This window comes from Phascolarctos cinereus, unplaced genomic scaffold, assembly GCF_003287225.1.
Source record: "Phascolarctos cinereus isolate Bilbo 61053 unplaced genomic scaffold, phaCin_HiC Scaffold_3;HRSCAF=262, whole genome shotgun sequence".
NCBI classification, from domain to species: domain Eukaryota; kingdom Metazoa; phylum Chordata; class Mammalia; order Diprotodontia; family Phascolarctidae; genus Phascolarctos; species Phascolarctos cinereus.
The window spans coordinates 173,502,656-173,645,365 of record NW_027555736.1 but is presented as its reverse complement, the minus strand read 5'-3'; the positions used below and the strand labels follow the sequence as shown (position 1 = coordinate 173,645,365).

At 41.9% G+C, this 142,710-nt stretch overlaps 8 protein-coding genes across 13 annotated transcripts; 4 read left to right on the top strand and 4 right to left on the bottom strand.

The window, feature by feature from the left end:
* Positions 1-11,525: 11,525 nt before the first annotated feature.
* LOC144456196 (ribonuclease pancreatic beta-type-like) lies at positions 11,526-23,919 on the bottom strand. Its single transcript, XM_078150630.1, has 3 exons — positions 23,778-23,919; positions 14,846-14,941; positions 11,526-12,306 (listed from the first exon to the last, which is right to left on the bottom strand). The coding sequence occupies exon 3, from the start codon at positions 12,276-12,278 to the stop codon at positions 11,826-11,828; it is 453 nt and encodes a 150-aa protein (XP_078006756.1). The 5' UTR covers positions 12,279-12,306; positions 14,846-14,941; positions 23,778-23,919; the 3' UTR covers positions 11,526-11,825.
* Positions 23,920-48,996: 25,077 nt separating this feature from the next.
* Positions 48,997-55,728, bottom strand: LOC144456399 (ribonuclease-like). Its single transcript, XM_078151636.1, has 2 exons — positions 55,602-55,728; positions 48,997-49,379 (listed from the first exon to the last, which is right to left on the bottom strand). Exons 1-2 carry the CDS (start codon positions 55,726-55,728, stop codon positions 48,997-48,999), a joined length of 510 nt encoding a protein of 169 aa, XP_078007762.1.
* A 5,747-nt stretch (positions 55,729-61,475) lies between these two features.
* On the top strand, positions 61,476-72,964 carry METTL17 (methyltransferase like 17). The gene is made up of 14 exons (XM_021001232.2): positions 61,476-61,584; positions 62,890-63,043; positions 63,225-63,356; positions 65,158-65,239; positions 67,368-67,449; positions 67,615-67,688; positions 68,186-68,280; positions 68,696-68,766; positions 68,955-69,062; positions 71,012-71,080; positions 71,642-71,692; positions 71,917-72,009; positions 72,424-72,608; positions 72,718-72,964. The coding sequence occupies exons 1-14, from the start codon at positions 61,504-61,506 to the stop codon at positions 72,821-72,823; spliced, it is 1,383 nt and encodes a 460-aa protein (XP_020856891.1). The 5' UTR covers positions 61,476-61,503; the 3' UTR covers positions 72,824-72,964.
* A 1,044-nt stretch (positions 72,965-74,008) lies between these two features.
* SLC39A2 (solute carrier family 39 member 2) lies at positions 74,009-76,414 on the top strand. 2 transcript variants are annotated; one of them, XM_021001392.2, is made up of 4 exons: positions 74,009-74,324; positions 74,562-74,692; positions 74,940-74,990; positions 75,424-76,414. In XM_021001392.2, the coding sequence occupies exons 1-4, from the start codon at positions 74,210-74,212 to the stop codon at positions 76,063-76,065; spliced, it is 939 nt and encodes a 312-aa protein (XP_020857051.1). In that variant the 5' UTR covers positions 74,009-74,209; the 3' UTR covers positions 76,066-76,414. The 2 variants fall into 2 exon arrangements, with proteins under 2 accessions (XP_020857051.1, XP_020856981.1); XM_021001322.2 differs by having other exon boundaries at positions 74,559-74,692.
* A 6,857-nt stretch (positions 76,415-83,271) lies between these two features.
* On the bottom strand, positions 83,272-93,818 carry NDRG2 (NDRG family member 2). 4 transcript variants are annotated; one of them, XM_021001490.2, is made up of 17 exons: positions 93,726-93,818; positions 91,819-91,895; positions 90,927-91,007; positions 90,504-90,545; positions 89,967-90,072; positions 89,506-89,626; positions 89,269-89,331; positions 87,577-87,637; positions 87,374-87,460; positions 87,037-87,093; positions 86,793-86,896; positions 86,084-86,128; positions 85,695-85,746; positions 85,206-85,253; positions 84,876-84,911; positions 84,671-84,722; positions 83,272-84,323 (listed from the first exon to the last, which is right to left on the bottom strand). In XM_021001490.2, the coding sequence occupies exons 3-17, from the start codon at positions 90,999-91,001 to the stop codon at positions 84,163-84,165; spliced, it is 1,110 nt and encodes a 369-aa protein (XP_020857149.1). In that variant the 5' UTR covers positions 91,002-91,007; positions 91,819-91,895; positions 93,726-93,818; the 3' UTR covers positions 83,272-84,162. The 4 variants fall into 4 exon arrangements, with proteins under 4 accessions (XP_020857149.1, XP_020857329.1, XP_020857410.1 ...); XM_021001670.2 differs by lacking the exon at positions 93,726-93,818 and adding an exon at positions 92,987-93,086; XM_021001751.2 differs by lacking the exon at positions 93,726-93,818 and adding an exon at positions 92,882-92,980.
* A 4,872-nt stretch (positions 93,819-98,690) lies between these two features.
* TPPP2 (tubulin polymerization promoting protein family member 2) lies at positions 98,691-103,701 on the top strand. Of its 2 annotated transcripts, none has more exons than XM_078151304.1 (4): positions 98,691-98,787; positions 98,947-99,212; positions 99,749-99,842; positions 103,279-103,701. In XM_078151304.1, the coding sequence occupies exons 2-4, from the start codon at positions 99,040-99,042 to the stop codon at positions 103,462-103,464; spliced, it is 453 nt and encodes a 150-aa protein (XP_078007430.1). In that variant the 5' UTR covers positions 98,691-98,787; positions 98,947-99,039; the 3' UTR covers positions 103,465-103,701. The 2 variants fall into 2 exon arrangements, with proteins under 2 accessions (XP_078007430.1, XP_020857501.1); XM_021001842.2 differs by having other exon boundaries at positions 99,749-99,902; positions 103,279-103,683.
* A 5,274-nt stretch (positions 103,702-108,975) lies between these two features.
* Positions 108,976-110,645, bottom strand: RNASE13 (ribonuclease A family member 13 (inactive)). The gene is made up of 2 exons (XM_021001943.2): positions 110,455-110,645; positions 108,976-110,265 (listed from the first exon to the last, which is right to left on the bottom strand). The coding sequence occupies exon 2, from the start codon at positions 110,258-110,260 to the stop codon at positions 109,805-109,807; it is 456 nt and encodes a 151-aa protein (XP_020857602.1). The 5' UTR covers positions 110,261-110,265; positions 110,455-110,645; the 3' UTR covers positions 108,976-109,804.
* An 18,023-nt stretch (positions 110,646-128,668) lies between these two features.
* Positions 128,669-130,861, top strand: RNASE8 (ribonuclease A family member 8). The gene is given in 2 exon segments (XM_078151303.1): positions 128,669-128,911; positions 129,792-130,861. A coding segment is annotated over 1 exon segment (456 nt). The 5' UTR covers positions 128,669-128,911; positions 129,792-129,796; the 3' UTR covers positions 130,253-130,861.
* Positions 130,862-142,710: the final 11,849 nt, after the last annotated feature.

Below are 142,710 nucleotides of genomic sequence, written 5' to 3'. Positions count from 1 at the left end.
GAACAGTACCTGCCCTGGAGGGATGTATTACATTCTATCAGATTAAGGGAAAATGTGAAAAATGCAAGTAGGCAAGTCCTCTAGGAAAAAGCAAGGGGTGCCAAATCCACAGGAAAGTAAAACCTTGGGAAATTTTCATCATGGGTGGGTGGGATCCCTAGGTTGGAAGCATGGAGAAGCAGGATAAATTTAGCTGTCCAGGCAGACAGGGCAGTCATTCTCATAAATCACACTAATCTTTCGGTAACTGAACTTCATTCTGTATTGACAGTTAGGGGGCTGGCTATCTGATATGTTAAAGCAATCAGTCACCCTGACTAGATTGAGGCGTTGGTGACATTTGCAGTAATTTTGCAGGGCACAGGAACATTATAACATGAGCTTTCCATGTAGGGGATACTTTCATGGATAAAGGTGTTGGCTGGCTGGCAGGTACCATTCTTAAACTGTTCCCTCTGCTGCATTATCACATCACAGTAAAAGTTTGCACTTCCTGGCACTTTGGTCATGGGGTGGTCCATATGGTGCTTCCGGAAGTCATAAATCTGGGAAAAGTTAGTCAGGTCCAGGAGAAGGAATACAAAAAGGGTCCACATCATAAGACATCTTGCCTTGAGGGGAGAAGAGAAAATGGAGAGAAAAAAAACAGAAAATGGCAATCTTTTATTTTCTCTAAGACACCACTTCTTCATCCTTTTATAGCTCAAATCCTCTCCAGTATATTCCCATTATCACTTGCCCTACTACAAATTCAACTCATCTATATTATATTCCGGTCTTACTCCTCTATCTATTTATCATCTTCTTCTCGCACAGTAGATAGAATTCTGGGCCTGAAACCAGGGAGACCTGACTCAAATCCAATCTCAGATACATCCTAGTTGTATGACCCCAGGAAGTCAGTTAACCTCTGTCTGCCTCAGTTTCATCAGCTGTAAAATGGGTGTAATAATAGCACTTATCTTCCCAAGTTTGATGTGAGGATCAAATGAGATCATATTTGTAAGTGCCTGGCATAATATCTGGCACATAATAGGTACTTAATGTCTTTTCCCTTCTCTTTATCTTCATTTTTCTCTCTAGATTTTCACTTCTTTTCCATCTCATTGTTCTAGCTCCATTAGGCTCTGGGCTTGATGTCAGAGTTTGAGGAAGAGAGGAATGGGACTGAGGGTTGCTCAAGGAAGTAGAAAACTTTACTCTCTTTTTATCTCCCTATCCTGAAAGATCACAACCACAGGAACCCTACTTCTTTATCCAAGAAGATCATCTTAAAATCCAAACTAGGATGAAAGATAGGCAAGTTAAGCTGCTGCTCAGGCTGCAACATTCTGAGGATTACAACAAAGGACACTTTTTAAGGTTATTCTTTATAAATGCATATTTCTTAGTGCCAAAAAAATTCTACTTTTTATGGTATGTAAATATTCAAGTCAAGGTGGATACTGGGATACTGCACCATAACACTCTTGAAGGATGGAAGGAAGGGAATGAGCAATTTTCAGGCTTTACCTGGGGAATAAGATAACTTGTCCTAACTCTGCTTAGAAGCTTTGGCTCTGGGGAGGCAGAGCTCTCCCTGTAACCTGACAGGTCTACAAACCTACCAGTTCTTAACATCCTCAGTACTAGACAACCCCATGTGATAGAGGATCAACTGGGACCACCTTCAGCTTCTCCATCTTAAAAAAACATCAGCAGCCTCTTCTCCTTTCCCTCTTTCATCCCCTTGCCTACTTTAGTTTCCCCACTTCCCATTCCGTACCTACAAAGGGACCCATATCTCTACATTTCTGCTTGTAGGTAATCACAGATGACAGTCCCATTCTTGGACTATCTCTCCTCACCCGGGCGGTGCCTCCTGCAGATTTCACATCCAGGTGATACTGGAACTGGCCAGGATCCTTGGTTTCTCTTCCTTCTGAGTATGCTCCTATTTTACAGTTTCAGTGAGTGGGTGGAGCTGGATAGAGGTGGGACCATGGTTTCAGCTTAGAGTTTGTGAGAGATTTAGTGATGTGTGCAGGGTCACACAGCTAGTCAGCACCTGAGACAGCATTCAGACCTAAGTATTCCTGACCCCGAGACCACTTCACTATCCACTATACCATGCGTAGGGAGACATTGACAGTGGCAAGGACTTTGAGTCTAGAAAGATATGGAGGAAGAATCATCATGAGTCTTACACAAGAAAATGGAGGAAAGGGGAATGGAGCACCACTCTTTGCTATGGGAAGCTGTGTGCCCTTAGACAAGTTTGTTGTTCAGTCATGCCCGACTCTTTGTAACCACATGCACCATATCTCACCAATACTGCCCACAGGGTTTTCTTAGCAAAGATACCAGAGTGGTTTGCCATTTCCTTCTCCAGTGGATTAAGGCAGAGGTTAAATGACTTACCCAGGATCACACAGCAAGTAAATATCTAAGGTTGGATTTGGACTCAAGTCTTCCTAACTCCAGGCCCAGTGCTCTAGTTTACCCATTTGTAAAGTGAAAGTTTGTACTAGATGTCCTTGAAGGTTCCTTTGAGTTCTAAATCCTATTATTCTCATGATATATGTGGTCAGGGACCATTTTGGGGGTTTGAGCACAAAAGAAGCTTAGAATTCTTAGGTGGCACAGTAGAAAATGGGTTGGACTTGCAGTGAGGAAGAGGTGAGTTGAAATCCTGTCTCAGAAACTTACTAGGTGTAGAACTGATTTAACTTCTTTCAGCCTCAGTTCCTTCATCTGTAAAATGGGGATGGTAATAGCAGCATGTATTCATTTAGAGCTTGTCTTGATGTATGATGTGAGGTGTTCATCTAAATCTAATTTCTGTCAGACTTCCGTTGAGTTTTTCCAGCAGTTTTTTGTCAAAAAGTCATTACTCAGGTAATTATCAAATACTATGTTACCATGTTTGTTTGTTTCTATATGTTGTGTACCTAATCTGTTCCATTGGTTGACTTCTCTATTTTTTAACCAGTATCAAATAATTTTAATGATTAAAGCTTTATAATGCAGTTTGAGATCTGGTACTAATGGATCCACTTCCTTTTCACTCTGTTCATTATTACCTTTGAGATTCTTCACCTTTGTTCTTTCATACAAATCTTGTTATTTTTTTCCCAGTTGGTACTTTGGCATAGCATTAAATAAGTAAATTGACTAAAATAATATCGGCATTTTTATTTTTAATTTATTGACTTGACTTACCCATGAGCAATTAATGTTATTTCAATTTGTAAGTCTGTCTTTATTTCTTCAAATAATGTTTTTTATAGTTTGATTCATACGGTTCTGGAATAAATCTAGGTAGATATGCTCTCAAATATATTATAGCTTCTGCAGTTATTCTGTATGGACTTTTTATTTCTAGCTCTACCTGCTAGGTTTTATTGAAAATATAAAAAATATGGTGCAGCAAGGTGGTGCACCAACCCTGGAGTCAGGAGGACCCGAGTTCAAATCCTACCTCAGACACATAACACTAGCTGTGTGACTCTGGACAAGTCACTTAACCCCAATTGCAAGAGAGATGAAAGCTTCTACAATAGAGTCAAATCAATATGTATTCTAGCAGACTGAAACAAAAAAAAAAAGCCAAGGTACAAAGAGGTGGAGGTAGAAGAAATTGCTGGCTATCATTCCTCTGGAATAAATTGCATAAATAAATTGCAAAAGAAACAACTTCAAAAGCCATCAGCAAAGCCTAGATCCACAGATGTGACAGAACAGTATCCTTCTAAGTATAGGAGCTGCCCAGGATTTTGGATATTCCTGAGTCTGAGTCCCACGATCATGGAAAAGTGAGATCATTCCTCATATTTTCTTATCACAGAAAAGAATAGCTTCAAATTCCTCTTGAAAATTCTGAAATTAGAACCAAAAGCTAGGATTAGCTACTTGAAAAACAGGTTAAATGACAGGCTCTAAGTATGTATTCTATGCAATAAATCCTATAAGGAATTCATCTATGAGCTCCCAGAGTCTAAGTTCTACCTTCTTGACAGGAAAGTAAGAAGATAAGGAACGGTCTTCATTTACCTTTCTTCTGAAGGGGGATTGTTTAAACCCATGACCAGGCAGGAGAATACAAGGGAGATGAAGAAACTTGGGGTCAGCAGTTGGTATTGTAGCAAGGGCTGTCCTCTACATGTAGCACTGGAGTGACATTGTGCATCCTGAAGGAAGGCAGAATAGAAATGTCTAGCTTCTTCTCTCCCCACATTTCTCCAAGGGAGAATTTAATTCCTGCCAGGAGGGAAGCAAAAAGTTGGGGCCAGAAGCTTGGACATTCTGCTCTCCTTAGAGACAGGAATACCAGGCTACAATTGTATCTTTCTGCTTCCTTAAATATTCTTAGTTTAGGGAATGTATCTTTCAGGTTCAAGCTAATCTTCTGATCACTGTTCCTTAATGGGGAAGAAAGGGTGACTCCAAGCTTCATATCCAAAGCTTGACTCTCTTCTCACCAGAAAGTAATTCTACAATGAACCCAGGCAGTAAGTAGTAAAGAAACCCATTTATCCAAGTCAATAGCAAAACTGAAATCAGAGAAGGTATGCTTAGGAGACTATATATTGGATAATACACAGAGTTAATGAGTTCTCCCACTGGAAGTGAGATAACTCAGCTTAACTGAGAGAGGGGGAGAGAGAGAGAGAGAGAGAGAGAGAGAGAGAGAGAGAGAGAGAGAGAGAGAGAGAAGACATTCAGACTCAGATCTCACCCAAGGGGAAATTCTCCAAAATTTCTAGTGTAGCAAACTGTGGGTAGGGACAGGATAGAGCCCATACTAATGGGCTTTGGGACTAAGGTTATACTGGGAAGAATCAAAATGGTGCAAGGGAATCAAGGAATCTAAAAAATAGCAAAACTATTCACCTTTTAAATAAAGACAAAGGTTAATTTATAACTTTCCTCTTTTCTTCATTATTTCTAATCTTTTTCTGTTCCCTCACTTGTAGGCCATACTCCACTCCCTCAAGGATCGATAATTTTATCAATGTAGGAAACTCCTAGTATAACAACCGCAGGAAAGGATGTCTCTTAGACATATCATTCAATTTGCAACTGTAACCTTCCATGTGTGTTTCCTCAATTAGAATGTGAGTTCCTCTTTTTGTGATAGCGAAGAATTGGAAATTGAGGGGATGTCCATCAATTGGGGAATGGCTGAACAAGTTGTGATATACAATTGTGATGGAATACTATAGTGCTATAAGAAATGATGAGCAGGATGCTTTCAAAAAAAAACCTGGAAAGACTTACACAAAGCAATGCAAAGTGAAATGAGTAGAAGCAGAAAAATGTTATGCACCATAACAACAATATTGTACAATGATCAACCATGAATGTCTTAGCTATTCTCAGCAACACAAAAATCCAAGACTGTTCCAAAGGACTTATGATGAAAAATGCTGTTCACCTCCAGAGAAAGAACTTATGGAGTCTGAATGCAGATTGAAGAATAATATTTTTACTTTATTTTTTGTGGTGGTTTTTTTTTGTTTTCTTTCACAACATGACTAATATGGAAATATGTTTTGCATGACCACATATGTATAACCTATATCAAACTGCTTGCCATCTCAGGAAGGAGGGAGAGAAAAGAGGGAAGGAGAGAACTTGGAACTCAACTTTTTAAAAAAACAAATGCTAAACATTATTTTTATAGTAATTGGGGGAAAAAAGGAAAAAAAGGGGGGGGAAGCTCCTTCAAGGCATATATTGTCTTATCTATTTGTATCCTCTGTATTTAGTACAATGCTTTGCACATAGTAAGCACTTAATAAATGCTTTATTCATAAATTCATCTCAAATTCTATATATCCAAAACATAACTCATTATCTTCCTGTTCTCCCCACACTCCTTCCTTCTCAACTTTCCTATTACCATACAGGGCACCAGCCTCCTCTCAGTCAACAAGGCTCTCAACCTCAGTGTCATCTTCAGCTGCTCACTCACACTCACTCCACATATCCAGTCTGTTGCCTTCTCTTGTCATTTCTACCTTCATACCATCTCTAAAATATGTTCCCTCCTCTACACTCACAACCATCACCTTGGTTCAGTCCCTTATCAACAAAAACCTGGACCACTGCAATAGCCTTTTGGTTGATTTCCTTCCCTCAAATCTTTCTCAACTCCAAACTATCCTCCACTCAATGGCCAAAGTAATCTTGCTAAAGTGCATATTTGACCATACCTTCCCCCTTACTCAAAAACTGACCATGTATTAGGGCATAAAAACCTCACAACCAAATGTAGAAAAGATGAAATATTAAATGCACCTTTTTCAGACCATAATACTACAAAAATTATACTCAATAAAGAACCAAGGAAAAATAGATTAAAATTCAGTAGAAACTAAATAATCTAATCCTAAAGAATGAGTGGATTAAAGAACAAATCCTAGAAACAATCAATAATTTCATTAAAGAGAATGATAACAACGGAACAACATTCCATATGTGTGAGATGCAAGCATAGCAATATTTAGGGGAAATTTTATATCTCTAAATGTGTACATTAATAAAAGAGAGAGAGAGAGAGAGAGAGAGAGAGAGAGAGAGAGAGACAGAGAGACAGAGAGAGAGACAGAGAGAGAGAGACAGAGAGAGAGACAGAGAGAGAGAGAGAGAGAGAGCAGATCTATGAATTGGGCATGCAACTAAAAAAACTAGAAAAGAACAAATTAAAAATCCCCAACTGAACACCAAAATGGAAATCCTGAAAATCAAAGGAGAGATTAATGAAATAGAAAGTAAAATAAAATTGAATTAACAAATAAAACTAGGTACTGGTTTTATTTTTTAAAAAAGATAATAAAATGAACTATGAGTTAACATAATTTTTTTAAAAGAAAGAAGAAAAACAATTCACTAATATCAAAAATGAACAGGGTGAGTGTACCACCAATAAAGATGAAATTAAAGCAATTATTAGGAGTTATTTTGCCCAATTATATGCCAGTCAAACTGACAATCTAAGTGAAGTGGATGAATATTTACAAAAATATAAACTGCCTAGATTAACAGAAGAGGAAATATAATGCTTAAATAACCCTATCTTAGAAAAAGAAATTGAACCAGCTATCGATGAGCTCCCTGAGAAAAAGTCCCCAGAACTAGATGCATTTACAAGTGAATTTTACCAGATGTTTAAGGAACAATTAATCCCAATACTATATAAACTATTTGAAAAAATAGGCCAAAAAAAAGGAGTCCTACCAAATTCCTATTATGACACAAATGTAGTTTTGATACCTAAACTAGGGAGAGCAAAAACAGAGAAACAAAACTATAGACCAATTGCCTTAATGCATATCAATGCAAAAATGTTAAATAAAATACTAGCAATGAGATTACAGAAATATGTCACAAATATCATACATTATGGCATGTAGGGTTTATACTACAAATTCAGAGCTGGCTCAATATTCAGGAAACTATCAGCATAATTGACCACATCAATAACAAAAACGACAAAAATCAGATGATTTTATCAATAGATGCAGAAAAAGCCTTTGACAAAATAAAACACCCATTCCTATTTTAGAAAGCATAGGGGTATAAACAGTCTTAAAATGATAACTGGTATCTTCCTAAAACCAAGAGCAAGCATTATCTGTAAAGTTAAGAGAACTCATGAATTCTGAATGCGGATTGAAACATACTTTTTTTTAACTTTATTTTTCTTGTTTCATTTTTTTTTGTCTGTGTTTTCTTTTGTAACCTGGCTAATATGGAAATATGTTTTGCATGACTTCACATGTATAAATGATGTCAAATTGCTTGCCTTCTCAAGGAGGGAAGAAAGAAGGAAGAGAATTTGGAGCTCAAAATTTTTTAAATGATTGTTAAAAAATCTTTACAAGCAATTGGCAAATATTTAATGAAATAAATAAAAAATATTTTGAAAATCTTCCAAATAAAGGCTTTCAGTAGATTTTTTAATCCATGTATTAAAAATATCAAAATATAACACCTTCTAATTAGTTTGCTCAGAAAACTGATTGACATCAGGAAGGATAGACATTTACTAGTTGAATGTGAACAAAAATCTTTGCATAACTGGTGGAAAGTATTGAAAAACTTAGTATCATGACTTATAACTGCAGCCAATAATACACCTCTTCCATTTAAATCTACATGCACAGGAGATTTTATCTAATCCAGTCTCTTCATTTTAGCCTTGAGATAACCGCCAGCCAGAGAATTGCTTTGCCCATGTCATTTTAATTAGTGGCACAGCTGCGAATATAACACAGGTCTGCCAAATTCCTCAATCATAGAATGGCAGAACTGGAAGAGATCTTCAAATCACAGGAACTAATCCCCTCATTTTAAAGCCGGGGAGCTCAAATAATTTACCTAAAGTCACATATCTAAGACTTAATGCAAGTATATGTTGACTTGAATAGATGTGACTTGAGTGTTAAGTGATAGAAGGAACCCTAATATACACCAAAATGAAACATCCCACCTTCCATACATCTCATCTGGGGCCACTGAACAAGAAGACTGAATAGAGGGGACATTCTTCACCCTTACATTCCCTTTCCTCCTTCCCGAACCCCATACCACCTAAAGCACATTGGGCAGCAAGGTGGAAAGAGAGATTTGACTTCTCACAACACTTAGATGAGCTGAGAGTGACCAATTACAATCCTTCTAACAAGATAGCACACCATCAGGTTTTATCATTTTCTCTCCGGATGAGCACTGCCATCTAATCTGTTGATAAACCCTAAGGATTCCTGGGCTTTGCCATCCACCATGCTAAGAATGTATCCTTAGGAATTCTGGGCCTTTCCGTTAATCTCACAAATGATTATCTTATTATCTTATATGTACTATCATACTCAGAGTACGACCTCCTTTAGAGCAAAGACTATCTCATTGTTTCTATTTGTAATCCCAATGCTTGGTACCATGCTAGGCATACAACAGGTGCTGAATAAAGGCCTCTTCATTTATGCATTCATTTATTAATTTATTCTTTCATTTATTATTATAATTTATAAAATTTATTAATTTATTCATTCATTTATTATCCCAAACTACCCAATCTTTTCTTGTTCTGGCTTCCCCATCTACTTTCCTGAAACAATCACAACCTCGATTACTGCCACTTTCATCCTGTTATTCCACAATGCTGATGACGGAAGTGCTGTGTACTTCTTCCAGTGTCCACTCATTCTTATCTATATGCTAACATTAGTAAAGATATTATTCAGGATGAGAAGACTATGTCCCTTCCAAAATATCCTGGCTAAAGCCTTATCTCAGCTTGGCTCCACCGTAAACAAAATAGGCAATCTCCACAATCAAAATCATTTAAAAGCCGTAAAATTCCAATAGAATGCTACTTCCATGAAAACAGGAATCATCTCACTTGTTATCTATATTCTATAATCTGAGAGTCTAGCACAGAACTTGGCACATGCTAAAAGCTCAATAGATGCTTGTTGGTGATCGATTGTGGCAGGACATCCCCAAATAGATGTAAATGGTAAGGCTCCCTTGCCCCATCATCCCCAAGTGTCCTTATCACTTGATTCTTACTTATCACTTAAAAAATAAATCAAATCAAGTATTAAATCTCTGTTAAGTATTGAATCAAATACTCCGTATGTCAGTAAACCATAGTATATTGAAAGTTAATATAAGCTATGTAAATGTAAAGGAAAAAAAGTAAAGTTAATGTGAAATTCCAGAGAATAAGCATAGTCCCAAAGGAGAGATATTTGAAGACAGCCCACCCCACTCCTTTGCAGAGGTGGAAGTTCTACAGGGTTAGAACACTGCATGTATTTCCATATTTTTAATGTATTGATTAGTTTTGATAATTTTTTTCTTCCTTCTCTTTCTTTTTTTATTTCCTTAAAAAATATTATTTGTTATATGCTATAGATCTCTGGGAAGAGAAAGAGATATCGGGAGAAATTCTGGTGATGTTAAAAAAAAAGATGTCAATCAAAATTTATTTTTTAAAGGAAGGTTAATATAATATTTAGCCAGCTACAATAGTTAAGTTTTTCCTTACAAAAAGCAGAAATCTGAGTCTCTGAAACATTTCTCCTAATTCTGCATCGTGTGGTCAAGCAAAACAACTCTAACCCTTCTTCTATGTGACACCCCTTCAAATATTTGATGGCTCCTCCTTGAGGAGTTTGAAAGAAACTGTATAAGTGGTCAAACAAACTTTGGAGTCAAGCCCTTCTGTTCTTCCTGGCTCTTGTTTAGATTATTTAACTAGAGAGAACCGTTAATAATGAGCTTTATGAAATGAGCTGATGGAGACTTAGCCATGGAACTGGCTCTTTGGAACCTACATCGACGCAGGACTAGGCAATTTTGCAGATGAGATGGTGCAGTGGACAGAGAGCTGGGCCTGGAGTCAGGAAGACAAATTCAAATCTGGCCTCAGACACTTGCTCTGTGACACTGGGCAAATCATGTAAACTCTACCTCAGTTTCCTCATCTGTAAAATGGAGGAAATAATAGCACCTACCTCACAGGGTTGTTGTGAAGATCAGATGAGATAATGTGTGAAGTGCCTTACAAAACTTAATGCACTGATTAAATGATTATTCATTTGCTGTTATGAAGTTACAATCTATATGTGGAAGAGGGTATCAAGGAGACAGCGGAGACACAGCACAGCAAGGAAGAGAAACAGAAATATTTCTCTCCTAGTAACTCTCTCAGACAGAAATGTTGGCCACTTTGGAGAGGTATTTAGTTATAGAATATCATTGTGATGATCATTAAATCAAAAAAATCCAACCATGATGCAAAGAAGGGAAGTAGAATTAATAGAACTTATCCTAAACTTGCAGACTCCGGGGCAGGTCTGGTCTTCCATAGAATATACCATCTCTGTGAAAGAGAAAGGTAAGTATCTGTATAGCACCTACTACATGCAGGCAATGTGTTAAGCACTTTACAAATATTATTTAATTTAATCTTCACAACAACCTTATGAGAAAGGTGTGGTTATTATCTCCACTTTACAGTTGAGGAAACTGAGAAAAATGGAAGTTAAGTGACTTGAGTAGGGTCACAGAGCTAGTAAGTGTCTGAGGATGGATTTGAACTCAAGTCTTCCTGACTTCAGGCCCAGCTCTCTATCCACTTGTACCATCTAGCTGCCTCAGGTCACTGGGTGACATGGAAAGGCTGAATGGAGTTCTGGGCTCGGTTCTAGATCTGTCACATACTAGCTATTTATAAATCTCTTTCTCTCTCTGGAACTCAAATTTTATTCATCTATAACATGAAGGGGATTCAATGATCTCTACAAGTTACCTTGTAGCTCTAAAATTCTATTTCTGTCCTACATGGGAAAGTGTATTTTCAGAAGCTGGATTACACCTATGAAAAATCCCCCAGGAGAATGAAATAAGACTATCAGCTCTATGGACCAAGATACCCACACTGAGAGATTCAAGTCTCACATGCTCACCATGGTCTCCACTGAAATTTTGTGGGAAGATAACCAAAGAAACAGACTCTGAAAGCATGTGACTTCAGGGAACTCCATGAGGAGGAGATAGGCTTTATTGAAAACAGTAGAGAAGCAATTAATATTTGGGACTGTTATATTCTCCCTCTGACCCAGGTACCCCCAAGCACAACATCTCTGCAAAGTAGAGGGGAAACACGTGGGACAGATCCAGTCCCAACCTCATGTACCCAGTACACAAGGAGCTAAGGACATGTGTTGGGTAACAAGGGGTGCCAGAAGTGGAGGGGAGGTGTGATTTCACAAATTTTGTCAGGTTGGTGACTCAGGGTTCCATCTGCTTCTCTCTCCTCAGACTCTATCCTACTTGGGGGGATCAAGGTGTATTGGCTTCAAGGGTTTCCCTCCACAGGCCACAGTGACTTGCTGCTTAACTTTTGTCCCCTGGTATTTGCATTTGCCTGGCTTGGAACCTCCCGTAAGGCGGCACTTGGTGATTCTCAGAGGATGACTGCTCTTGTGACAGTTGTGCATGTTTGGGTTTGCACATGGCGTACTTGCCTCATGGCAAATATCCTGGATCTTCTGGTAAGATTCATGCACGAAGGTATTGACTGGCTTGCATTTCCCTTTTGTCATGCCCCGTTTCGGCATCATCCGGTTGCAGTATTTTTTCCCAGTTTCGCCTTTATTGTCTGAGTCCACATGCTGCCTCCTAAACTTTTCTTCTTGGGACTCTGCTAAGGAACGTTGGCTAAGCCCCAAGACCAACAGAGCCAGCAGGGACAACAAGAGGAGTGACTTCTCTGGAGTCATTGTGGCTTCAATCAGCAAAGGAAGTCTACTGAGGAAAGGAAGGGAGATCAATGAAGAAAATGCACATTTTGGAAAAATAATCCATCTTAGAGACAGAGGAAGGTTCCTATAAGCCTTTGGGGCTCCCGTTTCATAAGCTTTTTGCTGAGTGTTGTGTATTAAATTCTATGGGTAGATGAGTAATCAATAATTACATTTATTTTTTCAGATAAAATTATAAGTGTATATACAAGTGTAAATTTAATTAAATTATAAATGCATATGCAAGTGTAAATTATAATTTATAATATAACTTATAATGTATATTATATTATATAATATATTATGATTATGTATTATATAATGTAATATAATAATAATGTAATATATAATGTAACATGAAAGTATAAATTTATAATATATCATGCATATTATATTATGTAATATATTACATTACATAATATATAATGTATTACATTATATAATATAATAATAATGTAATATATAATGTAATATAAAAGTGTAAAATTTTGATGTCTGTCAGATGTTGGTCATTTGTATAATCAAACTTTTTTCATTAGCCCTTTAGTAATCATAAAACTTAGTTGCAGGGCCTAATGTGCTTATTAAATAATAGCCCAGCCATTATCTTTGACATAGCTTTTCTGGCTATTAAATTCCTTCATAGTTCATCATAGTCATTCTTTTACTGGGTAGCAAAACCTCTTTTCAAGGCCAGAAAGGATTCTTACTGCCTGAGACATCCCCCCAGTAAGCAGTATGCCTCCATTCCCTCAGTCATTCTGAGTTGCCTGGTTTAGCATTTTCGTACTCCCTTTCTAATATCCACTCCCCTTCAACAAGATGGAGTTTTTTTCAAAGTGTAAGGAAATATGGGTTGGGAGTGGAGTCCCTCAAAATGAGCTGGGGAAACTTCCTACCTCATAGGGGACCTGGTGATGGAATGCATGGAGGTCCTTCAAATACACTTTAAGCCCTGTTAGTAGCTATTAATATTCTATGGTTCAGAGCTAGAAGAGACCTTGGAAATCATTTAGTCTAAACCCCATATTTTACTGGTAAAAACAATAAGTGATTAAGTAACTTTGTTGAGGTCTTATAGCTAGCTAGTAAGTAGAAGAGCCAGGATTTTAATTCAGGTTTTCTTACTCCAAACCCAGGGCTCTTTCCTACATCATTCATTATTTCATAGTTTAGGATCTAATCACATCATATCCTTAGGTACATAGCAACTACTTGACATAGCCTGGTTAACCTGAAGGAAAGGAGATGCCAGCATCTTAAAGGTTATTTCAAAGAACATCAGTCTCCTCCCTCAATGTGATTGCCTTTCTTTTTCTTCCCTTTTCCATAGGTGATTGGCCTTCTTTCCCAAGGTCTCCCAAATATAAGACTCCCTATCACCAGTATACCTTGACTCTAGACCCTCAACAAAGAATACTTCTATGTAATTCCCTTAGGTCCTTATTCACATGTTTGTTTGTTTTTTCCTGGTCTGTCTCCTGAGTACGAAGTAACTCTCTCTGAGCACTGACTGAGTCACTCTACCTATGATCTATTCATTTTACAGATGAGGAAACTGAAATCAAGGGAGAAAAATTTATTTCCTCAAGCGCAATAAAGGTAGAGGCAGAGATGAGATTAGGCCTTCTAAGGACCAACTTCACCATTCTTTCCACTGCACCATTTTATCTCCATCCTTCTCCAAGGAGAAGTGGGAGTTAGGAGCAGTACTGACAACTACCATCAACACTCTCAGAAATTGGCAGGAAAAAAGGAGAAGTTTGTTTGATAGTTTTGCCATTCAAAGAAAGGAACAGGGAAAGCCACAACAAGAGGTAGATATTTTTTCTGAAATGGGTCTAGGAATTTCTCCCACACTAAAAAAAGCCTTATCTACTAAGCCTTTCATTATCCAAAAGAATCCTTTGGAAGAATGTTGTAGTGGGATGTGATCATTTTAAGGAGAACCCCTTTTTTTCCTTTCTCACAAGTTGCTTTGCAAACTTTGTGTCCCACAGGGGCTCTTCTCCAGGTTAAGTTACATATTACTTCTCAAGTTACACTTACTTCTAGGAACCCCACAACCCCACCAGGTTTGGCAACAAACCTTGAGAAAGTCATTTTGCCTCTTATGGTCTCAGTTTCCTCATCTCCAAAATGGAGGTAACAATACTTAGGCATCTCACCACCCAGGGTTGTTAGGAATAAAGTGTCTTGCAAACTCTGAAAGACTATCAAGTATGAGCTATTTTTACTGTCTAATTTAAACTCTTCTTATCCAACCAAAGTAAATGCTTATTGACTTAATCTATGTGCTCTTCTTTTTTTTGAGATGGGGATGGAATTGAACCTATCAGCATCTTTAACATCAAATTGTAGCTTCCTATGGACTTCATATCATATAAATTTTCATATTAACAATAGTGCTATTGTTTAATCTCCAAAGTTAAAATTCTACAAGTTCCAAGTTCAAATAGTAAGGATTGAAATCTCCTGTTCATGTACAACCCAAACTAAATAATCCTAAGTCCTTGTTCTAGCTTCTCCATTAATCAACAACTTACCCAACTTCTTGTGTTCTGTGTCCTGTGTGAGGATGACCAGGTACCAGACTGCTTCTCCCTACCTGTCTCTGGTCCTGAGTTTTTATATTCTAGTGCCTTAAGGGAATAGATGAGTAAGACAACTTGTGAGATAAGTGTGTCATAGCCACTGTAGCAAATGAGACATCCAATGTGGGGAAAAATCCCTTAAGGAACAGGGAAGTTGAATTCAATTTATAATAAGAGAGGCATGTGAAGACATAACCTACCAGTAACCACAGTCATCTCTCTCTATCTTTGAGTCCTTAAGAATAGACATTGAGAATGAATTCATCATAGGGGTCCTGGTCAGAAGCTTATATGGGGCATGCCAGGTATGGTGATGGTTTGGGGATAAATATCTGAGTCTATTAACTCCATATTTATGCTTTACTCTTGCATATAGAATTAGAAAGTCTGACATTTGTCTCAAGAAATTGTTTCAAGTACCCTCATAAAGTTTGTATGGTTGGCTTGGTAGTACAGGAGAGTGTCTGTATTTGATATATAATTAAATAATAGATTGATACATCTCAAAACTCATACTTCATTTTAAACAATAGCAAGGACAAGCTGGGGGGGAAAGACAGCCTTAAGGTACTAACAGTGGTAGTATCAAAGGTCTATAATTGAAATTATAAATGTCTCAAATATTAAGTAATTTTACTATGTTTGAAATTTGTTATGGAGAGAGCTATGTGTCCTATTTCTCCACTTTAATTTTCAATAAAGTAAAAGAAGTAAGCAACTAGAACAATCAAAGAATCCAGGATCCAAAGGCCCATATAATGCTTTAAATATGACAAAAATATTTCTTCTACAATATTCCCAAATGTTCATCTTCACTCTACTTGAGGACCTCCAAAAAAGAGAAACCCATGATCTGTGGAAGCAGCACATTCTGCTTTAAGATAGTTTCAATTATTAGAAAATTTTTCCCTACATCAAACATATCTGTCTTTGCAATGGCCACCAACTGCTCCTGGTTTTACCCTTTCAGACCAAAAAGAACAAATCTAATCCTCCTTTCACATGACAGTCTTTCAAATATTTAATGGTAGTTATCTTGTAACCTCAGCTCCTTCAACTGATTTTCAGAGAATATATTCTCCAGTCCTGCCATTACCCTGATTACCCACTTCTGAACACATAGCAATTTATATGTCTTTCCTAAATGACAACTAAAACAGAACATAGTACTCCAGGAATGTCATTACCAGGACAAAGAATAGTAAAACTCTTGCCTCCCTTTTCTAGATCTTATGTCTCTCTTAATACAACTAATGATAGCATTATATTTGGGGGGCTGCTATTTCACACTGATGACTCATACTGAGCTTGGAGTTCATTAATATATTAAAATATTTTTTCTTTTTTTAATATTTTATGTTTTATTTTGCTTGATTCAGCAAGAATCTGCCTTCCCACCCTTCTCCCTACCCCCACCTCTAGCAATTGAGAATAAAAGAAAAACAAAATCCATTATAAACAAGTATGATCAATCAAAACAAATTTTCACATTGGCCTCCCAAAAAGAGTTTGTCTTATTCTATACTCTGAGCCTTTCACCTCTCTATCAGGAGGTGGCCAACATGTTTCATCATTAGTCTTCAGAAATCATGGTTGGTCATCACACTGATAAGAGTTTCTAATTCTTTCAAAGTGTTTTCCTTTACCATATTATTGTACAAATTGTTCTCCTGGTTCTGTTTACTCTGCATTGGTTCATACAAGTCTTCCCAGGTTTCTTTGAAACCTTTTCCTTTATCATTTCTTATACAACAATAGTATGCTATCAAATTTATGTACCAAGACTTATTCATCCATTCCTTGATTCATGCACACCCTCTCAGATTCCCAATACTTGCCTCCCAAAAAAAAGCTATAAATATTTTTGTACATCCCTAAAGTTTGTTTTGCATAGGACTAATCTCTCCCTTAACTTGCCCTTCTCCTAATTTTCCCTCACCCCTTTCCCTCCTGTTACCCTGTTGAATAAAATGGATTTCTATACCCAACTGTATCTCTCTGTATAGCCTTCCTTTCTTTGATCTGTTCAAATGAGAGTAAGGTTGAAGTGTTGGCTGTTCCCACCCATTTCCTCTTGTTTATAGAGATATCTACTTTGAGCACCCTGATTATGTAAAATAATTTTCCCTAACAATCCTTACCCTTCCCTCCTCCTATTTCCCACAGCATACTCCTCTTCCCCTTCTCTTTCCATTTTTCTCTTAAGATCATCAAGACATAATAGAATCACTCCCAGGCCCTGTCTATTCAGATTCCCTCTGTGACACCCTGATGATGATAGGGTTCAGTGGGGACATATGTATTATATTAGATATTAGATAATCCACATATTAGAATGTAAGTAGTTCATCCTTGTTTAGTTCTTTATCACTGTTTGCTCATGTTTCCCTTTTAATGTTTCTGTTCATTCCTGTGTTTGAACTTTAAAGTTTCTATGCAGCTCCGGTCTTTTCATCAGGAATGCTTGGAAGTTCTCTATTTCATTAAAGGTTCATTCCCTGTCCCCATCCCTCCCCCCACCCCGTGACATTATATTCAGCTCTTTTTTTTTTTGCCTTTTTAGGTGAGGCAACTGGGGCTAAGTGACTTGCCCAGGGTCAGACAGCTAGTAAGTGTTAAGTATCTGAGGCTGGATTTGAACTCAGGTCCTCCTGACTCCAAGGCCAGAACTCTATTCACTGTGCCACCTAGCTGCCCCTATATTCAGCTTTTCTTAAGCCTATGTTGTAGAATACAAGAATATTGTATTCCAAGTTTTCTGCTCCTTTATAGTAGTGACTGCTAACTCATGTGCAGATTCTGACTGTGGCTCCTTGGTATTTTAATTCTTTCCTTCTGGCTGCTTGTAGTATTTTTAATTTAATCTAGAAACTCTGGATTTTAGCTATGATGTTCCTAGGAGTTTTCATTTTGGTATTTTCTTCAGGAGATAACCAGTAGATTCATTCTGTTCCCACTTTGCTCTCTGGTTCTAAGAAAAATGGGTAATTTTCTTCTGAGATTTCTTGAAATATGTTGTACATATTTGTATGATGAAATATGATGGTTTTGTTCATGGCATGACGATCTTTAATTTTTTTCTCCTCAATCTGTTTTCTAAATGAGCTATTTTTGCTGTGAGTTATCTTTCATTGTCTTCCATATTTTCAATCTTTTGACTTTGTTTTAATATTTCTTATTGTCTCATGGAGTCATTGGCTACTATTTGGTCCATTCTAATTTTCATAGAGCTTGTTGCTTGGACAAGGTTTTTAATTTCTTGTGCTAACCTATCAATTCCCTTTCCAATTCTTTTATCTATAACTCTTATTGGAGAAATAGAAAGGTAAGCTCAAAGCTGGAACTTCAAATGTTTTAACTTCATAAGGTTCACTAAAATAATAAAGAAGAAACAAATAATAGCAATCCACTAATCAGAAAAGTAAAACTCAGAAAATATTGAAAGGGAAAAGAACAATGAAAAGGACAAAGTAAAGAAAAACTTCTTAGAGAAGACTGCAGTGAAAGAAAATTTCTTTTTTTTTTGTTTTTTTGTTTGTGAGGCAATCGGGGTTAAGTGACTTGCCCAGGGTCACACAGCTAGTGTCAAGTATCTAAGGCCAGATTTGAACTCAGGTCCTCCTGACTCCAAGGCCAGAGCTTTACCCACTGCGTCATCTAGCTGCCCCCAGTAAAAAAAATTTCTAAAAATAATTTAAAGAGGAAGAGGAGAGGAATAGTTTTGAGCTAATTGCTTAATAGAGTGGAGAAAAAGAAGGAACAAAAGGAGAGAAATAGATTTTTAATTAGTAATTTAAATAAGATTTTTAAAACTTGAGATAGGATAGGCACATTGGAGTGAGGTAAGGGAAAGAGAATCTGTGGTAAGAGACTAAGATCAAAACAGTTCAAACAAAAATAATTGCATGGACAAAGTATTAACTCAGTATAGAAAAGCAACTTTTAAAAAATAATACTAAAGAAACTGAGAAAAACACAGGTCTAATAATTGTAACTTTAAACATGAATATGTATAAAAAAAACAAATAGAACAGAAGAGTAGTGACAATACATAAAACAAAACCCAACTATCTGTTATATACAAAAACAAAAACAAATAAAAACACATCTAAAAAAGTGAAGACCCATACAGAATAAGAATGAGAAGCTGAAATGGCCAAATCAGGTGAAACCAAAAAAGTAGAAGTTGTAATCATTCTATCAGATAAAGTAAAAATAAAAATTCAGTATCAATAGAAATAAACATAAATATTATATTATATTTAAAGGAATCACAGACAATGAGCCAATAGTAATATTAAATGTAGAAGCACCAAATGGCATAGCATCTAAATTAATAAAGGAAAAGCTAAAAGAATTACAAAAAAAGCATATTAATAGATGACTTAAAATTCTACTCTTAGCTGGACAGATCAAACAAAATATAGCCAAAGACTAAAACACAGACATAAACAAATTATTGGAGACTATAGAGCTAAACGATTTATAGCATCTTCTGAAGGGAATATTAAAGGAGATATATATATATATGAGTACATATACACACACACACATTCAACACCATGTTACCTCTTAAAAAAATAGACTATTTGCTAGGACACAGAGAAATTCTAAATAATTGGGGTTTTTTTTCAATACAAAATATACTAAACATATTCTTAATAGGTTATAACTAAATGAAAGTATTAAGTAATATAGTGAACAGGATCAATAGATACAAACAAAAATAAGACTTAATAATTATATTCTGAGTAATGACTGGGTCAAAGAATAAATCATTGAAAGAATTAATAACTACAAAAGAGAATGATAATGATAAACCTGAATACCAAAATTTCTGAGATGAAGCTAAAGCAATCTTCAGAAGACAATTATATTCCTTAGAATGATACAACCAAAATAGGAAGAAAAATAAAGTAAGTATTAATGAACTAAAAATGCCAGTTTTAAAATGAGGAAATCTAAAATAAACACAAAAGGCTAAATCTTAACTATCAGAGGAGAAATAGGTAAATTAAAAAACAAAAAGACTATAGAACTGACCAAACTAAAAGGTGGTTCTTAAAAACAAAAAACAAACAAAAAAAACAGCAAACTTGATAAGCTTCGAGCTAACTGATTTTAAAAGGAGACAGAGAAATCAAATTAACAAAAGAAAATAATGATCAAGGTGAAATCATAACAGAGTAAGTAAAATTATTGGAACCTGCCATACGTAGTGCTATGATAGCAAAATTGAGAACTTGAAAGAATTACCTATAAAAATATATAATATCCATATTATACTATGCCCTCATACAGAGCTTGCATCCAAAAAATCCAAAATTTTTTGGGGGGAAATGCAAATTAGACACAAACCCTGCATCTCCTGTGGAACAAATTTTTTTTCAGTCCAAGTATAAAATTTTGCACTTGCTTAAATTGATACATGAACTCAACGATATGAGTATTCCCTCTCCATCAGGGCTAACTGAATTCCAGCAATGGCTTCCCATCCAATGTCATTCTTGTTCCTTTTCTTCCCAGAGGAGTACCCAGTATGCTACAGATCTACTTTCAGGTTTTTCTACATTTCTTAGGTGCCAATACAGCACTGAAGTTGTCCACCTATTATTTCCCACAATACTAAATGAGCAATCTACCTCCTTTCCTAATTATGTACCTCCTGGTTCATATCCCTGACCTACCACTTTCCAGACACAGGTATACTCCTCTGTGTCTTTATATCCTTGTTCTTCTTTGTTCACCCCTTGAAATTCTTCTATTCTTTCAAAGAAACATATCATTCTAATTATCTAAAGAGTTGTTCTTCCAGCCTCTTTCACTGTCTCCTCTAGGATGGAAACTAAACTGCACTGAAGTGGTAAATGGGTATTATTACTTTGTTCTGGCAGAAACACAAAAGGGAACATGTTTTTAAGGATCACTATTAGATTCGACATGCCCTCCAAATTTACTTAAAGAATATTTTACCGTATTTTGCCTACTTTGGGGGTAGTTCCCTTCAGTAACCTCTCCTTTCACTAACTCCTTTGTTTTCTAACCCCCCTGACACCTAGAAGGGACAGTTTTCACTTTTTCTTTATGTCCATAGCATTTAGTATGTGCCAGTGCTTGTCACATACTAATCACCTAATTAATGTTTGCAGATTAATTATTGATTAACACTTGTGGATTACTAGTGAAGCAAATTATTCACTATACATGAGCTTAGAAATATGAATATAATGAGTTTCATTAACCTTGTTTCACCCAGTTGCTGATCTCTAGGTACTTCTGTTTCTCTGTAAACTAGGCTCTCAGGTGAGGTGGAGGATTAAGAAAAAAAAATATTTTAGCAAGTAGAAGCATACAAGACAGGAGAAAAGACACAATCTGGGTATTCCCCTTACTGCTGCTCTCCTGAACCTTCCTCTACTTCTCTGGATATTAATGTAACAGTAGTATAAAGAGATTAATTGATACAATGACCTGTTATACTGGGAACTATGGGGACCATTCCATGGAGCATGCATAGATAGGGACAGGCATGGAAGGGGGAGGCATCCCATATGGTCTGACTCAGCACTAAGAAATTTTAGTTTTTATGATTCAGCGACCAATTATTGGTCCCCATAGACTTGTGGTTTGGGATAAAATAGCAATCCTAGTTGATCCCATGGACCCAGAAAGACATGTGATAGCATTAGGTCATCCAACAACTCAGCACTGGATTCTCCAAAGAATGGAATGTGTTAGCCATGCAGGAGGAAGGTACCATTAAAAAAAAAATCCAAAGACAACGTTGCTTCTGAAAGAGATAGACAAAGGGGAAATTCCAAGTACCCAAAGACACAGGCAACCAAGAATTATTGGCTGTTGGCTTCACTGGAAAGTGAATCATCACAGGCAAGTTGCACAAGATCCAACCTGAAAAACCACCAGCAAAGTCTGAACCCAGAGACCTTGTAGAACAAAGAACAGGAGCTGTCCAATTTCTGGCAGCTGGGGGAAAGGTGAGATTGTTTCTCATCCTATCACAAAAGAGAACAGTTCTGAACTCCACTGCAAAGCCAACCCAGACTCCCGCAGATTAAAAGCAGAAACTGAGATTATCCACTATGAAGAACAGATTGAGTGACGGATTTTAAGCATATGAAGAGATTCATAAATGGGCTTCCTGCATCTGAGAGCTCCACTTGTTGGATTGGAAAGTAGGGATACGAAGGATTTAATTTTCTTCCTCCTCATCATACAGGAACGGTCAATTTCATTGGGGAGTAGAGGAATGAGAAGCCCAGGATGGGGCATACTCTGGAATCAATCAGGATGTGGCAAATGAATCAAGAAAGCTAAGGAAGATCGAGGCCATTTACTTTGTCACCAGGTCCACCTGTAAACTTCCTGTAATTTTATCCTTTCCTTTGCTATTTTAAATCCCTTTCTATTCACCCTCCTCTTACTCCACAATCCACAACAACAAGGGTCCATAATTTCATGAATATAGGGAACCCTTGGTGTGACAGCTACAGTGGTTTATGACTTAAGACATTAAATCCTAGGGATTTACCTGAGGCACATAAAAGTTAAATTATTTAGCCAGGGTCAAGGGTCAGGAAAGTCATAAAATCAGACAAATTTGAAGTTTTTTTCCTGTCTCCAAGGCCAGCATTCTATTTTTCTATACCACATGTTTATCCTCAATGATTAATAGTGGCAAAAAGTCCTTGGTAAGCCCAAAATATTTTCCCCAGAAGGGAGTCAAAAAATTGTGCTCCCTTCTGAAGAACTAGATAAAAGGACCTTGGGAATGAAAGTGGAAGGAGGGACACAGAACTCACGGTGACAGAGGTGAAAGGTGGAGAACATGACTCCACAGCATTAAGTGCCTAATAGCAGACCCCACCTCTTTAGTATGACAAGGAGTTAATTCTTCCTCTCCACTGACAAAGGGAAAAAGGAATTAAAGCAGGGAGAATTCCACTCAAGCATCAAGAAAAGTTTTGTGAACCAAGGGTGTGATATAATATTTTGTTAGTTAGAATGGTTATCAATCTTACTCTTTGAGGAATATATGTTCCCCCCACCCTCACTCTACCTCCTGGGTATAGGCTGAGGTCATGAGGTATGGGTTTGGTATGATCTTCCCTGCACCCAGTAGAACCAAATTGACCTCTGACAAGCCAAATCATCCCAAGATTTTTGTGATAAGTAGCCTACTGGGAGAGGAAGGTGTTTATCTAATTGTTCTCTCTTTTTCCTGGGAAGGCAAGTTCCACAAAGGGGTCCATTTCCTACATAGCCATATCTCAAGTTATCACCTCATACCCAGACTATTGCAATAGCCTGATGGTTGGTCTCCTTGCCACAAGTCTGCCCACTTTAGTCCATCTTCCATTCAGCCACCAAAGAGACCTTCCTAAAGTGCAGGTCCACCTATGTCACCTGCCCTACTCAATAAACTCCAATAGCTCCCTATCACTCCTGGACCAAATATAAAATCCTCTGTTCAGTCTTAAAAGCCTTTCATAACTTCCCCCTCCCCACCTTCTCAGTCTTCTTACACCTTACACCTCCCACCACATACTCTTCAATCCAGTGACACCTCTTTGATGTTCCAGGTACAAAACACTTAACCTCCCAACTCCTGCCATTTTCATTGTCCCCCACATCTAGAAGGCATCTTCCATGCCTCCTCATCTGCACCTTTTGACTTCCCTAGGCCCCTTCAAGACCCAGCTAAAATCCCAATTTTTACAGGAAGCTATTTCCCAACCTTCTTAATTCTAGTGCCTTCCCACTGTGGATTATTTCAAATTTATCATTTATGTAGCTTATTTGTACATAGCTGTTTGTATGTTTCCATGTAACTGTGAGCTGCTAGGGGGCTAGGATTGTCTTTTACCTTTCTTTGTATTTGTATTCCCAGCACATAGCTAGACACAATGTCCTTTGCACCTGGTAGACACTTAATAAATGCTTAATGAATGATTGAATGGAATGTTAAGCTATGTCTGAAGAGAGCAGCAGAGACATCCTCCCTCATTGCCCACAGGTTCATCATAAGCAGCTCAGCCCACATACCTGATGGCTCACCATCTATAACACTGCTCATAGTGATGTAATAGAAAGAGCACTGTCTTCGGAATTAGGAAATCTGAGTACATGATCACTGGGAATTTACCTTTCTGAGTCTTCTCATCTGCATCTGAGTATGATAACATTTACAATTCAATTCAACAACTATTTATTTCTGTCTGCCTCACAGAAAATGGCTTTATAAATCTGAAAACGATATGCAAGTAAGAATTGTTTTCTGTCTTTAGGGCCAATAAAGCAATATGCACAATGAGCACAATCATATATAGGAAAAGTGGGGAATCCAGTTCACTGCAATGACCAGTCTTGACTTCAAAGTAATGAAGATGAAACGAGTCTGGTAGGTTTGTTGGCTATGTTTTTTTAAATGATATACGTGTTGGTTGCGTTTCCTTAACTCACTTCTTTGTTACAAGGGAGGGTTCTATTGATAGGCACAAGAGATCACTGGGCAGTGATATCAGTTCTTTAATGCACATATGTTTGCTGAATGAATAAATATCTGCTGTGGGTTGTTGCCCATCATCAAGCTGTTAATGGTATATCTTTCCTTGTAATGTTTCTCTTTTCGCCTCCCACTCCCCCCTATTCCTAATACAACATTTTGGCTCCTCCCACCTACAACAATGGTTCTAATCTCCTCTGTTCACCCTATCTTACCAACAAATTACTTTGCAAAGATAAAGGATAGGGAGCATGACTCCAGTACATAGGATAGTGGGAGATGTCTTTGCCTAAAAATTCATTAAAATAATGAAACCACCCAAACCCTGTCAGCCTGTACTATATCAATAATGCACTATAGTTCAATAAATATTCAATGAGTGCCTACCATTGGAGACAGGTGTCACAGTGAAGAAACCATTGGGCCTAGAGCCAGGGAGACATAACTTCAAATCCCACCTCAGATACTTACTAGCTCTGTGACTCTGGACAAGTCACTTAACCACTCTTTACCTCAGTTTCCTCAACTATAAAATGGGGATAATAATACCACCCGCCTCTCAGAGTTGTTTGAGGATCTAATGACATGTGTAAAGTACTTAGCACAGAGCCTGGCACATAATAGGTACCACATAAAAGTACTCACCCTCTTGCCTTCCCTACTAGTGAGAAGCTGGTTCATGATTTTTTGTTCAAAGATGATTGTATATTTAATGCAGCCTCTAAGGCTGAGATGCAACAAAGTATGGCTCAATTCTCTGCTGCTTGTGCTAATTCTGACCTAACAATTAACACCAAAATACACAAGTTCTCCACCAGCCACCAGCATATCATCCATACACGGAACCATTGGTTACATCAAATGGAGAAATATTGAATTCTGTGGATAAGTTCACTTACCTTGGCAGTATACTTTCCAGAGACGTCCACATAGGTGATGAGGTTGACACAAGCATTGCCAGAGCTAGTTCGATGTTTGAGAGGCTCTAAAGGAAAGCGTGGGAAAGAAGAGTCATTAGACTACCTACCAAACAGAAGGTCTACAGAGCTATTGTGCTGACTTCATTGTTGTATGCCTGTGAAACCTGGAGAGTCGACCAGTGACATGCCAGGAAACTGAATCGCTTCCATTTGAATTGTCTTAGGAAGATTCTGAAGATCATATGGCAAGATAAGGTCCCATACATTGAGGTCAGTTCTGGAGCTAAACAGCCAAGCATCCAAACTCTACTGAAGAGAGCTCAATTCCAATGGGATGTCCACATTGTTCAAATGCCAAACATATGTTTGCTTAAAAGACTGTTTTATAAAGGAGAATTCATACAAAGTAAGTGTTCACATGGAGGTCGGAAGAAGCAATACAAGACCACTCTAATGTTCTCTATGTAGAACTTTGGAATTGTTTGCATGACACAGGAGACACTGGCAAAGAATCACCCACCATGGCATGCCTGCATCAATAAAGGCACTGTGCTCTATCAGTGAAGCACAATTGCAGTAGCTCAAAGGAAATATGAGTTGTGCATATTTAGAAACATCTCTACTCCAAATGTTCATATGGACTATTTGTGCCCAAATTGTGGTAGAGCTTTCCAAGCTTATATTGGTCTGATCAGCCACAGTTGGACACACTGTACCTTGACTCCGACATAGAGATGTTATTTTGGTCCAAGAACAAAGGACAACAACTAGCCAGGGTTATGGTCCTTTGGAAGATACAATAGAACCCCACCTAAAAGTAGTTTTTGATCTATTGGAAGTGACATGATTCATCCTTGTTAAGAGGTAACTAATGAAACAAGATCATATAATAAGGGCCAAATGAGTGGCTTATGAAATGCTCTAGATCTGAAGTTCAGAAGAGGGAGACACCATTGCAGGTTGTCTTTTTAAGAAAGGATTCAAAGAACTGGCCTGTAAATTATGAGTGGTATGGTATAGGCCAGAGGGAAAAGGGAAATATTTAATCTAGACAAAGAGGAGTAGCTTGAGAAATGGGGATGGGATAGCAAAATTCATTCTCAGGTCTGTGAGTGACCAGCCTGGATAGAACCAGGTACGATAGAGTCATTAAGGTACAATAGAGTAACTGGATAACAAAGTGGGAGTAAAGGTTCAAGCCAGACTGAGAATAGACGTGAATTCCAAGCTAAAGAATTGAGTTGTTATCTTGCAGACAACAAGGATTTGGTGGTGGAGTGATGTAAAGAAAGCTGTGCTTTAGGACCATTGATTGAGTTGGAAAGACCTCAAAGGTCATCTAGCCCAACCCCCTCATTTTACTAGTAAGAAAAAGGAATTGATGCCAGGTCTAGACTGCAAATCCAATGATCTTTCTAATGTACTAGTTTTAGGAAGATAAACCTGGCAATGATATGTGGGAAAGACTAGAAAAAAAAATAGAGACCATAGATAGGGAGACAACTTTGAATGCTTATGGTATGAATTCAATAATAAGGTAATATAGTTCTAAACTAGACTAGTGGCAACGAGAATGGGAAGAGATCTTTTCAAAAAGCATTGTAAAGAAGGGCAGGCAAGTGGTGCAATGGATAGTACTCTGGCCTTGGAGTCAGGAGGACCTGAGTTCAAATCTGGCCTTGGACACTTGATACTTACTAGCTGTGTGGACCTGGGCGAGTTACTTAACCCCGACTGCCTAAGCAAAAAAGAAAAAAAATTATTAAAAAAAAAACCAATATAGGGATTTGGCGAATGAAAAATGTAAGCTTCTAACAGGAAGGAGGTGTTTTACTTTTGTCATTGTGTTGCATGTACCCCAATAGTTGGCATTTTTTAAATTCTTTTTGAGTTGAATGGAATTGGTGATAAGTTGTATGTGGTGAGCAGGAAATAAAAGGTGCGATGGGGAACATACGTGAGGAAAAAGTCAAAAATGTCCCTGAGTTTTCTAGCTTCCACAACTAGGAAACAGAAATGATCCCTCAGAAGAGGTTTGACCAGAGTTCATCAGGTATGAATGGTAGCCCTATAAAGAGTCTTTTCATATACCTCTGAAATAGCAGATGCTCACAGACAAGATAGCAAAAACAAGTGAGGCAGCCAGCGTGGAAGAGTTGGGTTGACAAACAGCTGAAGGATCCTTTACGCCTATGGGACATAGGGAGTATCCATGGGCCAAGGGGCTTCTCTGTGAGATCCTTCTCTATCTGAGGTACTTCCCCTACTACCAGTCAGAGGGGAGAGAGGATCTGTCACCAAAAGATGCTAAAAGACTCTGAGTAACTCCCACTCCTTCATACTACATCCTTATACTCCTAGCAATCTAGAGATCACCCTCCTATTTTTTACAAAAAATCCAGCCACTGGAAAAATAAAAGAAAATAATATCTAACAGAGGCAGGGAACAAATAATAAGAAGCATAAGGTAGGGAGGAGAATACAATGCCATATATCATAAGGAAGTTCCTTATGGAATAGGTATTAATTATGCTTGAGAAATCATAGGCCAACAGGGTAGATGGATCCATCCTGGAAATCATGGTCTTGAATTTCCTTAGTTACTGGATTTTTCTCAGCACCTCAAACCAGAACTACCTTTTTTTTTTTAGGCAATTGGGGCTAAGTGACTTGCCCAGGGTCACACAACTAGTAAGTGTCAAGTGTTTGGTCTGAGGCCAGATTTGAACTCGGGCCCTCCTGACTTCAGAGCCAGTGCTCTATCTACTGCACCACCTAGCTGCCCCTAGAACTACTTTTTAATTTTTCTAAAATGTCTTCTTTGTACTGGACACAGATAACCATTGAATTAGAGAACGTTAGACATGAATGGGAAATTAGAGGTAACTTAATCAAAATTCATTTTGCATTTGAAGAAACTGAAACTAGTTAGTTGCAGAAGCCAGAAAAAAAAAATCTCCCAAATTCCATAACAGAATGAAAGCTAGGAAAGAGTCTCATTTCAGGTATGAGGAAACTAAGTCTCAAGGAGTTTAAATGCTTTACCTGAAGTCACACAGCCAAATCTTCATAAATATTAGTTGTCTTGTGTAATCCTTTAGAGAGTGTTGAAATAGAGTCATCAGATATCAGAAAAGGTCAAATAGAAAGTGTCCCAGAATTCATCAGTTTGGTAGTGTGTTCTTGACAGTGTTTTCCAGGCAGCATCTTGGAAGTCATTAGATATGACTTGAGTACTATGGACACTAATATATACCATAGTGCAACATTCTATGTTCCCTACAGCTCAGTCCAAACACAAAGCCGCCCTTCCATCCTGCAGACTCTCACCCACCCACCCTCTTGCCACAAACACTTCCCTGGCTGATACCACTTTAATCCTTTTATGCAACAGTACAAAGGCAGTGACCTGTGCCCCTTGCAGTACCCAGCTCCATTCTTAGCTATAATCCCCAATTTTTTCAGCATGAATAAAAAGTCAGACATGTATGGCCTTAGCAGAAAATGCTGGCTAAAGTCTTATCTCATTTAGTCCTATAGTAAACGGGACGGATAAGTCACATTTACTAACAGTGATTGTACCACAGGTCTCTGTCCTGGGCCTTCTTCTCTTCTCTCTCTATACAATTTCACTTTGTGATCTCATCAGCTCCCAGGGTTTCAATTATCACAAATACACCAACAATTCTCAGATACACTTATCTACTCCTAATCTTTATGAATCTCCAGTCTTTCCTCTCCAAATGCTTATCAGACATTTCAAACCAGATGTTCCACAGACATCTTAAATTCAACATGTCCAAAACTGGACATTATTATTATAATTATAATACATTATAATCATTATTTTTTTTCCCGAAACCCTCCCTTCTTCCTAACTTCTCTATTACTATTGAGGGTACTAACATCCTCCCAATCCATGAAGCTTTCAACCTAGTTATCATCCTTGACTCCTCACTGTCTCCCACCCCCCCCCATTATCTAATGTGTTGCCAAGACCTGTTGATTTCACCTTTGCAACATCTCTGGAATATACCCCCTTTCTCTCCTCTGATACTACCACTACCCTGGTTCAGGCCCTAGTTGTCTCATGCCTGGACCATTGCAATAACCTGCTGAAGGAGCTGCCTACCATCTCCCCCTACTCCAGTCCATCCTCCATTTGGCCACTAAAGTGATTTTCCTAAAGAGCAGCTCTAACCATTGTCACTCCCTTAATTAATAGATTCCAGTGACTCTCACCTCCAGAATCAAATATAAAATCCTTTGGCATTCAAAGTCCTTCATAAACCACCCTCCCTCCTTTCCATTCCTCTTATACCTTACAACACTCCCCTCCTCATACTCTTTGATCCAGTGACAATGACCTTCTTGCTGTTCCTCAAACAAGACTCTACATCTCCCAGCTCTAGACATTTTTCCTGGCTGTCCCCCACACTTGGAATTCGCTCCTTCCTCATCTTTGCCTCCTGCTTTCCCTGGATCCTTTCAAGTTCTAGTTAAAATCCCACCTTCTACAGGAAGCCCTGACCAAACCTTCTTCATTCTAGTGCCCTCCCTCTGATGATTATTACTATTCATCCTGTATGTGTCTTGTTTATAGATCATCATTTGTATGTTGCCTCCCCCATCGGACTATGAGTTCCTTGAGAGCAAAGCCTATCTTTTGCTTTTCTTTGAATCCCCAGCAGTCAGCAAGGTGCCTAGCACGTAACAAATGTTTATTGATTGACTACCTCTATGATGAAAATAATTTTAAAATAATGGTAATATTCTCATAGATTGTTCCTTCAGGGCAATGATTGAATCTTTTTTATCTATATTTTGTATCTCTAGGCTTAGTATAGTGCCTCCCTCATATAAGACACTTAATAAATGCTTGTTTATTGATTGAATAACTGACAGATTGAACATAGCAGGACATCCTCCAACGGATGCCTTTCTCCATCATCTTTCTGACTTGTGATTGAAGCATATATTCACTTCTTATTCCCCATCACCAAACCTAAGAACATTTACTACACATAAAGTCAAATGCTTCTCCCATGAAGTCCTTCTTCAATGCCAACATATGCCTATGAAAGTGCTAGATACTGTAGTTACTTGTTAGCCTAAGCTAGAAATAATTTAATTTAAAATTAAAGAAAGAAAATTTAATTTAAAAAACTATATAGAAAAGTCAGGTAAGTTCCAGGTCACATGAGCAACAAGATGGCAGACTAGACATTTTCTCTGATCCCCACGAACTTTCAAACCTCTCCAAAACAGAAAATATGCCCCAAAGATAAAGCAACTTCAGCTGTTTCCATGGTCCAGGACACCAAGAATGGGAAGGAAGAGGAAGGGAAGAGAAGGGACCTAGACAAGACGGATTCACAGGAGAATTCTATTAAACTTTTAAAAAACAGTTTGTACCTATACTTCACAAATTATTCTGAAAAATTGAGAAAGAACCCTACCAGAATTCTTTGAGACAAATATCATTTTATACTTAAATGAGGGAAAGATAAAACAAAGAAAGAAAACTGGGCCAATATCACTAACAAATATTGACTCAAAATTGTAAACAAAATTCTATCAAACATTGCAGTGATTTATCCAAGAAATCACTCATCGTGATCAACTAGGATTTGTAGCATTGATCTAAAGATGGTTAAACATTAGGAAAACGATCAATATAATTAATCATGTTAAGAACCAAAATAGCCAAAGCCACATCACCATCTCAATAGATGCAGAAAAAGCCTTTGACAAAGTTGTTGTTCAGTCATTTTACCTGTGTCTGACTCTTTGTGATCCCACTTGTACCCCAAGGAAGTCATTAATTAGGGGGGAAAATATCCCCATATCCTCCAAAATATTTATAGCAATATTTATATCACTTTTTGTGATAGCTAAGAATTGGAAACAAAATAGGTGTCTATCAGCTATGGAATGGATAAACAAATTGGGATATGTAAATGTAATGGTATACTACTGCACTGTAAGAAACTATGGGTTTGATGAATACAGAGAAACATGTAAAGATCTATATGAAGTGAGATAGAGTGAAGTAAACAGAGCCAAAAAAGCAATAAGTAGCTATAACCATGTGAATGGAAAGAATAACAATACACTAGTCAAAAGTAAATGCACCATGGGGCAGCTAGGTGGCACAGTGGATAGAGCACCGGCCCTGGATTCAGGAGGACCGGAGTTCAAATCTGACCTCAGACACATAACATTTACTAGCTGTGTGACCCTGGGCAAGTCACTTAACTCCATTGCTTCCTCCCCCCAAAAAAAGAAAAAGTAAATGTAACAAAATTACAAACATCAAGTGGGACTGGAATGAAGAGATATGAGAAGATACCCCCAGCCTATCCTTCTGTTTCAACAAAGTCGAGAAGTCCACAGGTGTTACATATTGCACACATTTTTTGGACTTTCTCAATGTATCAATCAGTTGTGTTGACTTTTTTTTCTCTCAAGACAAATATTACTAGTCATATGGGATTTCTCTGGGAGAAGGGGAGGATGAACATATAGGACACAATAGTGATATAAGAAAAAGAAAACATCAGTAAAAAAACTATTTTTAAAAAAGTCAATATTCCAGTTTCCAGTGAAGTGAGGCAAGATAAAACTTTAACCACCAGATGGCAGAATGAGGGGGAGGGGGGATGGGGAATAGTGATCATTTGCATCTTAAAAATGATGAATGCTTAAATGGCATTTAAATGACATTATCAATAAAGAGATGAACTGTTTGAGGGTATGTGTGCAGCACTGGACAGAAAGCCTCCTTAAGGGGCAGCTAGGTGGCACAGTGCATAGAGCACCAGCCTTGGATGCAGGAGGACCTGAGTTCAAATCCGGCCTCAGACATATAACACTTACTAGCTGTGTGACCCTGGGCAAGTCACTTAACCCCATTGCCTAAAACAACAAACCCCCCCCCAAAAAAAAGAAAGAGAACACCTCCTTAAGATTATCAAAGCTGAATACAACTATGCACTTCAGGTGATTTGTGGAGTGATACTGCCAGAACAAATGAGAAAGGATTTCTGAGGATTATGAAGTCCCAGGCCAGAAACTGAAAAATCTAAGAGTAGAAGTGGTATTTTCAGTACTTCTGCCCCTTAAAGGTAAAGTCTTCTGAAAATATGTGAATTTGGGAAGTGAAGATCTGATTAATAAGATGGTGGCTGCAAACACAATTTGGATTTCCAAACCATAGCTTGAAATAATGACTGAATAAATGACTGTGAGAGATGTAGTATGTCTAATGAGAGGTGGTTTTATGTGTGCGTGCTTGCGTGTGTGTGCGTGTGTGTGTGTGTGTGTGTGTGTGTGTGTGTGTGTGTGTGTGTACATATACAGAGCTGTTGTGCTGACTTCATTGCTATATGCCTGTGAAACCTGAACAGTATACCAGTGTCATGCCAGGAAACTGAAATCGTTTCCATTTGAATTGCCTTAGGAAGATTCTGAAGATGACCTAGCAGGAAAAGATACCAGACACTGAGGTCCTTTCTCAAACTAAACTGCCAAGCATTCAAATTCTACTACAGAGAGCACAACGCTGATGGGCTCCATGTTGTTCAAATGCAAAACAAATGCTTGCCAAAAAGACTATTTTATGGAGAACTCACACACGGCAAGCATCCACACGGTGGTCAGAAGAAACGATACAAGGACACTCTCAAGGTCTCATTTAAGAACTTTGGAATTGATTGTGTGACATGGGAGACACTGTCATAGAACCACTCAGCATGGAGTGCCCACATCAGAGAAGGTGCTGTGCTCTACGAGCAAAGCAGAATTGAAACAGATCAAAAGAAATGCAAGATGTGCAGATTTAAAGAATCCACTCCAAATGTCCACATGGACTATCTGTGCCTAACCTGCGGTAGAACATTCAAAGCTCTTACTGGTCTGATCAGCCACAGTTAGACGCACTGAAACTTGACTCTAGCATAGTGATGTCATTCTGGTCCTCTTTGAGAACAAAGGACAACAATCTCACACACACACACACACACACACACACATTTTAACCTGGAGCTTTGCAAACCTAATCTAAAGAAAGTTGAACTAAAGATGAAGGACATGAAAGAAAACTGTGATTGAATACCTCCCAACTTAGATAGTTTATTAAGTAACTACAATGTAGAAGAAAGATAGCAGTAATTGAGAAAGGGGTCAGTAATAAAACCCATAGCCTTGGGTGTCTCTGTACAAGTGCACAAAATATGTTTAATAACCAAGGTGAAGTAAAGATTCTAATGCAAGGAGACAGTATGATATTGTAAATATCACTGCAGCTCAATAAGATGGGCCCTAGAAATATTAATCTGGAAGGATATGCCTAATTCAAAAGGAATGGAACAGAAGGAAGGAAATAAGCATTTATAAAGCACCTACTATGTGTCAGGGACTATGCAAAGCACTTTACAAATATGATCCTCATAACAACCCTACAAGGTAGGTGTTGTCATTGTCTCCAAATTACAGTTGAGGAAACTGAGGCAGACAGACATTAAGTGACTTGCCCAAGGTCACACAGTTAGTAAATATCTGAGGCTGGATTTCAAGTCACTTCTTCCTGATTCCTGGGCCCCCACTATATCCATCATGACACCTTCAGTTGTTTTTCAGTCGTGTCTGACTCTGTTACTCCATTTGGGGTTTTCTTGGTAAAGATGCTGGAGTGGTTTGCCATTTCCTTCTCCAGCTCATTTTACAGATGAGGAAACTAAGGCAAACAGGGTTAAGTGATTTGCCTAGGATCACACACCTAGTTAAGTATCTGAGGCCAGACTTGAATTCAGGAAGACTCATCTTCCTGACTCCAGGCCCAGCACTCTATCCACTGTACCACATAGCTGCCTCTAAAGTGGTATATTATCAAGATAAGAAAGAAAACTATATGAAGAAATTCCAAAAACGGAGAGGGAAACATATTAGAGAGCACTGGCTAAAAATCAATGGAAGCAGAAACTGAAGCAATATTGTCTTTGAGAGATACTACAAACCACCTGAACAGAAGAGGGAAATTGGTGAGGAGTTTAGATATAAAATTGTAAATCTGGCATAAATGCATAAAACAGTAGCAAAGTGTGGGGAGGGAGTACAATTGTCCAGACATCTGATAGAGCTCTCCCTTCTGCCAAGAGTGAGAGGAGTCAAAAATTTCTGGTCTTAACTTAATAATAAAATCATCCTTCAAAAGGTAGAAAAAGTGATGAAAGAATTGCTATTAGGAACCTGATTCTGATCAACAAGGGGGAACTGAGTACCAAAGGAGAAATTAGAAGGTTCTTGGGGGAGATGTCCATTCTGTTTTATAATCTAGGTTAAAGAAGTGGAAGAGATGTATGTGTAGTCTGACATTCACTCCAAGGTTTAAAGAGAACAGATTTTAAAGGATTGGAAGATTAGACAAGATCTTATGGCTTAAAACTCTACATGAGTGGACTTTAGCAAGAAATGATAGAAAGCTTTCAGGAATTATACTCTGTTAGGGGTGGGGGGGGAGTCCAGTGAGGTGGGAGGGGGAGGGTTGTCCAGAGGTCAATATATGCATCGGGAGCTCCTAAACCAAATTGGATTTTAAAAAGAGAGGCTGACTGTGGAGCTGTGAATTGATCCAAGTATGCCCAAGAGCCATCTAGAATTATAGGAAGGAATTGGCTAAAATCTCCATATCCTGTGACCCAGAGATCTCACTGCTAGGCACATGCCCCCAGGGAAGTCAAATGTAGAAAGAATCTTCTAAAAAAAAAAATAAGTAAATAAAATTTTTTTTAATTAAAAAAAAGAAAGAACCTTCCCTTATACCATCATATATGCCATATAGCAGCAATTTCTGTAAAAGTAAAGAACTGGAAAAAAATAAATTCCCATCACTTGAGGAATGTTGTTTAGTTGTTCAGTTGGGTCCAACTCTTTGTGACCCCATGGACCATACCATACCAATGCTGTCCATAGGGTTTTCTTGGAAAAGATACCGGAGTGGTTTGCCATTTCCTTCTCCAGTCAGACCTCTCCACTATGACCTGTCTGTCATAGTTTCATTGAGCTAGGCAAGCCCCTCTACCACAATGAGGTAGTGACCCAGGAGGGATATGATCCTTTATTAAATATTGCTTGTGAAAGTCTACTCGTTCTCTGCTTATACACTTCTCAAATATGCTCTTTATTTATATAAAGCTAACTGTAACCCACAAATGTTTACAAATTCAAAATGAAACACATCAATAAAACTTGGAGAAAAAAAGAAAAATGATAACTCTTACGAAGATTTTTTTGTAGACTGAGAGCAGGCATTTGGTCAATAGTTATTGATGGGATCTCAGTCACCTCTTTTTGGTAGATTGATCCCTTGACACCATCACAGTTGTGTTGCCTCAGTTCACATCTTCTCTATGAACACTTGGTCCAGTCTGGTTGCTTCTCCTATCTTTATTTCTTTTTAGCTGCCATTTCCCTTCCTCTATGAGCACATCAGACATCATGATTTTAGGGTCCAAGTATGACGGTTCCACTATCTTCTATAGAGAAAATAATTCATTACAAGGATTTTTACAAATAGTTTTCATTTCTCTTCTGCTTGTTGTTTTCATTCCATTTTCACCCTTAAAAGCTCTGGGAATGACTTTACATAAGTAGATTTTTAGCCAAGCTTTCTCTCAGCTGATTTTATCCTCCACTGCTTCTTCCTGCTTTATGAGGTAATTCTACACTTAATCACCCACCACTGTTCACATGGCTTTACATATGGGTTTATAGTCAAACCTAGACAGATGTCTCTCTCCATTTGGGAAGTCAGATGTTTCCTGATTAGGCTGCTTTCTGGGCTCATTTGGTTTCCATACTATAGCAATTAATTTACGTTGATTAAACTTCTAGGTAAAATTGCCATAGTTAGTGTTGACGATAGTTTTGTCATCCATTTCCCCTTTTTTTCATTTCCAATTACGTGTTTAAATAGTTTGGGGTTATGTTCATCTTCTAGAACACCTGGACTAAGCCGTTTTTGAGAGTTTTGTTAACCCTCAGTAAGACAGCAGGAGAATTACCCATTCCCTACCCCCACAGTATTTTCTTGACCATCTGATTGAGACCTGTGACCCCTACCACCTTAACTTTACTCACATCATTCTCTATGCCTTACAGGCCCAATCTCCAACCTTGGTCTGTTGAAATGCAACCTGTCCTTCAAGCCCCTGCTCAAATGCCACTTCCTTAATCCTTCTGTGACCTTTTCAGATAGAAACCTTTATTTCCTCATACTTTGTATAGCACTCTTCATATTGTTCAACCTAGTGATTGTGTATTTCTTTACCTTACCAATGAACTTTAGCAAGAAGGAAAAATGACCTGAGGCCAATAGGTAACTGCTACCAGGATCAGAATATGGTCCTAAATCTAGAGGGATGCCTAAAAGGAGGCAAGGCTCCTGAGCAATGGCAGTAAAGGGTCAGATTAGAAGTGGCAGTGAAAAACAAGAAACATCTACTCTTCCTTCTGGCCTAATGTGTCCAGGGGCATAATAGAAGGCATATCCAGTATCAGAGAGGATGATCAGGGATGCAATGTCTTCTTCAGGGAGCCAGGTTTACTGTAGACATGATTTAGGGAAGCTCTGCCCCAGAATGCAACTTCAGGGCAGCACAAGGAAAAGAGCCCTGAATTTGGAGTCAGAAAGATTTGGATTCAAGTTCTACTTCAGATTGGTACTAGCTGTGTGACCTTGGACAAGTCACTTAACTTCTCTCAGCCTCAGTTTTCTCATTTGTAAACTGGACCTAGCAATAACACATCTACTTCCCAGGGTTGTGGTGAGGATCAAATGAGATATTTGTAAAGCACTTTGCAAAGCTTAAAGCAGCTAGGTGTTACAGTGGATAGAGCACCAGGCCTGAAGTCAGGAAGACTCATCTTTCTAAGTTCAAATCCAGCCTCAGACACTTACTAGCTATATGACCCTGGGCAAGTCATTTAATCATATTTGCCTCCGGTTCTTCGTTTATAAAATGAGCTGGAGAAGAAAATGGCAAAAGCACTCTAGTATCTTTGCTAAGAAAACCCTGAATAAGGTTGTGAAGAGTGGGGCATGACTGAAACAACTGAACAACAAAAACCTTCAAGCATTATGTAGATGTTAGTTGTCCCTAGCACCTAACACAAAGACCCTTAATAAAGGATCATTTAACTGAATAATGAAATTAACTTCCCCCATCATTCCCCAAGGATGGCCAAGACCTTAAGGGAGCAAAAAAAGGGAGGCTTCTGCCGGTCCTAAAGGAAGGGGATATGCTTTTTCTAAAAGAGCTAGTTAACAGAACATAGAGATACCCTGAATAAGGATTTCAATGGATAAATGTCTGTCATTGTCCAAGCATCACTATGACTGCCCCTGCATTCACCATGGCTACATGCTTTTGTTCAGTGCTGTGTCCATTCATGGCCTTTACATGTGTCCATTCTCCCCACTGGGGCTATGTAGGTATGTGAGAAGAAGGTGTGTTCCAGGTTTGTAAGGCAGATGTTATGTTTCTGTTGTTTTGAACTGACTGCATCTTCTGTCTGACCACTGAAAGGGGAACACATTTAAATCATGACCTATAATTCTGGGTATGAAGACTCATCAAGTACCTCAAATTTGAGGTAGTTACCCTTCTTCAACATACAACTGAGGGGGGCAACTGAAAGAGGTCAGTACAAATGAATGAATGAAACTCCCACTTCTCTAAACTTCTGTGTTCTGCTTCATAGATTTGGCATGGTTTTTTTCTTTTTTTTTCTTTTTTTTTAATGATAGGTATCCTTGGAGAATTAAGGGTTTTGGTTTATTATAGAATCATTCTTGATCTCGACATGTTTCATTGTAACCTTTCTCCATTTAATATGTGTAAAGTATATTTAGATTAGGGAGCTCAGAAACCATAGCTTATTTTCTAGAACCCCATAGCTCTTAGAACTAGAAAGGATCATCTAATCTAATGCCCTGAAAGAGGCCCAGTAACTTACTCAAGTTCATAGAGGTAATAAATGGCGGAGTCAACATTCAAACATAGGCCCTATACCTTCAAATCCAATGCCGTTTCCCCTATATCATGCAGCCACTCTTGGGAAGCTAAGAAAAACAAAACCCAGAAATGTCATGTGATTCCTTTACTGTAAATCATGTCAGAGCTAGGTGTAAATTTGGGAATTTCAAGAACCCACATGACTAGACTATTTTCTTGAAGAGCAGTCAAAGGGGTCAAGCTGATAAAATACTTAAACTCCCTGGACCTCATTTTCCTCATCTATAAAATTTGGATGAAATAATATCTGCATTATGTCTCTCACAGGGTTATGGAAAGGCTCAAATGAGAATATGAATGCAAAGAACTCTGTAAAATATGAAGTACTGTACAAACGCCTATTGTTATCATCCTTGCTCCTAACACTATAGCCCATAAACTACAATTGGTGTGCTTATCTTTAATAATCAATCAGTTGACACAATTAGTTCAAAGCAAAGGTATTTACAAAGATAGCATTATAAGAAAAATAGTTACAAAACATTCTGCCTCATAAACTTGGGGCATACAATCCCACAACTATAGACAATGTCAGTGGGAAGATTAGGCACATAGACAGCCACACACTTAGGGAATACATATAGCCAAGGCAGCTCATACCTCTAGCACTTCAGGGGCCTGGTTTGCTTTTCCGTCCTGTGATGCCATCACGCTTCTTCTTGTGGGAATAGTATATTTGCTGAAAAGGTTGCTCAGTTGGATTCCCTAGCCATAGGTTCCCAAAGTGGGTGATACTATCCTCCTGGAGGTGCTAGAACAATCCAGAGGGCCGGTTATAGCCTTAGGAAGGGGAGGATTGAATAAAAATAAGGGGGCAGTGGAAGCATAAGGAAAGAAGAGAAGAAAATTTTGAAAAACCATTCATACATTTCATCTGTTGTGTAATAGAGTTAAAGTTGTAGTGATTACATTATTTTCCAAATACATGCAAAATGCAAGTTACAACTGATCAATGGTCAAATTCGCTGACAGGTGTTAACAACAAAGTCTTGGCAGGTGAGCATGTTGTGTTGAACATTGTCAGGAAGTCCAGCATATATGGGCAGGAATATGTGCATGTAATGACTTGTTTATAATATGATACTATATGGTTACATGATGCAATATTGCATCATCAAAATTTCAATTAAAAAATACAAATTTGCAATAAATCATTAAATCTAAGATGCATCTTTTTAAAAAAATATTTTCTATTTTTTGAAATGACACAAATTTCAAAAAAACAATTAAAAGGTTAAAGACAGTATATTTGGGGGGGGTGTTGACTAATTTTTTTTAAAGGGGGCAGCAGGCCATTTCAGTCTGGTTCCAGCCATATGTGGGAGTTTGACAGGCTGCATGAAAGTGGCCTAAGGCCTGTAGGAGGTGGCTACCATAGATAGCTCTCTTCTTGCCAAGCTGTTTTCTGTGCTCTTTGGATCTCTGTAGAAATGGGAAAGGAAAAAAAGAAATGGAAGAAAGGAATGAAGGACCGAAGGTCGGAAGGAAGGAAGGAAGGAAAGAAAGAAGGAAGGAAAAATTTTAAGTATTTAATATGTGCCAAGGACTGTGCTAACAACTTTACAAATATGATTTCATTTGATCCTCACCACAACTCTGGGAGGTAAGTGCTGCTATTATCTTCATCTTATAGTTGAGGAAACTAAGGCAGACAGAGGTTAAGTGACTTGTCCAGGATCACACAGGTGAGGATATTTGAACTCAGGTCTTCCTGACTCCAGGTCCAGCACTCTATGCACTGTATACCACCTAGCTAGCTCCAAGGAATAGTCAGTCACCATCTTTTGTCCATTTTCAATTTTTTGGAAGGAATAGCTTGCCTGAATAGATCAGATTTGAGGTTGTTTTAAGTACATATAGTCGTATCTTTTTATCTTTTCTTCTTATTTGGTATAGATTTTGGCCTTTGCTGTAACCAGAGACAAGATTCTGAAGTGACTACTTTATTGCTATCCAATTTTATATTATACATTAAGATATAGTCAGTTTCAAGCTGTAAATAGTAGATTGATGAGTTCATGAACAATCTTCTAGTCTTAGTATATGGAAACATTAATATTTCTTAAGTTCACAATAATTTTTCAATGTTTCTAAAAAAAATTACTTTCATTTTGGGGAATATGCTCGTCACACCCAATGCCTTCTAATTATCTTCTTGCAAACAGTATTCATAAAGTACGAGCACGAGTCTTCAGGGTAACCTGGGATTTTACAGAACCCTGCCATGCTCTTACTTTCATATTCTGTTACTCGGTCTTGGTTCCAAACCCTGTACATTTTTTTTTTAATATCTAAGTGGGTTGAAGAGTTTCCTGAGCACCCACATTAGCCTTTTCTCATTTTTCCTCCTGATCGGAATTTTTTCATTTGGGCCTTCAGAATTTCCTTTTTTCAGTAGCTCCCATCTCATCTTGGCCAGCTTTCCTAAAGGCATTTATTAGAATCCTTAGCTCCCTTCAGAGCTAAGCTAGAAGGAACTTCCCACGTCATCTAACCCAGCTACCTCATTTTACAGATAATGGAACTAAGACCCAGAAAGGTCAACTGTCTTGCCCAAAGACAAAGTAGAAAAAAGACAGAACTTGGATTTAAAACTAGCTCCTCTGATTCCAAACCCATCACTCTATTGCAATCCACAAGCCTCTAGCTGAGTCCCAGAGCAATAAAATGACCTGCTCCTCTACTCTGCCTCTGCAGCATCTCTGTGGAGTTGCTACTGGCATCTGCTAATAAAGTCATCCCCTGCCGGGTCTTCATCTCTGCCAGAATATTGCTGTTACCTGCTGGACCTAATACCGGCTACTAGAGCTTTTACCTCAAAGGGATGGTGCCAGGAGCGCCTGCATCCCCGGCTGTGGTCTGATTCAGCAAGTATGAAGAGAGAAAGAAACACAGGCCAGGTGAGAGCAGTGAAGAACAAACTCTGTTTATTGATCTGAGGGCTCAGGCTTATATAGTACTGGATCAAGCAACAGTAACATTGTTATTCATGAAAAGTACAAATCTAATTAGGTGATTTCCTGACTTCCTTGTACCTTGTCTGTTACATTCTTTCCTGCATCCTGTCCTGTACCCCATCCTTCCTCCCTTCCTGCATCCGTTCTCAAGAGATGGAACAGGGGGGTGGTGAGCCGACATCCTGAGTTTCACAGCTGTCAGGCTTAGTACAAGCTGCGGGTAAGACCTGGGCTGGCCTAAGCCCTCCAACTCCCCAAAGCCAGCCCTCTACAGGATGATTATCACTCAGTCAACAGGTTAAGGATCACGGGGGTGGCAATAATCAACGCGTTTTAGGTTTTTCAGAATTATACATAGAGCCATATCTCACAATACACAAAAGGATTCTCAAGTGATAATTAAGACATTTCTTTCGATCTCCCCACCGAATGACCAGGACCCCTAATTAGACAGATGAGTGTGAAAAATGTTATAACTAGGGCAGGATAACTGGGGCTTTGTCCCAAAGCCCATAAACACTTATTAAGTGCCTGCTATGTGCCAGACACCGTTCTAAACATTGGAGAACCAAGAAAGACAAAAGATAGACTCTCCCTTCAAAGAGTTCACAATCTAAGGTGCCGAACATGATGGTAGAATACATACTTACTCCCCACAGAAGTCTTCTACTAATCTACACTGGGAAACACAACTGGGGCAGCTAGGTGGTGCAGTGGATAGAGCACTGGCCCTGAAGTCAGCAGGACCTGAGTTCAAATCTGGCCTCAGACCAGACACTTGACACTTACTAGTTGTGTGACCCTGGGCAAGTCACTTAACCCCAATTGCCTTTGGGGGAAAAAAAGGTTTTGGGGCAGCTAGGTGGCACAGTGGATAGAGCACCAACTCTGGATTCAGGAGGACCTGAGTTCAAATCTGGCCTCAGACCAGACACATAACACTTACTAGTTGTGTGACCCTGGGCAAGTCACTTAACCCCATTGCCTAGTTCAAAAAAATTAAAAAAAAAAAAAGAAACACAACTGCCCCTCTCACAGTCCAACCCTAAGTGGCCATACCTAAGATACTGTCTCCATGGTGGAGATGATGAGGATGGGATATAGACTCCCAAAAGGAAAAACCCTGTATTTTCCCACATAGCCAAATCTCTGGCTTTATCCTGAGGCTACAATCCCCATCAACTGGCCTTTCTTTGTGGCTACACCCAATCTCCCAATTCTCTTACCCTTAACCTGGCCTAGACCTCCCTGGTCCCCCAGCCACTTCCCACCCTTAATCCTATCTAGGTTCCATTCTCCCTTGGCCACCCCTGGAGTTCTATTACCTCATAGACTACTTGGTCCTCCCATAGTCTTTCTGTATATAAGGTCCATCTTGTTTCCATTATGATGCTGGGATTCTTTTTTTTTTTTTTTGGCTAGGCAATGGGGTTAAGTGACTTGCCCAGGGTCACACAGCTAGTAAGTATTATGTGTCAGAGGCCAGATTTGAACTCAGGTCCTCCTGAATCCAGGGCCGGTGCTCTATCTACTGTGCCACCTAGCTGCCCTGCTGGGATTCTTATAATCTAGCCACTGCACAGATTTTCACAATCTAACCAATAACCCACAGATGCTCAGATTCCTTAAGAGTCTAGCTAATATGGCAAATCTTCAATAAACCTTGTCTTTAGCTGAAAGAAGGCTTGGGTCGAATTCTTTTGGATAGGACCTGGGTGTCATGATTTTGGGATTGCAGGACCCCTAACCTCTAGACCTCAGCAGAGACAGTATCTCCTAAACCCATTTTCCCAACAAACCCCTAACTTCTACTATTCCCTACTCTGTCCCTTTCCCTGTAGTTAGTGGGTAGGGAGGTGGCATGTTGCACGACATGATTCTCTGGAGAAAGAATTACCCCTATTCTAAGATGACTGTAGCTAGGGTGGACTATCCTTTGACAATTGTCTCCTTGCTCCTCCTTTCAAAAGATAGTTCATTTCCTGGCTCCAGGCATTTTCAGTGGCTTTCCTGTATGCCTAGAACATTCTGCCTCTTCTTCACCACTGGCTTCCCTGGTTTCTTTCAAATCCCAGATAAAATCCTACCTTTTACAGGAACTCTTTCTCCACTTCCCTTAATTTTTCACTAGAAAAACAATGCCTTCCCTATGTTGATGATTTCCAATTTGCTCTGTATATAGCTTGTTATTTGTATATTGTCTCCCCATAAATTGTGAGCTCCTCAAGAGCAGGGACTGTCTTTTGCTTTCCTTTGTCTCCACAATAGTCAGTACACAGTAGATACTTAATAAATGTGATGGGTATGAGCTCTGAAAGCCTAAAAGGAAAAGACCATGTCTTTGGGATCTAGACCCCAAAAAGGGAAAGCCTCAGAACTTTCCTATGTTGGCCCAGGTCCCTGGCCTTCGCCTGGGGCACCTGCCCCTTCCCAGTTAATCCTTTCAACTACCCTTTCATTATGGCCTTCTCTGCACCTGGCCCCACCCTAGATCTTGGCCACTCCTAAATCACATCCAGATCTTCCCACAGTCTTCTGTATAAAAGGTCCATCTTGCTTCCATCAAGGTGCTCAGGTTCCTGAAAGAAGCCTTGAGTCAAATTCCTTCCGAGACAGGACCTGGGTCTTCTGCCCTTGAATTTTGGGGTTCCCAACACCCCTAGACTTCAACAAGTGTTCATTGACCTACCCAGCTCCCCCAGATGAAGTTGCTCAGGATGCAGCAGTGCTGAGTTATGGCTCTGAAAGCAGCTGATTTCTTTTCAGCTCCAATCATTTGCCATTGAGCTAGTGCCAGAGACTTACAAATTACTTGAAGCTACAATAAGCCTGAAGAAAGGTCTTAGCAACCCCATTGTTCAGTTGTTTCACCATTTCCTTCTCTGGCTCTTTTTTCACCGATGAAGAACTGAGGCAAACAAGATTAAGGGATTTTCCCAGAGTCACATAGCTACTAAGTGTCTGAGGATGGATTTGAACCCATGAAGATGAGTCTTCCTGATTCTAAGCCTGGCATTCTACCCACTGTGCCATCTAGCTGCCCAACACTAGTGGGGAGAAAAGCAGAGCTTCAGCTTAAAAAAAAATGTGTATGGGCAACTATATTTCACTACCACAGCAAAATTCCTGTCTCTTTTAGATGTCCAAATATAGACCATATGTCCATGTAGTACAAATCATCTAAAACTTGAGTGTGATCTTTAATCACAGTATTTCAGATCTTTATCATCTTTTTTCCTTTAAAAGACACTTGAGACAGATCTATAAGAACAAGCTCAGCCCATAGAACTGGAAGCCAGAGCCTTGGGAAAGGAGGCCAGCCTAGGGGTTTCAGGACATGGTGGGTAAGGTGACGTTAGTATCCTAAAGTTATGTAATACTCAGTATGATTCTATAGATCTCTTCCTATGTACTATTTACATAATCCACTGTAATAAAGGGTATAAAAGCACCTCATAGCACTTTGAAATAGAAAATCCCGATCTGTTTAGCTTCTTAGCAAACAAGAGACTATTTACTTGACATTTCTCTGCCCTGTGTATTAAGTCCCTTTCAAGGAAGTTTCTTCTCTAGTTCAAGAAAAACATTTCCTCAACTAAGAGGCGGTGAGAACAGAACAAGGGAGCAAAGTTCTTATATCAGCCAAGAGGAAGGATCGGTTCACCAAATAAGTCGACAATGTACTCTCATCAGTCAGTCAGTTAATAAATATTTATTAAGTACTTACTGTGTGCCAGATACTGAGCTAAGTGCAGGAGTTACAAAGACAATCACTGCCCTCAAGGAGCTCACAATCTAATAAAGACAACACATTAAGAAAAAAAACCCCGAAAGTTGGGGAGGAGTGGAGATAGAGAGAGAGAGAGAGGGTACTCAGACGAAGTCCTTCAGCTGGGTGAGAAATGATGAGATGGCTGCCATGGGCAGCCAGTTCCTGTTCTACTCACACAGATTGCTGTTGTCCTTCCTTCTTAAAGAGGACCATGACATCAGGGAGGTATCACACCTTTAATTGCAGGTGCTCTGCCCAAATCTCTGAAACTTTTTTTTTAACCCCTAGTCACTCTTGCTCTCATGATTGGCCAATAATAGGTTCCAGGCCAAGCCCTACTTGGTCATTGTTTGGACCCTGATTGGCTCAGAATGAATGTAAATAGAAATTGTTTCTGTTTTGACCAGAAACCCTGACTTTGTCTTCCCCTCCCAGATGGATTTTTTTTTGGGGGGGGAGTAGGATGGAGGAGAGGTAAAGAGGCCATTCTCTGCCTCTGTTCCTATTAGGCCTTAATCACTGAATGGGCTTTGCCTCAGTCAAACTGAGACTTGTTGAAGACCTTAGTTTAAAAAGGCCAAGGTCCTCCAATGAACCCTGGGCCATCTCCAGTCATTGCCACTGGACCCAGATGTCTCCAGAGGAAAAAGTGAGGCTGGCGACTTGGCACAGCCCTCCCCCACTTAAATCCAATTCACTTGCACGTCATGGCATCAGCTCTCTGAGGTCATGAAGGAGAGTAATGTTTAAAGGAAAGGTAAGCTAGAAATGAATAGCGAAGAGCTTGTATTTATCCTAGATTCAACTGGGATTTCTGGGAACTTTTGGAGCATAGGTCAGACCTGTACTTTAGGAATATGGGGGGGGGAGGGGACAGCCAATAGCACCGAGAAGCTAGGGTATCGCTTGATGTATTTCTGTGCCTGTAGCTCTGGGTCAGTAGATACTGCTTTCTTTCTCTGACTTCTGCCTCCAACCATCCATGGTACCGAGACTGTTTTTCATTCAGCTGCTGGTCTTGCCTGGCTCCCTACACTCTACAAAAAGAGCACAGCTTCCCTCCCCACCCTCTCACTGTCTCCTGGCTATTAGATGAAAACAACCCCCAACCAACTCACATCTATCAGTTTGGCTAATATAACAAAAAAAGAAAATGATAAATGTTGGAGAAGATGTGGGAAAATTGGGACACTAATGCATTGTTGGTGGAATTGTGAACTGATCCAACCATTCTAAAGAACAGTTTGGAACTATGCCCAAAGGGCAACCAAACTGTGTTTATTATCTGGTAATACCACTACTGGGTCTGTATCCCAAAGAGATCATAAAAAAGGGGAAAGGACCTATGTGTGCAAAAATATAGCAGACCTTTTCGTGGTGGCAAAACATTGGAAATTGAGGTGGGTAAGGTGACGTTAGTATCCTAAAGTTATGTAATACTCAGTATGATTCTATAGATCTCTTCCTATGTACTATTTACATAACCCACTGTATCTTGGAAACTCAGAGCTTCCCCATCCCTCTTTCTTTTTAAATTCAGTCTTTCTTCAGAAGGACATTAAGATGTAATCTAAATGGGTCTATTCCTGCTCACCGTGTTGCCCTGACAAGTGTGGGACAATGTTAATTCCTCCCTATTGTCAAGATAGGTTATATGGAAATTGATGTCTCTTTAACACTGTACAGAAAGACCCTCAGTTTAATATAGCCCACCTCCCAGAATTGATTGGCATCCCTTGGGAACACCTACTTTTTTTTGGCTAGACAATGGGGGGTAAGTGACTTGCCCAGGGTCACACAGCTAGTAAATGTTATGTGTCTGAGGCCAGAATTGAACTCATGTTCTCCTGAATCCAGGGCCGGTGCTCTAACCACTGTGCCACCTAGCTGCCCCAAGGGAACACCTACTCTTTGAAGGGCATATATGGCTATACCCCAAGACCCCCAAATTGAGCCAGTTCTGAACTGGACCCTTTAGGGGACCCAGTTTTTGACTGAACTCCCATGCAATGTATGTCAAGCCAGCTTGAGAGAAATTAAACTGTGGACACATTCACCCTGATTTTGTTTATCTCTTTCTTAGACCTAAGGCTCTGTTTTCAAATTGGAGTTTGTTGGGTTTGTGGGGTAAATTGGGGTTCACACCATCAATTGGGGAATGAATGAACAAGCTGTGGTATATAGATGTAATTTGTATACTACTGTGTTATAAGAAATAATGAACAGGCAAGATTTCAAAAAATCCTAGAAAGATTTATATGAACTAATACAAAGTGAAATGAGCAGAACCAGGAAAACTTTGTACACAGTATCAGCCACAGTGTGTGATGATTAATTATGAATGACTCAGCTCTTCTCAGCAACACAATGATTCCAGAAAAGTACAAAGGACTCACAAAAGAAAGTGCTATCCATATCCAGATAAAGACTTGGTGGATTCTGAATGCAGATCAAAGCATATTTTTTCACTTAATTTGTTCTTTCTCATGTTTTTTTTTATCTGTGTCTTCTTTCACAACTGTAATTAATATGGAAATATTTTTACATGATAGCACATGTATAAACTATATCAAACTGCCTACCATTTTCAGAAGAGGGGAGGGAGAAAAATTTGGAACTCAAAATCTTGTCAAAATGAATGGTAAAAATTTTCTTGACATGTAACTGGGGAAAAAAAACAAAACAAGAAAGAAAGAAAGAAAGAAAGAAAGAAAGAAAGAAAGAAAGAAAGAAAGAAAGAAAGAAAGGAAGGAAGGAAGGAAGGAAGGAAGGAAGGAAGGAAGGAAGGAAGGAAGGAAGGAAGGAAGGAAGGAAGAAGAAAGAAAGAAAGAAAGAAAGAAAGAAAAAGAAGAAAGAAAGAAAGAAAGAAAGAAAGAAAGAAAGAAAGAAAGAAAGAAAGAAAGAAAGAAAGAAAGAAAGAAAGAAAGAAAAAAGAAAATAATCCCCTTGAAAGTAGATTGTTGGGGCAGGTAGGTGGCACAGTGGATAGAGCACTGGCCCTGGAGTCAGGAGGACCAGAGTTCAAATCCAGCATCAGATACTTGACACCTAACACTAGCTGTGTGACAATGGGCAAGCCACTTAACTTCAATTGCCTTACCAAAAAAAAAAAAGAGAGAGAGAGAGATTGTCACCTCCAAGCCCTTATGTCTTTATTTACCTGCTGTAGAGTCAGTGACTAAAGTGGAAAAACACTGAGTAGCTGTCTCAGCCCCTCAATCAGAATAGCTAAAATTTTTATTAAGTGTAAAATTTGGTGGAAAAAAATAATGAATACATCTGAGGTCCTTAACTGTTCTTTGGAGACATGGCTCTTCTGAAGTAGATTGCCAACCAGGAGCCCATCCTAAGCCCTTTTCTCTCCCTTATTTCACCATCCTATCCCTTAATGCAGGAGAAAGAAGATAAAATAAGAGAAGTGAAATGCAGAGTCTCTATAAAAGTGTTGCCCTCTGCTTTAGAATGAGTGGAGTGAAAAGGAGGGTCCCTCGTGAAGAATATGAAAAGAAATAAAAGAAAAGGAAGCTACTTCTAAGCCTTTAACATACCCCTCTAAAAAGGTCCCCATAAATATTAGCTACCTGCAGAATGATCAATCAATAAGTATTTATTAAACTCCTGCTAAGTACAAGGCACTCTGCTAGTCACTGAAGATACAAAAACAAAAATGGAAGAGTCCCTGCCCTCAAGGAGCTTACATTATATCAGAATTAAGGGGAAACATAAGAAATGCAGGTAAATGCATAGGGACTAGGGAACAGGAATGGTTAACAGACCTCTGAGAAAGAAGTAAAACTGGGGAAAACTTTTTCATGGAAGAGGTCCCTAGGTGGGAGTTTGGAAAGAGGGATGAGTCTAGGCATCCAGGTAGGAAGGAAGTCCATTATGACAAGTTATGCTAATGTTTCGGTGCTGAAACTTCACCCAGTATTGACAGTTAGGGGGCTGGCTACCAGGGATGGCAAAGCAATCTGACACAGAGAATGGACGGGGACTTATGTGACACAATTGGATGTGGCGATATCTGCAGGGCCTAGGGGTTCTGTTGCACACATTTTCAATGGTGAAGTTTTTCTCATGGATGAAGGTGTTGAATAGTTCACATTCACTATCCCAAACCAGCCCCCTCTGTTTCATCATCCAGCTACAGTATCGGGATCTTCCTCCTTTGGGAATAAACCTGGGGTAGTCCACATGTTGCCTCCAGAAGTCAGCGGTATAGGAAAAGTTAGCCAGGTCTAGGAGGAGGAGCGAAAGAACTGTCCACATGACAGAATGCAACGTCTTTCCTTGGGAAAGAAGAAGGGGCAATGGAGAGGAGCATAAAGTGGCAATCTGTGACTCCCCCTGAGACACCAACTCTTTATCCCTTTATAGCTCAAACCTTTTTCAGTATATCTCCATCCCCATTATGTATGTCCTCATCCCACTCATCTATCCATTTCTGTCTTCTCTCCATAGCTACACACACACACACACACACACACACACACACACACACACACACACACACACACACACACACACGACTCAGGTCAAGAAGAATCAAAAAGAGTTGGAGTACTGAAAGGTTGCGTTGTTGACTCGGGTTAGATCTCATTTGATTAAATCATTTCTACCATTTTTGAGGCAAAGGGTAGGCAATTTAAGCTGCTGCTTCGGTTGCAACTTTCAAAGCAGCACAAACAGGGTTACTGCTTAATCCTACTTTTTATGCATGCATGCCACTCTGCATGGCATATAGGTATTAATATTGTGATAAATCACATGCGAGACTGTGAAGATTCACTATTGGACAACATCATACAGGAGCAGAAGGTGAGAAGAGAGCAAATCTTATACCTTGTCTGGAGTATAAAAGATGCCTTGTCCCAGCTCTGCTCAGATCCTCTGACTCTAGAGAGAGGTCTCCCTCTACTCTAAATTAGAAGCAAACCCACCAGTCCTCAGGACTAGAAATCCCCAAGTAGTAGGTTATTGATGGAGATCCCTTTCAGCCCCCTTCCAAAAAAAAAAAAAAGAAACAACCCAACGGCAGCCTCTTCATTGCCCTGTCCTGATAACCTTTAACCTCTTACTTATACTGATAACATTCATCCCTTTGCCCATCCTAGTGGCCCAACTACTCACCACTTACCCCCAAAGGAGTCCCTATTGCTACCTACCTTCAGGTGGGTAATCACAAATGCCCAGTCCTATTCCTGAATTATCACCCCCTCACCTACTGCCTGTGCTCTGCCTTTTGCAGATTTAGAATCCAGCTGGTCCCAGAGCTGGGAAGACGTCTAGGTCTCTCTTCAATGTGGGTATGTTCGTGTTATATAGTCCTGCAGGAAGGGTGGAGCTAGACAGAGGTGGGGCCATGGTGTTTCATCTTCAGGGTGATGTAACCTCAGATACAAGTTCATCATTCTCTAAGGCTGTAACATGCCGTGACTTTGAAACTTGAAGTCTAATCCAAACCTATCTCTCCCACCAGAGACAGAAAGAGAGAGAGAGAGAGAGAGAGAGAGAGAGAGAGAGAGAGAGAGAGAGAGAGAGAGAGAGAGAGAGAGACTTAGTCTTGCCTAAAAAATACAGGAACATCTGAAGAAATGTTTCATCCAAAAATGGTAGAAATGATTTAATCAAATGAGATCTAACCCGAGTCAGCAATGCAACCTTTCAGTACTCCAACTCTCTTTGAGTCCTCCTGACCTGAGTCCTCTGAATAATGCCCTGAACCTAACTAAAGCTCACCAAGGAACTGAAAATGCAAAGGGAATGAGGGAAATAGGAGTCATGTAAGAATAGCCAAAGGAACTAGGTTTCATGTATCTTTAAAGGTAGGAATAGAGAGAAGAGCAGGTTCTGGAAGGAGAAAAATGGCAAAAACCCAAGAGAAGGGATAAGGGCTGCTGATGCCAACAGGTACTCTGTCCTCTCTGCAACCTTTCACACTATTAATCACCCTCTTCTCCCTGAAAATCTCTGCTTTCTAGATTTTCATGAGCCTACTCTCTCATGGTTCCACTCCTACTCATCTGACTATTCCTTTTCAGTCTTCTTTGCTGCATCTTCATCCAGGTCATTCCCATGAACCATACATGTCCCCCAAACCTCTGTCCTCCACCCTCTTCTCTTTTTCCATATACCATTTCGCTTGATGATCTCTTCAGCTCCCGTGGTTTCAGTTTTCATGATTATCAAAATAACTCTCAGGTTTATCTAGCCCTAACCTTATTCCTGCCTTCCCGTTTCTCTTTTCCACCTGCCAATTGGACATCTTGCCAAGTCGAGTCAATTCTACCTTCCACAACATCCCTTATATATATATATCCCCTTTCTCCTCCAAAACTGCTACTACTCTAGTGTAGGTCCTCATCCCCCTCACATCTGGACAGTTGCAATAATATGCTGATTGATCTCCCTGCCTCAAGTCTCTTTCTATTTCAGTCAAATTGATCTTTCTGAGTTAAAAGTCTGACTGTGTTGCCCCCCAATTCAATAAACTCCAGTAATTCCCTAATATCCCCAGCATCAAATAGAAAATCTTCTGGCATTCAAAGCATTTCATAACCTGTCCTTTTTCTAGTCTTCTTACACCTTACTTACCCTTCAGATACTCTGTAAGCAATGACTGTGGCCTTCTTGCTGTTCCTCATACAAGACATTCCCCCTCTGAAAACTAAGCATTTTCTCTGGTCGTCCCCCGTTCCTGGAATTCTCTTTTTTTTCTGGCTTCCCTGGCTTCTCTCTTCACCTCCTGGCTTCCCTGGCTTCTCTCTTCACCTTCTGGCTTCCCTGGCTTCTCTCTTCACCTCCTGGCTTCCCTGGCTTCCCTGGCTTCTCTCTTCACCTCCTGGCTTCCCTGGCTTCTCTCTTCACCGCCTGGCTTCCCTGGCTTCTCTCTTCACCTCCTGGCTTCCCTGGCTTCTCTCTTCACCTCCTGGCTTCCCTGGCCTCCTTCAGGTCCCAGCTAAATCCTACCTTCTGCAAGAAGCCTTTCTCAACTCCCTTAATGCACGTCCTTTCCCTCGGTTAATTAGCTGTCTATATCTTGTTTGCACTTGTCGGCTTGTCTATTAGATTACAAGCTCTTTGAAAGCAGAGACTATTTTGTTTTGCTTGGGGTTTGTTTGTTGTTCCAGTTTTAGTTTTACCTTTCTTTATATCATCAGTGCTTAGCACAGTACGTACTTACAACTTGACTTGTCTTTAATTCTCTTCCTGCTGCTATAATAGATACATGTAAGTCCAAGTTTCCCTTCCCTTCTAGCCACAGATTTGTCCCCAGTTTTGCTCTTAGCAACCACAATCTGATGAATTTTCCAAATACTTTGTCAACTCTCCTGGCGCAATCTGAATTCCCTGCCTTAGACCAAGTAGCCGTCTTTGTTTTTCTGTTTGTTTTGCTGTTCAACTGTGGTGAATTAGTCTAGCTTCCCTTTTCACTCTCCAATCTCTCTCTAATCTGCAAAAGGCTCATAGGTGAGGACCTATCATCCTCATGTAAGGAAAAAGAGGCAAGAGATTTCTTTTTCAGCACTGGACAAGATTTCAATAGATTTCTGTGAAGATAAATGGAAAGATGCTGGAGAAAAGGCACAAACTTCAGGAAAGTTAAAGGACAAGGAACTCTTACAGGACTCTGACAAAAGTTCTCACATAGACTCCAGTAAGCAGTTGTTCTCCATCTTCACTGAACACAAACAACAGGAAAAGAAGACCAAACGTAATGAACTGTATCTGAAAACCATTAGCTACTATATTGGGCATTGTGAACTTCATAAATTCTTGTTGATAAATACATAAGAAATCATTTCCTTACCTTGAGGAGTGTAAGACATTAGAAGACAAGCCCAAACAGAGATATGGAATGCCCTTCCCTGAAGATATCTCAAGACTAAATGATCTCTCTAGACTAGAGGGAAGGAGGAACAGGGATGGATGAGATAAATTATTTAGGGACCCAGGAGCCCTATTCCTGGTGGGGTGGTCTCATTTCCCACTTTCCACAAAGGCTCAGTTCTCTTCACTTGGCAGAGCTCTGGAGCAACTGGGAGTTTTCCTGATGTAGCCAAGTCTGCCAATGAGCTGAGGAGAGAAAGAATCATCCTTCTCTGGAATCATGGTGAGTATCTCAAGCTCAAAGGAACCTTAGAGTTCATCTACTCCAACACCTCTCTGAAACATGTATTTCCTCTAAAATATCCCTGACAAGTATTCACCCAGGCTCCTCTTTAACACCTCCAGTGACAGGAAATTCACTACCTCATGAGACAGTTCATTCTATTTTCAAATAAGTGGTACAGTGGATAGGGCATCAGGCCTGAAGTCAAGAAGACCTGAGTTCAAATCTAGCTTCAGACACTTACTAGCTGTGTTATCTCAGCTGGGCAAGTCACAATCTCCTCAGTTTCCTCATCTGTAAAATGGGAATAATATTAGCATCTAACCTCCCAGAGTTGTGAGGATCAAATGAGGCAATATTTACAACATGCTTAGCACAGTGCCTGTCACAAAATAGGTGCTTAATAAATATTAGTTATTATTATTGTATAGTCCCTCCCAGTAACTTCCACCCACTGTTTCTGGTTCTTCTTGCCATAGATAAGCAAATTATCTAACCTATATTGCAAGGGTTCTCCTTCTACCTGTAGCATGGGAAATGTCATTATGTGATTCAAAGGGAGCCAGAAGAGACATCTCTATCCTCTTCTCTATCTGCTCTTTTTTTTTTTAAGACAACTGGAGTTAAGTGACTTGCCCAGGGTTTCACAGCTAGTATCAAGTGTTTGATTTGAGGCTGGATTTGAACTCAGGTCCTCCTGACTTCAGGGCCGGTGCTCTATCTACTGCACCACCTAGCTGCCCTTTCTTTCCACTCTTTAAGGTAGACTTTTCAGTCCAGCCAGGAGGAGAAGCAGGAAGCTGGAGCTGGAGGCCACCCTCCTCTCTTCAGAGTGAAGAGTTATCAAGCAAAAATGATATCTATCTGAGCGCTTTAATATTGTTAGTCTCTAGGGGATATGATTGGGTTCAATTTGAATTCTAATTACTGTGTCATTATTGGAAAGGTAGGAATAGGACCCCAAGTTCTACATCCAAGACTTGACCCCCTTTCCCACTAAATAAACACATACAGCAAATAGCAATTATCAAAGAAAACCCATCTATCCAAATCAATAGCAAAAACAGAATCACAGAAGTTATACATAGAACAACATATACCAGAAAATACACAATAAAGACAGTATTCCTGATGGTCTCACTGGGGCTGAGGTAACTCGGCCCAACCAAAACAGAAGCCTAAATCTCATCCAAAGGAAAACTCACTGAAATCTCTAGTGTAGAGAGCTGAGGATAGAGACATGATGGAAACTGCCAGCTCCTCTCATGTCTTCCCAGTCTTTTCCTTCAGCAGCCTGAAGTGGGGGTTAGCTCCACCCATCATCTTCTCTCTCTCAAAGCTAGAATCCAGAAGTGTCCAAAGCAACTGAATGAGAACTGAAACTCTCTGGTTCTCACCAACTTCTCCTCACTTCTCACACAGGGCCAGGCATTCATCTGCTCTAATAAGGAGAGTGCAATACCAATGGGCTTTGAGACAGGAGTTACACCCAGAAAATTTATTAATCTCTCACGAGCCTTCAGCTCCAGCACACCCCTGTTTCTTTCCCTCCAGGGGCAAGCAGCATGTCGAATCTCTCTTTCATATTATAAGCTCTTCAAATATCTGAACACAATAATCATGTCCTTACTTACTCCTTTCTTCAGGCTAAAAATCCCCACTTCTTTCAAGTAATCGTCATATGATATGGTCCCAAGTTCTCTCAAAAGTTGTGTTTTCTTAACTCCCATCCACCCATCTGCCACCAACACTAGGCAAACCCAAAAACACCCGAAAGGATGCTGTGGGAAAGGGAAAGTGCTTATTGGTAATCCTCTGAGAATAGTTTCCTTCCTTTGCTTCCTCCCAACCATGACGATGAGCTTCCCTACCCCAACACCCCATCTTTCCCCTGATATGAGAGGCAGTCTTGCACAATCAAAAGGGTGCTAGACCTGGAGCGAAGCAATCAACCAATCAGTTAAAAAGCACTAAGTGATTATTATGTGCAAACCACTTCTCAGTACTGAGAAGACACAGAACAGCATAATCTTTGCTCTCAAGGAGCTCACATTCTAATATCAGGGAGACAACATACATAGGAGATTTCAACTGCAAGTCCATTGGAAAGGCCCCAGTGGTCTTTAAGGTATAATAGAAAAGCAGATGGAAACACGTCCTCGTTAATGTTATTTTCACTGACAAAATCATATCCACTAAAGATGTGGTAGCAAAAATGTTCTTTTTTAGGTTTTCAGTAGCTGTGGCTGCTAAAGAGTCAAGGGCTACCTGCCCCTACTTGCAGAAACAATTGACAGGTCAAATTTCCACAAGAGTTGATTGCTTAGATGACAACTGTAAGCAGTACCAGTGGTTGGGAGTGAGAGCACAAGTGGTGGTGGAAGCTGCTCTTTCTTGCATTCAGTCGGGCTGCTTCCATTCAGGTCTAAGGGGAGGTAACGGTCAAGGTGGCGGCAGTGGTTTGATTTTCCCATCACCTCCCATCTCTCCCTCAAGGTGCCTTATTACTTTAGCTAGGCTAGCTGGCCTACCCTGTGGGAGGCGGTCGGTGAAGATGGTTGATCCCATATCCATAGCTGTTGCTCCCAAGGATGCAGGCCCCTTCAGGGGCTGGGTTGCAAGCAGGACTCTGGTCTGTAGCACATAGAGGTTCCCAAGGCTTTTGGGCTTACCTGCCTATAAATGGCAATTGGTCAGTGATTGATAATGATGTTAGCAACGAAAGCCAGCCCTTTCTCCCCAGGGACTACCGGAGCCAAGGTGAAAGCAGGGCCATTGATCCAGGAATCACTACTAATCCCAAAGCTCTTGGACTCAGGGTCCTGGAATGTCTTCATGTGAGTTTGAGCGGAGGTGATGGTGATGGTGGTTTGCTCACCTGACATAGACCACCTCTTGTCTCTCCTTCTTGGTTCTTTGCTGCCTCAGCTAGGCTGGCTTGCCTGCCCTGTGTTCAAATCTTGCTATAAGTCAACTAGCATTTATAAACACCTACTACGTACAGGCACTCTGCTAAGTACTAAGAATAAAATACAAAGGATGAAACATTCCTTATTCTCAAAAAGCTTGTATTCCATTGAGGAAGACAACTTGTACATTCTGTTTAGAAGTCTCCATGCCCTCTCCAAGTTCTAAGGCTCCAAAAGTGACTTTTATCCCCAACTTCATCTATGTTTTCCCATTGTTGCTCCAGTAGATTTCAGGTAGTTTAGTGGATAAAGCGTCAGACTTGGAGTTAGGAAGACCTGAGTTCAAATCCTGCCTTCGACACTTACTAGCTATGTGACCCTAGGCAAGTCACTTAAGCTCTCTCCCTCAGTTTCCTCTTCTGTAAAATGAGGGAGCTGGACTCAATGGTCTCTAAAGGCCCTTCAGTCTTGAAATCTACAAACCTTTGACCTCTATGACAAATTTGTATATGACAAGGGACAATTCTAAAAGGTTAGAGCAGAACAGAATCAGAAACTTACTTCTGAAGCTGGCAGAATGTCTTCTAATTTTAGGCAGAGTAGTTCTGACTCAAAGGAAGAAGACATGTCTTCTTCAAAAATTTCCTTACAAACTTGCTCCAATTTAACTATTGAAAAATTCTTTATTTCTAACTACAATGTTCAACATTTCTTCTCACACTTTGAGCAAAGAATAGTTCCTCTGAACACTAAACACAGTTGGTTAGTCACTATTCATTGTAAAATAGCCTTTGATTATTAATTCACCTTATCTCTCTCTCTCTCTCTCTCTCTCTCTCTCTCTCTCTCTCTCTCTCTCTCTCTCTCACACACACACACACACACACACACACACACACACACACACAACACTCTTTTGTCAAAAGCCTTTTTTTCTCTTCTCTGGACATTCTCTAGTTTCTCCACATTCCTCTTAAAATATGGATCCTCAGAAATATTATAGTATAGAATATGGGTACACGAATATAGGAGAATTACTACAGCATGAATTGTTTCTACAGGTAAGATGTTAGGAGGGACTGGTTGCCCCTTCCAGGGCAGTGTGGATCTGATCAATCCCTATCTGGACTTTTCCATGCATAGAGATGTAGAGGTCATCCCCTAAGACTTGGAGTCCTTGCTTTATTGTCATCATTAACAAATATTTATTGAGCATTTATTATGTACTATGTAGTGTGTATAGTGAGTGCTTAGTGTTAAAGGTACTCTTGGTATGGCTTTGATCTGTGACCAAGTAAAGAGGGTATTTTCTCAGAGCAGTGAAATAGACAATGTCTCAGGCTGGGAGCCAGGGGCACATGGATTTAGGTCTAAAATTTCCCATGGAGATACTGCATTATTCTAGACAAAGCCTCTTCTCCCTTTGTTGCTCAGGTGTTTCAGTCATGTCTGCCTCCTCATGGCTCCATTTGGGGGTTTCTTGGCAAAGATACTGGAGCAATTTGCCATTTCCTTCTCCAGCTGATTTTACAGATGAGGAAACTGAGGCAAACAGGGTAAAGTGACTTGCCTAGAGTCACACAGCTAGTAAGTGTCTGAGGATGGATTTGAATTCAGATCTTCCTGACTCCAGGCCCAGCACTCTATTTGCTACACCACCTAGCTGCCCATCTTTTCTCTCTACCCCATTATCAACCTTTTTCTTTTCTTCAATTGTCCCAGTTGGTAGGGAAAAGATCCCATATTCCTCTTCTTATTCCAAGAGCTGGGTGAGAATTAAGGTTCTTTTCTCAATCTTCATCCTTCTTGAGTCCTCTGCAGTCTTTGACACTATCCATCCCCCTTTTCTCCTTGATACTCTCTGCTCCCTAATTTTTGCTAATTTGGTGATCTCCTGGTTATCCTGCTTATCTGACCACTTTTCAGTCTCCTTTGCTGGATCTTCATTCCATGTCATATACACTAATCAGGGGTATCCCCTAAGGCTCTATCATGGGCTCTCTTCTGTTCTCCCTCTATACACTTTCGTTTGGTGATCTCATCAACTGCCATGGATTCAATTATCATCTCTGTATTGATGATTCCCAGATCTACTTATCCAGCCCTAATCTCTCTCCTGAACTCCAGTCTTGCACCTCCAAGGATACTACCATCCTTCCAGTCATACTCGCTCACAATCCTAGGGATCATCCTTGACTCCTCACTCTCTCTCACCACCCCCCATACTTAAACTATTTGCCAAATACTGTCAATCCTACCTTCATAACACCTCTCATATATGCCCCCTTCTGTCTTCTAACACTGCCACCATCTTAGTGCATTTAACACCTCCCCCTTGGACTACTGACATAGACTACTGGATGATCTCCCTGCTTTAACTCTCTCCCCACTCCAGTCCATTCTCCACTCAGCTACCAAATTGATCTTCCTAAAACACAAGTATGACCATGTTATTCTCTCTCTCTCTCTCTCTCTCTCTCTCTTTCTCTCTCTCTCTCTCTCTCTCTCTCTCTCTCTCTCTCTCTCTCTCTCTCTCTCTCTCTCTCTCAATAAACTGACTCCCTATCGCCTCCAGAATCAAATGTAAAATCATCTATTTGCCTTTCAAAACCCTTCATAACCTGGACCCTTCCTATTTTTCCAATCTCTTTACTCCTTACTCCCCTACAGGTACTCCTCAATCCAGTGAGACTGGCTTCCATGATGTTCTTCTCACAAGACAGTCTATCTCCTGACTCCAGGCATTTTCATGGGTTGTCCCCAAGCCTAGAATGCTCTCCTCCTCGTCTCTGTCCTGTGGCTTCCTTCAAGTCCCAGCTAAAATTCCACGTTCTATGAGAAGGCTTTTCCAGTCCCTCTTAATACCTTAGTGCCTTACCCCTGTTGATCATCTCCAATTGATTTTGTCTATATCTTTTTTGCATATAGTTGTTTGCATGTTGCCTCCCCAATTAGACTGCTAGCTCCTTCAGAGCAGGAACCATGTTTTGCCTCTTTATCCCGAGTCTTTAGCAAATATTAGGCACTTAATAAATGCTTGTTCACTAACAGAAACAAGAAACATGGAAGCAGAAGGATTCTTACAGATCATTTTTTCAATCCCAACATTTTACAGATGAGGAAACTGAATCAGTACTAGAAGTTACTTACAAAAAAAATGTCCAAGGGGCAGCTAGGTGGTGCAGTGGATAGAGCATCAGCCTTGGAGTTAGGAGAACCAGAGCTCAAATGTGACCTCAGACACTTGACACTTACTAGCTGTGTGACCCTGGGCAAGTCACTTAACCCCATTACCTAGCCAAAACAACAACAACAACAAAAGGATGTCTAGGTAGTAATAAAGTTCAGAGTCCTCTAGGGCACTTTTCATTGCAGATGGTATGCAGGTGCCTTTCATTAAAATCACTAGTTAATAGTTACAGTGGTGACACTTTGCTTCAGTGCACTCCTCTATCTCCCTCAATCACATGCCATTTTTTTTAATCCTCATCTGCACTGCATTCTCCCTTCTTCACAATGAGAAAAATGAGGAAGGGAAGGATCTGAAATCACTACATGCTTATTAACTATGAAGCAATACACTTGCCTCGAGAGGAAAGACTTAAGCAAGTTACTTAGCTTCACCTATACTCAAGACTCCTCATTTGCAAAACAGGCATGACTCATCTCATCTCACAATTCCTGTAACACTTAAAGGAGATAAGTGCTTGTGAGAAGACTTTACAAATCCAATTCTTTATTATTACTCTTTTTTTCAATTAACAATGTGAGAGGTTGACTTCATGCACCTCTCCTCAGAAACAGCTGTAGCTACATTGAGGGCCTCCCAGAGACTGTTTTGTTGTCATTCTGAATACTTCTAAGAAAATACCATTTTTTAATTAGTATTGTTGTTCTTTCCAAAAGTGCCCTTGAAAACTATTTTTTCTTTTTTGAGGAGAAGCTTGTCTTTGCTTTTGTATGTCCATTTGAAATCACATAAATTATGAGTTTTCATCTTTTCATATTATTAGCCATAAAAAGCTTTTATCTGTATACTCTGCATAACTCTGATAGGGTAATAGAAGTTGTATAGAAACCATTTTTTTTCCCACCTGGAAAATAAAGGTTACCAGTTAATAAACTCAGATTTCACATAGTACAGTATTCTAGCCAATTACAATATTGGCCAAGAAGAAAATGCAGAAATAAATTTGCAGCATGGAATTATGTGAGTGAAACATACTAAAATTCCATCCTTGAAAGACCAATAGAAGGGTACATTTTAATCCTTATGGGGAGATTATACATTTATAACTTTATTACTACATAACCGAAGTTATGTTTATAATTCTCATGTTTCAAAAGACCTGAAAATGTGCCCCAAAAACATGAATTGAAAAATAAGACTAATACATTAATCTTTGGCAGGAGAGGTACTGAAAGCTACGTAGAGTTTTACTATAAAAAGCTGGGAGTGAACAGTCTCTGGAAAATATGAGATTTCTATATGGGACCATTTATAACTAAGTAAATCCAGATTTCCAGATTTTATTTAAGCCAGTTCTAAACAAAATTACATGCAGTCTTAAATGGAAATGTTTTTTCCTATTAGGGCTTATATTTTAATTGTGATATTTGACCCTCTACAAATAAAATAAACCTTGATGAAAAATACGTTTAAAATTTGGCCTTAAAGATAAAATGTTTATAAGACCACCCAATTTTATCAAATATTTTTTCCCTTCCAAATCAAAGCCAACTGTATTCATTAAAACTAATCATTTGTTTACTTGCTTACCGATGGGGGAAAGGGGGCGCGAATTTTGCAATAATTACGGTTTGACATTATGACTCTAAGTGCTTGTCATTTTACACTCATTTGTAATGGAGTACTGTTCTGTTATACAATTTTGACTGTGGGATCTGCTTATGTAAAATTTCAAAAGAAATACTGAATGACATCATCCTGAATGATACTAATAAACTAATACCGTAATTGCACAGGTTTTAAAATACAAAACACCCACACTGACTATCCCACACACTCCCCAACAGACACAGCGACTACGTCCCAGCGCCTCCGCAAACAAACAGCCGCACCTACGCGACCCTCTAAGACACTGCATTCTTTCCATGGGTTAAATATGACACGTGTCCAGCCTCTCACCGGGGAAAACAATCTTACGTCACTGGATAATTTACATAGAGACCACCGATTGGCGCCTAGAAATCATCTTCCTCTCCCAATTGGTTGATGATGCTTCCCCTCTTCTTGAGGATGAGCTTGTGGTGGAAGAGCTAGTGACTCCAGAGGGTCATAGGCGTTTCAATTTCCGCTTCCGGTTCGCCTCAGAAATCATGGCGGCCGCCAGAAGGTTGAGGCCTGTTTTGTGGCTGGGAAGATGGAGCTGCCAGCCTGCAGGAATCCCGTTGTCCCGGGTGAGAACTTTTGTCTTCCCCGCGCATTTCCCCGCTTCAGGGTACTCTGCTTGGTCACATCGGGAAAGCCTTCGAGAGAGAGCCCACCAGCCCCACCCCAGTAAATCAGTGTGTGCGTTTGATCACGTGAAAAGCTGTCATCCCACCAAAGAAAGAGTTATAGACAGGTCGTAGTGGCACAGAGACACGAAGAGCGATGCAGAGTAAAAAGCCAGGGACACAGGATGTGTGGTAGAAAAGGAAAAGGGAAAATGAGAGACAGGAAAGGGAGGGGAAGAGAATGAGAAGCAGGGCATCAGATGTGCAAATACGTGTAGACATGAAAAAATTCAGAAATGGAGGGGGGAGAGGAGGATGAGTAATCCCAGAATCTGTGGCCATGCCCAAATCAGATGCTGGATTTACTTGCAAGGTTGTTATGGCTTCCTGGCCACAATCAGCTTCTAAACCTACCAGTACCTTACATAACATGAAACCCTAGAGAAAAAGTAGCCCCCAAATCAGAATTCATCAGCTCTGCTCATTAAATTCACTTTCACTGACGGTGATGACCTAGTGTAGTAACTTATTAAGAAGTATGTAGTAGTAGACTGAATTCTTGTTTAACTGTGCATCAGATTTGAAGTACCTTCTAATTCTTGAAAGTCTTTGAACCCAACCTTTGGGGAGAGAACCCCACTCCCCAGAGCAAGAGAAACCTCCCTGTCCCTGGAGAAGACTCCTATCTTAAAATAGTAGATTTAGAAGTAGAAGGGATCTTAGAAGATATCTAGTTCAAACCACTGGTTTTACAAATGAAGAAATCTCTTAAGGTTTAAAGTTTACAGGTATTAAGTGACAGGTGTGAGATTCAAACTCTGATTGTGTTGATTGTAAAACCAGCATATCTTCTACTGCACCATGTTGCCATCCCTGTTCTGCCTTCATCTACAACATTCTCTCTTGACTAGCTGTTTAATAAATTACATGTTAATTGAATTCAGTCTCAATCTGTGACACCCAAAGTTATTCATTCTCAAATTAAATAATATACATAGAGCATTCTGCAAAACCTTAAAGTATTTTTTTTAATTTTAGGCGATTGGGGTTAAGTGACTTGCCCAGGGTCACACTGCTAGTGTCAAGTGTTTAGTCTGAGGTCAGATTTGAACTCAGGTCCTCCTGACTTCAGGGCCGGTGCTCTATCCACTGCACCACCTAGCTGCCCCCAAACCTTAAAGTATTTTTTTAAAAATGAGCTATTATTACCCAGATTTCTTCATACACTAACTTACCTCGTCCAGTTTTCCTCTTTCTGGAACTCAGGCACTTGCTGACCTTATTCCCAGAGCGTCCCAGGAGAATGATATATTAAATTTCCTGGGGAACAGACCACATCGTAAGCACCCAGGCATCTTACAGTTGCCCCAAGTGCAGCTACCACAGGCCCTGGTCACTGCAGCCCAACAACTCGTGCAGGGTGAGTAGCTCTCTTGATCAAGGAAATAAATAGAGAAAAGAAAGGAATCTTCATTTAAATGCTTTGAATATCTGTTGTTTGCAACGTATTTCTGTGCATATTGTTGTTATGTGTGTTGATTAAAAATGTATTTGAAAAGGAGGGGAAAAAAAGCAAAATCCTTTTCATCTCTGGCCCACAGAAAGCTCTATACCCAACATAGAGGAGCAGGTTCAGACACTCACCAACTACCTGTGGAGTCGGAAGCTTCCTACAGAACCTGAGGAGCTGCGCAAAAAAGCAATACAGCTGAAAAATAAACTCCAGGATACAGGTAAAGGCTAAGATGGGCCGAAGGAAGAAGCCAAGTTAGACTAATTAAGAAGAGAGCAAAGGTTAGTTTTTAAATCAACTTTGCAGACAAATATATCAATTTTCCAATATGTCTTTGATCAAATCAGTCATAAATAGCACTTAACAACTAAAAGCTAGACGGATCTGTAAGATGGGAATAATAATACTTATGTTACTTATCGCAAGTTTTTTCTGAAGACCTAATGAGAAAATATATTTGCAAAACACTTTACAAATGATAAACATATGTAAATGTCAGCTATTATTATACATCTTTGATTCTGTTGTACAGCACATACCTGGGTATGCCTGGATACCCAGACCTTTCTCATTTCCTCTAGAATCATCTGGGTCAGGAATGATCAAGAAATGTGTTGGACCTTCCTAGGTTGTACTGTAGAATGAAATCCCACCCACACACATTCCTCTGTCATACCCTTGGCCTAACCTAGATTTGACCATGTTCCAGTAGTATTTTCACACAATTATGACATTCTTAATATCCCACCACACTTTCCTTCAGGACAAATGCAGAAGGAAGTATCAGTGACTTCAGACTTGAATTGTGATCTGCCATACATTGATACTTGCCTCAGTTTTGGATGAGCAGTCATTTCTTTTCAATTAATTAATTTTGTGAGCATTAGCTCTCCCATTTCTCACACTCCGTTATTGAACATTTTTTTTTAATTCTCATGATGACTATGCAGAGCCCAGCAAAACAAATCCCCACATTGGCTAAAGTCAAAAATGTATATCTCGTTTACATTTTACATCCATCAACTCTGGCGAGAGGCGGGTGATTTGTTTCATCTTTTCTCCTGTAGACTCATGATTTATCATTGCATTAGAGTTCTAAAGTCTTTCAAAGTTATTTTTCTATACAATGTTCTTGTTATATAAATTGTTCTAGTTTTGCTTACATTGCTCTGCATCAATTCATAGAGCTTTTCCCATTTTCTTCTAAAACTGTCCGTTTTGTCAGTTCTTATGGCATAATAATATTCCATTACATTCATGTACTATACTTTGTTTATTATTGTTGTTCAATCACTCCTGACTCTTCATGACACCATTTGGGATTTTCTTGGGAAAGAGACTAATGTGGTTTACCATTTCTTTTTCCAGCTTATTTTACAGATGAGGAACTGAGGCAAACAGGGTTAAATGACTTGCCCAAGGTCACACAGCTAATAAATGTCTGAGGCCAGATTTGAACTCAGGAAGATGAGTGTTCCTAATTTCAGGCCTGGCACTCTATCCACTGCACCACATAGTGGCCCATTATTTGTTTAGCTATTCTCTAATAGGTGGTCACCCCTTTAGTTTGTTTGAGACTATGAGTAGCTATTACTGAGACCACTTGTAAGTAACTTTGCAGATTGCACTGGACTTCACAGACCCAGGGCTAGGAAGAAGTGTTGCAAAAGAACGAGGAAGTTCCTGATCAAAGGAGTTTCCATTATCCTGTCATCCAGGCCCCCAGTACTCATCACATTTACACAGAAGCAAAACTGAATTAGTGATAGATGTCATAAGGGCCAACTAGGGAAAATGAGCTTTTGGAGAAAGACTAATGCTTTGGCTAAATTATTGTCCTGATGACACAGAACATGTCTTTCACTTTTATGTAATATTTTTCTGTAGCTTTAGACTAGAAGCCTCCTGGCTTTTAAGTCCCTGCTGGAAAAAACAAGGGCTAAGGGTATTCCCATACTAGGTGCTAGGTTTCATCTTGCTGGTTCTTCAACTCTAGGCTTTGCTTTGCTTTTTCCTCCCAGAGTCAATACAGTCAGAGAAACAGCTTCGTGGAGCTGTGTTGAGTGCCCTACGCAAAACTACCTACCACTGGCAAAAACTGAGGTAAAGAAATTATCCCAGGGCAGTGGGGGTTAGTGGGGAGGGGTTTGTCATAAAAATCAGAAAGATCAGAAAGATCCCCTGATGAACTGAAAAAAGAAAGGATGGTCATCATTTGCTTGCCTTCTCAATGAGTAAGGGAGGGACTAGAGGGAGGGAGAGAATTTGGAACTCAAAAAAATTTTTAATGTTTAAAAGATTTTTTAAATGAATAAATAATTTTTAAATGTTTTAAAACATGATGAAATGGATAATTCAGAGGAAATTGAGAGGACATTTATGTTTTGATGCAGAGCAAAAATAAGCAGAACCAACAGAACAATTTATACAATAATAACAAAAATATAGAGAAAAGGCTTTGCTAGATTTTAGATCTCTTATCAATGAAAACAATAAACAATCAGTTCAAAAGGATGATGAAACACACCTCTTAACTTCTTAATAGAGAAGTGACAAACTGAAAATGAAGCGACATATGTATTTGGACGTGGCTAATGTGGGAATTTGTTTTGCTGTGCTATGTAGCTGTATACTGAGGGATATGTTATTTTTGTTTTGTTGTGTTTTGCTCAGTTGGTGGGAGTAGTGGGAGAGACAAATTAATTTTGAAAGACTGTTAAGTGAAAAAATAAAAATAAACTAAAAAGGAAAAAAAAAGATCTTTCAGGACTTGCAGGGGAGAGAGGAAAGGAAAGGAATGAAAAGTCCTCTTAGTAGCTGTATCAAGTTGGTTAAATGTAAATTTTAAATTATCCCTGTTTAATACTGTTTAGAACCAAAATTTAAGGTCTCAGAAATATTTCTATTTCACTCTGATTCTGAAAAGACAGAGGTATGAAGGGCCTTTTTCTGTGGCCTGCCCCATTTCCCATCTTAACAGAAGTGGTTTTGGGTTGTGGAGGCCCATTCCTTTACTCATGCAACAAACAGTTATTAAAGCTGTTATATGCAGTGCACTGTTCTAAGTACTATGGGGAAGTTCAAAGGTAAATTAAATTCAATTATTAGAGATACTTATAGAAATTATAAGATTTGTGCACAAGTAGCTATAATAAAAATGTAAATATGCTGAGAACACAAGAAAAGTACAAATAGATGATGAATTCAGACAAAGAAGCAATAACTACAGACTGGGCAAATCAAAGAAAACTTGGCAGAACAGATAGCATTTGAGCTGGGCCTTGAAGGGGCAGGATTTCAACATTCAGCAATGGGAGGGAGACTCTTCTAAGCGTAAGAAAGAGAAGGGGACAGCTAGGAGGTGCAGTGGATAGAGCTCTGGCCTTGGAGTCAGGACGACCTGAGTTCAAATCTGGCTTCAGACACTTGATACTTACTAGCTGTGTGACTCTGGACAAGTCACTTAACCCCAACTGCCTCACCCCCCAAAAAAAGAAAAAGAAAGAAAAAGAAATAGAAGAGCTGTGGCATAAAGGTAAGAAATCAAGGAACATCTTCTGAGTTCAGTGAACAGGCTTATCCAGCTAGAGTCTAGAGTACCTGAGGGGTAAAATGTGATATTATCTTGGATATGTAGATTGGAAACAGATGCTAGAAGGCTTTGAATGACAATCTGAAGAGAATAATAATAATAATGACAGTAACAACTGACATTCATATTGCTTAAAGATTTGCAAATTGCTCTATACATGCTATGTCATTAATTCTTCACAAGAACCCTATGAGGTAGGTGCTGTTATTATCCCCATTTTATAGTAAAGGAACCTGAGAATAAGAGGATAAATAATTTCCCTAGAGCCACACAACTAGTAAGTGTCTGAGATAGAATTTGAACTAAGGTCTTCTTTACACCAGATCTAGTGCACTCTCCCACCATACCTGGGTGCTTCCCGTAGATATCAGTGTGTAATTGTTGAAGGTTTTTGAGTATAAGGTGCCATAATGTAAGCTCTGCTTTAGAAAAAATGAATCTGGAAGCACTAAGATGAACTGAAATAGAATAGGGGTTAAAAGGTAACTTAGAGGTTTTGGCAGTAATCCACTTGAGACATAATAAAGTTATATATAACCTAGGAATAGAGGCTGTAAGAATTATAATCGATTGGATGCTGTGAGGCTAGAAATCTATAGGATTTGACAGATAATTATACATACCTGGTTTCTTTGGCAGTTATGACGAAAGGCTGAGCTTGGTGTACATGGCAGCACGACTAGATGGTGTCTTTGCAGCTATATCCAGAGCTTTCCATGAGGTAAAGCCCCTTAGCTTCTAATTCAAAAGGATTCCAGAGGTATACACAAACTTTCAAAGACCTCAAACCTAGCTTCTTTCCTAGTCCTATATTCTGAGTAATCTCTAGCAAGACCCCAAGTCATTCCTGGCATCCCACCTTGGGTGTTACTTTCTGTTTCTTCAGATCCAAGCTCGTGTTCCAGACTTTAAGCCACAAACTTTAATGGATTTTGGCTCAGGTACCGGTGCTGTTACTTGGTGAGTGACTCGAGTTAGCATGAGCCCCACCGTTTCCAGCCTAAAAAAACCCTGTCTGTACCATTCCACAGCCAAGAAACTAGTAGATTCTAGAGTATAGTGAAGTTAAGGATTAGGCATTGGTGTCATCCATATTTTGCTTTTAATTAATTTCTAGATAGGAGCTTAGGAAAGGAAGCATGGAAAGGATTCTTAGAAGCATGGTGAATGGATCAGGGTTTGGGAAGTAAATAAGGGCTGCACTTGGAAAAGGGAGGAGAGAATATAACATCAAGGGTAGGGTCCTGTATGTCAATTTCTAGTGAGCAAACATTTTTCTGAATCCATTGCTCTCCATCCATCCAGAAGGTGCAGAGAAATTAGTAGAAATGACACCGTTAGTTTTTAACCTTTATCTGACATAGCTCACTAGTATACTTAGGAGAGTATCTATTAGCAGTGCTCTGTTTAAGAACTCTGTCTCTTAGATCTTTTAGGTTGTCCTCCTGTCTTCACAGGGCTGCTTATAGTACCTGGGGCCAGAGCCTTCGTGAATATTTGTGTGTGGACAGCTCAGCTGCCATGTTGGCCTTGGCAGAAAGGCTTCTGAAAGGTGAGGGTAAGGCAGTGGTTGTTGAAATGATCTACAAATGATAAAAGCAAAGGATTAGGTAGAGGAGGTTGTAATAAAGTGAAGAAGGAGAATTAGATTTCCCATTCCTTAAAAAAAAAAAAAGATTCTCATAAAAGATCAGACTGGTCCGATTCCCTTCTGTATTTTCCTTAAATATAGGCAAAGGGTAGAATCCTTTGCTGAGTGGAGAATGGGCTGGATGGAGTCAAAACAAGAGAAGGAACTCTTTTCTCATTCTGCTCTTCCCATGCCTTTCCTTCTTCATCCCATCTCATACTTAGTAGCTTTTTTTGTGTATTCTTGGGGCCTTTGCTCTCTGTTTAGATGTCCCTTCTCTCCTCTGCCCCCCAAGTACATAGACACACTTTAACCAATTCTCTTCTTTGTTCCCCAGGTGGCTTAGATTCTGGGAAACCCCATGTTCCAGGAGTCTTTTTTAGACAGTTTCTCCCAGTCTCACCAAAGGCAAGTGCTCACTTGCCTCACTGCGCTGGAAGAGGGATAGGCACGTGGAGAATTTCAGTATTGACTTTAGGGCACAGCCTGAGTGTTTGGCAGTGGGTGGAAACAAAGCACAAGGAAAGTAGAAGTTGGGGGAGGCCCTCAGAGATGGAGAGAATTCTGTCTAAAATGTCCCTTGTCTTGATTCCCAGATACAATTTGATGTGGTAGTGTCTGCTTTCTCTGTAAGTGAGTTACCCAGCATGGCTGATCGAACCGAAGTCATCCAAACTTTATGGCGTAAGACAGGCCAGTTCCTGGTAAGCTGAGATCTCCCTTCACCTGTCAATAAAGCCCTTAGGGGTCCAGCCTTTCGTGTGCGAAATATCCCCCATCCTTAAAAGACCTTCATCAGGCACTACCATACCCTGAAACTTCTACCTCTATTTCTTTTCTCAGCCAAACCCCTTGAAAACTGTCTATATTCATTGCCTTCATTTTCAGTGCTTCCATTCTCTTCTAAACCCTCTGCAGTCTGACTTCCAACCTCATCACTGGACTGAAATTACGCTTTCCAAAGTATAACTAATGACCTCTTGATTGCCAAATCTTATGGCCTTTTCTCAGTCTTCATCCTTCTCAACCTCCCTGCATCATGACACTGTTCTCCTTTTGTGGGTTTTCATGACATTGTACCTTTTTGCTTCTCATCTTGCCTCAGTCTCCTTTGCTAGAACATCATTTACAAGAAACCCCTTAGCTATGGGTGTACCACAAAGCTCTTTCCTGTGCCCTTTTCTTTTCTTTCTCTATACTCTTTCTCTTAGTGAACTCATCCACTCCCATGGCTTTAATTATCAGCTCTAAACTGATGACGCCAGCCAAGGTCTATAATTCTAGCCCTACTCTCTAGCTTGAACACTAGTCTTTTACTAGTCAACAAACATTTATTAAGTGCTAATTATGTACCAGGCACTGTGATAAGCACTGGGAATACAAACACATCCCCTGCTCTCAAGGAGTTTACATTCTAATTAGGGAAGACAGTACGTAATTAAAAAAAAAAAAGAAGCTGAAAAAAATTAGGATTAGGGAGGTAGGTTGTTCGTTAAAACATGGCATGGTGGAGAAATTCTGGAGTATAGCCTGGAGAGGGATGAGACATAGCTGACCTGGGCACCCTTCTTAAATGGAGGTTCTATGAGGAGCTATCCAATTAGGAAGAGATCACAGTAATGGAAGGGTCCTTCCAGCGTGCGAATTCCAGGGCATTTGTCACCAGTTGCCTATAGGACATTTCATCCTGGGTATACTATAGACATCTCAAACTTATCATGCCCAGAACTGAACTCATTATCTTCCTCCCTTACCCCCCACCTGCGTCCTCTTCAGAAAGTCCTTAGTTCTGTCAGGAATACCACCTAGCACCATAGAGAAGCAGCATGGTATAGTGGGAAAAATGCTGGGTTTGAATTCTGCCTCAGCCATTTCTTACCTCAGTGGCTTGGAGCAAGTTTCTTAACCTCTCTCTTCCTGTTTCTTTATCTATAAATGAAGGAATTGGAGTAGATGGCTTCTAACACCCCTTCCACCTCACTATAGTTGTTTGATCCTTCTAGTCACCCAGGTTCACATCTTCAATGTAATCCTTACCTTCTCTCACTCACCCCTCCACACACACATACACATACATACATATGTACATACATACATACATACATACAGGTAGCTGCAAAATGTTGTCTGTTTTACAGCATCTCACATCTCTCCTGTGTCCTCCATTCACACAGCCACCACCACTGGTTGCCCCATACCTGAAATGACCTCACTTACCTATTTCAGCATCCCTAGCTGTTGCTGTTGTTGTTTCAGATATCAGTTCAAATACCATTTTTTATGAGAGGTGCCACTTTTCCTCAGTATCAACTTATGTCTCTTTTATATGTTTTATATATACTTATATGGCTATCTGTTAGTTTTCCCTGCTAAGCTACTTGAGAACAAGGACCTTTTTCATTTTTGTCTTTGTATCCCTATGTCTAATTTACAGTTGCCTTTTATTAAAGGGTTATTGATTAATCCGCCCTTTTTCTTCTTCACAGTTCTTTATCCTTGTTTAAGGGTCCTTAATGGCCTCTCTTTTGTGGTCTCCATCCTTCTTCTTACCTTTTAGAAGGGAGATAACTAGAATGGGGTTCTTATCTTTGCTTCTTTCTACAGAATTTCTTTTATCGATACCTCCAATCCTTATCTTCAATTTCTTCCACAGGTTTTGGTGGAGAATGGAACAAAAACTGGACATCATCTCCTCATGGAGGCTAGGGACCTCGTCCTTAGAGTGAGGTTCTTCTCTACCCTACCGTGCTTTCTCAGAGCTGACATTACCTTGAAAACTGGGAATGCTCAACTTTATATTGAAAATGACTCCCAGTTTACTAAGCATATTGTCCTGGGTCAGAATGACTTTCCATCTGAGGATCGAGTGAACCAAGGACTGTAGGTTTCTGAAACATTGAGGGTATAGGAGCTAGTATCTCTGTACTGTAAAATCAGGGGGCCCTGAGTGACTGACCCAAAGTCGCCGCTGGAGTCTGAGCCTCCTGGGCTGTACACCAGTAGTTTAAAAAGGTAGAATTTGCTGGTAAGTATATGAGAGTGACTTGATCATCCCATCCTGCACACTGAGTTATACTGTCCTCCTCATGCTTCACGTATGCCTTAAGGTACTAGTAGTGGTCATCTAAATTGACATAGATTGCATGTCTAATGACTGAAGGAGGGCTGGTGAAGGACGCTTTAGGTGGGAAAGCATAATGACTAAACTGGGAGGTGGGATGGGTGAGAGGGTCTCTCAACCGTTGATATATATTTTTTTTCTTTTTTTGGGGGGTGGCTTCAGGGACCAGAGAAATCTCCCTTAGACTGTCGACCTGGACATGTCTTCGCTCCAGTGAGTATTCTTCCTTGATTGAACCAGTAGAAATCATTCTGGGCTCAGCTATGGCCAGGAAAGGTGACAGAAGGAAGACTAACCTATTCGTTTATCCTACCTTCCATCTGTTTACCTTATCTACACTCATAGTTCCACTGTCTTTACCCCATTCTGCAGTTCTGTCTTACCTCACTGTCTTCTGATTTCTCTAACCTTCATTACTTCTTTTTTTTTTTCTACAGTGCCCTCATGAACTTCCCTGCCCCAAGGTATCTGCTTCCCAGCCCCAGGCCTGCAGCTTCTCCCAAGTATACAGCACCATCCCTTTTAGTTGGGTAAGCATACTGATAGAGGGTAGGGTAAGGTAGTACCTGAAGCAGAATTAAAGTGAGGAGCCAAATGATCTGGTCTGTGGAAGGAGAAAGGACTTTAAGGGTCAGGCCTGAAAGTAAATAAAATCTCCTTCCTTCCTTCCTTCCTTCCTTCCTTTCTTTCTTTCTTTCTTCCTTTCTTCCTTTCTTCCTTTCTGTATTTAATCATTCATGTATGTATGTATGTGAGGCTATTGAGGTTAAGTGACTTGCCCTCAGTCACACAGCTAGTGAGTGTTATGTGTCTGAGGCCAGATTTGAACTCAGGTTCTCCTGACTCCAGGGCCGGTGCTCTATCCACTGCGCCACCTAGCTGCCCCCCAAGTCTTCTTTATTTTTAACTTTTTCCCCTAATCATCTTTCCTGTCCTTACTTCAGAATCATAGTCATAAGGAAGAGAAGTTCTCTCTGGTGATCCTAAGCCGGGGCCTTCACAGGGAGGATCATCATTGGGCCCGTCTCACCCAGCCTGTCCTTAAACGGCCACGCCATGTGCATTGCCACTTGTGCTGCCCAGATGGGCATGTCCGACATGTTGTGGTTACTGCCCGACGACATGGCAGGTACAGGGGACATGAGGAACTGGCGGGGAGGAAGGGGTATACAACTCACATGGATGTTTAAGGGGACAGGGAAGCTGTATTGAAGTGTCTCTCCTTTTCTTCTTCGTAGACACTTATATCGCTGTGCTCGTGCTAGTGCCTGGGGAGATCGCTTGCCTTTGACCACTTCATCTGAGTCTCCTCCATCCCCTATTCAAGATCCTTCTGACAACTGACAAGAGATCTTAGAAGTATTTGGCTGACACCTTCCAGTTTTTGCCATCCTTGCCAAAAATGAAGCATCCAGGGATGGATGATAGGGGTACCAAGTACCCTCTGACTTTTGAATTGAATAAAATTTTTTTAATAGAAAAAAAGATTTCCTTCATTGAAGTTTTGATCTACCATTATAAGATTTAATTCCAGGGCTGTTTGTATTTCCACCTAGTCCTTAGTCCATCCTAATATTGCCCCTTATATGAGAATTACTACTTACTGAGGGAAGCCTGTTTGGGAGTAGTGGGAAAACTGGATGACAAGAGCCACCTCCAGCTCTTCTGAAAACTGGCTCAACAGGTCTTAATGTAGCTCTTTGGGTAGCCTGCCTAGGGAAACCAGCAACCACCTTTTCTGTCCTTTCTCCCTTCTTCCCTTCTCCCATTGCCCCTCCTAAGGTTCTTCAACCAGATCAGAGCTTTCCTTAGCTGTCTCACTTAGACTTGAACCCAAGTTAAGAGTCAGGGCTCAATCCTTTCTCAAGCTCCACTCCAACATTCTCCAAGCTGGTACATTTTACTCTAATTGGTTAAAATCTCCATTATTCCCTGGCTTCATTAAATCTCAGGACCAGCTATTACCTTTACCTTGAGGTTCATAACCACTTAGGTTACCTTAGCCCCGCCCCCCCCAAATTTAGTACAGGAAGAGGTAGGGATAGTGTTAATACAGTGATTCTATAAGTCTTGTGTTGTTCTCCCTCCCCCCCCCAAAAAGAAAAATTCATTCTGTGCTGGGAGTTCACTGTCTGGAGTTGCAGGTAAGGGGACTGGACCTCTCAGTTCCCACAGCATGGCAGCATGGCAAAACAAAGCCCTAGCCCCACCTTCTTTTGCCCCAACTGGCCCCAAATCCCCTTTGAAAGGGTGCAGTTCAGGTATCAGATACGGCAGCCTACAAAGCAAGGGGATTGAGTAAAAGAACGGATGGTTTGGATTGAGTATCCAGAGCAAGGAAAGACCAGGCTTTTGTCCCCAGTGAGAAGGGGGTAGGGGCTACTCGGCCATAGAGCATGCCATCTCCCATTAGGTTAACCCTAGAGGTGAGCTCATATGGTTCTTTGTCAACCTAAGGATTAGTCAGCCACGAGGAGGAGGAGAGACATGCAGCTCTGGGTAGTGTCTGCCAGGGAGTCTGGAGTTCCTGGTTACTGAGCCGAAGAGGGTGTGAGTCTGGGGAGGGGCCCTGATTGGGGCTAGGGGGAAGACAGAGGCAGCGCCCCGGTCAGAGTAAGCAGAGGCAGCACACATCGGCCAGGTGAAGGAACACGACAGCTTCTAACTCTCCTGCCCTGAAGACCTACTCTCTTACCACCCTGGGGCCTTGACTCAACATCCCCCCCAGGGATGGAGCTACTTGTGGGCGTGAAAATTGGCTGCCTGCTAGCCCTGCTGACTCTCACTCTGTTCTGTGGCATTATTCCTGTCTGCTTCAGATGGTTCCGGATCCATGCAGCCACAGGTATAGCTCTAACCCCACCTTTGTCCATATATCATAAGCTCCTTTTCTCACCTCAACCCCTCCTTTCACCTTGGCCCCTGATTTGCCTCCACTTCTAATCCAGAACCCCGGCTCATGTGTGTTTCCTCTTGTAGGTTCAGATTCTCAGACCCCTACTCTTTAGCCATCTCTGTCTACCTTCCTTGAAATGCCAACTAAGAAATTACCTCTGTCTCATTTGGCCCTTTGCCTCAGCAGGGAAGCACCGCCGGATCCTCACCCTCCTAGGTTGTATATCAGCAGGAGTGTTTTTGGGAGCAGGGCTTATGCACATGACAGCTGAGGCCCTGGAGGGCATTGATTCAGAGATCCAGAGCTACTTCCTTCAGGTGAGGGGCTGGGATGCTGAGCTTTAAGGATGCGTGGCACCTGGGGGAAGGACAAAAATAAGTTTACGAGAAGAAGACAGAAAGGGCCCAGAGTATGGAATGAAGTTGTATGAAGGGCAGCTCCTGGGAGTGGGTAGAGTAGGGAGAGGTGGGCCGGGGCTTCCACTTTTTAAGGAAGATGGAACTTGAGCAAGACAGCAGGAATCTGAACCACTTTCCCTTCTAATTCACACACTCTCCTTCCCAGAACAGGACGAGAAATGAGGGAAATTCTTCTGACACCACTGATTCAACTGATGTGAGTTTCCCCTAGCCAGGCCTGTACCTGAGAAGTCAGGAGGGCCAGAGATTCCTTCCCCATTCAGGCCCCTCTTGGGGGTATGTGAGGAATGATAAACATTCCTTCTCCTCCCCAGCCTCCTTTCCTAGCCTCAAACTTTGAAACTAGAAAGAAGTCATTCCATACATTGAGTTTAGGGGACATGTGTCCTTCCCCTCCTTGTAACCCTGTTCTCTGGATCTTACTCTTCTATGTATGATCCTTTCCCACATCCTTATCCTTGCTGTCATGATTGACTGATGTTCTTCCTTTCAAGTCTTCTGTCCCTGTCTCTAACACCATTCCCATGCCCAAGGCTTCTTCTCCCACCACATTTTCTTCACATCATTTTCTTTCCTTTCTGCCCTCTTTCTTCTCTTCTCACCTCATTATTTCTTCTCTCTGTCTCTAGGTGGATTACCCGTTTGGGGAGCTCATCATCTCCCTAGGCTTCTTCTTGGTCTTCCTGTTGGAGTCACTGGCACTGCAGTGGTTTCCTAGTGGTACCAGGGGGTCAAAAACATGTGAGGAGGAATGGGGTGGGGCCCATGCTGCCCATTCCTCAACCTTTCACAGTCATGGACCCCTGCCATCACCCTCTCAGAGGCCCTTTAGGGCTCTCGTTCTCTTGCTTTCACTCTCCTTTCACTCAGTGTTTGAGGGACTGGCTGTGGGGCTGCAGTCTTCAGTACCAGCTGTGCTGCAGCTTTGCCTGGCTGTCCTGGCACACAAGGGATTAGTGGTATTTGGGGTGGGACTTCGACTGGTGCAGTCAGGCACGGGGCAACGATGGGCCCTGATCTCCATCTTGGCATTGGCCCTCATGTCCCCCCTTGGCCTAGCTTTGGGGATGGCTGTGGTTGGGGAAAATTCTGAGGGGGGAAGGGCCTTAGCCCAGGCTGTATTAGAAGGTGTGGCAGCTGGCACTTTCCTCTATGTAACCTTCTTTGAAATTCTTCCCCGGGAACTGGCCACCCCTGAATCCCCTCTAGCAAAATGGGGTTGTGTGGCAGCTGGTTTTGCCTTCATGGCCATAATTGCCATCTGGGCATGAATTATCCCCCACTCCAAGAGATTGTCCTTATCCAGGTAACTAGCCTGAGTGAACATCCCCCTCTGAGCTGGCCCTACTCCTGAGACATTTTTATTGAGCCTTCATGCCATGCATCCAGCACCATCCTCATAACTGGATTCTAAACTTCCTTTGCAGGGTCTTTGCTTGGGTCACCCAGCTCTGAAGCAGGAAAGAGCTTAGGGTGGCAGGTAGAAAGCGAGGGGGTGGGGCGCGGCAGAGAAAGGGAGGGCAGGAGAAGGAAGATGGACCTTTTCTGCCTATTGCCCTAGACTTGGATATCAGCACCACCTACGGTACCGTGTGTAAATAAACGTCAGTCCTCCTTCCACTTCGTTTTAGCCTCTGTGTTTCTGACTTCCCTGCTGGACATTAGGGCAGGCTGATGTAGCAGGTAAGGGAGGGTGGGAGAGGACAGTAGGGCCAGAACTACAATACGGCCTCTTCCTGGGTTAGGCCCTAGCCTTTTCACTACACATTGGCAGATGAAGCTGGTTGTGGAGGCGTGAATTGCTGAGATTCCAGGGATCCCCTTCATCCTCCCTTCTCTCCTCAATGGTACTAGCAACAAACAAGCAGAGAGAGCTGAACAGAACCCAAGGACCCCCTCCCCACCCCCACCCCCCCCACCCCCGCCAGTCATCCTTGCACGTCTCAGGACACATTAATCCTGTTTCTCACACTGAGCCTGGTGTTCTTTAAACCCAGGCCCCTTTATTGCTCCCTAGTGCTGAAGAATTAAGATTCAGTGTGTTTAGGAAGGAAGAAAGGCGCCAGATAAATGCCTGCATGAACCACAGCTCAGCCCTAGCCTCCACACCGATGCTGTCACTGCACTCCTCCCCCAGACTGCTTGCCTTTCATCTTGAATCTTCCTTGCTGTTCCTATCTCCTCCTCAAATGCCAGCAAACAAACTAGTTTCTCTAGGATCAGGAAGGGGAAAGGTTGCAATGCTCTTTTGGCAGGGGTGCTAGAATGGAGATGTCCTGGAGTTTAGATGAAATATCTAGGGAAATGAGTATGTGCAATCCCCTACCTCAGATTTTCATTATCGGAGAATTAAGGAAAGGGAGGAGGGAGTTGGAGACTGCTATATCACATTCTCGGATCTGCTCTTATCTGGTTTCTCTAACTCCTGCTCATCCTGTTTCCCTTAATACCACATAAATCATCCAGATCTGTGAATAAGCCTAATCCTAATACCAGAAGTTAGACTTTAGAAAAGTATCTTAAAGGAAATTAACTTCTACAATCTTAATTCTAACTTATTCCTGTGCCCCCCTCCCTATAACCTCAGTGACCTTATTCTTTATGCGTGGAGGAGATGGGAGTAGGCTAGGGAACTGGTTTGTTCTAGAGGCATGGGAAGAAGGTGTCTCCAGATGTTGGAGCAATGAGATGACTTTCGGGCAGAAGTAGAGCACCATGTTTCTGGGTCACTGATGAATATGAAGCAATGTGAAGTGGAGGCAGGGTTCTTCAGGCATGATTAATACCATTCTCTTTTCCAGAATCTTTTCTAACCCAGTGTACCACCATTCTCTTCCTCATTACTATCTCTTCATCCTTGGGATTCTCCCCACTCTGAGGAATCTAGGAGTCACCTTGATCCTGAAATATACTTTCTCTAGAGCCAGAATAACACTAAAGAACAAACTTTCTGAAGATAAACAGAAACAATAGGGGTAATGTAAAAAGGATGAGATTGTAGGGAGGCAACATGCTTTTCATTATCCCCAGCAATAATGGGAAAGGAAGCTTGAGCACTGTGCAAAGATACTAAAGATGTAGAGAAGAAATGTATTTTCTTGATCCAACCATTTTGGAGAGCAATCTGGAACTATGCCCAAAGGGCTATAAAAATGTGCATACTCGGGGCAGCTAGGTGGTGCAGTGGATAGAGCGCTAGCCTTGGAGTCAGGGGGACCTGAGTTCAAATTCAGCCTTGGACACTTGACACTAGCTGTGTGACCCTGGGCAAGTCACTTAACCCCATTGCCTAGCCAAAAAAAAAAGAAAAAAATGTGCATACCCTTTGACTCAGCAATAGCACTTTCTAGGTCTGTGTCCCAAAGAGATCATAAAAAAGGGAAAAATACCCACATTTACAAAAATATTTATAGCAGCTCTTTCTGTGGTGGCAAAGAATTGGATATTGAGAGTATGCCTATCAATTAGGGAATGGCTGAACAAGTTGTGGTATATGAATGTAATGGAATAATATTGTGCTATAAGAAATGATAAGCAGATGGACTTTGGAAAAACCTGGAAAGACTTGTAGGGACTGATGCTAAGTGAAGTGAGCAGAACCAGGAGAACGCTGTACACAGTAACAGCCACATTGTGTGATGACTAACTTTGACAGACTTAACCCTTCTCAGCAATGCAAGGATCTAAGACATCTCCAAAAGTCTCATGATGGAAAATGCTATCCACATCCAGAAAAAGAACTATGTAGTTAGAATGCAGATTGAAGCACACTATTTGCTCTTTTTTTCTCTTGTTTTGTTTCGTTTCCTCTTTTTTTGTGGTTCCTCCTATTAGTTCTAATTCTTCTTTACAACATGACTAATGTGAAAATATGTTTAATAGGAATGTATATGTAGAGCCTATATCAGATTGCACACTGTCTTAGGGAGGAGAAAAATTTAAAACTCAAAAGTGTATGGAAGCAATTGGTTTTTTTCTTTTTTTTTATTTAAATTTGTTTATTTTTTCCATATGCTTTTGAGTTGAAAATTTTTCTCCCTTTTCCTCCCCCTCACCCTCCCCAAGACAGCGCACAATCTGATACAGGCTTTACATTTACATACCCATTAAATATATTTTCACATCAGTGAAGTTGTAAGTAAAAATTAAAACCAATACAAGGAACCACCAGAAAGATGAAACAAAACTCAACAGAAGGTAAAAATAAGTGATAGTGATTCAACTTCCATAGTTCTTTCTTTGGATATGAACAGCATTATCCATCCCGAGGCCTCTGGAAATGTCTTAGATCCTCATAATGCTGAGAAAGGTTCAGTTTAACAATCTTAGTCATTACATAACGTGGCTGTTACTGGGGTACAAAGTCCTCTTGGTTATGCTCACTTCACTCAGCATGGAAGCAATTGTTGAAAACTAAAAATAAATTAATTTTAAAAATAAAGTAAAATTTTTTAAAAAGAAACATATTTTGGGGCAACTAGGTGGCACAGTGAATAGAGCTCTGGCCTTGGAGTCAGGAGGACCTGAGTTCAAATCCAGCCTCAGACATTTAACACTTACTAGTTGTGTGACCCTGGGCAAGTCACTTTACCCCAATTGCCTCACCAAAAAGCAAAAAAAAAAAAGAAACATATTTTCTTATTTTTTAATGAGTTGGGAATGTCAAATACAATCTAACCTGAGGAGAACATAGGCCTGAGGAACAACCCAGTGATGGAGGTTGAAATAGCAGATCCTGAACTCAGCGATAGGCCTTATCCTAGAAAGAGGAGAGAATCCAAGGTCCATGTTCCATCTGAAATGGGGTTTGGGAGAGAAAAAAGATCAGTTTTCATCCAAAGCTATTGAAGATTAATAGCCAAGGATTGAGTTGCAAAGTGATTTACTAAGTGGGGAAAAGGAAGGTCTCAGTTGCTCAAAGAGAGTTTTTAATAGTCAAACTAGTCAATAGTCAATTAAGGTGACAGTGACAGAGCCACAAGAAGAAATTAAAATGGGGAGGGAGGGCAACAATATGCACACTTTATGCCAAATATGGCTTTATGGCTTTAGGAAGCCAATGTCTTATACTTCCCATTCCCCTTTTTTTTCAAAAAGCCAACAGTTTGATCTAAAGATGTAACCATCTGAGTTTTAATTATAAATTTCAGTACTGGAAGAAACTTCAGTTGTAATTTAACACAATTTGCTCATTACCAAGACCCCCCTACAACACACCTAATAAGTAGTCATCTAACTTCCACTTAAAGTCTTCCAGTTAGTAAAGGGGTGGGGTCCTGACATTTATTCCATGACCTCACACAGCTCCCAGCCAGATGGAAATGCCATGACTTCCTGTCTTGAGAATTGCCATTCCTGGCCAGTATTTCATACTGCTAACCCTTAGTGGGGGGTTTTCTAGTGTCTAATTTCTCTTTAACTGCAAATTTATTCTTTCTTTCTATGGGAAAGTGTTCTCCAGGGAATCACCTTCGGAGATTTCCAACTTTGTGGGCTTTAGGCCTCATCCAGTCTTTCTTCTGGTTGAATCTAGTTTGTTCATTCCTTTTCCCCCTCCCCATTCATCCTTTAAAAGACTTTTTTCCATTTCTCCATTCTTTCTATCTGCTGTCTTGGAAACTTTCCCTGCAGTCTGAGGAGCCTGAAGATTCACCAAGGGAGAGCAGAAAGAAGGGGATCAGGACCCCAAGCCTGAATTCACTTGGATTGTAATAGAAGATGAGGGACTAGAGAACTTGAACTATAACTACCCTAAGGTGCCTGCTATGATTTTTTGGATCTACAGTAACCTTCACCATCCACCATGAGCCACTTCATGTCCATTCTCCTCTCCTCTCAAGCTTTGAACTTGAAAGTAAACAGTTTACTTTCAGACCATAGCCAAAAGTCAGGGCAGGAGGAATGAAGACGTTTTGAGCTAGGTAGGTAGGTAGATGGGGAGAGCTGGGAACCAAAGTTAAATTGTCATGTCGACCACAAGAGGGCAATGTGATTCCATAGCCTGAATCTACCATAGGAGAAATCAGTCACCGGAGGACCACCCCCACAAGCAAATGGCTTAACGGCCCTGTGCTAAGGTCATCCTGTTCCTACACCTGGCTCCAGGCCGGACCAGACAGATGTGGATCCTTTGTGCTAAGAGCTCATTAGTGGAGGCACACTGGGCCACTGTCTTAACAGGCAGGGAAAGGCCAAAGACACACTGTCATCCTCGTTTATGAAGACTAAAAATAGTAACAGACGTCTCCTCCAAATTGCACGAAGGTAACGCTTATCCATCACTTTGCAAAACTAGTAGGGCTTGTCTAGGCTGGTGCTATTCACAACTCTGCTTTGCCTCAGGTTCCCACCAAAGCATTTGTTGGAAAAGAGCCATTCTCATTTATTTGAGGATGTTTTCTTTTTTCTTACATAGCTGTACTTCATTATTGGACAATTGCTCTGCTATGCCTTTAAAGGGCTTTTGCCAGTCCCACTTATAATCTCCCCACATCAGCTCTCCATTTAACAATAACCTGCTGTCCAGGTATCCATTTTCCCTACCTGCTAGTGCAAAAGGCAGCATAATTAGGACTCTAAAATGCATTGGGCACAAAAATTTAACATGCATGCCAGCCTCCGTAGTAAAGAATTCCTTCTCCTACTTGTCTAAATTTGTTATTTCCTGTATTATGTTCACATCATGAAACATTAAGCTGATTTTGAGGAGGCTCTCCTTGCTGCTTGCACAAGTGCCAAAATTGCTACATTGAAACTCCAGTAGGAAACAAGTATTGATTTGATGTAGCTTCTTTCTTCTGTTCATAGTACAGTGTATCATTCTTTGCTTTGTGTTTGGAGGAATCACAGCACACTCCCAAGTCTGAGTTGGTAACACTAAAGGAGAGTCAACAGACTCCCCCTTGCAGATGAAGTCTAAGTTCCACACAATTCTCAAACTTACACATGCACAATTACATATGCAAGTTGCATACCACTTGTGGCACACCTAGGAAAGGAGGCACGCTGATTACATGCCCTCTGAAAACCACTGATTCAGTGTTGATATTGGCCTGCTGTTATTACTGTCTTTCCACTGACATTAAGCATGCCATGTAAAGTTTTGGTGAAACTGCTCAAGAATCAAGGCCAATGCGGTATTTCAGATGCTGGCTTGGATTCAATTTTCCCCTCTCACCAATAAGTGCATTACTTGACAGCGTACCTTTCAGAGAACCAAATTCAAGAAACGCTTCAGTTCAATATTGATGGAGAAAATGCCTATTGCCCCTGGTTTCCCTGATGCCAGCTGGTGTATCGCCCTCGTCCTTTTTGGTCAGGATACTATCTCTATAAAGTGGGCACTTCTTACCCATCTTGTCCTTCAAAAACACAGTGGCCTTGCATATAGCAGATTCTGAATGATTCTTTAAAGTCCTTCAGTAATATTTATAGTTCAAAGATGTTGAAATTCTCTCAGAAGATCAGTTATCTACAGTGGCCCTCCCAATTCTAAATCTACAAAAGCCCATAGGAAATAATCTAACATGTGTCTAGGTTCCTTACATGTTGAGCACAGAGGAAAAAAGCACACTAAATAATTGGGCTCAGCTTCAGTGCATCAGGATGCTATATGCTCTTTGACGCTGTAACCACTGAGGCAAACCTTAAGAGTCTTTGAGAACTTAAGTCTCATGAGCAGAACCAGGAGAATGTTGTACACAGTAACAGCCACGTAATACGATGACTAATGTTGATAGACTTAGCCCTTTTCAGCAATGCAAGGATCTAAGACATCTCCAAAGGCCTCATAGACTTTGAATGCAGATCAAAGCATACTATTTGCTATTTTTTTTCTTCTGTTGCGTTTTGTTTCCTCTTTCTGGTGGTTCCTCCTATTGGTTCTAATTCTTCTTTACAACATCACTTATGTGAAAATATGTTTAACAGGAATGTGTATGTATAGCCCATATCAGATTGTGCACCATCTTGGAGAGGAAGGTGGGGAGGGAGGGGGAGAAAAATTTAAAACTCAAAAGCTTATGAAAGTGATTGTCAATAAATCAAAATAATTTAAAAAAAAAACCTCAGGTCTTCAAACCTGCTCAGAAACCGCTATAGGCTATGTCTAGAGATAACTGAGAATCCCAAATGGGTGGGTGACTCCAAAGTAGAGCTATTAGTGACTGACACTTTAAGTCTACCTTTCTTCCTAGAAATGGCAACGAGAGCACCCCTGGATTCCTGCAGCATTTTCTCAGGTGGTTTCTCCCTTTCCTTACCTGAAAATCTTGATGAGCAGTAGATGGAGGGATTTTACCATTCATCATGATTTGTTGTAAAGCTAATCATCTCTTGAATGGCGAAAGCCATGCCGTATTTTGGCAGGTCAGCTGTTTTATGTGTTCTGCCCATGTGTAAGGAGTTTGAAAGAAATCTCAATCTCTCTATTGCCTTTTTTTATGCACACACATACACACACACAGTTAACACTGGTCCTCAGTCTCATCTACACAATTTATTGTTACAAGGGGAGTTGTGGGGGACAAGAGGCTCATAAGGGTGTAACTTCCCCTCTACTATAATGTGGTCAGAGCCCCCGAGATACTTACTCTGCTCTCTGGGCAATCCTGCCCACCCCTCATGCCAGGTCTCAAACAGCACCACCCTGATCTGGCCCCCCTCACCTCACTCCATAAAAACTGACAACTATAGAGTTAGTTCAGCCAAGCTGCCCCGCTCCCCCCCCTACTCCTGCTCCCGGCTCCAGCCTACACATTCACTCACACTCACCAGCTCCCACTTCTACTTCTTCTCTATCCTCTGGACCTCTCCATTGCAATCATAGGGCCTTCACTGACCCTGGATACCCAATAAGCTTCCTAAACATTCATACTGTCACTCACACACACCCGTCCCCATTAGGGGAATAAGGATTAATCAAAATCAGCATTAGCAACTCCATCCCCAGTGGGTTCCCCAGATGCCCTTATTACAGGGCATCCTGGGATAGAAAAAAGGAATCTAAGCTGGGATGCAGCAACCCCTCTTCCCTCATCTGAAGGTTCCTGGATCAAGGAACAGCATGTCCCCTTCTAGTCTTCCTCCAAAATAAGAAGACAATCCAGGAATGAAAAGTCAAAGATCTGGGTCCCTAAGAGACATTAGGATCTCTCTCCCAGGGCTGGGGGGGGGGGCAAGTTAGAGGTCAAGGTTAGGGTAGAAATCAAAAGGTCAAAGTCATCTCCCTGCAGAATCTGTCTCACCTCTCTCTCTTGTTCTCTCTCCAGCCTATCACCCTTGTATATACCACCCCCCCAACCTGGGTTAGAGCTAAGGGGCTGGGGGGTGGTGAGGGCCAGGTCCTTCAAAAGGGGAAGGAGGGATGCTCAAGAAGAGACCTCCATAGTATGTCCTGGAGACCCTGAAGGAACAATCCCAGGCTCGCTGCTCTGAGAGGCAGCTCGAGGACGGCCGTTATCAATCGAAGCTCTACTGGTCAGGGAGGCAGTTCGGGATCGGGATAAACGGGTCATACAGGAAGATGCCACTGTGGAGGTGGGAAGCAGATGGTATGAACAACTGATTAAATGATAAAGGGAAAATACAAGCCAAAAGTAGGATTATCAGGAGAAAGGAGTTGATATAGATAAGGAAGGCAAGGGCAAGAACTGGGGAATACTAGGAAGGAGAAGGACAGAGGGCTAATGACAATAGAAATAGGTCAAGGAGACTTGGGGCAGGAAACAGACAGACAAACTTACTCCAGCTCCAGGCCCAACCTCCCCCCTCCCCACCATTCTTCTCTTCTTAAGGGAACCCTGAATCAGAGTTCTTAACACGAGAGAGAGAAGCCTTGAACTCCCTCTCCTGCCCCTACAAACCCTTCATACTCACTGTAGCCCATGCCTTGAACAAAATATTTGAAGGCTTCGGTCAGCTTGCCGGGCTGTAAAAGTGTGATGCAAAGAGGTAGTCAAGGAGGGTTGAGGAGTGCAGGCTTTGGGAACTAAGAAAGGGTGACTGGGGTTCTAGGAGCCATACGAGGGTTCACGGTGGAATTAGCATTCCACACCGTCTCACAGGCAGCAGGGAAACTCACCTGGGTCAGCTGAGGCTGACCTCCAGAATCTGCCATCTGTTTAGGGGAGAAATTCACAAAAGCAAAATGATTCAGACAAACTAAGTCATGGGATGGGACCAAGAATCTGTTTCTAAACCCCTACTCTTAAACAGATCCCCCCTTTTTCTTTTAATCAATCATTCTGACTTTACCTCACCCCTCCTCCCACCCCCCTTCCTCAGCCCCTCAGCTAGGCAAGGCCCAAGAGACCAAGAAAGCTAAGGCAAAAGAAGCTGAGAACTAAGAAACAGCAGGGCTATGAGTCATGCACAGGAAGGCAGTCAAAGCCGGGAGAGGGTGGTGACTGACCTTGAGGAAGGAGGTCTTGGTTGGGTCCAGCTTCGAATTACATTCCACCTGATGAGGAGGAGACAAGACGAGGGAGGATCCCTAGCTTCTGAGAATCCTAACTCCACAACTCCTGAAGCAGAGCCTACTAAGTCCCCCTCTAGGAGCCCAGAGCCCCATCCTTTTCCTGTTGGTTCTCAGCTCCCTTTCCTCCCCCAGGACGGAAATCTTCAGGGTTCCATAAGAGCACTGATTAAGAACTAGAATCCAACCCCCTTATTTTACAGATCCAGAAAGGTATAGTCATTTGCCACAAATGACAGAGCGAAGGTTTGAGCCCTGACCCTCCTACACCAAATCCAGCCATTCCTTCCTCTTCTACCATTCTGCCATTTTGATCCTGCCTCCTCTCCCCTCAAAACAAAGCTCGGATATGCTCCTGAGCCCAGAAATTAGGTAACTCCTTGCAGTTCACCACCCTAAGACCCAATTCTAGAACATCCCACTGACCACAGCATCTTCGTAGGGTGCCTGGTCTCCCACCACAAGCATCACAGGGCACCTAGAAGCACAATGATAAAGAGCAGCGGGTTTGGCTGCCTTCTTCCAGAAAGCAGCTAAACAGTTGCCTAATATGAAGGTGACCTTAACTGGGGACAATCCCCTATACAACCCTGATCCCCACGCCCAAACCCCTTACACTTTCCAGTTTCAGGGAAGAAAAAGCCTGGAGAAAAATAAAAGTAATTTTTGAAGCCAAGTGGGGAGATGCGTGAAAAAAATCCAGACCACTCCTTCACTCCTCTTTGGCATAAGGTTTCCTATTTTCTAAGAGGTAAGGGTACTTGGGAAAAAATCCAGGGAGAATATAGGAGAGCATGGATCCTGGAACATCTTACTTGAGGGTTGCATCACCCCTACGCTCAAAGTGTAGGTCTCGGCGGCTAGAGAAGAAAAAAGAAAAAGAGGTAGAGATTAGAGGCATGATCCCCAACCTGTTCAGAGAAAGGCTACCATCCCCCAAGAGACCAAACATAGGTCATTTCTGTGACTGCATTATGGGGAATGGAGAAGGTGGTAAAATGAAATGGGGTGGGCTCAATCACTTGTGTCTCAGATCCCTGGAATAAGAGGTTCTGGTATGTATGTGTGTGGCATATGTATGTGATGTGTGAGAGCCAACGTGCGGGTGTGTGTGTGTGTGTGTGTGTGTGTGTGTGTGTGTGAGAGATAATCTTAATGCTGGAAAACTAGAAACCTACTGATCTGTGGAAGATTCACAGAAGACAGGGTGGGTACTACCTCCAAGACAAGGAATTCCTTCCATTTTCCCATGCCTGTCCCAGGTGTATCTACTGTCACAACTGCCCACCAGAATCCTGGGTACCTCTCCCATTACGTACCTATTTCATTTTACCTCTATGTCCATCTCCCCTGTGTGTGCCCCACCCCACCCTTGACTTTGTTCCCTTCTCATTTGCTGTAGTGACAGCAATAGATTTACTCCATCTCCCCACTTCTCTTCCTTCTATTACCTTATCGCACCACACCAAACACACACACACACACACACACACACACACACACACACACACACTGCTCAATTACTTGTTGTAGCTGTTCCAGAAGAGCTCAATGTTCTCTAGGTTGGGGGCATGCATAATGATATCTCGATACCGTTGTACCAGCTCTGAGTCACCAGACAACTCATCCTGGGGAAGAGGTGGGGGATGGGTAAAAAGGAAAAAAAGATTCTGGTGGGGAAGGGAGCTGCCCTAAGCACCCAGAACCCCTTGCGGATCCCTTTACTCCCCCCCCAAAGCTGCCATGACTCCCACCGGCTACCCAGTACCTGACTAAAGAGGTGCTCAAGGATCATCTCAGAGATTGAGCTGGTGAGGCCAGTCAGCTGTAGGAAGAAAACTAGGTAAGAGATGGCACAGGAAGGAGGGGAATTCCCACTTGATCCCCTTGTCCCATCCTAGTAGGATCAGTGTTTCCCATTTCTCACCTCCACCCCCTTTTCCTTTTTTCACTTTGTACATACTCCTGATGCACATCCTGGGGCTAGAACCTAATAAGGGAGCTCCCCAGCTTCGGAGAACATTCCTCTTCTGCTCCCCTCCCTTCTCCCCTGCCCTAGCCATACAGCCATTACTCTCAAGCACCTCCCACTTGCCCCTCCAAACCTTGTGGGCAGCCCAGTCCATCCAGCCCTTAGCATTGCAATCAATGTTGATGAGAACAAGGCCTTCCACTACATCTGGGTTTAAAAGCTTAGGGACAGTAAAGAGACAAAAGTCAAAATCTCCCCTACTCCCCAATTCAGACTCCCTTCCCTAAATCCCCTAAACTGTCTTTCCCTCATCTTGGCATCTCCCCTTTTTCTTACAGCAAATCGAGACAGGATATAGGCTCCAGCTCCAACCCCGACTCCAATTATCGTAGAGAAGCTGTAAGGGGGAAGAAAATTGGGGGGGGGGGAGGTGAGAGAGAGAAGGAACTGTGGGGTTCCAACAAGGGCTAAAACTCAAGAGGGGCAAAGACAGCCAAGCACTTTGTTCTCAGTACTAATCTTCCCTCTGCTCTCTTCCCACCTCAGTTATCTTGGAAAACTGAAGCTCCTAGAAGTCTAAGAAACCCCCTTAACCAGAGAAGGAAGAGGTAAATACAGACAAATGGAGAAAAGACCACTGGGGTAGACTGGAAAGCAAGTAACAGAGAAGGCCAGAAAGAGTATTTAAGAGCAAGGAGAAGATTATTACAAATCACTGCTCTCTCTCATCTAAATTGTAATCCAGTCCAACAGTATGGGATTCCTTTCAGGGTGATAGAACTCAGTACTCTAACGAGACATAACAGGAAGAATAACTAACATTGATATGGCATTCACTATGTGCCAGGCACTGTGCTAAGCGCTTCACAAATATTACCCATTCAGTCCTCATAACAACCTGGGAAGGAGGTGCTATTACTAACTCCATTTTACAGATGAGGAAACTAAGGCAGACAGAGATTAAGTGATTTAACTAGGGTCACACAGCTAGTACATGTCCGAGGTTTGATTTGAACTCAAACGCTTACCAAGGTGCATCTAATCCCACAGAGCAGGTGAGCTGACATGGCTCATAACATGAGTCTATGCAAAAATGACCAGTCTTTCTCCTCCTCATTTGTTACAGTGAAACTGCTCAAACCTCCCTCCCTCCCTCCCCCAAGACCACAGGGACAGTCCCTCTAGGAGACATCCTCCCCTTGGGGGAGGATGAAAGCAAAGGTAGGCACCAAGTAAAGGAAAATCTACATTCGACTGACCAGAAGGTCTGACCCCGCAAAAATAAAAGGGGGTGACCACAATAAGGAGGCTCCTCCCAATTCACTGTGCCCCACTACATGCCAACCCTATCCCCATTCTTCTTCTAGGAGCTTTTCCAGAGTGGTTCTATTTTTGTTTCTGATCCTACTCTGCATACTGAGAGTATAGAAGGAAGAAGCATAAACTTGAGATAAAAAGATGATACGGATACTGTGAGTGGTCAAGGGAAGGGAGAAAATGAGAAAACCAGAGTTGGCCAATTCAGTGACAGAATACAAAGAAGGCTAAGAACAGAACCCAGAACAGGCAACTTTGCATACCAAGGACAAGTCTCCCTATTCCCAAAGGAGGAGGAAGGGAGAGAGAAGGTGAAAAGACAGGTTGTTCCGGTTCCACAGGGTTTATGTCACCCCTTTCCCTTCCCTCTCCAGCTTCCTGATCAGAAGGGGCCCCTCCCCAGCCAGCAGGTCAACAGTACTAAGAAAATTCCCAGAAACTCAGGACAAACATTAAACCCTCCCTTCTCCTTTTTCCCCTCCTCACCAACCTAGGCAACCCAAGCAGACCCATCTATCTCAGTTTCACCACCCTCTGTGACCCAGCCTAATTCCCCAACCATCTCCATCCACTTCCCACAACAACCACCCGTAAAAGTGTGAATGTGGGTGGGAGGGAAACAATGCCCAAGACTAGAAATCATAACTTGGGGGTGGAAGGTAAGGAATACTTGTTTTAGAGGGGGAAGAAAAGAATACCCAGGCCTCTCACTTTAAGTATTGCAGGATAGCAGGGATCATGTCTGCAAGCTGGTCCAAAGACGGATACTGGTACCTAAGGGAGATGGAAATATTAAGGACTCTGAAACCCCTAGTATCCCACCACTTATCGTCCCCGGGTGACCATCTTTTCTTCCCCTTTCTCATCTCCCAGCTGGTGACTCCTCCTGCCCTTCCCTATTCATTCATGAGCAGATATCTGGGTATCATAAATGGAAACGGTTCTTACCCCAAAGGGAACACAGGTGCCCCCTCCTCCATGCCAGGGGCCTCCACATGAACCCGAACAAAGTTCTTGATAATTTCCTGCATGTCTCCGAAATCAAACAAGGGCTTGAAGCAAGTCTTATCTAAGGAGAGTCCCCCAAAACCACCCAAGCAGAGGGATTAATCTGGGAGACAAAATCCCCTGAGCCAGACCCCATCCATTTTCCCTGAGAAGGGTCAGACTGGGGAAGATCTCCTTGATAGCCCCAATGCCCCCATATTTGTTCATTCCCACCCCTTCATTCTGGGCTACCTGTTCCCCTCACCTCTTCTTTACTTGGAAGAAAGAGTTTCAAAGGGAGTGTGGTGGGAGTGGAGAGAGAGAGGCTTTAGATTGGAAATAGTATCAGATACAGCCCTATTAAAAGGAGAAAGGAGGGCTGAGGGTAGGGATATATGAAGAATTCTAGAGGAAATGCTTACAATTGAGTCCTACATCATGGTAGGTGAAGATCGCTGGACGCTTGGGCTTGGGGGTGCCATAAACAGTGAAAGTGACGGAGCCATAGGGGGTCTCCACAGAATGAGTCTGTGAGAAACAGAGATCAGAGTCAAGGCTGGGGTTAGACTAAGAAGGCAGAAGGCAAGGGGAAAGGGTCAGATCAGGGTTGGGGTACAGGGAAGAAGAGCAAGAACAAAAGAAGTGGGATCAGAGCACAGGAAGATAATAAGATCAGAGAAAGCTAAAGTGGAAGATTTAGTAATGTGGAAGATGAGTATGAGGGTGAATCAGATGGAGGGAAAGATGAAGAGAGCCAGTGAGCACCAAGAAACTAAGTGAAGAGAAAAGTATAGGGAGAAAATGGGACCTAGTGTGGTAGAAAGAAAAACAGAACAGGGGAGGGTAAGGAAGCAAAAAAATCAGAACTGACCAGTCAAGGGAAGCTTCTCTCTAACTAGGAAAGGGAGGGGGGAATGGATCCCTACCCTTCCCACCCTGGGTCTACCCCAGGCTGTTACCTGTCCTTGGTCCAAGAGAATTCGGGCAGCTAACTCAGCCTCCTGGAGAGATATACAGAGACACAGACAGAGATATGCATGGCAAGAGACACAGACAGAAAGACAGATATAGATGAAGATGAGTAGACAAAGACCGACTCAAAAAACAAAAAGAGATAAAAAAGAAAGAATTGACAGAGACACACAGAGAGGATGAAGGTTAGTGTGGGAAACGGTGTTAGGGGCATGGGCAGATGGCTTCCAGCACAGGGATGGGGACTAGACTCCAAGCGGTGACGTATGGGAGGAGAGAAACAGGGATGGAGAAGAGAAGAAAATAGGGGCAGGAGTTAGGATTAAGGTCAGGGAGTCTGGGAAACTAGGATATAAATCAAGGGAGGGTCTTGATGTCTGGAATTCGGGGATCAGAGAGTATCCAGAAACCTTAGCAGCTTCAGGAGTCTGTCCTGGTAACAGCGGCTTCTCCTCAGTAATATGCACCTCCTGTAACTCCGCCATGGTGGCCTGAGATGGTATGGGGTGGGGGAAGGGAGAAAATGGGAGGCAGTGAGCGGAGAACTTAACTCTCCCTGCTCAGACACTGCTTTTTCCCCACATCTTGGGTCTGTCCCAAAATATCTGTCTGTGACATCCCCTTCAAAACCATCCTCTCAGAAAATGAGACAATGCAATGGAACTGGGAACATGTGAGGATGAAATCCATTAATATGACAGGCATACAATCCCGGCCACATTGGACATTTTCTCGAGGACATACAAGGTGGGAAATCTGGGGGGATGGATAAGGACTCCAGATATGCTACACTACTACCACCAAGCCTTCTTTTCCCTCCCCTCTGTCCAGGACAGAAATACCCAGGGAGGGGCAGTGGGACAGCTCATATTTCCTGGGCCTATATTTAGGGTCCACCCCCTCCCTCCTCCACCCTGAATCAGAGGCTGCCCCTAGCTGCAGGGGAGTGGGATTGGTGGGTTCAAGGAACTAAGTAGTCCAAAGGTCTAGATACAAGATACAAGGAAGAAAAGTCCATAACTGATTGTAACCTTCAGCTCCCAGCCCCCCCCCCAAGGTCAGTGGCTCAAGAGGAAAAGGGACCTAAGTGGCCAGAACAAGAGCAACTAGGGAGACTAGGCTGAACTTTGGGGAGACATACAGAACTCTACTTATCACCTTCCCTTACTCCCCTCTACCAATGGTCCCTGAATAATAAACTTGTTTGAATTCAACTTCTAAGTAGATTGTAGACAGCAAAAGAGAGAGACAAATACAAAGTAGGGGACAACTACAGATAGGTCAGTAGGTGGGGTCACTTACTGGATTCTTATTGGTTGGATGCAGTGAGGTTAAGGGTGACCAGTTCTCACTCTTCTCAGTCCAGGGGTCTGAAGAGACTGCAGAGAAGAGGTGAGTGACCCCAGGGGCAAAACCTTGGCATTTCAGAGAGGAAAAGTCTCAACTAATCCCAGCGTTACTGACTATTGTTCTTCTGGGAGACCCCATAGGGTGGCAATAAGGTTACATATCCCCACGCAATTACTGCAATCTCAAACCCAAAGATAGTGTTTCTTTTCAGGAACTCTTTCTACGATGTTTTTTTTTTGGTTGGTTGGTTTGGTTTTTCCGTACTTTTTTTAAGGACTGAGTAAAGGAATGGGGGTAGGAGCAGAGGGTATCTATCATACCAGTCCAAGGTCTTGAGGCAGAGGGCACAAGGGCATCTGGTGGAAGAGCACTTATTAAACACCTACTATGTGCCAGGCACTAACTATTGGACTGGATTCTTAAGGGCTAGGGGTCTAATCACTGCTTTGCTACTAATTAGCTATGAGACGCTGGGCAAACCATTCCCTACCCTCTGCCCCGTCTGTAAAACAAGAGGATTGATCTGAAATAAATGTTCCTTCCATTCCAACTCTAAAATCCAATGAGTGGGAATGGGATAGAGCACATATAGCCCATTTTCTTCCCTACTCCCAAAGCCCATCCTCGAAGCCTTAAATTTATGTTAGCCCTGAGAGGGGAGCAGAGTAGGTAATTTGAACAGAGTGGGGTTGCCAGGGACTCTTCCCACACTGGCCCTCTTAGAACCCAGATTCAATTCTGGGGTCTTCGAAGCGGAACCTGCCGCTTCCCATCACCCTCCCGGGCCAGCCTCAGCTTAGCACCTGAGACCGGTTCCCGCGTGCCTGGACACGCTGCCCATTCACGTGGGTGAAGCCACCTACTCGTGGTGGACAGCCATGGCTCGGTAGCCAGCAGCCAGACTCCCACACGCCCCGCGGCACGGAGAGGGCCGGCTTTGTACTCTGCAGCAGCTACACCCCAGCTCGGCACCCCCTCCCTCCCTGCTCGCAGGCCCCGCTGCCCCGACTGTCACCTTTACTCGGAGTCCGCCGGGCCCGAGCGCACACTCGCCCTCCCTCGGTCCAGCCACACGGATGTCACCAACTCCCGGGACAGAGCCCCCCGCCCCTCCCCCTACCTGCCGCCGCGGTCGCCGCCGCCGCTTCCACCTTCACTCGTCTTTGACTCCTGGGCACGCCCCACCTCCCCGCCCCCATAGACCCGCCCAACAAACGCTCGGGGGCTGGACTGCTCCCCTAGCCTCTGCAGGACCCGCCCGGTCCCTAGCCCCGCAATAAACACGCCCTTCCAGCTTGACCCTGCCCCAGGTTCGGTGCCCCCCCACCGGGGTGGGGCCAGAGTGAGGGTCTGAGACTGCGGGAAGGGAACAGTATTGCCGGGTCGGCGGGCGCTCCCTTTCACTCTTTCCCCTACCCCGACAAAAATCTAGAAAGAACGGGGAAGTAGAGAGCCGTTCCCTAAGTCCGGGGAGGCGATGCCCCCCACCAAAGTCTTGGGGGGGATACCCCCACCCTCTCTCCTGACACCTGCTCTTCGTCCCCAACCTCCCGGTTTCTCCTGTTCCAACTCCAGACCCCTTTTCCTAAGCCCTCTCCCCCTCCGCCCCCCTCCCACGATCATCCCGTGTCTCTCATGGGAGAGGGTTTCGCAGGACCCTGCCCCCAGCCCTAATACTCCAGGGTTTTTCCCCAAAGGCGCCAGGGTCCGCAGGGAGGCGAGCAGGGGAGGAAGGGGAGGGGGATCCTGGGCTGAAGAGGAGGAGATCGGGCTCAGACGACAGGAGGGGAGGCCCGGGGTCAGGGGGCCTCGGGTAGCCTCGGGAGGTCCGGCCCCGGGGTGCCTGGGGGTCCTGGTACCTCTGTTCTCTGCGTCCCGCGGTTGCCTACTCTGCTCCGGAGCGAGTAGTTGGAAAACAAGCCCGGGGGGGGGGCGGGGAACGCCGAGAGCCGCTATAAATAGAGCAGGGGGCGGGGGGGCGCAGAGAGAACAGAGAAGGAGGGGGAGAGGGGGACTGGCCAACGCGGACTCCAGGGTCATGGCCCCGAGGGGGGCGGGGGAAAGGGAAAGCTTGGGGACCCCCAGGGGCTCTGACTCCTGGGTAAACAGGCTGGGGGGCGGGGTTAACCCCGTGGGTGGGGACTGGGGGGGGAGTACACAGTGTCCCGGGCTGGGGCCCAAGAGACCCCGCTGTGGACTGAGCTAACCCCTCCTTGCCCGGCCCAAAGAATGGGAGAGACCAACGCAGCCCAACACAGTCCCAGAAAGGGCAAACCCCTCCCGACCCTGAGTATGTATCTCTTGCATTGCCTGCCTCTCTGTCTTTCTGGGCATCCCTGAAGGACCTGCGTTACCTCATGCCCGCCCCTCTCTCAGTGTAGATCATTTATTGTTGGGGCAGGGTGGGGGTTGCCCCGGGCATGAGGCAGGCCGGGCTTGACTGCGCCTACCCATCTCCTGCCAACCCACAAGCTCCCCCCAGTACTCTCCAACCCAGCCTAGCCCACCCCCACCTCCATGCAGCCTGGTTTCCGAGACACCATTTAGGGGCCCCCGGCACTGGGCCAGTTGGAAACAATAGCCAATGGAACTGAAGCTGCCAACTGTAACGCCTGCACAGACCAACCCCTTTCCCTTCCCCAGACCCCCAAACTCACCCTCCCCAAGCCTGGGAACTACCGCCTCCCCCCTCTTCCAACTCCCCCAAAGAGCATCAATGCCCCTTTCATCCCCACTTGGCAGGGGCTTCAGGACGGAAGGAGGGGCTGAGCAGGAGAAGGCTCTGAGAGAGGGATCAGGCCAGGATCACTTCAGAGCCCCCATTTCCCGCCCCCCCCATCCCTAGAGGCATCAGAAACACACACCCAGTTCTCCTAACACCCCACAACTTCTTTTCTACACCCTTCCCCCAACTCTGTTCATCATTATCCCTCAGGAGCTGGGCACAGAACCCAGGCAGTCTGGCCCCCAGCCCAGTCCCCTCTCCCCTCCAAACCCAAGATTTAACCCCGATTTTAGTCTGAGAGTGAAGGCAGCTGGGCCTACAATTATAGCTGTGGACATGAAGGTGGGTGGGAAAGAATTTTGTTGTGGACCTCCTCCATGCTAAGATGGAGGGAACTAAGAGGGAGGGGTCTTCTTTAGGAGTAGCAGGAAGTTGCTTGAAATCGGTACTTACTATATAGAAGGAAGGGAAGGGAAGGGAATATAAACCGTTCCTTAGAACTAGGAAAAGTGTATATCAATAGTCTGTTCTCTAGGTTGAAAGATTTAAAGTAGTAGTGCACAGCCAGTAAGCTTAAAGTTATAATGGCAAAGAGTCCCTGCATCCATAAATAAGCAAATGTACCTTCCCTTGACTAAAGATTGTAATTAATAAAATAGAAATTTATTTCTAAAGTATTATTGAAAACATACTAGTTTTTAAAATCATTATGTATTTTCCCAACCTGTTTACTAATCTAACTGCTATCATGTTGGGGGTTGGGGGGGGGGTTCTCAATCTTGAATTAGACTGGAAACTACTCCCTGGTCTACAGTAGTCATGGGGGGGTTAGGAAGGGGGCGGGGAAGGGGAACCAGGGAAGGAGAGGTGACCAACATCTAAATTCGTCTCTGGGTCAGAATGACTCAGGGAGAACCTGATAAGGGGCCTAGGCAAGAGAGGGGAGAGATGAGCAGGAAATTTCCACTGGAGATTTGAGATGGTTCCCAGAAACTGGGGTCCTCACCTTGAAGGAAAACACATCTGTTCTCTTGAGATAGGATCCCATGTCTGAGGTAAGCTGTTGCTAGGGAGGGAACAGCTGAATCAAGGATACTCCTCATTTAGGTCCTCCTCTTTAGCCATAAATTCAACAATCTAAGCTTATCTCAATTTAATATACATTTACTAGGATCCTACTATGTAGAAAACTGAACTGGAAGCATTTTGGAGCTAATTTTATGCAAGTAACCGGTTGTTGTTCAGTCATTTTCAGTCTTGTCTGATTCTTCATGACCTCATTTGGCATTTTCTTGGCAAAGATACTGGAGTGGCTTGCCATTTCCTTCTCCAGATCATCTTACAGATGAGGAAACTGAGGCAAACAGGGTGAAGTGACTTGCCCAGGGTCACACACCTAGTAAGTGTCTGAGGCTCGATTTGAAGTGTTAAGGACACATAAGTCTTCCTGACTCCAGGACTGGCACTCCATCCACTATACCATCTAGTTGCCCCTAAGTAACTGATTAGTACTGGGCAAAAAATATATATAACCCAGGGCTCAAGTCCATTTGCGTCAGATTCTTCTCATTGGTGGATGACTTACTGAATATACCCCAAAAGTTTGGAAGAGATCTTGTTTTTCCTGGCTATGATAACTCTTCACTCTTCACTGGCAGTCATGAACCATTGAGTAATCAAGCTCCACCAATTAAGAGAGTCTTATGCAAATGGGCTGAAGCCCATTGGGGTATTTAGATTTGAGCACTGGACCTGGAGATGGGAAGACCGGCGTTCAAATTTGGCCTCATATACTCACTAGCTATGTGACTGAGCATGTCACTTAACCTCTGTTTGCCTCAGTTTCCTCATCTATAAAATGAGGACAACAGTAACGCCTATGTCACAGAGTAGTTGTGAGGATTAAAATAATAATAATAATAATAATAATAATAATAATAATAATAATAATAGCTAACATTTGTATGGTGCTTCCTATGTGGTAGGCCCTATGCTAAGTACTTTAACAAGTATTTTCTCAATTGGTCCCTCCAATTTATTTTATGAGTGAGGAAACTGAAGTAAATAAGTGATTTGCCCAGAGTCACACAGCTAGTAAGTATGTGAGGCCAGATTTGAACTCATCTTCCTGACTACAGGCCTGGCACTCTTTCTACTGTGTGGCATCTAGCTTCCTCAAAAGATAATTGTAAGGGGCAGCTAGGTGGCACAGTGGGTAGAGTACTGGTCCTGGAGTCCAGAGGACCTGAATTCAAATATGGCCTCAGACACATAATGCTCCCTAGCTGTGTGACTCTGGGCAAGTCACTTGATCTCAATTGCCTCACCAAAAAAAAAAAAAAGATAATTGTAAAAAGTTCTTAGCACCCTAACTGGCACATAGTAGATACTATATAAATGTTAGCTATTATTATTATTATTATTATTATTATTATTATTGAGCCTCTGGTTACCCAGATAAAATGAAACCCTCCCTGTCCTCAACAGAAAAATCATGTCAAGAGGGAGAGATCACTAACAAAAGGGCATGGGGAAGGGCTTCATGTAGGAGGTGGTACCTCAGTTGAACTTTGAAGGGAGACAGAAATTCTGTGTTAAAGATGGATTCAGGAGATGCCACATCATGTGTGTAAATAGCCAGTATGACCAGAACAAAGACTGGAAAACTAAGTGGAAGCCACATTGTGAAGGGCCCTGAATGCCAGGCTGAGGATTTTGTGCTTTATTCTAGAAGCAATTGGAAGTTATTGAAGGTTGTTTAGTAGGAGAATGACACGGATGCCAAGGTCAGTCCCATGTTTTAGGAATATCATTTTGGCCCCTGCGTGGACAATAGATTAGAAAAAGATAGACTGGAAGAGACCAGTTAGGATGTTTTTACAACAGTCTAGGTGAGAAGGAGATGAGGGCCTGAGCTACAGGATAGACAGTGAATGGTGAAAGGGAAATAGATATTTCTTTAGAATTTCCAATAGAAATGGATGGAAAATCCACAGCGCTTGACAACTGATGGGACATGGAGAATGAGGAGGAGTGGCCGAAGACTCTAAAATCTCAAAACTGCGTATACAGAACCTCACTTCTAACTCTCAGCTATCTATCCTCGCTAAGAACTGGGAGCCACCAGTAAACAAAGAAAAAGGTGGTGTTAAGTCTTTAGATCCCTTAGAGCTAGGCTGAACTCCTATTCTTCAGCCATCCTGGAGCTTCATCTCAAAATGGTAGGGTATGAAGAATACTCAGAAGCTACTCTGTGTGTGGTACAAGGACCTAGATTCAGAGTCCCTGGAAGTCCCTAGAAGCAAAACTTCCTTCCTCCTTCCTCCCCCTTTCTCCTTTAGTCCCTTTGGTATGCCGAGCCATGAGGATCTGCAAAGTCCCCTTTGGAGTAGGCATTCTGCTTCCCTGGGCTCATAAAGGAACTGAAGCAAATAGGGGTTAAGTGACTTGCTCAGGGTCACACAGTTATTAAGTGTTTGAGGCTGGGTTTGAACTATGGGGGTGAGGGGGACTAAATGTATTATCTCAATCTTTCCATCCTGCATCCATAAGATTTTTGCCCAGAAACAAGACTAGAGAGAAATCCCTGAGGAAGTCCCCTGGCTTCTGTGAATTAGCCCAAGAGATTGGAATCTACCCTAACCTCAGCTCCAGTTCTGATTCAACTTTAGATGCCAATTAATCCAGCTGTGACACCCCCCTCCCAAATCAAGATTGGTCTCCCCAAGCTCTTTGCTTAGCTGGACAATTTAGAAAGAAGGGAGAAGTTGTCCTGGTCTAGACCTGTCCTTATCTCTCCTTTCCCTAGTCGCTTGTCAGAAGGAAGGACATGTGGACAGTTAGACCAGGGTCCAGAGGGTCAGCAGCCTGGCTTGGCAAGATGAGGACAGTTTGGTTACTGTGAAGGTCAGCAGAGAGGCAGGCCAGGTCAGGAGGGACGAGGTGTGGGGGAAGGGTGATCCTGGGGAGCAAGAAAGGGATGTGTAGCCACTCAGCCATCCCAAAGACTAAATTCTGGGGTAGTACCATGTTGATGTCATAGAAACAATGATGAGATCATAGAAAAACCACCTCCTCTCCACAGATGCCCATAGTCTATGCAATCCCCATAAAACCACATTTTCTCCCTCCCCCGACATACTTACACCAAAGAGCTAAAAGCCAGGCAGGACCAGGCGCCATTTGGTCCCTCTTAGGTGGGAAGTCAAAAAAGGGAAGAGGGTTAATTAGTGTCTGATTCGAAGGGGATCAGTAGGGAGTGGGACAAAGAAAGATTGGAGAGGGACAGTGAAGACAGGCTTTGGGCCTCTCTGCTGCCTCTGCTTTGATCCTCATCCCATTCCATCTCTCTCTAGGCCTCCCCCTCCCCCTTCCCCTCCCTCTTCCCTTCTCATTCTCCCTCCCTGCCATTTTCCCTGTCTCTCCCCTCCCTAACCTCCAGTTGACCAATGGAATCAGAAGCAGAGAAAACCTTTCACCTTTTTGCCGCCTTTGGAGATTCTTCTTCCAGTGGCGGTAGCATCAACAATAAGAACTTTACCAAGTTGTGTAAGGATTGTGGCATCATAGATGGCAAGATGGTCAACAACACTGATGTGGATATTGTATTCAGCAAAGTAAAGTGAGGAGGCCAGTGGAATCTAGATTATGAGGGAGGGGGAATGTGAAATGGAGGAGGAGGTGAAAGAAATGGTTTCATGTAATAAAAAAGAGTGACAAATTTGAGATGTCATTGGATGAGGAGATAAAAAAGTGAGTCGTGTGTGTGTGTGTGTGTGTGTGTGTGTGTGTGTGTGTGTGTGCGCGCGTGCGCGCACATGGGCTTGTACCTGGCATGTGCTCAACATTTAAATGCTTGTTGAATGAATGAAGAGGCAGTGAGGCTTTGAATTCAGATTTTCCCCTCCTTTAATTCAGGACTATTAGATTATCCCCAAACAGCCTGAGCTACATATTTACTTACAGATATTAGGCAACTAGGCAAGGGTATTAGAGCAGCTCTAGTTTGGGGTGCTAGATCTAGGAAAGCTGATTCTGCGGCAGGGATGATGGAACTTGGAGGCGGGATGAGCTCAAGGGGTCTGGGGTTGGGAGTTGAATAGAGAGAGTGCCAATGTCACAACAAGACTGAGTCAAGGTATCTGTCTATCCTACCAGGGAAAGGAATGCCCGAACCATCAATTGGAATCAGTTCCAGATGGCATTGAAGGAGCTGGGCCAAAAGAAATTCAAGGAAAAAAAATCAGATGAGGTATTGGAGCTTATGTTTGCTCTCATGAAGGACAAGAGTCCAGTTGCTTCAGGAGTGACTGTGAGTGACTTTGATCTTGACCTCAATCCTGCCTCAATCCCCTCAACCCCTAGCCTAGAATCATAGAAAGTCAGAGTGGGAAGAGAACCCAGGAACCCATTCACAACCTACCACCTCCCCTTCCCAGCCCCGGCTCTACCTAAGAAACCCCTTCCAATTCAGACAGCTCTATTTATTAAGAAATGTCACTTGACTCAGATCTGCTCCCATGTTTGCTACTCCTATCCAAAAGTTCCTAATTTGGCCCTCCTGTTTCTACACAATAATCCTTCTCTTCTCTTCTCCAGTTCCTTCAACCAACACTTTCAAGGCACAGTTTCTAGTCCTTTACTCTTTACCTTCCGGCGTCTGTAATTGGATGGAATGCTCCAATTATGACCAATCCAAGGCAAAGTACAGAAGCTCTCACTTCCCTCAGTCTGAACACTATTCTTCAAATTATGTAGCATCAGGTCACACACTTCTTTTGGCTGCTTTATCACAGTGCTGTAGTCTGCTTGTGTTTGCAGACTACTACTATCTCCAGATCTTTTTTTAATTCACTTTTATTTTCAGCTCCAAATCCTCCATTGAGAAAACAAGAAAAACAGAAACAAACCTATTACAAACATGTCAAGCAAAAAACAAATTCCCACATTAGCCATGTCATAGTGAGTATGTATATACATATACACGGATGTGTGTGTGTGTGTGTGTGTGTGTGTGTGTGCATATACACACCCCTTAATCTGCACACTGGCATCCATTACCTCCCTATCTACAAGTGGGTAGCATTTTTCATTGAGTGCTCTGGAATTATGGTTGGTCCTTGTGTTGTTTAGAGTTCCTCAGTTTTTCAAAGTTATTTTTCTTTACAATATCATTGTTGTTGTACAGATTGTTCTTCTGGTTCTGTTCACCTCACTCTCCGTCAGTTCACACAAGTCTTCTCGGGTTTTTCTGAAACCATTCCCTTCATCTTTTCTTATAGTACAGTAGTATTCCATCACATTCGTATACCCTACCTTGTTCAGCCATCCCTAGGTCTTGTCTGTATGAAATTCTTTCTAGCCACATGCCCATCATTCTATACTTATTTACGCAGCTGAATTTTTGCACCTAAGTGAAGGACGTATTAGGACTTACTAGTACGTTTTCTCCTTTGCTAACTCATCTTACTTTGCAAACCTAACCCTTAACATTCTTCAGATCTCTGACCCCTAACATTTGTCAGACCTGGCCACTACTAACCATGATGCCTTGCAACAACCACTGCAAATCCTACAAAGAGAGAGTAGCTATAAAAGCACCAAGAATCAAGGAGTTAATCCAAGTATGTGCCTGAATTAATAATAGATTATTAAAACTGAAAAGCCCTTAGAAATCATCAGATGAAAACCTTAGTTGATTAGGCATTGGGCCAGTCCAATAGACTATAAACTTCTCAAGGATAGGCTTTTGTTTTTGTCTTTGCAACTTTTAGTAGCTAACACTGTCTCTTGAAAATTGGGCTAGAAACTGGATAGACCTGTGATATCTTTGCTAGAGATAACTCTCAGGTGAAGACATTCCCTCTTTCTTCCACCAAAACAGTCTGGCATTTTCTGTACAGCTTAAAGGGCTGCCAGGCCCACTGAGAGGTTAAGTGAATTGCCCAATCACAGAGCCAGTATGTGTCAGAACTAGGGCTTGAACCCAGGTCTTCCCAACTCTGAGGTCCACTCTCTATCAGTGGATAGAGACAGCTTCCTCTGTCTTATAGGTCTTGCAAAGTAGTAGAAACTTATTGAGTGTTTGTTGAACCAAATTGAGGTGACTCATCCAAAGTCAAGCAGCTAGATGGTGCCAGAGTCTGGGACTAAATTGCAGGTATTCTAAGTGTTTTCTCTTCACCAAGTAGTTGCCCCCCACGAAAGACCATAGGAATAAGGTTGTTGAGAGGGTGGCCACCTTCCTCTCCAGGAGATTAAGGCAACGACAAGATGACATTATCGATTTGATCTCAGGACGAACAAAAAGTTCACTTCAGCCCTTGGCATTGTATTGACCATCTTCTCAAACAAAGGCTCCTGAGTACAGGACTTATCACAGTAACCTGAATCTGAGAGTGGGTCGGACCCTCAGAGGGCAAAATAGTCAAACCCATTCCAGAACATTCCTCTACAAAACTCTCCACCAGTCATTATTATTTTGGGAGGGGGGGTTAAGTGACTTGCCCAGGGTCACACAGCTAGTAAGTGTCAAGTGTTTGGTCTGAGGCCAGATTTGAACTCAGGTCCTCCTGACTTCAGGGCTGATGCTGCATCCACTGCACCATCTAGCTGCCCCACCAGTCATTCATTATTCACACCTCTGCATGGAGATCCCCAATGATAGAGAACTGGCTTCAGGGACCTGTGCAGCCCATTTTTTTACAATGTGCATCCAGGAAATTGTGCGTCTTTTTAAGGCTAACATTTATTGCACACTCATTTATATGCAGGACATTGATTTAATTCATCAAGCTATAGAACTGAAACCTAACTATATTTTTTTAAATGAGTAACTAAACTTTACCTAAATACATAAGCTTTAAAAATGAGACCCAAAATGCCAGGTTTTTTTCTGAGACATTAAGGTATGCCTTGTTACGCCTTGTACACATACTATACTCATGCCTATGGCACACTTTCACAGAATCAAATGAAGACAAATTCTGCTTCTCAGCAACTTTCAGCCACAACTCATTTCTCCTAAAGTATAATAATAATGATAACAATAGTAATAATAATCTCTCTTCCATAAGATCATCTCCCAACTACTTGAACATGGCTATCCTTATTTCCCTTGTCCTGCGTCACCCTAGTGTTTTCTTCAGGCTTAACAACCCCAGGTCCTTCATCTGATCCTTTTATATCATTTTATGTCATCTCCAATACCCTCACCATCTCAGAACTATGTGGTACACTTTGACACTCTAACCTCCCTGTTTTTGTTCTTATCTTGGCTTCCCTTTCCTCTCCTTTCTATCCTGTGTGACTTTAGCTCTTCTCACCCTCTGTTTCAGCAGTCCCTTCTCAGGAAGAGTGTTCTTGCACATCTCCAAGGGTGACTTAGAAAAGAGGTGGGAGTGGGGGCTGACTGGAAGGGCTCCTTGGGTAGGAGCCGCTACAGAAGATTCTTCTAAGGGACTTCAGCCTAGTGGTGATCCCCTTATACAATGATACAGAAAATGATGATGGCTTTGGGGGGGGGAGGGCGGTGCGGAAAGAAGGGGAGGGGAGAGAGAGAATAATGATGGGCGATGGGTCGGGGTACTTATGAATGTTGGGGAGGAGAAGGGTAGGGGATGGATTTGAGTAGAAAGAGGTCTCCCAGTTCTAACTTTGCCCTTGGGTGGGCTTCTATGATTTTGCAGAAAGCAGTGGCAGTGGGCGGTGTGGACCGTTTGACAGACACCAGCAAGTATACAGGCTCCCACAAGGAGCGTTTTGATGAAAGTGGTAAAGGGAAGCGCAAAGCAGGGCGGGATGACACAAAAGAAAACACTGGCTACGTGAGTGGTTACAAAGACGCTGGCACCTATGACCAGAAGAAAAAATAGAGGCCTGGTTTGCCCTTTATAGGGAATGGGGAATAGGGAGAGAATGAACCTCCCTGCTTCCTCCTCACTGTCTTCGTCTTCATCTCCTTAGCTCTTACTCATCACCACTAGGGAGGCAATAAACATCTGTGTGTGCAGCAGCCAATATGCATTGCCTTCTGCTGGCAGTGCCAAGAGGCAGGCTGCTTCATCCATGTTGGGGGTAAAAGGTTTGGAGTGAGGGAAGGTTCTCTGTAAAGATAGTCTAGACCAGGGGTTGGGAATCTTTCACATCAAGGCCACATGTGGCCCTCTAGGTCCTCAAGTACAGCCCTTTGACTGAATTCAGTATCCCTTAATAAGAGGATTTGTTCTATAATCCTCCATCAAAAGGCCGCACCCAAGGACCTAGAAGGCCACATGTGGCTTTGAGGCTACAGGTTCCTTACGCCTGGTCTAGACTACCCTTCTGACTCTGCCTCACAGGGTAATAAGAGAGCAGCTTCCATTAAATTTCTGCCCTCTTCTTTCCCAACCTAATCTCTAGCCTTAAACCAGAAATCTCTCATTTATATAGTCTTTGCAACTCAGATACAGAGGATATGGAAGAAAAGCCAGCTGTGAATGCCATCATCTTTATCATGTTACACCTACCCCCTCATCCCCACCAAGGGGCTAGGAGTCTCTGACCTTCACTGCAGTGTGTCTATTCCCCTTGGAAAGAATAAGGACAGGCCAAGACTGAGAATAGTCAAATAGTGCCTTGCACATAGTAGGTCTTAATAGATGTTTGTTCAATTGATTTGGTAGAGAGCGATTGCCATCCCAAGAGCTCTAGGATGAAGACCTGTTAGATATTAAAGAAACCTACTTCACCCAACTCCCTTATTTCCTTCAAAGCCACTACTATTTTCCATGCCACTCATACTCTAAACATGTATTTGCTCTCTTTGACTCCTTTCTCTCTCCCTCACCTATCGTATTAGTTCTGGCTCAGACATCTCTGAAAAAACTCTAAATTCCCACTGCCACCACCACTGATAAGGCTCTCTACCCCCCAGTTTACCATTGTAATAGTCAACCCAGTCTCCCCACTTCCAGCCTCTTTAATCTATCTTCCCACTTAGGCCTAATAAATGCTTATTCATTCATTCATTCAATATTCAAATAAATCCAGGGAAACACGCTTAGAACTGGAGGGTGTAGGATTTTCTTTTGTTTTTTTCCCCTTACCTAGCGTTAATCACTGAATGAGTGTTGCCTCAGTCAAACTGAGACCTAGGAAAGGCTTTAGCTTAAAAAGGCCATGGTCTCCCACTGCATCCAGGGCCCTCTCCAGTCATCCTGATCTATATCTTGCCACTGGACCCAGATGGCTCAGGAGGACAAAGTGAGGCTAGTGACTTTGCACAGCCCTCCTCACTTAAATCCAATTCACTTGAGTGTGGTGGCATCACCTCCCTGATGTCATGGTCTCCTTTGAGAACAAAGGACAAACAGCAACCCACTTAGGCCAGCTTAATCTTCACTATGAATAGATTTATCACCTCTTTCCTCTGCTCAAAACAACAAGGGATAAAAGGAAAGGGGAAGGGGTAGAGAGTGGGGAGTGTCTTTTGTGTTGAGCCTTTGGCTAAGGAAGAGACCAGGTAAGGTTAGACCTGGCCAGCCTGGCTCTGCCTTTGAACTAGTTCCAAGATTGGAGGTGTGTGAAAAAAGGTGACTACCCAAAGACTTGCTCTTTTCCAGGATATGAGACTCTCCTTAGTCCACCTCAATGGGAAAACATCCATCCAGAGCTGTTACCTCATTACTAAAATCTCTGGAGACTGAAACTCAGTGTCCTACTCTGGTCACTCACTTTATACCCCAAGTTTTAACTGCTGCCCTTAGATATTTAACAGCTCAGAGCTTGACCTCCTTCTTTTATATTCTTACTCATGCTGCTTCCTACCTACACTCTCCTAAGTATCTAAGTGTATTTCCCAGGATTTATTTGAATGGATGAATGAATAAGCATTTATTAGGTACTCATTTGCCTGCCTATTTGCTAAGCTCTGAAGATACAAGTACAAAAAGTTAGTCCCTGTTCTCAAGGAGCTTATATTTTAATAGGTGAAGATGACACATATTTTCATGGTAGAGAGTCACAAAGATGAGTTGATGTATAGAACAATTAATTGACATGTCCTTTCCAGAAGCAATAGCACTATTGATTTGAGCAAAAAGTAGGAATTGGAGATGGGAAGAAGTGAGGTAGCAGTGAGATGGCAAGATAGCGTGGATGTAGGGCTTGGCGGTTGGGTAGGATGTGAAGGTAAAGCATGGTATGTTCTAGAGCATGGGACTCAGTAGTAGATAGATTGGGCAGTGTGAGCTAATTCACATTTGGTCACCAATCCAGATGGTTAGGCCCTAGGGCAGCCAGCCATCAAGCTGTCCATCCAGGCTGTCTCGCCATCTGCCTGCTACCTCACTCATGTGCATCTCCAATTTCTACTTTTCACTCAAATTTAACCAGGTTAAAATCCTGGGAGGAGGAGGGGTTGGATTAGATATAGGAGACAGGGATTCTGGAAATCTGAGGTTCAGAGCTGCTGGTTCAAGTGGGGAAAAGTGAAGCAGTTAGCAAGTAGATGTCAAGTTGGCCACGGTAGACAGTTGGATGGAAAGTGAAATGTTTTCTATGCCTGTTTATGACTAGTCCTAAATTAGGTAGTCCTCCCAAAATCCCCCAGTGGGTTAGGCCTGTCTCAGGCTTCATGGCTGTTTGCCATGATTTAATCAGAAACACCTTCACTTTGACCCAGATGTATGTTTTTCCTGGTCCTTCCCCATCCAGAATAGCTGTTTCTGTTTCCCAGGCCAAAGTACCTGTTTTTCCCTAACCCCCAACAGGTTGTTTTGTTTTTTTTTAAATCCATGCTATACTTACTCCCAGCTAACCAGGAAGACTTCATTCTGTAGTGAACTTTGGAACTTCACCCACACATTCCCAATGATCATTGATCACCTCATGAGTTCTTCACTTGTGGTAGTGGTTAGGAGATGAAGCACCATTACCTTCAATAAGTATATCATACTAAGATTAAATATAAGGCCACACAGTTGCTAAGCAATGGAGTTGAGATTTGAACCTGTCTCTCCTGGCACCAAAGCAGATTATACTATACTGTTGTTCCATTTGTTAAAATATTAATGCAAAACACTAATTCATCACCCCCAAATTCACCCAGAGGCCAGATTTTTTTTTACAGACAGATTATATTGTTGTGATATCCTACCCCCAGTTAGGGAGCACAAAGAATCCCACCATTGCTAAAAGAACAGTGGACTTATCTAACAAGATACCACAGTTGGGTCCAAGGGATTGGGGTGCTACACCTACTCCCTTTTCACTAAGGGGTCCCTTTGGTCTGGACACATGCATGTGGCTACATCATCTATATCAAGTTCAGTCCTGGGGGATCCTAGCTTCTAATGAGAGGGGGCTGTGCTCCCTTTTCTTATTCTCTTGAGCTCATTAAATACTCACCCTAATACACTGAGGACAAATTATTTGAAGTTTGGATTTTAGCTTTTGTCTAGGGTCTTCCTTTAAGGGGAAGCAGAAAGGTACTTGATGTACAATGTGAATCAGGTATGAGACAGGTACTTTCTTTATATAGAAATTTTGCTAAAAGATGCAAAAATCTCATAGCATGCATTCATACCACTTAAGTCATTAATACCCAATAACTACTGTTACAGTCTCTCTAGAGACTGATACTTAATTCCCATCAGAACATAGAGCAGTTTGCAGGACTGCTGATTAGGCATTTTATGTGATTAGCCCTTTGCTGTCTCCCTCAGAGTCCATGTTTTTTGACAAACCAGGCCAAGGGCTTGGGTTATCTTCTATCTAGAAGTTTCCTTTGCCCCTAGTCATCTCCACTCATTGCACCAAGTACTTCTGGACTTTTGCCATGGGGAAATTTTAGTGAAAGAAAGTAGTATATGCCACATGAGAGAGTCAAAGCAAAGGAGTGAGATGGTAGCCTGTCATTGATTCCTTTGTCTAATCAGTCAACAAGGTGATTGCTTTGTCTCATCAGAGTGCCCATGTACTTCAGCTCTCAATCCTAGGTGTGGCTGAGCCTTCTTCCACACACCCAAGGGTTTAGTCAGTATATGTGATGAACAAGAATAAGAAAAGGCAGCTCCATGTGTTTCCAAGGGATGCCCTTATTGCACTTGGAACAAGAAGACTTGGGTTCTAGTCCTATCCTCACACTCCTTTGGACTTTGGATAAGTAGCAACCTTTCTGGGCCTCAATTTCCTCTCACTAAAATGGTACTAATAATACTGCAACCATGGAGTAGTGGATGGAAAGCTGGCATAGAGATCCAGTGCTGGATTCTGCCTCCAACACATACTGGCTATGACCCCACTCACCACTTCTCACTGTTCTAGACAACTCAAGGACCCTTAAGTTAAAGAATATAGCAACCTAAATTAGTAGAAGAAAGTTCCTCATCTGGAGTCTCTCTATACCAATGAAGTCGCGGATCCAGTGCCCTATACCTTGAGTAATCCACAGGATTGCTATGTATTTATACTCATAAAGCACCATATAAATGTGACCTATTATTGTATCAGTGTGCCTGGCACATATTAGAACCTTAATAAATTGTGGTTGATTGATGAATTCATTAGATCTCACCTGCCTCCACTGGTTGCAGTTTGAAAAGGCAGCTCTAGATGGGATGAAAGGTAATTGAGTCATCAGGATGAGGCACCCAGGTATAGCCTCCAAGATTTAATTTTCTCTCTTCCTTCATATCCAATAAATTGTCAAGTTCCTGCTGTTTCTGCCTCCAACATATCTCTCAAACCCCCTATTTATCATCCCCACTATCATCATCATAGGATAAAGCCCTCAATATTCCCTCTCTGGACTTTATAATAGCCTCTTAACAGGTCTCACACACACACACACACACACCCCACCCCAATGTTTCACTACGTATACCTTTCATACCACTGCCAGTTTAATTTTATGTACAGACCAAATAACTTGTATGTCTAATATATATATGTGTGTATGTGTGTGTGTGTGTGTGTGTGTGTGTGTGTGTGTGTGTGTGCATGTGTATGTATTCTCTCTTTGGAAATTGTGTGTTGCATGCTGGGGAAGTTATATCATTTTTCAGATGAGAAAACTGAGGCTCAGAGAAATTAAGTTAATTGCCCATGATCATACCATTAGCATTACCTTCCTTTCCCTTCTCCCCTCTCTGCCCCATTGTGGGCCTTCTGAAGGGAAAGAAAGAATCCCAAGGTAGAGGAAAGAGGAGAGGAATTGAAGAGGAGACCTAATTGAGAGAAAAAAGGAGGGCCTAGGGAGGAAGGAAAAGAGGTTATTGAATTTGTTGAGTATGAAGCTCTAGAGGCTTCCAGATCTGTAGTTACCCCAACACTCCCATCCTCCTCAATTCTCTTGTACCCTTTCCTAGATTTCACGATGTATCCAGATAAAATAAAGCATGTGATTCATGGTTTAAAAGACTTTATCTTACTGTATCCCACTCAACCTCACAAGTGATACATAGAGTCTATTGTGGGATGGAGAGAAAAGAGGGCAGATTATATATGAAGGGAACCCCAATGACTCGAAAGAAAGGGAGAGATTGGGAATTTGGGTGTGTATGGTTAAGATGGGATGGGAAGGGGTTCTGTGAGCTCAGGATGGGTGTGAGGGAACTGAGTGCTTCAGAGACTAGATGACCAGTGTCTAGCAAACAAAGATACCCTTTGGAGGAAACTGAGCAGAGAAAGAAGTAATGGGGATAGAAAGTGGGGGTTGGGGGAAAAGGAGGCCAGGCCAGCTGTTGTCATGGTGCTGGCCATGGCTCTGGGCCTCTTGCCAGTTTTCAGGATCCGGCCAAGTGTACAGCCAGCCTCTGCCAACTGGACAGAGTTAGCTTCTTAGGGCAAGGGGGTGGGGGGAGGGGGAGAGAGGGGAAGACTGAACTCCACAAAGGGTGAGGGGCTGTATCTGTGGGTTGGGAGATTGGCAAAGGGGCACAGGGTTGGACTCGCTCAGAGGGTAATGGGGCAGTTTCCTGATAGTCTGTATGGTAACTTATTTACTTTTCTTCCTGTGGAGACCGTGGGGAGTGGTCTGGAGCCCTTGTAGACTCTGCCGAATGATCTGGTTTCCTGGAAACTGGCTTGGCCTGCTTTGTTGTCATAGAAGAGGTGCAGAGGGCAGGGGAAGACTTACATTCCCCAAGCAGAGAACAACAGCCTGACCCTTGTTTTGTCAGGGATCGGAGCCTAGGTTTCCCCTTACACTTGGGAGGAATCCCAGTTCTACCTCTAGTAGACGCCAATGATATGCATGGGTTCACCATTGTATTTTCTGGAGCAAAGTAGGTAAACCCGTTGAGTGGAAGTGGTTTCATTGTATTGGCAGGTGCTGGGTGGCTCCAGGGATAAGCGTTTACAGGTGGTAAGAGGAAAGGCATCTTGGCTGAGAGAGCAGTACTCATTGAAATCTTCACAGAAGGTGTCAGAATGCTTGCAGTTGCTACTAACTTTTGTCCAGGGAGCATGAAGCACATGGTGGATATGGGGACATCTCCGATCCTTTTTCATTCCTCGAATATAGCTCATCAGGCCATTGCAGTAGCCATGGAAGCTCTTAGCAAATGTAACCTTAGGATAGTCAATGTGCAGAGCATAGAAATTTCTGACTTCAGAGGATGTAAAGGAGAGGAAGGTCAGAGCTGGTACCAGAAACAGCTGGAAGACTAGAATCCTGGACAGAGCCATCTTACCTGTGGCAGGGAAGGGACAAGGGGGAGTTGGAGGGAGAGGGCAGAGGATAGGTATCATTCCCTTTCCCCAAAATACCTACATCCTCATCCCCAAATCTCATTACCCTGTCTTCTCTTCCCCATCTTTCCCTCTTCATTCATGCTGTTCTTCTTACCCAGATTGGCTCAGCCTAAGATCTCTTTCCTTACCCAGTTCTTATGTTGAGGCTTTGGCAGAGAAAAGCATCTGCTGATCCTTAGTCCCTTTTGGGGGGCCCAAATTTCTGATCAGTACAGGTAGAGTGTTATGAAAAGAGAAGACAGAAGAAGAGCAGGCAGATCCTATCTTCCTCTAGGCTCCTTCTTTCTGGGAAAGGAAGAACTGGCTGAGGTCATCTGTACCTCAGATCAGATGGGAATAGTAAGGGGGTGAGATGAAGCAATGAGAAGGCAAAGAGTCTGGAGGTGGAGAATAGAATGGGAGGGTTACTATTTGGAAATCTGATTAAGGAAATGATTCAAAGTGGTGGCTGGTTGATTGAAGGAGGTCAAATAGAGTATCCTGAACTCATCCAACTTGATAAGATGTGGGGCTGGGAATCAGAACACCTGGTGATTCAGTCTCTGTTCCATCTTTCATGTTTCCCCTGAGCTGCCTAATGGGCCCTCTACCCCAAGAAAGGTGGGTAGAAAAGGACTGTTTAGTTTATGGAGAACAAAATGCTCCCTGGATCTAATTTAGTAGGAACAAAAAGTGACTCAGATGCCCCTTTCTCTCCTACTCCCTGGGGCCTGCCTGCACAGTATTATGAGTTTCCTGTTTAGGACTCTAGGCTCAGAAATATGTCTATAAAGGACTCTCCTCCATATGCCAGCTGAGATCATGGCACTCAGTTTCTTCCCTAGACCAACATCATTCACCTGAATTCAGATTCTGGGTCAGAACCTTTAAGAAAGATGTTAGTGGTTCCCTGACCTACCTTTCCATCCTCCCATCTACTACTTCAAAGTGTATGTGGGTAGGAGGGGAGCCACAGGTTATCGTTTGGTGTGGATGAATGTCACAGGTCTGCAGAGTTAACAGCATAGTTGGCTTGTTCTTTCTATCAGCACTAAACTTTAGCCACCGAACTATTCTCTCCCCACCCCCACCCCCACAACCCCCAGGAAATAATCTGGCAGTTTCACTCCCTTATCTCATAGTCTATGCACACACAAGGTATTCCCTTGGGACTGGAGCTGAGGTCACCCCCAGGCTGAGGAGAGTGACTAGCCAGAGATAGATGAGGATGCCAACTCCTGAGGTTCTACAATTCTGATTTATCATGGGTACCACTGGGTGTTAGTCTGCTGCCTTTATACCAGGGTGCTTTGGAGAAAAGACCATGTTGAAGGCTTTCTGCTCATTTAGCTCTCTGAACCTACACCTTGCAATGGACTTCATAGAAAGGAATTCTGAGCTTCTGTTCACCAAGGCATTACTCTTATTCTAGCTCCTGTCTCCCCAGCAGCCAGTCTTAGGGAATTCGTCTCAGAGACTTGTTCACCCAGCCAAATAAAGATGAAACCTCAGAGAGTAAGCTGATGTCAGCATTGCCTTTCAGCTTGATGTGAACAACCGAGTCAAACTGAGACCTGAGAAAGACTTTAGCTTCAAAAGTCCTTGATCTCCCACTGCATCCAGGGCCCTCTCCAGTGGTCCTGATCTATATCTTGCCACTGGATCCAGATGGCTCTAGTGGAGAAAGTGAGGCTGGTGACTTTGCACAACTCTTTCTCCCTAAAATCCAATTCATGTGCATGTCTTGACTTCAACTCCCAGATGTCGTGGTCCTCTTCCAGAAGGGCTGGCAAACCACAACAATGAACAATTGAGAGAAATGCAGATGGTGATAGCCAGGGGGTAGTTTGGGCCAGAGCTCACTTAACTACATTCCCTCTTAGGAGAAAAGCAGCTGATAATTAAAGTTAGTAGTACAAGGCTTCCACCTAACTACCTAGTCTCTTCCAATGATCCCTTAATTGCCAAATCCAGTGGCCTTTTCTCAGTCCTTGACCTCTCTGCAGCCTTCTGATATAGGCTTCTCCTCACTCTTAGACTGCTGCAATAGCCTGCTGGTGGTCTGCCTTTCATAAGCCTCTCCCCACTCCAGTCCATCCTTTATTCAGCTACCAAAGTGATTTTCTTTTCTTTTCTTTTTTTTTTGGTGGGGCAATTGGGGTTAAGTGACTTTCCCAGAGTCACACAGCTAGTAAGTGTTATGTGTCTGAGGCTGGATTTGAACTCAAGTCCTCGTGACACCAGGGACGGTGCTGTATCCACTGCACCACTTACCTGCCCCATCCAAAGTGATTTTCTTAAAGAGCAAGTCTGATCATATTACCCTCCTACTCAACAAATTCCAGTGACTTTCTATCACCTCCAGGATAGAATACGAAATCCTCTGCTCAGTGTTCAAAAACCTTCATAACCTTGCCTTCTACTCCCTACCTTTCCAGTCTTCTTAAACTTTATGCTCTCCTCATGTACTCTCCTATCCAGTGACTCAGATCTCCTTGCCTTTTCTCAAACAAGCTATTTACTCTCTCAGCTCTGGGCATTTTCTCTAGCTCTCCCTCATGCCTAAAATGCTATCTTTCCTCATCTCCATCACTGGTTTTCCTAGCTTCTTTCAAATCCCAACTAAAATCCCACCTTCTATAAGAAGCCTTTCCCAATCTTTCTTATTTGTTGTTGTTCATTGCTGTTCAGTAGTGTCCAACTCTTCATGACCCCATTTGGGGTTTTCTTGGCAAAGATGCCAGAATAGTTTACCATTTCCTTTTCTAGCTCATTTTATAGATGAAGAAACTGAGGCAAACAGGGTTAAGTGACTTGCCTAGGGTCACACAGCTAGTAAGTGTCTGAGCTGCACTCTATCCATTGCACAACCTAGCTGCCCTCTCATTTGTCCTGTATATAACTGGTTTATACAAAGTTGTTTTCATGTTGTCTACCTTATTAGATTGTGAGGTCCTCAAGGGTAGGACTGTCTTTTGCCTTTCTTTGTATTGCACTTAGCACAATGCCTTGCACATTGTAGATGCTTAATAAATGCTTATTCATGACTATCCATTCCTTCCAGATTCCAGATCCCAGAGGGTTCTTTCTCCTTTTCTTTCCCTCCTCCAAAAATAAATAATAGACAGCTAGAAGAAATCCTAAGCCTGACCTCCTAAATCATCACTCAAATACACCCTCCTTCCCAGCCAAGGCTTATTAGTTGTCTGTGCCTTTCTATAGCTCCTCTTCCTTTTTCAAATGTTTTCTAAAACTGGTCTTTCACACTTCTAAAAGGGTCTATGCTCAGTCTCTCTTTTTTCCCCCCCAACTCTCACTCTCCTTCAGTGCATTAACCACTTTTTCTTCTTCAGCTATCATAACCCAAGTTTATTGCCCTTTCTGCAACCCTAGAGCCGCATTTTCCACTGCTTAAGGGATATCTAAATGTCCTACCCAAACCTTAAGCCCAGTGTGTCCAAAACGAAATTTATTATCTTTTCCCCTAACCCTCTCCTCCTCCTCCTAAACTCCTTAATTTCTTTCCATACCCTTGCTACTTTTCCTGTCACCCCTGCTCTAAACCAATACACTCTTTCACTTCTCCCTCTTCCTTACCTCTCATATGCAATCAGTTGCCCAAATCCTTTGGATTTTGGCTCTGAAATATCTTTTATATCCATTCCCTTTTCTCATTGCCAGTATCCCAGTTCAGACTTATTGCAAGGTAGCTAGTTGGTGCAGTGACTGGAGTGCTGGCCCTGAAATCAGGGTGACCTGAGTTCAAATATAGCTTCAGATGCTTACTAACTGTGTGGCCTTATGATGAGGCACTAATGATGGACCCCCTAAAAGGTCCTAGACTTTCCCATATGGCCCAGGTCCCTGGCATTTGCCTAGCACACCTGACCCTTCCCAGTTAATCCTTTCAACTGCCCTTTCATTGTGGCCCTCATTGTCTTCACCTGGCCCCACCCTAGATCCTTACTCCTTGATTCCATCTAGACCCCCTCTCTGTTACCTCCCAGTCACCCCAGCCCACTGTCCACTCCCATCCAGATCTTCCCACAGTCTTACTGTGAAAAAGGTCCATCTTGCCTCCATTAAGATGCTCAGATTCCTTAAGAGTCTGACCGCCTTCAATTGGTGGAAAAAATAAACGTGGTCTCTGACTGAAAGAAGACTTGAGTTGAATTCATTAGAAGCAGGACTTGAGTCTTTTGCCCTTGAATTTTGGGGTTCCCAGCACCCCTAGACCTCAATACTTAGGCCAGTCATTTAACCATTGTCTGCCTCAGTTTTCTCATTTGTAAAGTGGGGATAATAATAGCACCTGCCTCCCAAGGGTTATTATAAGACCAAAATGAGATATAATATTTGTAAATTCAGTAAACATTTATTAAGTGCCTACTGTGTGTCAAGCACTGTGCTAAATGCTGGGGATACAAAAAGAGGCAAAAGACTGCTTCTCCCCTCAAGCAGCTTGCAATCTAATAGGAGAGACAACATGCAAATAAATATATAGGAGCAAACTATATACAGGATAAATAGGAAGTAATTAACAGAGGGAAGGGGGAAAGGGGAAGGCTTCCTGTAGGAGGTAGAATTTTAGTTGGGACTTAAAGGAAGCTGGTGAGGTCAGTAGTTGGAGTCGGAGAGGGAGAACATTCTGGGCATGGCATACAGCCAGAGAAAATGACCCGAGCTGAAAGATGGAGTGTCTTGTTCCATGGCAGGAGGCCAATGTCACTAGAAGGAAAAGTGCTCATTGGGAAGTAATACATAATTAGAAAGGTGGAGGCAGGGACCTACCTTAAGAGCTTTGAATGCCGAAGAGCCTTTAATTTGCACCTGAGGCTATAGGGAGCCACTGGAATTTATTGAGTAGAGAGGTATCTTAAGCCTATATAAATGCTAATTACTATTATTCTCACCTCTAGTACAGTAGCATCCTAACTAACTGGTCTCCCTAATTCTACTCTCCTTTGTAATCTGTCCTTCACATGTCTTTCAGTTTAATCTTTTTATATCAGCTGGGAAGTCCTGAGTTCAATTTTCACTTCTGACACATGTGAAAAATGATTTTTTTCTGTCTTGGGAGACTCAGAGCTCCACCTACCCCCACCCCCAGCCTTCTGCTCCAAAGTTTTTCAGAAAGGCATTATTGAGGGGCAGCTAGGTGGCACAGTAGATTGAGCTCTGGCCTTGGAGTCAGGAGGACCTGACTGGCCTGAGACACTTGACACTTACTAGGTGTGTGACCCTGTGCAAGGAGTCACTTAACCCCGATTGCCTCACCAAAGAGCTAAAAAAAAAAAAAGGACATTACTGATAATAAGATGGCATTGAATATTCTTATCCCCATCAAACCTGACCCAAGCCTGACTTGATTTTATAAATTATAAACTACTCAGGTTTGGGTGGAGACAGATTCTTCTGCCTAGATAGACCAAGGCTGGGAGTAGTCTGGAATGATGGCAGGTTGATATAAGCCCCTGTTGAAAAGATATAATAACCCTGTACCCCCAAATCCCAAACTGAGCCAGTTCTGAACTGGCCCTCTTAAGGAGGGCCCAGTTTTGTTTTGTTTTGTTTTTTTCAGATTTTATTAATTTATTTATTTTTAGTTTTCAACATTCACTTCTACAAGATTTTGAGTTCCAAATTTTCTCCCCATCTCATCCCTCCCCCCACCTGAAGATGGCGTGCATTCTGAATACCCCTTCCCCAGTTTGTCCTCTCTTCTATCCCCTCCCCTCTTCTCTTATCCCTTTCCCCTTCTGTTTTCCTGTAGGGCAGGATAGATTTCTGTATTCCATTGCCTGTATGTCTTATTTCCCAGTTGCACATGAAAACAATTTTTAACATTTGTTTTTAAAACTTTGGGTTCCAGGGGGCTGCTAGATGGCATAGTGGATACAGCACTAGCCCTGGATTTAGGAAGACCTGAATTCAAATCTGGCTTCAGACACTTGACACTTACTAGCTGTGTGACCCTGAGCAAGTCACTTCACCCCATTGCCTCACCAAAACCAAAACAAAACAAAAAACAGAACTTTGAATTCCAGATTTTCTCCCTTCCTCCCTCCCTACCCACCCTCATTAAGAAGGCAAGCAACTCATACAGGTTATACATGTGTAGTCTTACAGAACACTTCCGTAGTAGTCATGTTGTTAAAAACTATTTCCCTTAATCCTATGTCTCCCCTCCCATCACCTATTATTCTATTCTCTCTTTTGACCCTGTCCTTCCTTAGAAGTGTTTGCTTCTGATTGCCCCCTCCTCCAATCTGCCCTCCCTTCTATCATCCCCCTGCTCTCTTATCCCCTTCCCCCAATTTTCCTGTAGGGTAAGATAGATTTCCATACCCAATTGAGTGTGTATGTTATTCCCTCCTTAAGCCAAAGCCGGTGAGAATAAGATTCACTCATTCTCTCTCACCTTCCCCCAATTCCCCTCCACTGTAAAAGCCTTTTCTTGTCTGTTTTATGTGAGATAATTTACCCCATTCTGCCTCTCCCTTTCTCCTTCACCCAGTATAATCCTCTCTCACTACATAATTTTATTCTCCAGATATCACCCCTTCATCTTCAACTCACCCTGTGCCCACTATCTGTCTATCTATAATGTACATACATATAATTTTTTTCCCTCCAACTACCCTTTATTTTTTAGGCAGTTGGGGTTAAGTGACTTGCCCAGAGTCACACAGCTAGTAAGTGTCAAGTGTTTGGTCTGAGGCCAGATTTGAACTCAGGTCCTCCTGACTTCAGGGCCAGCGCTCTATCCACTGCGCCACCTAGCTGCCCCCAACTACCCTTTTCTTTAAAGGTCTCATGAGTTACAAATATCATCTTTCCATGCAGGAATGTAAACAGTTCAACCTTAATAAGTCCCTTATGATTTCTCTTTCCTGTTTATCTCTTCGTGCTTCTCTTGAGTCTTACATTTGAAAGACAAATTTTCTATTCAGCTCTGGTCTTTTCATCAAGAATGCTTGAAAGTCCTCTATTTCACTGACTATCCATTTTTCCCCTGAAGGATTATACTCAGTTTTACTGGGTAGGTGATTCTTGGTTGTAATCCTATCTCCTTTGCCCTCTGGAATATTATATTCCAAGCCCTCTGGTCCCTTAATGTAGAAGCTGCTAAATCTTATGTTATGCTGATTGTGTTTCCATAATGCTTGAATTGTTTTCTTCTGGTTGCTTGCAATATTTTCTTCTTGACCTGGGAACTCTGGAATTTGGCTATAATATTCCTAGGAGTTTTTTTGGGGATCTCTTTCAGGATGATCCGTGGATTCTTTCAATTTCTAATTTGCCCTCTGGTTCTAAATATCAGGGCAGTTTTCCTTGATAATTTCTTGAAAGATGATGTCTAGGCTCTTTTTTTGATCATGGCTTTCAGGTAGTCCAATAATTTTTAAATTATCTCTCCTGGATCTATTTTCCAGGTCAGTTGTTTTTCCAATGAGATATTTCACATTGTTTTCTACTTTTTCATTCTTTTGGTTTTGTTTTACAATGTCTTGATTTCTCATAAAGTCACTAGCTTCCATTTGCCCCATTCTGATTTTTAAGGAAGTATTTTCTTCAGTGAATTTTTGGACTTACTTTTCCATTTGGCCAATTCTGCTTTTGAAAGCATTCTTCTCCTCATTGGCTTTTTGGACCTCTTTTGCCATTTTGGTTAGGCTGTTTTTTAGGGTGTTATTTTCTTCAGTATTTTTTTGGGTCTCCTTTAGCAAGTTGTTGACTTGTTTTTCATGATTTTCTTGCATCACTCTCATTTCTCTTCCCAGTTTTTCCTCTACTTCTCTTACTTGCTTCTCAAAATCCTTTTGGAACTCTCCCATGGCCTGGGACCAATTCATATTTTTCTTGGAGGCTTTGGATGTAGGAGCTTTGACTTTGTTGTCTTATGGTTGTATGTTTTGATCTTTGTCACCAAAGTAAGATTCTGTGGTCTGACTTTTTTTTTTGCACAGTTTGCTCATGATCCCAGCCAATTGCTTGAGTAATTAACTCTTTGTTAAGGTAGGGGTCTGCTTCCAGTGTGGAAAATGTACTGTCCCAAGCTTCAGGGCTTTTGTGCAGCTATTTTCAGAGCTACTTCTAGGAATCTGTAAATTTTTAGTTCTTCCAAGGTGGTATGATCAAAAGTGAGGTGTTTGCTCCTTTCCCGGCCTGGGCTCTGGTCTATAAGTGACCACAAGCACTCTTTTCTGCCTTGGAACTGTGAAGAGGATTCTCTTTCCACTGCCACTACAAGCTCCACCATGCCAGCACTCCTCCTCACCCCAAGACCTCCACCCAGAACTGCAACCCAGATCCAAGCACAGGCAAAGCAAGAGAATCCTACCTCAGCACCAACAAAGAGATCTCTGTAATCTCCCCTCTGATCAGCCACTTGACTCTCCCTCTGTCTATGGGCCGAGCTCTGGTAGCAGCTGCCACTCCCAGGCTGCACTGGGACTGGGGCTGGGACCAAGTTCCTCTCTCACCATGGTCAATAGACCTTTCCTACTGACCTTCTAAGTTGTCTTTGGCTTTTGTAGGTTGTGAAGTCTGGAAACTGCCACAGCTGCCCATGATTCGGTCCCCTGAGGCCTGCTCTAGATTCACTGAGGCCTGTTTTGCCTGCGTGCCCACGATGAACTGCGTTCCTCTCCCAGCCCAGTGCAGTAGACCTTTCCAATCAAACATCCAGGTTGTCTTGGGCTGGAAATTTATTTCTTTCTGTCTTTTATGGAGTTCTGCTGCTTTAGAATTTGTTTAAAGTCATTTTTTACAGGTATTTGGAGGGGTTTGGGAGAGAACTCAAGCAAGTCACTACTTTTACTTTGCCATCTTGGCTCTGCCCCAAAGGGCCCAGTTTTGGATTGAATTCCCATGCAATGCATGTCAAGAGCAGCTTGAAAGAAATTAAAACATGGATATACACACACCCTAATTTCATTTGTCTCTGTTTTTAAATTGGGATTGACACACACTAGTTGTGTCTCTTAACTACTCTGAACTCTAGGCAAGCCTCTTGTTGTATAGAGAAATCAGCGAGCAAGACCCAGATACAATTTGGAATGGGGATTTGTTAGCGTGCGGCTGCAAGGGGTACACACCCAGATCAAGCAGCCCCGATCAGGAGTAGAGCTTGCGTTTATAAAGGCAGAAGCCACAGAGTAAATGGTCAGGGGTGTAAGCAGGAAGTTACAGAAGCCAAACAAGCGATTGGTTAATCCTGCCTTTGGGACCATATAAGGATCATGAAATAGATTGGGGGCGGATATCCTTCTTGGGGGTTTTCTAAGGTGGGAACACCTACTTCCGTGAAGGAGGGCATACAAGATGGAGGTCAGAAAACAAAATGGAGTTCAGTACTTCATTCTAAGATAATAGGTGGAGAAAAAGTGCCGATATGCTCTGGTAGAGGGGGTGTCTTCACCTGTGAGATCCCTGTGCTAATGAAATCAAAGGTCTAGTCCCTAACTTTATGCTATGAACAGATTTGATCACATCATTCCTCTACGTGACTGCCACACAAAAGGGGAAAGCAAGCACTGACTCAGATAAAGTAAAGACTCAACTCAGAGTCAGAGGTCCTGGATTCAAATCCTTGCTCTGAGTCTTGCCTGTATCACTCTGGGCAAGTTGCTTAATTTCCTGGACCTCCATTTCCTGAATTGTAAAATGAAGGGATTGAACCAGAGAGTTTCTGAGGTCTCTTCAAACTCTAGATCTATCATTCTGTAATCTCTGATTCTAAAGTTAAAATTATTTAACCTGGTTTTCAAGGTTCTCTAGAGCCTGAGTCCAACCTTCCTTTTCAGCCTCATGCATTGTGTGTTCTACTCCAGACAAACCTGCGTACACATTCACACTTTCCCAACAATTTATCTTTGTTCCCTTAACCTAGAACTCCCTACCCCCATCTACCTATTGAATCATAGCCGTTCTTTATTGCCCTCCTCAAATGCCACTTCCTCCTTGATGTCCCAAGTTAGAAAATAACCTTTCCTTCTTCTGACCTTCCAAACCACTTTTGTTGTTGTTCCTACTTCTCTGCCTGGCACATAGGAAATTCTTAATAGATGTTATTCCATTCCATTCCATGCTGATCTTGTATGAATTTGTACCACAGTTATTTATGTGTATGTTGTTTTTATCTCCACCATTTTAGCTTTGAATGGGCAGGGACTAGAACCCACCTGTTTTCATATTTCTCCAAGTACTTAGCACAGTACATTGCCCAACATGCACTGGAGGTCACATACATTATTTCTATATGTTACTCGAATTTGAATAAGTCACATACATTATTACCATATGTTAACTTGAATTTGAATAATCTCCCAATATATAGCCTCTCCCCTAGACTAGCAATTCTATTTGGAATATTCCCCCTACCTCTTCTCTACCTGTCTTCATCCCTCCCTTTCCTTCCAAAGTTGACCCAACACTCAACTTCTCATTGAGCCCTTCCTTAACCCCATCCCACTCTTCTCACTTACTTATTACACGTCTTTTGGCAGTTTATGGTCTCTTTTTGCACTACAAGTCAAACCCTATTCTTTCTCTGTGCTAGACTTTTTTCCTTTAAAAAGTGGGCCATGAATTGACACTTAGAAATCTTTTTTTTTTTTGGTTAATCAAGGGTTTCTTCCTGTAACGATAATTGTTCTGTTATCCATTTGTGGAAAATGTAGTTGGGGATGTTGCTTCTGCATATCACTCAATCAAGGCTGAACACCTACGTGTCAGCATTGAAGTCAATTTGGACTGGGAGGGAGTGTGGGAAGTGGCTGGTTTTCATTTCCACAGGGGTGCAGTCTGGGGGCTAGGTGGAAGTTGAACAAAGGAAAGCCATAAAGTTGAGTTGGTGGGTGAATGGACTGACCGTGGAAAACCAGTTCTGAGGTTAGGTACAGATTAACACATCTGTATCCCAAGCAGAAGGGCTGTTGGGCATACCCAAATATGGTGGCTGAATTGCGGGGAGTGGGGGATGTAATTAGGGGCAGAGACTCACGTGGGGAGATTAGGCGCTATGACCACCTTCCCGGTAGGTATAGAATCAGCTCAATTTCATGATTTTCTCTAGTAAAGTATAGCAGCTCTGGTTTTCTTAAGAGAAGCAAAACAATAAGGAGGGTCTCCTACTTATCAGACTCCTCCATCTCAATCTAATTTCAAGTTCTTCATCCTGGTCACACCTTCTAACTTTCAGTTTCCCTCAGGGCTCTGTCCCGGGCCCTCTACTCTTCTTCAATACTACTTTGCTTGGTGATCTCATCAGCTCTCATGCATTCTTTGTTGATGATTTCCAAATTTCCTTATCCAGATCTAACCTTTAGGTTGACCTCTAATCTCCCATCTCCAGCTACTTATTAGACAACTCCAACTGGATAATCCAGTAGATACCTTAAACTTTACATGTGCAAAACAGAATTCTTAGTCTTTTCACTCAAACCCTCCCCATTTCCAAATTTCCCTGTTACTGTTAAAGGCAGCATTATCTTCCCAGTCTCCCAGTCACTCATCCCTCCTCACTCCAGTCCATTCTTTATCCAGCCACCAAAATGATTTTCCTAAAGAGCAAATTTAGTTATGTCATCCCTACCCTATCAATACATAGTCCTCTGTTTGGCATTCAAAGCCCTTCGTAACCTTACCTCCCCACAACCACTACCTTTCCAGTCTACTTATGCCTTTTACTCCCTCCATGTACCTTTTGATCCAGTGACTCTGGTCTCCTTGGCTTTTCTCAAACAAGCTATTCAATCTCTCCTCTCTGGGCATTTTCTCTGACTGTCCCTCTTGCCTGGAAGGCTCTCTTTCCTCATTTCCACCACTGGGTTTCCCTGGCTTCCTTCAAGTCCCAACCAAAATCCTATCTTTTACAAGAAATCCCTCTTAATTACAGTACCTTCCCTCTTTTAATTAGTTCCTATTGTTCCCACTATAGCTCGTTTGTACATGTTTGTATGCTTGATGTCTCCCCCATTAAATTGTGAGCTCCTATAGGGCAGGGATTGTCTTTTACCTCTTTTTATGTCCACACCACTTAGTACAGTGCCTGGCACATAGTAGATGCTTAATAAATGCTTATTCACTGATGGGTAGGAGTTATCTAGGAATAATCAGGATACAGGTCAAGAATGGGAGAGATCTTAGAGGTCATTTAGTCCAACCCTCTCATTTCACAGATAAAACAACTAGGAGGTTCTGTGAAATGCCCATTATCACTGAAGTGGTAAATGGTAGAGCCAGGATTATGAGCCCAGCTCCTCTGATGCCAAATCTAGCATTCTTTTCACTGTGCCATGCATGCTTCCTCTCTGGGGTGGTATCTAATGAAGCATTAAAGTGGACAAGCAAGACTTCAGGGACAAAGGCACGTGATGCCAGAATATGGGAGATGGGTTGGGAGAGGACAGATACATCAACCAGCAGCCCTGCTGAGGGCAAAGAGCAAATTCAGAATGGAGAGGGGAAGGTAGATGGAAATATCAGAAGTCGTCTCAGAGCATGTGAGCTTTTCGAGGGCAGGTCTTTTCCCCTCCTCTTTGTGTCTCCAGAGTTTAGCATACTATCTGACACATAGTTATTGTTTGATTGATTGACTGAGAGTAGAATTCCAAAGTGGAGATTCTGGAGGTAGCACAATTCTTATAGATAGTATGGTCTAGGATATGGTTTTGTCAGCTTGTGTCTGAATTGGGATGGAGAAGGAGGTTATGAGTTGAGGATGTAAAGGAACTGAGAGGTCAGGTTGTTAGAAGGTTCTTTGACTTGAACATTAAATCCCCCAAGGATGATGGCAGGAGATAGGATGGAAAGGAAGATGATGAGCTGGAGATGGAAATCACTGAGAAAACTGAGAATGCCCTGGAGATTTAGTAGATGATAGCAGCAAGGACAGGGAGAGGATGATATAGAGATTTCATAAAGCTCAAAAGAAGAGAGGTCGTTGGGGCTTTTATTGGAATGGCCTTGGAGCCACCAGAATGGGAACCCAGTATGCCTATCTCTCCTTCAGGCGCTGTGAGTCACAGGGAACAGGAGACATGGTATCTAATGGAGAGGGAACCATAGGCAACCAGGAAGTCTGGGTTCTAGTCCCATCTCTGATACCACCTTGTTATATAATAAAAAGTAGGTCACTTTCTATTTCCATACATCTGTTAACCTTTCCACAAAAAAAAAAAATGAAATACATAAGACTGAATCTGATCCTGCCTGGATGGACCATCCAGGTCTCCCCCCTCGCCTTTCTTTTCTTTGTTTTAAGGGATGGCTTGCTGGGTAGAGGAGAGCAAAGGGGTACATCCACAAATCAAGGTGATTTCAAGATATCAAGAAGAAAATTTTTAAATTCAGATTCACTCGAGAAGAGTAGAGGGCAGTCAGTTCCTCATGTCTCTGACACCACTTCTTTACCCCCCCACAGATGAAAGCAGCAAGAAACAGCTGCTGTTGGCCTACCATAAAAAGAGGCAGAGCTCCTCCTGGCATGGGTTAGGATTTGCGCAACACTGACCCCAGCTACTTTAACCACCAGCTGCGGGCCCCCTGGGGAGAGACTGGGCCACCATCAGCGACATGGCCCATGGGAGGGGAGCGAGAATGGGCCAGCTCTCTCAATTCCCATGCACAGAGGCAGCTTCTTTTCTGGCCCATTTTCCCCTTTTCTTCTCCCCCCACCAGTGCTGGCCTCCTGCAGCTCCTCTATGACCTTTCCACCTTGGCCCTCTGCCTACCTCCTCTTGTTCCCCTATCCTCAACATTTTCTCTTCTCGATGAAAATACCCATTAAAAAATGCAGCCGGGGGCAAATGAAGGGGAAAAAATAGACCGCACTGACCACTCTTCTTTATGGCTGTATTTATTGTGTACATTTATTTATTTATAAGGTGTATTTGTTGTGCATTTATATGAGCCAAAGAGGCTCTCCGCCTGTGATCTGGATAAGCCAGGCAGGGAAATTCTCTCTTCACCAGTAGAATCCAGAAGGTGGTGAAGGCACAAATAGATGTCTAATTTACACGTGTATAGGTAATGGATTCCATTTTCTGTTTCGAGTTTAATGTGTAGGCATACGAAGAGAGGGTGTGTTATAATGGATAGAGAGCCAGCTTCAGACCTGGGTTCAAGTCTTCCTTTGGACAAATACTGGCTCTGCGACCCTGACCAAGTTATTAAACCTATGAGCCATTATTTAGGCAACTCTTTAAGATGAAGATGCAGAAACTGACTAATGTGGAAATATGTTTTGTATGACTTCACATATATAATGGAAATCAAATTGCTTGCCTCCTCACAGAGGGCCAAGGGGCAAGAGGGAGGGAGAGAATTTGGAACTCAAAATTTTAAAAACATTATTGTTGAAAAAAATGGAAAATATTTAACTGATTTTTTAAAAAATTTTTTCCAAAGACTAAATTGCAGAGAAGGTGCTATATTGGTAGAAGGAGTTCCTCATTTGGGAGTTACCTGTACCAACAGAATTATATACCCAGCCCCTGACTTTGTCCCTATATAGGCATAGACCATGAATATCTTCATACATGTTGGTTTTGCTTTTTTGCTCCAAAGCAGCAGGGGAATGTGTTGATTTAATTTCATCTCCCACAAAAGCAATTCAAATGGAGAAGGGGAAGAGGGAATAATAACTAATAGTCACATAAGACTTTGAAGCTTGAAAAGTACATTGCATTTATTCTCTCCTCTTAGCCTTCCAACAGCCCTATGAGGTGTGTACTATAGATAGTTTCTCTCCATTTTACAAACTTAGGCTCAGAGAGGATAAGTGATTTGCCAATGGTCACATAGCTAGTGAGTGTCTGAAGACGGATCTGAACCCAAGTGTTCCTAACACCAAGTCCAGCGCTCCGTCCACTGTGCCATCCAAACTCTCAAATACCATGATGGGTAAACTCAGTGGCAGAGGTTGGAGGAAATCAAGATGTGAAAAACATTGAGTTACAAGAATAAGCAGTTCTAGCTGGGAATACAGTTTAGCACTCTTAGTAGACTCCCTCCCTATCCCACCCCCAGTCTCCAGCCCTCTGCTGTCTCAAGTCAATAATTGGTGAATAAATAAGCTGTTCTGAATCAAGGATTCTTAGGTTTAAAATGTCTTGGCATCTCTCCCGTCATGTGTACAGCTCTCTATACATAGGTTCAGGGTTCTTAAGAAAGCAAAAGAAGGTGTGGCCCAAGAGCTCAGGCCCCAGGAAAAGCAAATTAGTGGAGTGTCATGGTCCAATGTCCCTTAACCTCTTCTGCCATCTAGTGGCATGTCTCCCTTTCCCAGTTCATTCTAGTACAGCCGGTCGGACTCCCTCTGCCCCTCACCACAGTTGCCCGTCTCTTGATCCACAGTGGTGGTTCTCTCCCTATCGGTTTCCTATCTCTGTTGAGCTCCCAATAAAAACCTTGCCCCAGACCTCTGCTCTGTCTTACTGACCAGAACGCTAACCCTAAACCTAAATTTCCAGACTCTGTAAGCTTTGTTCTAAGCTAATATTCCATCCCACTAAATAACCTGTGCAGTTACTGCATATTAATGAAGTCCTAGATGTGATGCAGGACGGGGACGCCGAAATACATGAAACCGGAAGAAATTACTCCATCTGCATTCTTCAGGCCCTATCAATAGCTGGCTGAGTTCTCAATCACCATCAGGCTAGCTGGTCATCAGTAGTTTCACCATTGACCATTGCTAGCCAACCAATAACTGATGCTGAGCTTACGCCAACAAATAACATAATGAAGAAAGTCTTGAGGATCTTGAACACTGTTTTAACAGAAAAAAGAGATGTCCCTCCCCCAGGCTCCAATCTCAGAATCAGAGAATAGACCCCATACTTTGATTTATAACCAGAAAGGAAAGAGATTTTCTGTATGAAGACACTGAAGACCAGAGAAGTTAAGGACCTTTCCCAAAGCCACACTAGTAGTAGATCTGAGCCTAAGTCCTCTGACTCCAAATCCCTGCTAATGCTGCTGTTCCAGGAATGCTAGGGTGAGACTGTATACTACCTGATCCTCACACTGCCACTTAGCACTTTCCATAATACTTTGCTGTTTTGATACAGAGGCAGCATGGAGTTCTGGCAAGGATCAGTAGAGCTTGGTTCATGGCATCATGGATCCCCTGTTCAAGTCCCAGATGTAAGCCTGTTGGTTGTATGACCATGACCAAGTCACTTCATGTTAAGTTTTTATCTGATATCTCCTCCCTTGCATAGCCAAGAACAAAACCAAAATGTTTCCCATTCATTGCCTCCTCTTTCCTCTCATTTCTCAACCCCTTCCAGTCTGACTTCTGATATCATCATGCAATTGAATCTACTCTTTCCAAGATTAGTAGTGATCTCTTAATTTTCAAATCCTATATCCTTTCTCAAGTCCTCATCTTTCCTGACCTCTCTACAGCTTATGACACCTTTGACTCCCCTCTCATCCTGCATACTCTCTTCTTTCTGGGAATACCTACTTCTTTTGGTTATTTTACCTGTCTGGCCACTCCTCAGTCTTCTTTGTTGGACTATCCTTTATGTCTCAGCCCTTTGCATGGCCATACTCTAGGGCTCTGTTCTGAGCTATTTTTTTCTCTGTCAGCTTTCTTTTTCAGTGACCTCATCAGCTCCCATAACTTCAATTATCCTCTCTAAGTACATGTCTTTCCGATTTCTATGTATAGCCCCTGCCTCTCCTAAGGTCCTCTCCTGCATCCCCAACTTCCTTTCGGGCATTCTCAACTTCTTGTCCTATAGGCATCTCAAAACAGAAATCACTCTCTTTTCCCTAAACCCTACCCTCTTCCTAACTTCTCCATTTCTATTGATGCCATCATTATCCTTCCAGTTTCACAGGTTTGCCACCCTGGAGTCTCACTTAACTCTTCCCTCTGGCTCTCCTTCAACCCTCATATCCAATCTATGGCCAAGTCTGGTCTATTCTGCTCCACAACATGTCTTACATCTTTCCTTTTCTCCCCATTCACACAGCTATCGCCATAATTTTCATGTCCTCATCACCTTTTGCCCAAGATATTATAAAAACTTCCTAACTGGTCTTCCTGTTTCCAGTCACTCCGGTCTCCAATTCATTCCCCATACATCTGTCAAATTGGTGTCTTTTCTTTTTTTGGCTAGGCAATGGGGTTAAGTGACTTGCCCAGGATCACACAGCTAGTGTTATGTGTCTGAGACCGGATTTGAACTCAGGTCCTCCTGAATCCAGGGCCAGTACTTTATCCATTATGCCACCTGGCTACCCCAAATTGATGTCTTAAAGCACAGGTCTGACCATGTCACTCTTCTACTCAAGATGCTCCAGTAGCTCCTTCTTGCACTAGGATAAAAGACAAATTCCACTGTTTGGAGTTTAAAACCCTTCACCATTTAGTGCCAACCTCTATTTCCAGACTTACTGCACATAACTCTCCTAATGCAGACTACATTCCAGTCAAGGTAGCCTGCTTGCTGTTCCCCATCTCTTACACAGACTGTTGCACATGCCTAGATATACTCCTTCCTCACTTCCTCTAATTAAAATTCCTAATTTCCTTTGAGGCTTAGCTCAAGGGCCATTTTCTACAGAAGGCCTACCCTGACCTCCCTCTCCTCAATTGCTACTGTCCTCTCTCTTCTCCCTCTGCAAAAATAACTTTGTGTTTATTTTGTATTTACTTCTCTGGGTACATATTGTGCCACCCAACTGAATGCAAGCTCCTCGGAAGGCAGGGACTTTTCATTTTTATCTTTGGATCCTCGATGCCTAACATGGTGCCTGGCACATAGTAGGTATTTAATAAATTTTTGTTGAATGAATGCAGTGGTCAGTACCTGGGTAGAAAAAAAAAAGAGGCCCAGATAATAGCCATAGGAAGCACTGCATCATCATTAGAATGACTACTGGGGATAGAGATGAAGGGGCCAGATAGTGCAGAATTCACATAAAGCCTTGACAATTCAACTCTTTTTTCTTCCTATCCTCATGAATAAACAGTGCCACTCCAATTAGGAGATCATTTTTACAATGACTTGTAGAGGCAGGCATGGTTTAGCTCTCTCAGAGCTGGGAGAGAGGACCACTTGATGCCCCACAAGAGGCCCAGTTGGTGTCCTTGGTGAGAAATGCCAGCAGGGAGAGATAAACCATGGCCCTTTTCCAGGCCTTCATACTTGGTTGACACATCAGGAAAGAGAGTGCTCCATTAAACATTTTTTTTTAATGTGATAAGGTGAGTATGTTTTTAAAGTTTTGTCATTACAGAACTTGTTTAAACAAGTGTATTAATTCCTTTGATAAACACTGCCATAAATGGTATCCACTGGTTCAGGTCACCTGGAAGGGACTGGGGCGGGGACTGACTTTGATCCCCAAACCAGGAAGTGGCTGGCTTCCACCTGTTCTGGATGTGTGGTGCATATGCCAGCCACAAACAGCACTTCTCTCCACCAACCCTGAGATCGTCCCCATATCCTTCTGGCCGACCTTATAGCAGGCTGGCTCTGTAAGAGCTACAATCAACAAGGAAGATACTCCAGGATTTTCTCGAGAGTCATCTGGATTCAACTTGTAGCAAGAAGCTATTCTCAGACTGGGTGACGAAAGGTGATGGCTTTCTGGGGTTGGGGTAGAACAGGATTTAGGGAGGAAAGTGTTGTAGGAATGAGGGGGAGGGGAGGAAAGGATTCATAAAGAGAAAAGATGGCTTTGCATTGGGTAATTATAGAATTCAGTGGGGATGGGAGCATAGTGTTATAAGTAAGCAAGAGGCACAATGGATATGTTGGGTTGGGGGCACAATGAGGTGAACAGAGATGAGTGAGTAAAGGGGCAGAAAGGGCAGTAGGGAAATAAGGATGAAGCAAAGTAGGGTGTGAAGAGAGGAATACAGTGATATGAATAGAGAAGGGGGTATAGTAGGGTGAGAGAACCTGGGAGAATAACGGGGCAAGGGGGACTGATGTCAGTAGGGGAATGAGGATAAAGGCGCAATAGGTTGTACAGAGATGGGAGCACAGTGATGTGAACAGGGAAGGGAATGTTGTGTTATGTAGGGATGAGAGCATAGAGTAAAAAGGATAGAAATATAGTCAGTAAGTAAGCATTTATTAAGCACCTACTATGTGCCAGGCACTGTGCTAAGTGCTGGGGAGTCAAAAACAAAAAGGCAGTTCCTGCTATCAATGAGCCTACAGTGAAGGATGCAGGAGAATAGTGAAAAGAAAGGGAATAGGATCACAGTGAGGTGAAGGGTTACAGTGAGGTAAGGGGGGATAAGATTACAGTGGGGATGAGAGGAGATTGGGGAGGCTGTGGAATAAGTGGGTATGAGGCACAGTCATGAGTGGGGATAGGGACATATTGAGGTTAAGTGGACCTGGCCAAGGAGACAGTAACTAAAAGGGGTGGAGGTAGGGGGGCGGCATTGATTTCTTAAATATATAGCTTCTTGCCCTCTGCCCCCTTCATTTTTCCTCCCCCATAGGAGAGATGGCACTGGCTCTGGCAGCCTCATGCTCCCTCTTGCTTCTCTTTCTGGGGCTGTGGGAGGTCCCAGTCAGCGCAAAGCCCAAGAACCTGACCGAGGCCCAGTGGTTTCAAGTTCAGCATGTCCAGCCCAGACGTCTCCGGTGCAACCAGGGCATGAGAATTATTAACTCTTACATAAAGCGCTGCAAACCCCGTAACAGCTTCATCCATGACTCTTTCCCAAACGTGGCCAGAGTCTGTAGATCCCCCAACATAACCTGTAAGAACGGCCAGAAGAACTGTCATCAGAGCCCTAACACAGTTTCCATTACCCAATGTGACCTCATCTCTGTGACACAATCCAACTGAGGCTACACGTACACCCGCCTTGTTAAAGCCTTCGTTGTGGCCTGTGATCCCCCTAAAGCTGGCGATCCCCCTGGATATCAGCTGGTTCCTGTGCACCTGGATGCCTGAAAACCTTCTGTCCAGGACTGCAGCTGGAAGGCCAACTTATTGGTTCTCTTGCTGCTTTCTGCGCTGGCCCACAGGGGTCCTCTCTTCTAGTTTACACCTTTCTAGGGCAGGGCTTCTTAAACTTTTTCCACTCCAGATCCCTTTTCGCCTGAGAAATTTTTACACAACCCCAGGTATATAGGTATATAAAATAGATATACAAATCAGACATTTACTGATAATCATAGAGAAATTAATTTTAAAACAATTCTTTGGTATACATATAATTTAGCCATTTATTAAAGATGAAAGCAAATTTGCATACTAATAAAATGGATGTGATCATTTATTTTTACATAAAGAATTAAATCTTGGCAGAATATTTGATAGTGCAGGACATAGAGCATCTTTAATATTTTTCAGAGGTGATCAATATTTTGATTACATAATCATCAATGCTGAGAACACTACTTCACATTAATATGTAGTACAAAATGGAAGAAGCATGTTTAAGGCCATTTCAGAAATTTTTGGAAATTCTGCCCTAATCCCAAACCAAAATTCATTCAACAATTTTGTATGTACAGTAAAAACGCTGCAATTCATAATATACACTAGTGTGGAATCTGAGCCAAGGTATTCTGGCAGCGTTTGTTGGAGTGTGGGCATGAAGACTTGCGCAACACAAAGTGGGCATGTTGTGTGTTCAGAACCAAGGCTGCAGTGAAGTTGTGTGATACAACAAGGACAGTGGAGAGTGTGGAGCGGGGTTTGGGAACCTGTGGCCTTAAAGCTACATGTGGCCTTCTAGGTCCCTAAGTGTGGCCTTTTGACTGGGGCAGGGGATTTGGAACCAGAGAACCCGTGTTCAAGTGTCAGCTCTTCCACTTATTAGCTAGGTCGCCTTGGACAAGTTCCTTAGCATCTCAAGGCTTCACTTTCCTTATCTGTAAAATGAGGGAGCTAAACTAAATGTGTTCTAAGATCCCTTCCAGTTTGAAATCCATGAACTATGAAAGAAAAGGAAGGAAACAAACTGTTTTTGGTTTTTGCTTTTTTCATTTAATAGTATTTTATTTTTTTCCAATTACATGTAAAGATAGTTTTCAACATTCACTTTTATAAGACTTTGAGTTCCATATTTTTTCTCTCTCTCCCTCCCCTTCCCCTTCCCCAAAACAGCAAGCAATCTGATATAGGCTATACATGTACAATCATATTAAACGTATTTCCACATTAGGCATGTTATGAAAAAAGAATCAGAACAAAAGGGGAAAACCATGAAAAAGGAAAAAAAAGTTAAAACAGTATGCTTTGATCTGCTTTCAAACACCACAGTTTTTTTATCTGGATGTGGTTAGCATTTTTAATCATGAGTCTTTTGGAATTGTCTAAGATCATTGTATTGCTGAGAAGAGCTAAGGCTATGATAGTTGTTCATTGCACAATACTGTTGTTACTGTGTACAACATTCTCCTGGTTCCATTCGCTTCACTCAGCATCAGTTCATGTAGTCTTTCCAGGTTGGAAGCAAACATTTATTAAGCACCTCCTTTATCCCAGGTACTGTAATTAGCACTTTACAAATATTATCTCCTTTAAGATCATTTAATCCTCACAAAAACCCTGTGAGGTAGGTTCAATTATGATTATTATACCTATTTTTCAGTTAAAGAAACTGAGGCAGAGAGAGGTTAAGTGCCTTGCCTAGGGTTCACAGAGCTATTAAATATCTTAGACCAAATTTGAACTCAGGTCTTCCTGATCCCAGGCACAGCACTCTTATCTACTGTGCCACCCAGCTGCCCCTATATATGTGTAACACTTTATAATTTTCAAATTCCACCAATGTCATCTCATTTGATTCTCACAGAATCCCTGTGTGATAGGTAGGATGGATATATTAGACTTGAAGTCTAGTAGGAGACCTGAACTAATTACTCTCTATGCTCCCTCTGCAACTGCGGGCAATAATATAATGAATTTATCTATCCTTCAGTTTCTTCATCTATAGAAATGGAAATACTATTAGTAGGGATATGTGTTATGAGGATCATTTGAGATAGTCATGGAAAGCCCTTTTTGTAAACAGTTACATATAGAGCGATAGTATGTGTGTGTGCATACATATGTGATATACATACATTATATATACGTGCAAGCTGCTGTCCATATGGCAATTTAAGGTTTGCAAAACACTTTACAAACATTTTCTCCTTTGAGCCTTACAGCGACTCTGATATAACTCTGAGGTAACTGATGGGGTATGGGCCCAACCCAAGACCTTTCTCCCTCACTCCAGACAATTTGGTTCCCATTTGTCTATGGGCTCCAGAAAACCCTTAAACTTTCTTTGAACTCACTTCTCTGGTCAAGGAGGTTTAGCAGTCTCCTAATTATTAACTGGCCTTATTGCCTAGGCCTTATCTCTCTTTGAAACTTTAATGAAGTCTAAAATGTGTATATATATATAATATATATATATATATTATATATATGTATATGTGTGTGTGTGTGTGTGTGTGTGTGTGTGTGTGTGTATAAGGCAATTGGGGTTAAGTGACTTGCCCAGGGTCTGCAAGCCAATAAGTGTCAAATGTCTGAGGCTGGATTTGAATTCAGGTTTTCCTGACTCCAGGGCCAGTGCTCTATCCCCTGTGCCACCTAGCTGCCATGAAGCCTAGTATATTTCCCATCTTTGATCTTATCCAGACCCTATTCAAACTCTTCCTTCCCTATCTTCCAGTTCTTTGTTACCCTGATGAAGCCTAGCCCTCCATTGTCTATTCCCGGATGACCCCATTCAACCTCCCAAACACTCCCATCAGGGTTCTCCCTAAACTCCTCCCCCAGTCACCCCAGATCCTTCTCCCAGGCCCTCCTCTGAACACCCCAAATTACTTGGCTGTATATAAGATCCATTCTGGCCACGAGATTTCCTCATGTCTGCTTATGTTCAGATTCCTTAAAAGTTTGGCCTGTATGGTTCAACTCTAATAAAACCTTGTCCTTGGCTGAAAGAAGACTTGGGTCGAATTCATTTAGGGTTTCAGGGTTTCAGCACCCCTACCATCTACACCTCATCAGTAACTACTTACATGTATTATTATCCCCATTTGATAGATGAGAAAATTGAGCTCAAAGAGATTAAGCCATTTATACACACTCACATGGGCACAAGGAAGTATACAAAGTATAATTTGAATCCACATCTTCCTGACCTCAAATTCAGCATTCTGTCCAGACTCCAAGTTGAACATTATCCTCCATGCTTCAGTGACCCTGAGAAGGACTTAAAATGAGGCAAGTAGACTCAGAGAGATGTGATTTTCTCAAGGTTACCCATTAGTGGCCAAACCAGTAATAGAATCTGGGTATCTTGATTTCAGTGTCTGTTCTCTATACAGCACAAATGAGGAAGAAAAGCAAGGACGATATAATGTATATAAGCAAAACCAGCCCTTTCACCAGCCTCCAACAGTTCTGGCTAGAACACACCCCCTGGAGCATGCTTGGAGCTGCTCCCCTTTCAGTATAACACACTGAGCCTGACCCTTTCTGGTGGGCCAGGAATGCTGGTTCAGTATTGAAAGACTTGGCGTTTTAGGATGATGAAGGAATTCCTTGGTGGTGGGGGCAGAGGACTGCATCAAAGCTTTATTAAAGATAAAATTGGCCACTGAGCCCAGAAGAGGTCACCCCCTAAACCAGCTCACCCCACCCCCAACTTCACCATCTCAGCAGACTTTAAAAGGAATGACCATATTCTGGTGCTCTTTCTTCTTCTTCTCTCAAGACCATGAGGACAAGAACATCCCTTTCCTTGGGATTTTGTATGAGGCCTAAGGAAGTAGTAACACTCAAATCCTTGCTGCTATTCCTACTTTGTGTGGGAGTTTTTTGAGCATAAGTGCCTGGGGAGCAATTGTGGAAAAAGGATTTTTTCTAAGTGGCTACCTTGTGAGTTCCTGGGTCACTCAATTGGTGTCATCTGAACTAAAGGTGAAGCTCTCTAATGCTAACTACTGGGATTCTTAGGTGAAGATAACCACTGATGGAAGAGGAGAAACCTTGGACCAGCTTTCCATACAGACACCTTAAAGAAGGAGTTTAAATAGCGCAGAGCCAAGGGGAAGGTGGAATGTCTATTCAGCATACCCTAAAAAGGTGTCATGTTCTGATGTTAAGTATAAAGATTAGTAGTTACTAATACATTTTTATTGTATTTTTGCACCATTTTATTGTACTGTATTTTTGTATTATATTGTATGACTAGTTATTGCTTTGTGTTCAAGTCTTTGTCAAAATGTGCATATGAGTCTTTTGTGTTTTAAACATTTCTTTTTGTATAGAGGAAATAGCTTTCTTCTTTTTTTTTTTGTTTTTTAGGCAATTGGGATTAAGTGACTTGCCCAGGGTCACACAGCTAGTAAGTGTCAAGTGTTTGACCTGAGGTCGGATTTGAACTTAGGTCCTCCTGACTCCAGGGCCTGTGCTCTACCCACTGCACCACCTAGCTGCCCCATGGCAGTAACTTTCCTACACCTGATCTACACATTGAGTACCCTTCTTCTTTATGGCGAGAGCCTAGACATGAGCCAAACCTAAGTCTGGAGCAGTTCTCTTGAGGTCTCTGGGTGGGGTTGTAAAGAGCCAGAAAGCTTAAGAAAAAGAGTCTGACCCCTCTCTTCAGGGCCAGTCTTGCCAAAACCAAACCCAGTATGTGAGCATGGGACAACATCAGAGGAAAAAGGCAAGCCCCTCAGCCCCACTGGGCCCGCCAGGGTTCTATACCATAATACATTTCCTATGTCAGCTGCAGGAAAGGTCATTACATAGCTCTAGCCAAGTTACTGTGTCAGAAGATTCTACCCATCTTCCCCCACCCCACCCTCTCCTGTCACCAAGGCTTAAGGTATCATTCCCCCCACCAGGTCTGGACTTGTTTATACATCAGTCTGCTTGTAACCCCAAATCCTTTACCCTGCTCTTCAAAACCTAAATCTAGTGCTCTCTCCAGACTTGGTCTAAAGGGATACAATGATCATTATCTTTGTCCCCAAGCCCAGCTCTGTCCCCAACTTCTGTATTATTTTCAAAGACCTTGCCATTCTTCCAGTTATCCAGGTCCACAACTTCAATATCATTCTCAAATTCTCAACTCCAATCTCTCTCTCATCTCTCTCCTCTGTCTCTCTCTGTCTCTGTGTATCTCTCTCTCACACACACACACACACGTGCACACACACACCTCTTGTGTATGTGGGTCTCCCTCTCCTCCCCACCCTCCATGTTATCAAATCTTGTAATTTCTTTCTCTACATCTCTCAAATACATCCCCTTCTCTCCACCTACACAGCCATCATCCTGATTCAAGCCCTCACCACCTCTCATTGGGACTATTTCAATAACCTTCTAATTGGCCTCCTAGCCACTCTCCCTACTCCAATCTATACTCCACTGAGCTGTCAAAGTGATTTTCCTAAAAGTTTAGGCCTGACCCTGTCATTCCCCTACTCAGTAAATTCCAGTGACTCTCTATTACCTCTAGGATCAAATATAAACTCCTCTGGCATTTATAAATCTTCACAACTTGATCCTTTCTTTACAATCTTTTAACACATCACTCACCCATACAAGCTCTAAAGTCCACTTAACTGTTCTTTACACATCTCCCAACTCCATATCTTTGCACTAGTTGTCCCCCATCCTGAAATCTCCTCCCACCTAACCTTTGCCTCACAGAATCTGTGGCTGTCTGGAAGATTCGGTTTAAGAGCCACCTCCTCCAGAAGCTTTTCCCAGTCCCAGCAGTTGCTAATGCCTTCTCCTCGAAGGCTACGTTGCATTTACTCCATTTTTATTGTATGACTACTGACTGAGTTGCAAGTTCTTTAAAGGCAAGGACTATTTTTGTTTTTTCTTTGTATCTGCAGCACTTAGTCCAGTGCAATTAACAAATTCTTGTTGATTGATTGCTAGGTAAGGGGCTTGTCCTAGCTCAGCCTCCCTTTGACCTCAAGGAGCCTCTGTGGCCAACAGCTGACTTGTTCCAAACAGCCAGAATTTCCTCTTTTTGCAAGATAGTCATCTCTCCTACCATGGTGTTTCCCTCTCTCTCTTGTCTGGCAGTCTGCCCAGGCCTGACAGTCAGTAGGATGAAGAAATGCGATCTCCTTCCCACTCAGACCTTTAGGTGCAATTGCTCTGTTTCCTGGTAAAATAGCTGGAGAGTTGAGCACTTACTCTTTCTTTGACCCCACTGTCCCAAACCTGAAGTATCCCAGCCCTAAATGTAGCTCAGGAGTTTACATCCTGAGGTATAATACCTCCACTGAGTATGAGAAGTTTGTCAAAGGAGTACAAGGACTATCTGGTTTTTTAAAAACTATATCATCCTATTGAAATATTCTAAAAGTAGTGGTGTTCCTGGGGGGGAGAGGAAATAGTGAGGAGGTGGGGTCGGAGTGAAAAAGAGAAGGAGCCATCAGTGCATTTGAAAAATATCAAAGGGAAGCTTGAAGGAATAAATCCAACTGACCAAAACCAAATGAATGGAGTTTAGATATGAGGCACTTTCATACCGAACTAGGGGAAAAAAAAATCAGCAACCAGGGCCCAGGTAAAGATGAGCTAATTTATTTCCCCAATAAGCAGAAGCTCTAAATTGATTTCCAATCAGCAAAATGAAAAACTGTTTGGTATACCCTTGGAGAAACATATCACCATTACTAAATGTGCTCACAAGACTCTAATGTGTAACAACTTGTCTCTGTAAATTAGGATTCTCTGTTTCATTCTCAATCAAATCCAAAGCAAGAAACAAATGGGGCTCAACGTGACAGGTAGGTATCTTTTTCAAAAACCATACCGAGAATAAACCATCGCTTTGAAAAGAAAAGGAATCCAGGTTCTCACTAATTTATTTGACTGTGTCTGATGAGCATTTTTTTTTGGAACAAAAAAATGTTATATACCAAATAAAATTTCCTTTAGGAAAAATTAATCTATTTTATTTCTTGTGTACATATGCATGATAAACTCTAGAATTTATTTCTTTTCATATTGAACAGGGAAATGCAGTAAGATTAATTGAAAGCCAAGGGGCAGAGGGAACAAAAAAGGTTGGAAATCTCTGGTATCATAGCAAAAGCATCTGCTTTGGAGTCAGAGAACCTGGGTTCAAATCCTGGTTCTGCTATTTGCAACCTTGTGATCTTGCTTATACCTCTCTGGACCTCAATTTCTTTATCTCTAAAATGAAGGGATAGAAATAGATGTCTTCTAAGGTCCCTTCCAGCTCTATAATCCAGTGATGTTCACTGTCATCTCTTTCAGCCTTATATCATCCCCAGGCCTAGCTCCTACAAAGAAGTTTCCTTCCCCACTTCTCTCCCCAACTCAGCACTCCTTTCCTCACTGCTAGTCAAGAAAAAGCATTTATTAAGTACCTCCTATGTGCCAGGTACTAGCTAAGTGCTAGGGATGCTTCTTGTTCATCTTTCATACTGGAAGAGTACCAATGACATCACATATTGAGGTCAAAGTATAGTGTTAGACTGTGGGTGATCAGTCCAATATGACAAAACTGAGTATAATCCTTTAGGGGGAAAAGTGGTTATTCAGTGAAGTAGAGGGCTTTCAAGCTTTCCTGACGAAAAGACCAGAGCTGAACCAAAAAATTTGATTTTCAAACATAAGACTCAAGAGGAACATAAAAAGATAAAAAGGAAATAAAAAGCATAAGGGATGCAATAAGGCTAAACTGTTTGCATCTCTACATGGGAAGATGATGCTTGTAATTCTTAAGAAATGTATCACTATTAGTGCAGTTTGAAGGAGTCTACATAGACAGAGGGTAAAGGTATAAGGTGACTTTGAGGGGATGGTATCCAAAAATAAATAAATAAATTAGAGGGTAAGAAAGAGGATTACACTAGGAACAAAAGGAAGGGAAAGGTAGAATGGGATAAATTATCTCTATCTCACATTAGACATGAAAAATGTATTACAGCGGAGGGGAAGATGGGAGGGTGGGCAGTGAGCATTGCTTGAACCTTACTCTCATGGGAATTTGCTCAAAGAGAGAATAACATACACAAGCAGTTGGTTATAGAAATCCATCTTACCCTATAAGGAAGTAGGAAAGGAAGGGATTAAGAAAAGGGGGATTGACAGAAGGGAGTACAGATTGAGGAAGGTGGTAGTCAGAAGCAAAACATTGGTAAGGAGGGAAAGAGTGAAAGGAGAGAGAGAAGGATAAACAGGAGGAAAAACAGGATGGAGAGAAATACAGTTAGTAATCATAACTTGAATGTGAGTGGGATGAATTCACCCATAAAACAGAAGTGGGTAGCAAAGCGGATTAAAAACCAGAATCCTACAATATGTTGTTTACAAGAAACACACTTGAAGCAAAGAGACACACACAGAATAAGGGTAAGGGGTTAGAGCAGAATCTATTATGCTTCACCTGAAGTAAAAAAAAAAAGTAGAGGTAGCAATCATGATTTCAGACAAATCAAAAGCAAAAATACATCTAATTAAAAGAGATAAGGAAGAAAACTACATCTTGTTAAAAGGTACCACAGACGATGAAGTAATATCAATACTAAACATATATGCACCAAGTGGTACAGCATCTATATTCTTAGAGGAGAAGTTAAATGAGTTTCAGGAGGAAATAGACAGTAAAACTGTACTGGGGGGGGGACCTCAACTTTCCCCTGTCAGAATTAGATAAATGTAACCACAAAATGAACAAGAAAGAAGTTAAGGAGGTGAATAGAACTCTAGAAAAGTTAGATATGATAGACCTCTGGAGAAAATTGAATGGGGATAGAAAAGAATATGCCTTTTTCTAAATGGTACATGGAACCTACACAAAAATTGACCGTGTATTAGAGCATAAAAACCTCAAAATCAAATGCAGACAGGCAGAAATATTAAATGTATCCTTTTCAGGTCATAATGCAATAAAATTACATTCAATAAAGTGTAATGGAAAGATAGATTAAAAATTAATTGGAAACTAAATAATCTAGTCCTAAAAAATAAATAGTTCAAAGAACAAATCATAGAAACAATTGCTAATTTCATTAAAGAGAATGACAACAATGAAACAACATACCAAAATTTGTTGGATGCAGCTAAGGAAGTACTTAGGGGAAAGTTTATTTGTCTAAATTCTTACATCAATAAAATAGAAAAAGACCAGATCAATGAATTGGTCATGCAACTAAAAAAACTAGAAAAATAACTAATTAAAAATCCCCAATGAAGCACCAAATTGGAAATCCTGAAAACCAAAGATGAGATTAATAATATTGAAAGTAAGACAACTATTGAGCTAATAAATAAAACTAGGAGTCAGTTTATAAAAAAAACCAATAAGATAGATAAGCCATTGGTTAACTTTATTTTATTTTTTATTTTAAAAATATTCATTAATTCATTTAAACTAATAAACATATTAAATGCTAACATAAATAATATATTCATGTGAAAAATAACATATTTTCAAAAAAAAAATAGAAGAGTGGCAACTGTTTTTACATATTTTGGCATATCTCTTTAATGTCTATGTTTATAGAAGACTGGATTGTCATATCTGCTTTTGTATTCAATTTGTTATAACATATTGTTTGAAGTACATGAAGGAAACTAGACACACACCTAGGTAGCTGGAAAAAAGAAGAGTATTTTAATAGGCAAATAACATTTTAGTATTATTGTGAAAATTGTTTTGACTTTGTAGACCCCCAGGAATCACCACGATCATACTTTGAAAACTGATGAGCTATCGCATTGGAAAGCCATAACCAGTTCCTCAAGAATACTCCTAGAACCCTGAGGGGAAATACAGTGGCTGTACGGACTCTGTGTACTATTGCTAGTGGGGATTGGAAGACTAATTGCAGAGCCTGTACCTCACCCACACACACACACATTTGTGTTATACACACACACACGCACATATATATATATGTGCGTATATATATACATATATATACATATATATATGTATGTATACAGCTCATTAGATTTTAATTATTCAGTAGCAGATCAATGAAAAAAGTTCTCTGTCATTTATACCTGTCAGGCAATCTTATATAATTTATACATACTTATGAGGAAATTCTTATCTGAGCATGGTCTTTTTTTTTAATTTTTAATTTTTAATTAATTTATTTTGATTTATCAACAAACACTTCCATAAGCTTTTGAGTTTTATATAGGCTACACAAATACATTCCTATTAAACATATTTTCACATTAGCGATGTTGTAAGTAAGAATTAAAACCAATAGGAGGAACCACCAGAAAGAAGAAACAAAACACAACAGAAGAAAAAAAAATAACAAATGGTATGCTTTGATCTGCATTCAAACTCCATAGTTCCTTCTTTGGATGTGGATAGCATTTTCCATCATGAGGCCTTTGGAGATGTCTTAGATGTTTGTATAGCTGAGAAGCGTTAAGTCTATCAGTATTAGTCATCACACAACGTGGCTGTTACTGTGTTCTCCTGGTTCCACTCACTTCACTCAGCATCAGACCATACAAGTCTTTCGAGGTTTTTCTGAAGTCCGCCTGCTCATCATTTCTTATGGCACAATAGTATTCCATTACATTCATATACCAACCTTGTTCAGCCATTCCCCAATTGATGGGCATCCCTTCAATTTCCAATTCTTTGCCACCACAGAAAAAGCTGCTATCAATATTTTTGTACATGTGGGTGCTTTCCCCACTTTTATGATCTCTTTGGGATACAGCCCTGGAAGTGCTACTGCTGGTTAAGTGGTTCAATTTTTTTTTAAATATAAATTTATTTATTTTTAGTTTTCAACATTCCTTCCACAAGTTTTTGAGTTCCAAATTTTCACCCCATCTCCCCCTCCCCCACCCAAGATGGCATGCATTCTGAATATCCCTTCCCCTACTCTGTCCTCTCTTCTATCTCTCTCCCCTTCTCTTATCCCCTTCCCCTTCTATTTTCCTGTAGGGCAGGATAGACTTCTGTACCCCATTTCCTATATTTATTTCCCAGTAGCATGTGAAAACATTTTTTTAAACATATGTTTTTAAAACTTTAGGTTTCAAATTTTCTCTCTTCCTCCCTCCCCACCCACCCTCATTGAAAAGGCAAGCAACTCAATATAAGTTGTACATGTGCAGTTATGCAAAACACGTCCATAGTAGACATGTTGTGAAAAACTAACTCTATTTCCCTTAATCCTATCCTGCCCTCCCATTTATTCTATTCTTTCTTTTGACCCTGTCTCTCCTCAGAAGTATTTACTTCTGATTAACCCCTTTCCCAATCTGCCCTCCTCTCTATCATCCCCTGCTCTCTTGTCCCCTTTCCCCCTATTTTCCTGTAGGGTAAGACAGATTTCCATACCCAATTGAATGTGTATGTTATGTTATTCCCTCCTTAAGCCAAATCCTATGAGAATAAGATTCACTCATTCCCTCTCACCTTCCCCTGTTTCCCCTTCCACTGTAAGAGACTTTTCTGTTTTTTTTTGTGAGATAATTTACCCCATTCTACCTCTCCCTTTCTTCTTCTCCAGTATAATCCTCTCTCATCCCTTAATTTTATTCTCCAGATATGACCCCTTAATCTTCAACTCACCCTGTGCCCTCTATCTATCTATCTACATATACATACATATAATTTTTTTCCTCCAACTACCCTGATACTGACAAAGGTCTCATGAGTTATAAATATCATCTTTCCATGCAGGAATGTAAACAGTTCAATCTTAATAAGTCTCTTATGATTTCTCTTTCCTGTTTACCTCTTCATGTTCCACTTGAGTCCTGTATTTGAAAGTCAAATTTTCTATTCAGCTCTGGTCTTTTCATCAAGAATGCTTGAAAGTCCTCTATTTCACTGAATGACCATTTTTTCCCCTGAAGGATTATACTCAGTTTTGCTGGGTAGGTGATTCTTGGTTGTAATCCTATCTCCTTTGCCCTCCGGAATATTATATTCCATGCCCTGCGGTCCTTTAATGTAGAAGCTGCTAAATCTTGTGTTATCCTGATTGTGTTCCACAGTACTTGAACTGTTTCCTTCTGGCAGCTTGTAATATTTTCTCCTTGACCTGGGAACTCTGGAATTTGGCTACAATATTCCTAGGAGTTTTCCTTTGGGGATCTCTTTCAGGAGGAGATCTGTGGATTCTTTCAATTTCTATTTTGCCCTCTGGTTCTACTATATCAGGGCAGTTTTCCTTGATAATTTCTTGAAAGATGATGTCTAGGCTCTTTTTTTGATCATGGCTTTCAGATAGTCCAATAATTTTTAAATTCTCTCTCCTGGATCTATTTTCCAGGTCAGTTGTTTTTCCAATGAGATATTTCACATTGTTTTCTAATTTTTCATTCTTTTGGATTTGTTCTACTGTGTCGTGATTTCTCATAAAGTCACTATCTTCCAATTGCTCTATTCTAATTTTTAAGGAAGT

Coding starts and splice junctions, on each gene's coding strand:
- RNASE13 (XM_021001943.2), bottom strand. CDS start 110,260: ATGGCTCTGTCCAGGATTCTAGTCTTCCAGCTGTTTCTGGTACCAGCT.
- LOC144456399 (XM_078151636.1), bottom strand. CDS start 55,728: ATGGGAAAATCAAACCACTGCCGCCACCTTGACCGTTACCTCCCCTTA. Junction 49,380..55,601: donor GCTCTCACTCCCAACCACTG/GTACTGCTTACA, acceptor TCCTCCTCCTAG/ACCTGGCTAACTTTTCCTAT.
- LOC144456196 (XM_078150630.1), bottom strand. CDS start 12,278: ATGACTCCAGAGAAGTCACTCCTCTTGTTGTCCCTGCTGGCTCTGTTG.
- METTL17 (XM_021001232.2), top strand. CDS start 61,504: ATGGCGGCCGCCAGAAGGTTGAGGCCTGTTTTGTGGCTGGGAAGATGG. Junction 69,063..71,011: donor GTAAGACAGGCCAGTTCCTG/GTAAGCTGAGAT, acceptor TTTCTTCCACAG/GTTTTGGTGGAGAATGGAAC. Junction 71,693..71,916: donor CTGGACATGTCTTCGCTCCA/GTGAGTATTCTT, acceptor TTTTTTCTACAG/TGCCCTCATGAACTTCCCTG.
- TPPP2 (XM_021001842.2), top strand. CDS start 99,040: ATGGAATCAGAAGCAGAGAAAACCTTTCACCTTTTTGCCGCCTTTGGA. Junction 99,213..99,748: donor ATTGTATTCAGCAAAGTAAA/GTGAGGAGGCCA, acceptor CTATCCTACCAG/GGAAAGGAATGCCCGAACCA. Junction 99,903..103,278: donor CAGTTGCTTCAGGAGTGACT/GTGAGTGACTTT, acceptor ATGATTTTGCAG/AAAGCAGTGGCAGTGGGCGG.
- NDRG2 (XM_021001670.2), bottom strand. CDS start 93,065: ATGGGGGCGGGGAGGTGGGGCGTGCCCAGGAGTCAAAGACGAGTGAAG. Junction 90,073..90,503: donor TTCTCTTGGACCAAGGACAG/GTAACAGCCTGG, acceptor TGTTTCTCACAG/ACTCATTCTGTGGAGACCCC. Junction 84,324..84,670: donor TGTTCAAGGCATGGGCTACA/GTGAGTATGAAG, acceptor CCACCTCCACAG/TGGCATCTTCCTGTATGACC.
- SLC39A2 (XM_021001322.2), top strand. CDS start 74,210: ATGGAGCTACTTGTGGGCGTGAAAATTGGCTGCCTGCTAGCCCTGCTG. Junction 74,325..74,558: donor CCGGATCCATGCAGCCACAG/GTATAGCTCTAA, acceptor CCTTTGCCTCAG/CAGGGAAGCACCGCCGGATC. Junction 74,991..75,423: donor ACACCACTGATTCAACTGAT/GTGAGTTTCCCC, acceptor CTCTGTCTCTAG/GTGGATTACCCGTTTGGGGA.